The following is a 144,179-nucleotide window of genomic DNA, read 5'->3' as shown; positions in this document are numbered from 1 at the left end:
ATCAATGCATCTGCTAATTATTAGGAAACTATTGTTGTAATCGCAGTCCGGCACAAATTTTCAGCTTCTCTGTCGATTTAAATCACTGCTCAGCGAATGCTTTTTTAATTCCTTTGTATCTTAAGATTACTTTGCACAGCAATATGTCCATCTAGTACTTAAGGTGGCAGATTACGACTTACAGTTATTCATCTGTGCTATCTCAAGAGGCCATTAGAAACAAACACAACAGTGCAGTACGTACTCGTATGTTCTAAGTTTTATGCTGAAATATACATACAGTTGGAAATGAGATTCGAGGAGTTATATCAGGATATCGATTCATACTGAAATGGCCTGCAGCTGGGGTTTTCGCTGGGAGTTAAGATATGGTCTTCTAAGGAATGGGCCTCTAAAAATTATTTTTAATGTTGATTTTAATGTCTTTGCATTTTCCAACTTGCCAAAAATGTGATCACTCAAAACTAATAATCAGATTGTTAACGAAGAACGAAGGGAAATGTTGAAAAATGCTCATGCTACTCATATGCGGAAGGCAGAAGAAGCAAGACGGAGCCTTAGAAAAACTAAAGTACCATAAAAACTTCTTTCTTACATAGTCTCTTTGTAACAAGCCTGCTATCTGAATCTGGCAGCAGAATGTGGATTATAGAAGGTTAGTTACCCGAAGATCAGTAAATAAACAGCTGTGTTGCTGTTATCAAAGTGCTGCGGTTTCTAAATATGTGATTATTCTGTCTCATTAAAGCATTTAATTCAAAAATTCTTGCAATGAGAGTACGACGTGGAGTTGGTCCACTGTTCCTCAAAATCGCACCCGTTCTACAGATAGAGAGAGTACATTTTTATGCCAACTCAATGTTTATGGCAAATTGCATTGTAACTATTATTTTCTTACGTAAATTGTATGCTAGCAAGTGTAAAAAACGATGTTCTCGTATTTAATATTTATTCGGAATTAACGGGAAAAGTGTATTAAGTACGTTATTTATCGGAATTGATAATAATTTTACACAAGAATCCACATGGATCTTTATAAGAATATTTTGAAATCGTAAGTTCTTTGCCACGTGCACCATGAATTCTTTTTACCAGTGTTTCCACAGTGAATAGATCCTCTTCCTCCCACTCCTCAAGAAGACACGATACCAGCAGCGCTTTACCCGGCATGAAGTTGCCGGATCGACTGAATGTAACAGCACCACAAGTTGAGCCGGTAGTTAATGCGCTCACCACGGATCACACTTTGCGCTGATGATTGCGAATGATTAGTAGAAGGACGGCGCAGCTGCAGATCAAATGCGCCACACAAGGATAGGGAATGTGCGGTCGACGAAGTCGCAGCACAAACGTGCCGCAATATTCCTAAGAGGTTTCGGTCTTACATAAAGTCGTAGAACGTAAAACGTGAAGTGCTGAATAATTTATTTTTAATTGTACGACCGCTTTCAGGCAGATGCCAGTTTCCGGTACCTGTTATACAACGTTGTGGGAACACGACAAGGTTCTTGTGAAAATGACATTTTAAAATTAGAGTAAGACAAACAGCATACACGTTTGAGTAAGACATACATAACAGACAGTTTTGGTTAATAACGTGTTCACATGTATCTCATTAACAGTTGCCACCGAGCGAGGTGGCGCAGTGGTTAGACACTGGACTCGCATTCGGCAGGACGACGGTTCAATCCCGCGTCCGGCCATCCTGATTTACGTTTTCCGTGATTTCCCTAAATCGCTCCAGACAAATGCCAGGATGGTACCTTTCAAAGGGCACGGCCGTCTTCCTTCCCCGTCCTTCCCTAATCCGATGAGACCGATGACCTCGCTGTCTGGTCTCCTTCCCCAAACCAACCAACCAACCAACAGTTGCCAGGATATAATATTAATGCAAAAGTCGATGTATGGCCTATCCATCACGTAATTATCCAGAGAATATATAAAATGAAACGGCAAAGAACCGCTATGATGACCAGTATTACCTGTGTATTACCATTTCACGAAAATATTCATCATGTGTTTGTTGTTAAGTTTAAGTTGTTCATTTAAATCTTCAGCTTCTGTCTCTTCCATGAGATCCGTCGGCCTATATCTGTCTTCTTCCGTTTTGTGTAGAGTAGTAACACTGTTTTCAGTTTTGTCTACTGAGTGTTTATTATCCCTTAAATATGTATCAAATGTCGATGGGTCGCTTTTGTCACAGTACAATGAATGTTCTTTGTCACGGGTATGTATTTTCCCACCTCTGTAACCAGTGTCAAATTTGTCATCATATTTACGTCCTATGCAGGATTGCAAATAGGTAGATATACGGATTTCATGGAATACATTGATAAACTGAAATGTTTTTCACATTACGCTGAAAGTCTAACGCTGTGGAACACAGCCAACAAAAACTAATATGCGAAGCTAGAGGACTGAAACTAGCTGTTTAGTTCCTGAGGTACCATGATGGCACCGAAACGTGACGAGAGAAGCAAGAATTAATGTATTCGGTACTACGAAAGTGTTGGACCTTAAGTCGGTTACTCCTGTCATTCGTCGCAAATAAGGTGAAATTGGAGGATGAAGTTAACTGATCATGGAATAGAAAATCAGATAAATGTGCCTACTCAGGGATGGCATATGGATCGGTGGAGATACACGTGAAATTCTGCAAAGTGCATGCTAAAGATATAGCTTGCCTTGTAGCAGGAAGTGAAACAACAAAAGGGTTGGTTCAAATGGCTCTGAGCACTATGGGACTTAATTTTTGAGGTCATTAGTTCCCTAGAACTTAGAACTACTTAAACCTAACTAACCTAAGGACATCACACACATCCATGTCCGAGGCAGGATTCGAACCTGCGACCGTAACGGTCGCAAGGTTCCAGACCGTAGCGCCTAGAACCGCTCGGCCACTTCGGCCGGCCAACAAAGGGTACCGAACGAATGGAAAAAAATGCGTGTCGCACATAATAACAAAACGGGTTTCCGAAACGACGCACATATTATAACTTAATACAAATGATGAACAATAGGATTAATTAAGTGATCGTTTGAAACGCACGAGACCCTTATGGAAATCTCAAACAGCTTGGAGTGGCACACGCTGTAAGAGGGGAGTTATTCATCACAGAGACGTTCACTGCAGAAACACGGAGAGTCTACGTTCCAAGACGAGTGGGATAATACATTACTTTTTCTTCTCTTAAAATGATCAAAACGAGAAAAAGTAGAAAAACGGTAGTTAATAGAGAGGAAATCGATTAATTTTCCTAGGCGCCATTCGCGAAAGGGACAGGGTAAGTAAGAAGGGGTACTGAGTAGAGTGCTACAACGACCATTTATAGCTCGCCTACTGAATTGGCAAACGAGCACCTAGTGTCGGCTCCGTGTCTCACGTCCGGACTCAGAACATGTGAATAATCAAACACGACCCGCCATTGCTGACGTATCACTTCACCTTTCTTAGCCGCACTGCACAAGTCAAACGCCTCTTTCTCTCCCTATTTCTCGAACTTTATCTACAGCAGAAAATTTGTTATTGTCCCAGTTGTTGAACCGATCTCTCTCTCTCTGGCTGGCGTTGACACTTTACTTGCTGTCCTGTCTTAATAAAAAGCACACAGATGTGGTAAAAACATACCAACCGGAAAAAAATATTTTATATTGATAAAATACTGTACAAATTATAATACTTTCATTTGGGGATATGACAATGTGCTCTGACTATGCAAGAACGATTCCGCTAAGGATTTATGTAGTACCTGTAAAACTATCACATTTTTCTGGCACACTGCTAAGAATTTCCCGCATTTCATTTGTCAAGTGCATTGACATCACGGAATGACGACGAAAGGACTGTTGCGATTTTAATCTTTGAAGTAATTGCGACAGCCTTATGTAAAAAAGTGAGCCTTCGACTTTCAGTCCCTTGTACCTCGTATTAAAACATACATATGTATTAGTATACACCAGTCACGCCAGTGTCAGTGTGGAATTTCTGAATTTCTTCCATTTGTGTTCCCCACTGTAAACACAAAAGTCTATGGTAGTTCATACACGACACCTACTCAGTGGACATAATGTTTTCATCTCAAACAACAGAAATGTATTCCATATGAGTTTGAATCGCATCCGTGCTGGTTTTTGAACACAATCGAACTTGATTTCTGACCGAATTATAAGCTGATTTTTGAATGCGAGAATACTGTATGTGACGTCTCTTCCAGGTGATTCCCTGTTGCATTTAGAAATTAAAAACTTTCCCGCAAACGAAAGGGAATAGGACTAAATAGGACATGAGCCGAATAAATCCAATGGGGTGAAGGCCAATAGCTGTTTGCTTATGTAGTTGACTGGATATGCCAATGATAAACATTGCTATAATTACTAGCGAAATCTTTAGATTCAGACAATTAGAGTGGACATAAATGACTAACAGGAATAACAGGTTAGAAAGATTACATATTATCTTCTCGGTGTACTCAAGAAAACGAAATTTGGACAGAATTTTTTTGCCAGAATACTATACTACTAAGGGTCAGTTGTATAGTCTCCGGTCAGCAGCGGCTTAAGTTCTATTCCCGGAATAGCGCGGAAAACGCTTTGTACGAACACGTAATGACGCCTAACCGGAGAACAAACGCGTGATAAGTGAACAGGTGATTCTGGCAGTGTTAGTGAAGTTAACAGGAGCTTATGTTTCGCCAGTGGCAAGAATAGTTACAGAATTAGTGATGACATAATTATTTGTTAGGACGAAGGAGGAGAAGAAACGGAGACGACATAAAAATTGTATGGATGAATTTGAAGATTCCAAACTGATGTAAAAATCACGTTCAACTACTACTTTTCCACCTCAGACTTGAGAAACTGGAGCTCATGAATGAAATGGGACATTATTTTCTAACATAATACTTTTTGCTTGTATTAGGCCAATATGTATTTGATATTGGTTCTTCGTGACTTACATTCTGTCGTGTTATTTATGTAAATGGGGTAGAAGAAAATGACCATTTGTGCCAAAACAGTCTCGGTTGTTTGGTGTGTGTTACAACTGCTGCAATTTTAGAAAGGCCTACTGCGCTTTTCAGCGGCTTTGCCGCAGTGGATACACCGGTTCACGTGAGATCACCGAAGTTAAGCGCTGTAGTTCGTGGCTGGCACTTGGATGGGTGACCATCTAGCCGCCATGCACTCAGCCTCGTGATGCCAATTACGAAGCTAGCCGACCGAATACTAGCGGCTCCGGTAAAAAAAATAGAACCATAACGACCGGGAGAGCTGCGTTCTGACCACACGCCCCTCCTATCCGTATCCTCGGCTGAGGATGACGCGGTGGTCGGATGGTCCCGATCGGCCACTTGTGCCATGAAGACGGAGTGCTACTGCGCTTTGTTAGCAGACGGTGACAAAATACACGTAAGCAAATCCAGAAACCACACCAATCTTCGGTATTACTCGTATTAATAGCTTTCTGTATTACACAACGACGTTTTAATTTTTCATGTACCAAAATTTTTGACGAAGTTCGAAGAGGTATTAGATTCTTTCGCAGAAAGGATAGCACGCCGTGTAAAGCTGTAGCAAGATTATAGAAAAAAATGCTGGGATGTAAGGGTTGAAGAAAAGTGTAAAATCTTGCTTGTCTCTTGCCTTTACTGCTTTTGTGTTTCCTATATGTAATTTTGTGTCGCAAAAAGAGAAAGTTATTAGCTAATAGGCTATAAAGAGCGCAAATTTTCTGAAGAGCTCATATTCTCCCTGTCACAAATAATCCCACTCATGCTAATGTGAGGGGATAGGATGTCAAACCAGCCGACTGGAAGGAGGAGAGGCACGACAGGACATTTTATTTTCCACTGGCCTGAATACAGGTTTGAATGCTTCCACTACAAAACATACACGTTTCATTACCACACAGCGAAATACAATGACGTGCAACAGAAGAATGCAGTATGAAGAGGCGTGGCGCTGCACTGTGACAAACATAGGACCAAATAACATGTCAGACATTTCTTCGAACATACATGTATTATACATCAAACTCTTCAGGAAGATGTGCACTACAAATGAGCAAATTTTGAAAAATCGATTTTCTTTTTAAATTTTGGACGTCTTGTCTCAGAAGCTCGATGTGGTGGGAGCGGGGTAGGGGGGTGGAGGGGAGGACATTATCAAGTTTCTGCCCCTGTTCGAAAATATGACAGAACCGGGGGGGGGGGGGGGGGGTGTCTAGAAGTGATGCCTGGAATAATCTTCACCTCACGCCTTAGCCTTCTCACCGGCAATGAGATTTATGCGGCCCATGATAGGTTATGAAGAGCAACAGGTAATGTTCTCAAAAATAGCTCTAAGTACTATGGGACGTCTGAGGTCATTAGTCCCCTAGACTCAGAACTACTTAAACCTAACTAACCTATGGACATCACACACATCCATGCCCGAGGCAGGATTCGAAGGTGCGACCGCAGCAGTAGCGCAGTTCGGGACTGAAGCGCCTAAAACCGCTCGGCCACAGCAGCCGGCTGGTAATGTGCTGCTCGCTGTTGCTATGTGTCAAAGTCCCACTGGTAAAAGGCAGGCTGTTCATTGTTTTCAGAATTCTTGTAACTACAGTTTGCACCTGTAAGTTATACTGTGTCCAAAGTTCATTGTTAACCCTCTGCTTCACATCGAATTAGGTCGAGTCTGCAGATAGGCAATTCATTGGGGAGATCTGCAAAACGATCTGCTCCATCGCCTTCTGGGACAATTGATAGCAGTAAACTGCACGCTCATGTTGATGTTTACCACGACACGAAACAATGCCCATACTGAACCCAGATAATGATAGTTAAGAGCTCTGATAGATGCTCTATACACTTACGTGTGTCTGTTTCCTGTATGTGTTGGAATTTCAGCCCACCCTTGGAGGTACTTACGAATACTCTCGTATCCGCCTCCCTCACCTTCCCCCTCACCTTCCCCCTCCATCGCCCTCGCGTTGGAAAGCAAAGCCGTGGGAAATATTTGCTGGATTTCATTGCTTATGACTAGCATAAATTAAATGTATTTCACTGGGGAAAAAATGTTGGTTATGGAAAGGTTAAGGTTATTTGGGGAGTGCACAAGGGACCTTGAAAAAGTAGGTTTCGTCATAGTTCCCGAAAGAGGAGGTGGTGCACCAGGCGACATAACAAAACACCAAGTGAATACCAAACGCGCTGCAGTTTCAATAACGGATGCGGCGTCAGCGGAGGAGGAAGCACGCATGCGCAAAGCTCCGAAGAAGAGAGAGTAGCAGCTGACTGGCGTTCCGGAGATTATTCGAGTATACATAACAACGGCAGACGGACGTGTACTGACAACCTGGTCGCCAATGGAAGAGTGTGCTGTTACCTGGTACGAAAGGGCTGGTGGATCTACGGTGCCCATCGGCCATGAACGCCAACAGACCACGTGCAATGAACAGGTCATGTCTCGCCAAATGGATGGTCGGTGGTGTTGCTTGTTTAGAGAAAGAAGACCGTGAGCGGAGGATGAAGGCCGAATTGCGCGTCCGTCCTCATCCACGAATGAAAACAACATTGCTAGAGTAAATGGCATGATGTTAGCGGACGGGCACACAACGGCGTCTGGCGTGGCGGCCACATTGCGTGTTGTGCGTGCTCAGGCCCATCTGATGCGGCATGGTGTGTTTGGATATCCAAAAGTGTCTGTAAGATTGGTACCGTAGAAACCTGAACAGCAGTGAAGAGTATAAGTCTGGGAATCAGATACCATCTTCATATATAGTTAAGACTAATCGGCATTGCCCGAACTCTAACGGAACTCGATAAGATTGTCTGCTGCGAGTAATGAGTGTAATGGGCAGGTGCACTACCTATGCAGTGTGTGCACATTAAGTTGGGAATGGGGCTCTCACGGGGAGCGTGCAATGGATAAATCCCTGTAGTCTCTCAATCATCTTTGCGCTCGGTCTCTCGGATGGATAGAGCATCTGCCATGTAAGCAGGAGATCCTGGGTTCAAGTTCCGGTCAAGGCAAACATTTTCAACTGTCCCCGTTGACGTATATCAACGCCTGTCGACAGCTTAGGGTCTTGATTTAATTATCATTTTATTCAATCACAATTCGCTGGGTCGCAGTGTACAGTTTTACCAGAGTGGTTTCTTCTAACTGACTGCACCCTGCGACAGCAGTCTGAAACCGAGCGACCGCTACGGCTGCAGCTTCGCATCGTGCCTCGGGCATGGATCTGTGTGATGTCCTTAGGTTAGTTAGGTTTAATTAGTTCTAAGTTCTAGGCGACTGATGACCTCAGAAGTTAAGTCTCATAGAGCTCAGAGCCATTAGAGCCATTATCGTCTCGCGAGAAGGTGAATCGATAGGGCCACGCGCGGAGGCGCGGTTCCTTCCGTCCCTTTACGACGGACCTGCACCTACCTGTGAACATCGTCTCAGCGTATCATCAGTAGGGAAGCCGAGTGAAACCTACTGTACTTCGACGTGAACCAGGCTGCAATTAAAGTCGCTAAGCTACGTTTCGGGATAAAGTTTCCACACGAAATGAAAGGTTGGAAATTTTGTCCTTAATTAATATATTCTGAAACTTAGGTGAACAAGTATCACTGCCAGGCACGTGTTAGTCTTAACACAGTCACTCATTATCCTTTTCACTCACGTTAGCAAGTTTAAGGTGTTGCATTTTCCGTAAACGTAATAGCTACAAAAATACGTATTGCTTTTAGCTGAGAATGCTCGCCAAATACTAAGTCTGTCGGTACCTAATGCAGTCACAGTTTTTAGCCACCGACCTGCTCAATATGCCACGCGCAGTACATGTCTTTTTCTCGTCACAAAATTCACTTAAAAATTCCGAAATTTCTAGACTCCCATCGCAATAATTATGACGTCACTTTACAATACTTTTGATGTATGAAACAGTGCTAGATCCGGCAACTTTCCATCGGAACTACTACTACACACGTCCGAACTGTTTCGAGGCTAGGCTCCGACTCTTCTCTCGAATCAAATGGTTCAAATGGCTCTGAGCACTATGGGACTTAACGTCTGAGGTTATCAGTCCGCTAGAACTTAAAACTATTTAAACCTAACTAACCTAACGACATCACACACATCCATGCCCGAGGCAGGATTCGAACCTAGGACCAGACTGTAGCGCCTAGAACCGCTCTGCCACCGCGGAGGGCCTCTCTAGAATACTTTAAGTCTTCTCTACCAGCAAAGAAAGGCGCGCGAAAAATATTGCTTTACTATTGGTCAGTTTACTCAAACAGCCAGTAGCATAACAACATTTTGTCTCGTCAGTCCGCGCTTTTCATCAATAACAATCGAAAAATAGTAAACCTAATGACGTAATCATCTAAATAGTAAACGTAATGACTGCACTCTTTAGCGACGTAATCACCTAATGTGCTGAAGTTTTGTTTATGCATTAAGTTAATTACTATTGTTACTTATACCTGAATTAACTTTCCCTTTACCATAAACTTACTTTACAAATCTATTCTCCAAAAACCCCTTTGTCCACATCCATACATGTTCGAAACGTTCCCACACTAAATCCCACTACATAACTCGCTAAACAATTATCTTCATATTAACCTTAAACCACCCTCACGCATCATTCATACTGCTAAAACACATTTATAACATTTCACCTACACAAAGACATAACAACGCTTTATGAAAATACTAGAACAGTTAATGAAATACATTCTATTACTTTAGTGTAATCTAGTGAGCACAATCGAAACTAAATCACAGTCCCCTATCCAATACTGTCCTCTATCGGCTGATATATAAAATACGTGCGCGTCTAGTCTCACGTCACCATCTGTCACTATCCAGCTCTGAGACACATCTCCCACTTCACCGCCTCCAAGGCAGGATCGGTATACGGCGCTACGGTCAAAGACCTTGTAAAAAATAACTAGACTGACTGATGGCGCTGCAGTCGCAGGATAATTAGAACCTACGGCTGGACGCCATTATAGTGGTTGTAGTCTGATGTGTTGTGTGGTATTGTTGTTTATGAAGACCCTGATTCAACGTTATATGTTTGTTGGGTCGTACATACAGTATTTCTTACTCGTAATTCTACTGTCTGCACGTTCCAATCAAAATAAATACAATGGTGAAGAGTTGTGCAGCGATAAATTGTACAAATAAATTCGAGAAAGGAACGAATATTACATTTCACAGGTATGTGAATATTTTAAGTTGTTTTGTATGTCAGTGCACTTGCTTAATAAATGTTTTTGAATCACGGTATTAGCATAATACCTGTGCATCTATTTGCAGGTTTCCTTTCTCAAAACCACAGCTGTTACAAAAATGGTCAGGAGGCAAGATTTCCGACCGACAGAATACCATTTTTTATGTTCTGCTCATTTTGAAGAAAGTTGGCTGATCGGTAGTGTTTTCATGTTCTAGGTTAGGTTGAAACTTGATAATTTGGTTGTGAGTTGCCAAAGCACTATGCCATATATAACACACTTGTCGTCATAAAATCTAAAGCAAGGTAGAGTCAGAAAAATGGTTCAAATGGCTCTGAGCACTATGGGACTCAACTGGTGTGGTAATTAGTCCCCTAGAACTTAGAACTACTTAAACCTAACTAACCTAAGGACATCACACACATCCATGCCCGAGGCAGGATTCGAATCTGCGACCGTAGCAGTCGCACGGTTACGGACTGCGCGCCTAGAAAGAGTCAGAAAATATCTATTAATATAGGGGGCAAATCTTCGAGTATTTTGACGCATTTTGCGTACATCTATCGTTAATGAACTACGAAAAATGCTAGGGGTTCAGTACATAACTTTTAGCAGGTTCCATGTAGTTCATAAGATAAATTCATAAACAGTGACTAGTTGTTGTTTGTTCATAAATTAAAAAGTGTATTGTAGTAACGTATTTAAATGAGACATTATGTTTGTGACCTAACTCAAGGGAAGGCATTTTATAACCAAAACCGATGTATAAACATTCGAACTCCGCGCGTCAGTTTACCACTATAATGGCCACCGCCCAGTTATTCAATTTGTCCGCTCTTCACAGTTGACCTCTCGTGCGGTTGTGGGGGCCACTCTACGCCTCACACAGAAAACGTGGAAAACATTCCTCCATAGTGGCATAGCGAATAGTGTATCAGAACTGAGACATGACGGACAGAAAGTAGCTTCCGATGGTAAACAATGCAATGGGCTGACGGTGGGTGGAAAGAATCGTGTTGTCGAACGGGGTTGCAGCCACGATGGCAAGCAGGCGCGGCTGCGCTTGCCGCAGAGTTTCGTCTTAACTCTCTTGTTAAATCAGCCTCCGATAGGCGGGCGACCCGCGCCTCTGTTATCGGACAGCGGACAGTGGGTGGCAAGCAGCGTGGACTCGCCCGCTAACTTCTCCCGACGGGGCCCGTAAATAGCGCCAGCTGTCTGGCGTGTTGTATTTCGCCGGCACGTGTGTTTGTGCTTGTGTTTGTACGTGTGTGAGCGAGACAAGCGGAGGGTGGCAGGGTACGAGACGGTAGGACGGCCACTCGCGCAACTCGAGACTATACACGCAAGGGGCGCTGTCGGTTTGGACAGTCCTATCTCCCTGCATTACACACGCAGCCTCGTGGCTCCGTGAATGCTGAAACGTTTGTTTTGACGTCAGCTGTGGACTGCCGTCCAGCAAACAATGAAAAGGGAGGAAGGGGGGTAAGCGTCAGACATCATTAGAGACAGAAACGGTGGGCCGATTCGGTAAAAATATGTACCGTTTTCATTGAAAGGACCTGTCTTTCTATTCCCCTTAACTCTCAAGTAAATCATTTGTGTAACTATCAATAACAACTACTGCCAACAATGTCACTGTATGGACCAGCATTCCAAAACAAGTAAGATATACATGATTTATAAGAATGACCCAAAATCTGCAGTAGAAAATCAACCGTAATATAGGGAAATGCTCAATGATGGGGTACACAGATTGCACTGCCTTCTCTTCCTCTCATTCCGCAACACCGTATCCCACATATGCACTTGGGCAACAAAACTGGCGCAGTTGCTGTTGGAAATGATTCATCAGTTAAGTTACGATTCATAGACACGTAATGTGCAATTATTTCCCTGTGAAGTACTGGCTGAGGGCGGTTCGACGCCTTGTTTCACAATCACGCTCAATATATCAAATTCTGTTAAACATATCCGGTTTCCATGTTCATCTAGTCACTATTAAAAGATTTTACTGTCCGTCTACTTCAAAGTCTTTGTTTAAATTTTTTTATGGTGACCGGTTTCGGTTCCACGCGGGCCATCGTCATATCTAAAAATGTCGCTCACAAGTTTTAATCAAATTCAAATGTTACATCATAGAATAACAACTATTTACAACAACTCATCGCTTATTTCCTCTGAAAAAGACAACATGCAAATTTGGACGATGTCTATTATTGTCGTTAATAATTTTCTAGTGACGTAACATTGTTTTTATTTGGCTTCTCAAAAGCTATAATTTAAAAAAAAATGTTTACTGGCTTCGACTCATGTCTGTATGTTGTTGTTGTGGTCTTCAGTCCTGAGACTGGTTTGATGCAGCTCTCCATGCTACTCTATCGTGTGCAAGCTTCTTCATCTCCCAGTACCTACTGCAGCCTACATCCTTCTGAATCTGCTTAGCCGGACAGAGTGGCCGAGCGGTTCTGGGCGCTACAGTCTGGAACCGCGCGACGGCTACGGTCGCAGGTTCGAATCCTGCCTCGGGCATGGATGTGTGTGATGTCATTAGGTTAGTTCGGTTTAAGTACTTCTAAGTTCTAGGGGACTGATGACCTCAGCAGTTAAGTCCCATAAGTGATCAGAGCCATTTGAACCATTTTTGAATCTGCTTAGTATCTTCATCTCTTGGTCTCCCTCCACGCTGCCCTCCAGTACTAAATTGGTAATCCCTTGATGCCTCAGAACATGTCCTACCAACTAATCCCTTCTTCTAGTCAATTTGTTCCACAAACTCCTCTTCTCCCCAATCTTATTCAACACCTCCTCATTAGTTACGTGGTCTACCCATCTAATCTCCAGCATTCTTCTGTAGCACCACATTTCGAAAGCTTCTATTCTCTTCTTGTCCAAACTATTTATCGTCCATGTTTCACTCCATACAAATACTTTGAGAAACGACTTCCTGACACTTAAATCTATACTCGATGTTAACAAATTTCTCTTCTTCAGAAATGCTTTCCTTGAGATTGCCATTGCCAGTCTACATTTTATATCCTCTCTACTTCGACCATCATCAGTTATTTTGCTCCCCAAATAGCAAAACTCCTTTATTACTTTAAGTGTCTCACTTCCTACTCTAATTCCCTCAGCATCACCCGACTTAATTCGACTACATTATCCTCGTTTTGCTTTTGTTGATGTTCATCTTATATCTTCCCATCAAGACACTATCCATTACGTATGTATATCATGTCGCATATATTGCCTGTTTAAAAATAACTTTTATGCACACATTCTTTTTTTTCTCTTATTTGAACGAGTAATGAATTCAACTACCTCACACACACAGTTGTAAATAACTGTAATAGTGACATATCTAGCAATTACTTAGTAATAAAATAACAATGTATAAAACCCAATTTTTAAGACGTAAAATATTTCGCTAAAGGCTTACGTGTCCTTCTGACTAAAGTATACTAACAGCAATGTCATTAGTTAAAACAAAGTTCGGATTTTTCTGAGAGTGCGTAAGTCGATTTATGTTAGCAGACATCATCATGATAAAACAGTAACTGGGTCACTGTCGCTTCGATACTTCGACTTCTCCTCGTAAGACGGGCGACTTTGAACAGTAGGTCAAATGTCAGATCGGTGTGTGCCAATCTGACAATTTTTATAGGTTATCCCAATCAATACTGGAATTCATCTTTACTCTGAAATCTAAGTCGTACTGTAGACCCTGATCTGACACACACACACACACACACACACACACACACACACACACACACACACCTCCCAAAGACAGAGAGAGAGAGAAAGAGAGAGATATGATAGGAAGCAGCTCCTTGTCCACCCTCCTGAATTCATTCATTCCTTCCTTCCTTCCTTCCTTCCTTCCTTTTCTACCTTCACCTTCTTCTCCTCACTCTTCCACCCCCCCCCCCTCCGACGGGCGCGCACACACACACACACACACACACACACACACACACACACAGTATTCTGATGACCGTGGGGAGAGGGTGTGAGTTACCCAATCAGACTCTGTTAAATATCACGGTTTTAGTGGTTAACGATATGGTTACATGAATACTTGCACTAATATGATGATGTATTATCGGTACTTACTTCTACATTATTTTCTTCTGTAGATCACAGCGTGTTTGTCTTTAACAATAATTGCGCAGCAAATTGAGTGGCTAAGTCTCGTAATATCACCAATCAAAAGCAGAATACGGCAGTTTACGTGGCTGGAGCCTGGTGACGCAGCAGAGCAGTCATGTGAATGTAGCGACGTTTTACGCCCTCATTACGCGGCTTCGCGAGTCCCTCGTATTTCAGCGCTGTGCGACCGAAGCACCAGCCCACTGTTCTATGAGCCATAGAGACGCCGCCTGATTGCCATTGAGATAGAGCTCGATGATCCGGCTGCTAAATAGAGCGGCGGGCAATAAACTGCTGAGTGGCGGCGGGCAGAGGACGGGGATCCTCTTCAATTTGCAGTGCGGGCTGCAGCAGCGGGAGCTGTCAGCCTGTGCTTGGTACGAACCACTTCGATTTGTGACGCTGTGTTTGTGTGTGACGATCTTGATTCGGAGAAGGCTTGAAAGTCAGTGACAAGACCGTCAGTTCGTTGGCACATACACTATCTGATCTGAAGTATCTGGAAGTATAATAATATGATATACAAGGTGTTACAAAAAGGTACGGCCAAACTTTCAGGAAACATTCCTAACACAGAAAGAAAGAAAATATGTTATGTGGACATGTGTCCATAAACGCTTAATTTCCATGTTAGAGCTCATTTTGTTACTTCTCTTCAAATCACATTAATCATAGAATGGAATCACACAGCAACAGAACGTACCAGCGTGACTTCAAACACTTTGTTACAGGATATGTTCAAAATGTGCTCCCTTAGCGAGGATACATGCATCCACCCTCCGTCCCACCGAATACCTGATGCGCTGATGCAGCCCTGGAGAATGGCGTATTATATCACAGCCGTCCACAATACGAGCACGAAGAGTCTCTACATTTGGTACCGGGGTTGCGTAAACAACAGCTTTCAAATGCCCTCATAAATGAAAGTCAAGGGCGTTGATGTCAGGAGAGCGTGGAGGCCATGGAATTGGTCCGCTTCTACCAATCCATCGGTCACCGAATCTGTTGTTGAGAAGCGTACGAACACTTCGACTGAAACGTGCAACGGCTCCAACGTGCATGAACCACATGTTGTGTCGTACTTGTAAAGGCACATGTTCTAGTAGCACAGGTGGAGTATCCCGTATGAAATCATGATAACGTGCTCTATTGAGCGTAGGTGCAAGAACATGGGGCCCAATCAAGCCATCATCATCAATGCCTGCCCAAACGTTCACAGAAAATCTGTGTTGATGACGTGATTGCACAATTGCGTGCGAATTCTCGTCAGCCCACACATGTTGATTGTGAAAATTTACAATTTGATCACGTTGGAATGAAGCCTCATCCGTGAAGAGAACATTTGCACTGAAATGAGGATTGACACATTGTTAGATGAACCATTCGCAGAAGTGAACCCGTTGAGGCCAATCAGCTGCTGATAGTGCCTGCACACGCTGTACATGGTACGGAAACAACTGGTTCTCCTGTAGCACTCTCCATACAGTGACGTGGTCAACGTTACCTTGTACAGCAGCAACTTCGCTGCCGCTCACATTAGGGTTATCGTCAACTGCACGAAGAATTGCCTCGTCCATTGCAGGTGTCCTCGTCGTTATAGGTTCTCCCCAGTCGAGAGTCATAGGCTGGAATGTTCCGTGCTCCCTAAGACGCCGATCAACTGCTTCGAACGTCTTCCTGTCGCGACACGCGCCACGGCTATTGCCCCGTGTTAATCCACACATCAAAGGGGCATCTGCCAACTACGCATTTGTAAACATTGCACTTACTGCAAAACCACGTTCGTGATGAACACTAACATGTTGATGCTACGTACTGATCTGCTTGATGCTAGTACTGTAGAGCAATGAGTCGCATGTCAACACAAGCACCGAAGTCAACATTACCTTCCTTCAATTGGCCCAACTGGTGGTGAATCGAGGAAGTACAGTGCATACTGACGAAACTAAAATGAGCTCTAACATGGAAATTAAGCGTTTCCGGACACATGTCCACATAACATCTTTTCTTTATTTGTGTGTGAGGATTGTTTCCTGAAAGTTTGGCAGTACCTTTTTGTAACACCCTGTATATAGTATGACAGTAAGTACACTACTAGCCATTGCAATTGTTACACCAAGAACAAATGCAGATGATAAACAGGTATTCATTGAACAAATATATTATACTACAATTGACATGTCATTACATTTTCACGCAATTTGGGTGCATACATCCTGAGAAATCAGTACCCAGAACAACCACCTCTGGCAGCAATAACGGCCTTGATACGCCTGGGCATGGAGTCAAACAGAGCTTGGATGGCGTGTACAGGTACAGCTGAACATGTAGCTTCAACACGATACCAAAATTCATCGGGAGTGGTGACTGGCGTGTTCTGACGGGCCAGTTGCTCGGCCACCATTGAGCAGACGTTTTCAATTGGTGAGAGATCTGGAGAATGTGCTAGCCAGGGCAGCAGTCGAACGTTTTCTGAATCCCGAAAGGCCCGTACAGGACCTGCAACATGCGGTCCTGTATTATCCTGCTGAAATGTAGGGTTTCGCAGGGATCGAATCAGGGGTAGAGCCACGGCTCGTAACACATCTGAAATGTCCACTGATAAAGTGCCGTCAGTGCGAACAAGAGGTGACCGAGACGTGTAATCAGCGGCATCCCATACCATCACGCCGAGTGATACGCCAGTATGGCGATGGCGAATACACGCTTCCAATGTGCGTTCACCACGTTGTCGCCAAACGCTGTAAACAGAATCTGGATTCATCCGAAGAAATGACGTTTTGCCATTCCTGCACCCAGGTTCGTCGTTGAGTACACCATCGCAGGCGCTCCTCTCTGTGATGCAGCGTCAAGGGTAACCGCAGCCATGGTCTCCGAGCTGATAGTCCATGCTGCTGCAAACGTCGTCGAACTGTTCATGCAAATGGTTGTTGTCTTCCAAACGTCCCCATCTGTTGACTCAGGGATCGAGACGTGGTTGCACGATCCGTTACAGCCATGCGGATAAGATGCCTTTCATCTGGACTGCTTCTGATACCAGGCCTTTGGGATCCAGCACGGCGTTCCGTATTACCGTCCTGAACCCACCGTTTCCATATTCTACTAACAGTCATTGGATCACGACCAACGCGAGCAGCAATGTCGCGATACGATAAACCGCAATCGCGATAGGCTATAATCCGATCAAAGTCGGAAACGTGATGCTACGCATTTCTCTTCCTTACACGAGGCATCACAAAAAGGTTTCACCATGTAACGCCAGTCAACTGCTGTTTGTGTATGAGAAATCGGTTGGAAACTTTCCTTCTGTTAGCACGTTGTAGGTGTCGCCACCGGCGCCAGCTTAATGTGAATGCTCTGAAAAGCTAATCATTTGTATATCATAGCATCTCCTTCCTGCCCTTTAAATTTCGCATCTGTAGCACGTCATCATCGTGGTGTAGCAATTTTATTGGCCAGTGGTGTATATGTAATAATATATTATCCCTCGCCTTTATGAGGGCTTGAACTCCGCTGGGGACACTTTCTTAGGGCTATCTGAATGACTGTGGAGGAATGTCAGCCCACTCTTCCTCGAGAGTCGACAGAATGCGTATGTAATTGGTAACAAAAATGTTTATTTTTTTCACCAAGACTAATAAACAAATAAATATACTACACTAACCCTCATTTACTATATTTACTTTTTCTGATGTGTACAAAGGGTACACATGACATCAGAAGCATTTCTATTCTATTGTAGTCTTACATTAATTCTGAGCATACAATTACACAAGCACCTATGCAATGTTTTAAGAAACTCGATGATTCTGTTTCACTTTTTTCAATGAAGAGATAAAGTGTTTTCGTAAAAACACTAATGCCCATACATGTACTGATGAGCGAAAGCATTATGACCGCCTGCCTAATAGCTTGTTTGTCTGTCTTTGGAACTAAATACATCCATGATTCTGCATATCAGGCATCTGACGATTTGTTGGTGGGTTTGTGGACGTATGTGGCATTAGGTGTCTACACACAAGTGATGAAATTGGAGTAAATAACGGGCTACTGATATGCATACGTGGCTATGGTGCGCGGTAGCGAACCAGATGGGTTCCATTACAATTTACGCGACTTATATTCTGTCGGCGAGATATTAACGTGAGTTCCTTATGGTGTTTCTCAAACTGCTGTAGCATGGTTCTGGCTCCGAGACACGAACCGTTATAGTGCTGAAAGATTACATCGCTGGCGGGGAAGACGTCATGCAGGTGGTTCGCAGCTTTCTGCGTGTCTTCGAGTACTACCACAGTTCCCGAGCAAGCGCAGGAGGGAGTCTCCTGTAGCACAGTACTGCTCCCATTAGCCTGCGTCCGTGGTCGGTACTTACCATAAGTGAACACACTTTTTCCTGTGCCTGCGTGAGCATCGCGTTTGACTTTGACACTCATATCGGAACACCCCTAATGATCTAATTATTCCAGGAAGCCGAAAGCGGCCATGCTTTGAATTACATAATAATGTTTGATCAGGACGGATAAGTATGACAAAGTATATTATGGAGGAAAGTATGTGGTGGAGTGACCAGACAATTAATTAGCACGTACACAGGAAGGATATCATAAGAAGGATTAATGGGTAAAGGCCTGAAACTTGAAGTGTTTTAAGGAAAAGAGGGAACCGCCTTAGGTTAGTGGGTAGAAGACAGTCATTTTGAACGTTTTTAGTTTGAGAGCAGGTAGAATTCCTAGCAGCAATCCCACCATTTTCAGTCGACTTTTGAAGTTGCAAGTTGTAATACTGAAGATGTAGTTCCGAGTTTAATAGTGGTTTTCATTCACAACATAAATGTGTAACTGCAGTATGATGTTGAAAGCTGCGGGAATAAAATGGGAAACCTTTTTTCTGTTATCAATGAGAAGGATGATTCTTTTGTTCTCACCGCATTAATACGGGGTGCGCTTTTAGACTAAGTACCGTCTTGAAACACGAGCGTAGGAGATTTGCAGTCGCCGTAGTGTGCATTTTGACAAATAACTTTCAAATGCTGCTTATCCGCAAACGCCGTCACGGTAGCTTTTACTGGCATCAATGATTATTCGTTAGGCTATATACCCTTCCTCATGCTGCAAGAAATGTTCTGCATGAAGCTGTTACAGAATGCTTACTATACTGCAGACAATGGGTTCCACAAATGCAGATTCACACAAAATGAATCTTTTTGTCATAGCAGTGACTTTTTTTTATAGAGGTATTGTGTCGAATGAAATCTGTTTGAACTAAACTGTCACTCCTGAAGAAACTTGTGTTGCTCAAGTTACACTGCAGTCAAAACAACGTTCTTGGAATGGAAGCATACACCATCCCCTAAGAAACTGAAGTTCCAGAAAAAAATTCAGACTGGAAAGCTGTTTGAATTATGTTATGGGACAATGATTGTTTTTGTTGCCAGTTTTCTTACTTCGGGTAACACTGTCAATGTATAATGTTATTGTGGGACCTCAAAGAAAGCCGGCCGCAGTGACCGTGCTGTTCTAGGTGCTTCAGTACGGAACCGCGCTTGTGCTCTGGTAGCAGGTTCTAATAGTGCTTCGGGCATGGATGTGTGTGATATCATCAGGTTAGTTAGGTTTAAGTAGTTTTATGTCTAGGTGACTGACGACCTTAGATGTTAAGTCTCATGGTGCTTAGAGCCATTTCATTCAACCTTAAAGAAACATCGTCTTGCAATCCAAAACGAAAGGCGTGAAATGCTAAGTAGAGGCATCTTTTGCTGCACGACAATACCCGTCCCGATGTCAAACATAGCATTCAACATCCCGCCAACTCGTATGTTTGGGAACAAGTTGTTGATACTTCGTATAGCCGTGAGCTAGTACGTACTAATTATTACTTCTTTGTTGATCCATTATGGACTGTGGAACAACGGCTGGTATGTATTTCTTGATGCAATAATTTACCAACAGCCGTATGTATTGTAGAAATTCATTTTATGAACTTCTTTTATGCTACCAGTTTCGGCATTACATTGATGCCATCTTCTCGCCCCTGTACAGTGAGTAGAACAAATGAACTATTATAAAAATATATAGAACATACGTTAACAATTGACAGGTATCTATGTTAACTATGTAAGTGGCCCAAAAGAACATATAGTATTTCATTAAAACTATATGTATTTATCATTAAAACTATATGTAACATCAGGGCAAATATGCTTCTGCCTGTGTCATGCTGTTGTTAATAATTTTCAATGTTTTACTCGAAAATAGCATAATAGAAAAACATATGTATATGCTATTGTTCATAAATCCGTACCACACAGTTGTAATAGGCCATGCATCACAACAATCAAATGTACTGTATAAAATAATATGCTCAGAGGAAGATTTTTTTTAAATGTTTAACTACTATCAATAAATAATAAAATAAATTAAGATACAATAAAATGTGACATATCAATGTCAGAATACATTAGTTACGTATGTGTGGTACGATAAATAGCTGCCGAAATATTAACGATAAGAAGCCTAAAAAAAGTTTGTCTTAAAACCCAAGTGCATTCACGAATTAAAACAATGCAATCGTACTATAAAAATCATCAAATACCTCGTCCCGCAGGCACCACATAAGAACCCCTATGTAAGACCACCAGGCACTGTGATGAGTGGAATAATGCAATGACAGTAGCTGCCTCATATAGTCATAATGACAAAGAAGATTCTCGATATTTGTATATCAAAAAATGTCTACCTCCCTACATATAAGTCCTATACAAGTTAATAAAATAAATTTCTACAATACATACGTCTGTTGCTAAATTATTGCATCAAGAAATAATTATTACTTGTTCTTGCACTTACAGTCACCTTGTTGGTTAACGCTACGAAGAAAATGGCGGTTTCAGGACGTCACTACCGGACTGGCTAAAAAGTAAAGTGGTATATTTCTATGAGAAAAGTTTTCAGAAGCTAGTCATACGATTCGATAAATGCCGTAATACGTATGGAAATGATGTATAGAAGCAGATTAAGGTCAAGGTTGTGGTGTAAAAATAAAATTACTGTAAAAATTGCATCGTATGTTCGAATGTTATGCAGAGTGTCAGTAATGCTTTCGATCGACACCACACAGATTACGGCATATCGTGTTACGAACACTCCCAAGAACAGGACTCGTTGAGTGATGAGCGAGTGTGCGGCCGCGCAAGGCAAGAAAGGCTGGACGAGCCGAGAAGTCATTAATGAATATGAAATCAGGTAACAGATTCGGAACATTTTGATTAGAAACAAACAGGTGCTCTACCTATAATATTTATATCAATTTTTCTCGAGGTATGTACAGATTCAAACGCCAATTAAAGCACGTAAATAACTGCAGAAACGGAATAAATCTTGTAATAATAATTCCCTTCACACAGAGGAACCAGAATCTGTAAACAGATTTCGGCTGCCGTCATTTTGAGAGACGTTAAATATTGTTCAGTATGGTGGTAGTGTTAAAAAAGATTCCAGTTTAAACGGAGCGTCTACTTGGGGGTTGAGGTACGCACGATCACAGAACAGCCAGCAGTCCCAATGGCCGAGGATGCACCATATTTAGGAGACTTCTGTTGCAAACAGGAAACAACCAGTCCTATGGCTCAGCAGGCATCTAGGCGCTTGACCATCCAGCAAGTTGGAACCACAACTACTTTTTTCAGCCGTAGACTCGCTTTCGTCACATGCCAACCAGCTATCGTAACTTGTAAGCAACGCCACTCTGGCCCATTTTTGAATGTCTTCTTGGAAGGTTCAGCACCTTCCGTCCCGCCCGAAATTACCTGTTGTCCATAGGTAAACTCAGCCGTTCCACGGTAAAGCTTAATTGTTTGTGACTTCGTGCACAGTCGAATAATGATGCTCAGATTCCAAGGCCGTTTCGGTCGTTGGGCGATCGCGTGTATTTCTCGGGCCAGACATTGAGTAAAGGTCACCTAATTCTGCCATCCCCGATTTTGTTGCCGAAATCTAGTACCCATGGTTCAGTATCCTCTCTCCGAAATGATCTCAAACTTTCTTAGCTACAAGTGAATGCCATTTCGGGATGTCAATCTATGAACGTGTCTAAGTCAATAGAGGCTCCCCTCGGTTAAGAATGTGCTGTTCTCTGCTAACTTCAGATAATATCTCTTTGTGCTACTTTCTACATCTTTTATTTGTGTTGCGATTTCTGTACCTTACCCCAGGTATCTGTTGAGAGGCCAGACAAACGTGTGGTTCCTGAAGAGGGGCAGCAGCCTTTTCAGTAGTTGCAGAGGCAACAGTCTGGATGATTGACTGATCTAGCCTTGTAACACTAACCAAAACGGCCTTGCTGTGCTGATCCTGCGAATGGCTGAAAGTAAGGGGAAACTACAGCCGTAATACTTCCCGAGGACATGCAGCTTTACTGTATGTTTAAATGATGATGGCGTCCTCTTGGGTAAAATATTCCGGAGGTAAATAGTCCCCCATTCGGATCTCCGGGCGGGGACTACTCAAGAGGAGAAAGAAAACTGGCGTTCTACGGATCGGAGCGTGGAATGTCAGATCCCTTAATAGGGCAGGTAGGTTAGAAAATTTAAAAAGGGAAATGGATAGGTTAAAGTTAGATATAGTGGGAATTAGTGAAGTTCGGTGGCAGGAGGAACAAGACTTCTGGTCAGGTGACTACAGGGTTATAAACACAAAATCAAATAGGGGTAATGCAGGAGTAGGTTTAATAATGCATAGAAAAATAGGAATGCGGGTAAGCTACTACAAACAGCAAAGTGAACACATTATTGTGGCCAAGATAGATACGAAGCCCACACCTACTACAGTAGTACAAGTTTATATGCCAACTGGCTCTGCAGATGACGAAGAAATTGAAGAAATGTATGATGAAATAAAAGAAATTATTCAGCTAGTGAAGGGAGACGAAAATTTAATAGTCATGGGTGACTGGAATTCGAGTGTAGGAAAAGGGAGAGAAGGAAACATAGTAGGTGAATATGGACTGGGACTAAGAAATGAAAGAGGAAGCCGCCTGGTAGAATTTTGCACAGAGCACAACTTAATCGTAGCTAACACTTGGTTTAAGAATCATGAAAAAAGGTTGTATACATGGAAGAATCCTGGAGATACTAAAAGGTACCAAATAGATTATATAATGGTAAGACAGAGATTTAGGAACCAGGTTTTAAATTGTAAGTCATTCCCAGGGGCAGATGTGGACTCTGACCACAGTCTATTGGTTATGACCTGTAGATTAAAACTGAAGAAACTGCAAAAAGGTGGGAAATTAAGGAGATGGGACCTGGATAAACTGAAAGATCCAGAGGTTGTACAGAGTTTCAGGGAGAGCATAAGGGAACAATTGACAGGAATGGGGGAAAGAAATACAGTAGAAGACGAATGGGTAGCTCTGAGGGATGAAGTAGTGAAGGCAGCAGAGGATCAAGTAGGTAAAAAGACGAGGGCTAGTAGAAATCCTTGGGTAACAGAATAAATATTGAATTTAATTGATGAAAGGAGAAAATATAAAAATGCAGTAAATGAAGCAGGCAAAAAGGCATATAAACGTCTCAAAAATGAGATCGACAGGAAGTGCAGAATGGCTAAGCAGGGATGGCTAGAGGACAACTGTAAGGATGTGGACGCTTATCTCACTGGGGGTAAGATAGATACAGCCTACAGGAAAATTAAAGACACCTTTGAAGAAAAAAGAGCCACTTGTATGAATATCAAGATCTCAGATGGAAATCCGGTTGTATGCAAAGAGGAAAAAGCAGAAAGGTGGAAGGAGTATATAGAGGGTCTATACAAGGGCGATGTACTTGCGGACAATATTATGGAAATGGAAGAGGATTAGATGAAGATGAAATGAGAGATACGATACTGCTTGAAGAATTTGACAGAGCATTGAAAGACCTGAGTCGAAACAAGGCCCCAGGAGTAGACAACATTCCATTAGAACTACTGGTAGCCTTGGGAGAGCCAGTCCTGACAAAACTCCATCATCTGGTGAGCAAGAAGTTCGAGACAGGCGAAATACCCTCAGACTTCAAGTTGAATATAATAATTCCAATCCCAAAGAAAGCAGGTGTTGACAGATGTGAAAATTACCGAACTATCAGTTTAATAAGTCACAGCTGCAAAATACTAACACGAATTATTTACAGACGAATGGAAAAACTGATAGAAGCCGACCCCGGAGAAGATCAGTTTGGATTCCGTAGAAATGTTGGAACACGTGAGGCAATACTGACCTTACAACTTATCTTAGAAGAGAGATTAAGGAAAGGCAAACCTACGTTTCTAGCATTTGTAGAATTAGAGAAAGCTTTTGACAACGTTGGCTGGAATACTCTCTTTCAAATTTTAAAGGTGGCAGGGGTAAAATACAGGGAGCGAAAGGCTATTTACAATTTGTACAGAAACCAGATGGCAGTTATAAGAGTCGAGAGGCATGAAAGGGAAACGGTGGTTGGGAACGGAGTGAGACAGGGTTGTAGCCTCTCCCCGATGTTATTCAATCGGTATATTGAGCAAGCGGTAAAGGAAAGAAAAGAAAAATTCGGAGTAGGTATTAAAATCCATGGAGAAGAAATAAAAACTTTGAGGTTTGCCGATGACATTGTAATTCTATCAGAGACAGCAAAGGACTTGGAAGAGCAGTTGAACAGATTGGACAGTGTCTTGAAAGGAGGGTATAAGATGAACATCAACAAAAGCAAAACGAGAATAATGGAATGTAGTCGAATTAAGTCGGGTGATGCTGAGGGAATTAGATTAGGAAATGAGACACTTAAAGTAGTAAAGGAGTTTTGCTATTTGGGGAGCAAAATAACTGATGATGGTCGAAGTAGAGAGGATATAAAATGTAGACTCGCAATGGCAAGGAAAGCGTTTCTGAAGAAGAGAAATTTGTTAACATCGAGCATAGATTTCAGTGTCAGGAAGTCGTTTCTCAAAGTATTTGTATGGAGTGTAGCCATGTATGGAAGTGAAACATGGACGATAAATAGTTTGGACAAGAAGAGAATAGAAGCTTTTGAATTGTGGTGCTACAGAAGAATGGTGAAGATTAGATGGGTAAATCACGTAACTAATGAGGAGGTATTGAATAGGATTGAGGAGAAAAAAAATTTGTCTCATAACTTGACTAGAAGAAGGGATCGGTTGGTAGGATGTGTCCTGAGGCATGAAGTGATCACAAATTTAGCATTGGAGGGCAGTGTGGAGGGTAAAAATCGTAGAGGGAGGCCAGGAGATGAATACACTAAGCAGATGCAGAAGTATGTAGGTTGCAGTAGGTACTAGGAGATGAAGGAGCTTGCACAGGATAGATTAGCATGGAGAGCTGCATCAAACCAGTCTCCAGACTGAAGACCACAACAACAACAACACCCCAGTAATAATTCAAATCAATGACTCCCTGCAAGCAAGGTGGTAGTCCATGCCTTTCCACGGTCTAATAATGGCATATCAATATTTTTCTCTCCCATTAAATGGGAAAAGCTCTTTTCAGACAGACCGTCTGAGATGCGGAAGCTGTAGCAGTTTGTTTAGATGTGATACGGCAAAACGAGTGATCCAAACGTAGAAACTTCAAACTAGCGTAACGCTACCAAGAATTTCCAAGTAGGTGGGCTATTAAATAAAAATAATTCCTTATCTTTTAGCGGCCAACATAAGTCGTTGTAAGGACCGAAAACTGGAACTCAACGATCAGCCGACGACGGGGTCGTCAGAGACGAAGTGGAAGCTCGAATTGGGCGAACGTAAGGAAGAAAATCAACTTGTCTTTCCGAAAAAAAGAGAAAAAAGGAACGTCCCACATTTGGGGTAAACAAGTTATGGTAAAGATGTAAAACCTCGAAATCTGAATAGACGTACTTGGACAGTGTCTGGCATTCTCCCAAATACGAACCCAGTATCAATAAATGAAGTAACAAAGTGGACCACTAGAACTAAGATGAAGGTCGCGTTAGTATGGGACAGCGAACTGCGTAGGAGACGAGATTACCTAAGATCTGGTGTAAGTAGAAGCACCCGTCTCGTTCTATTTCATTCTGCACTGTGGAGGAATAAGACAACAACCGTGTGTTTCGAAGTGGCAACACACTACGTGGTTTCTAGTTAGTTTTTTGGTGTTCGAACGAACTTAACTCTGGATTGTTTTGATATATATGCAGATAAGTAATGTTACATTCTTGACAATGATATTCACACTGTACGCTGTTACTATGTCTAGCCCAAGAACTAACCACGAGAATGTTAAACTACCACAATGGAGAGTTCGGGTTGAGGCAGACAGATAGCATAAATTCTTAATTTTATGTTATTTTTTCGTTAATAGGCGAAAGTGGAGAGAGAAGGTTATATAAATGAAGTGCAAATAAAAAGAAATTCTGCGAAATTGTTGAAATAACACTCGGTGAAGCGAGCTATAAATAGTCAGTTCCAAGAAGTTCATTAGGTAATCAACTTAAAAGCTTTACGTGAAAACACAGATCGGGCATAACACCTGTTTCAGGAAATAAGTTTTTTCCGGGAACAGTAAACACTTTTGTACGATCATGCAAAAAATATAGGTACTCTAATTTTCCGTAGAAATAAGTTTTTAAATGTGGTGTACATCCATGTAGCGTAACTGTAAATAACGGTTGAGGGCACTAAGATGAAAATTAGGCGAGCAGAGACCTTCATTACGTCTTCATGGAGAGGCTGAAGGCTTAAAGATGAAGTGAGATAAATCTGCGAATGTTGCGTGAGCAGCAAATTTCAGCAAGAGCCAAGTTCACAGATTCTGTGACCAGCTAGGTAACAGAAGGAAAAGTTCAAGCTTATAGCCATTCATGATACTTTTAAAATAGCTATTTGAAACTTTTATGAGCGGTTTACACATTATTATTTCGTATCAAATACGATATTTTAAAAACGGCCATAACGTAAAGCATGGAAAAAATTATTAAAAATGAACCAACTATATTTTTATGTTACAGAGTTTTATAACATTACTAGCTTGGTGGTCACTGCTTGCTCGAGTTATTAAAGTAACTACAACAAAAAATAATTTAATATACATATATTAGACGCTTTCAGAAATTTATTACAGAAGCGTTTCTTTTCTTTTTCATTTTGGCAAACCCAATCTGCCGTGGTGAATTATAAATAGCTTTCTTTGATTTAGTTCGAAATCGCAAAAGTCTTCGAAACTTTTCGCACTAATTAAGGTCTAATCTTTTCCGAATGTACTTCTGATCAGAAAGCAATTATGGTGGTTGGAGTCGGAGGGTTTTGTTGAACCCGCTTTTTAAATTCTTGTGGTGATATTACCATAGAAACTTGCTTCCTGTAACACGATTTTTGTAGATTTAGCTTTAATATTTTTTATATAACAAAATAGTTTTATGAAACTTTCGTCCCTTCATCTCCTATTTCACCCCCATATGGATTGAATTCCCAAAAAACACACAAACACGCTTTTTTTATTTCCATCTGAGAATTCAAATCCCAATTTTCATAATACTAGTTTCAGAACTGTCTTAGTAGCGACATATTTTCAAGAAACCTTTCATCCCCTATTTTACCCCCTAAAGAGTGGAATTTAGAGAAGTCATGTCTTAAACGATGCATGCATTTGAAGATTAACTATCTTTCCAAATTTCAAGTTCCTACCTTTAACGTTTTGGGCTGGGCAATCAGGAATGAATGAATTTCCTATTGTACACTGATGGAAAAATATTGCAGTACCATTAATGTGTCAGCACAGAGTAATGAAATGAATTTTTAGATAACGTACTCAAACTATTTGCATTACAAAATCACAGGTTAATTAAGCTGTTGAAAATGTGAAACGCTGCCACGTTATAACCGGTGCAGTAGACAGAATGTTCAATGCAAGCATGCAAATGTGCATGCATTGCGTTGTACAGGTGCTTCATGTAAGTTTTTTCCGTGCCGTTGGACTCCTTTTACCTTTGGTTGGACAATACAGGGACATCTACTGTCGTTGTCGCCCGATGATGTCCCATATATGCTCGATTGGAGAAAGATCGGGTGATCGAACAGGCCAAGACAACACTCGACATTCTGTAGAGCATATTGGATTACAACAGTCGTATGTGAGAGAGCGTTATCCTATCAGAAAATACACATGGAATGCTGCTCATGAATGGCAGTAGGTTGAATCACCAGACTGACGTACAACTATGTAGTCAGGGTGAGTGGCTTAACCACAACAGCGCTTCTACTGTTCTTCGAAATCTCACCCCAGACCATAACTCTCCGGGTTGGTGCCGTGTGTCTACCATGCAGAGATGTTGACTACAGGTCTTTAACTAGCCTCATTATAACCAACACATTACCACCGAGGCAGAACCGGCTTTCATAAAAAAACACAACAGATCTCCAACTTGCCTTTCAATGACGTCTCGCGTGATATCACTGAAGTCTCAAATGGTGGTGGTTTGGGGTTACTGGTATGCAAGCATCAGGGAGTGTGGCTCGGAGGTGTCCTTGAAGTAAACGATCTGTAACAGTTCGTTGTACCACTTCGGTGTCAAATGCTGATGAAATGGCTTCTGCAGATGCAGTATAATACGCGAGAACCATACGTCCAACACCAGGGTCTTCTCTCACGCCGGCCGCTGTGGAAGAGCGGTTCTAGGCGTTTGTCAGGAACCGCGCTGCTGCTACGGTCGGAGGTTCGAATCCTGCCTCGGGCATGGATGTGTGCGCTGTTCTTAGGTTAGTTAGGTTTAAGTAGTTCTAAGTCTAGGGGACTGATGACCTCTGATGTTAAGTCCCATAGTTCTTAGAGCCATTTGCACCATCTGAATCTTCTTTGAACCACTTGAATTTTCCCTGTCCATAGTTTCAAATGGCCGTCCGGAGCCAAGTCTTCTTGCGACCGTACATTACCGTGACCACACCTGCCAGCGATCCTGTACAGTCGCTACACTCCTGCCAAGGCTCTCTGCAGTATCGCAGAAGGAACATCCAGTCTCTCGTAGCCCTATTGGACGACTTCAGTGAGATGTTGGAAACGGCGTCGTAGTCGCTTTAAAGGCATTCTTGAATAACGTCAACTCACTACGTTCGATATCAAAGGTTACTAAGGCTCACAATCTCACTTACACCAAACCTGATTTTGCATCCTCATAGTAGGGCTACTGGCGCCATTCTTATGCGACTCGTGAGAAACTTGAACAGACGACATCTTCCACATTAAGAAACACATCTACCAGCTTTCAATTATGTTGCGCAAATCCTTTTTAGTGTTACTACTTTTTCCACTCATTTTATGTAGAGATTGAGTAACTTATCGAGACATTGTTTTGTGCGAAGTAATACAGCCTGCAGAATTGCTTAAGCTTAGTTCACACGACGATAATGGGTTGCGCCACTCGTTGCGTGGAATGAGTTGCACGCAAGTGGTTTCATATATGACTGTAGACACGGCGACACCAGTATAAGCTTCAGTTTCGTCGTTTTGTTGGTCCCTTAGTCGTGAGTGCAATGAAAGCTGTGGCAGCTGCACGTTGCACGAGTTGTGATGGAGTTAAAGCTTATTGCGTGGCATCGCTGCATAAGAAAAAAATTAGAAAAGTGTTTCGATTCGTGACTGGATGGAGAAAGGACGTCAGTTCTGTTGCTCAGTATCCTTGCTTAAATAATTCATAACGTAAGATGCAAGAAGTTCTTTTTATTACCTTAAAATGTCACCAGAACTGTTCACGTTTCTTCTAAACAGAGTTAATTATGCGGTAAGGAATTAAGTTACTGTAATGCATGAAGCACTGTCGCCAGAACTGAAATTACGTATCATATTGCGTGCATTACAATCGAGAAGTCTCGGCATGCTATAAGATACGGTTTTAGTTGGTGATGACGATATTTCATTAACACCAATAACCATTAACATTAATAATTATTAACATTAGCATAAATAATTAATCGAAGCAGGCGGCATTAAGAAGAGAATGGTTTGCAAAGTACTCTCTTGAAGATAGATCTTTACAGTGGCAATATTTCAAAATTCTAACATATTTGAATGGGGAGCACTGCAGCGCCTTTTTGAATATGTGAATATTGAATAAAGAATGCAGCTTCTTGAAATTTGTATAGTCCTCCCACCTGTCAACAATACTCCTTAACAAAGAGTTAGCCAACTCGAACGATGGGATTTTATTCTTGTAGACGAGAGCATTGCCACAGCTAAAATTATAATTGCTTGTATTTTTCTTAATTCAGTTGCATATGTGCTCCTAACTCTAACTTTGCCCTACAGCTCAGATATTGTCAAACCATCTATGTTAGGGTAGCACATGACGGTCTCAGTGGCAGCAATATGTAGCTTATTTTTGTAATCAGAATCACTGAAATCCCACAAACACCCATGCAAGGAATAGATATCCAAAAAGCGAATATTATTCTCCGTTCCCCACTTCATATTTCAGTTTGTCTACACTCTACGAACACACATAACATGAAAACTCGTGCAATTCGTGTCGCCAAAGTTGGAACACGCTGAAAGTGTTCTGTTTCACCAACGAGTTCCGAAAACGCGCGGCGCGCATGCGCAGTGTACGGCAGCGCTGTTGCGTGCAACCTAGTGTCGTCGTGTAAACTAGGCTTTACTTACGCTGTACAACACGTCGCCCCCTTACTGCGACTAAATAGTTTCGGCAATGCGTAGAAACGGCCGCCCTTTTGCGGTGATAGTGGAAATTACGCGTTCACATACACGCGGTAGGCAGCCAGCGAGCGTGGTCGCTACACAGGGAGCCGGAAGGTCCGACTCGCGCGTAATACATGGGCCACGCAATTAGCCTGCCGGTGGGAAAGCGCGCCCTTATGGAAATGATTCACTACGATCAGTACATCAAGCCACTAATTACGCAAGATTTACGTGACGTAAGTTAATTACACATACGTAATGCGAGCCGCACACGAGCCCTGCAGGCACGTGAGGGCGGCAGCGAACAAAACCGCCACCGCTGAGGTCCTTTACGAGTGGCTGCATTGTAAGGCTGATCCGTGGAACTGAAATGTGCCGCAGCTGCATGTGCATACACCAAGAAAAATAAATTCGCAAAATGTTATTGGAATTAGAATTCTGCTAACTTACATTCGCCATAGATAAATCACCTTATCTTTTCTGAACTAACAAACAGCACAAGACCCAGGGTAACGTAACTCATCCAGCTGCTGGAGTTGATAGGAAACAAATGGAATCACAAAAGAATGCACACTGGTCATTCAGTCAGACGTCATCAGGTGATGTGTACAATGTACACCATCAAAGTTACGTTCTCGTTACATTTGTAATAACGTCATGTATACGTGAATGGTACACTGCAATACGTTTTCGAGCAGATCGTGAGGAGAGGCATAATAACCGGACACTAGCTGACCGGCCGAGGGAGCTGATGGTGAGTCAGCCATTAACACAGAAACATGATATATGTGATGGATGGACAACGAAGACATCACATCAGAATGGTAAGTCTGGAGAGTGATCGAAATCGGCAGCCTAGACGCAGTAAAGTCAGCAACCGAACAATGATGGGCACAACGAAGAATACGAGAGTGCAGACAGCAGACGACTGTGTTCCGGACTCCTGTTCTGGTAGCTTTAGAGCGCGGCTGCTAGTGCCATTAGGCTGCCCTGGTAGCACTGAGGCGGCGACAGTAGCGCTCAAAAATTCAGTAGAGTCGCCTAACGGCTGTCGTCTAGGTCCAGACATTCTGGTGGGGCCACAAGCTCGTTGGACTGGAATACCTCACACCTCAGCAACAAAGGCCATGTAGAGGCTGATGCCCAGGACAGTGTCTCGGAAAACGGCCCGATGAGCGAGGTGGCGCAGTGGTTGGTACACTGTACTCGCATTCGGGAGGACGGCGGTTCAATCTCGCATCTAGCCATCCTGCTTTAGGTTTTCCGTGATTTCCCTAAGTCGCTGCAGGCAAATTCCAGGATGGTTCCTTTGAAAGGACATGGCCGACTTCCTTCCATAATCCGATGAGACCGATCACCTAGCAGATTGTACTCTTCCACCAAATAACCCATCCCCAACCTATGGCCCGGTGAGCTGGATGGTGTTCCAGGCAGGGGTACCTACTGCAGAGATCCAGGTTGTCAGCCAGTGCATTGGGAAATCGGCGGTGTGGGAGAAGACTGTTGAGTGGATGGATGTTGCTGTGGGGTCTCTACTCCTGTACTTGCATCCATGGGACATGCCACAAAATATATCCAAGCTGTTGAGAGATTTGCATGTGTGAACTCCAGTGCCAAGAGACCCACTGATGATGGTGCAGTCAGAGCTGGTTGGTGCGCTAACACTCAGAACCTATTGGACTATCAATTGTCACGAAATGCCACCCATGGGCGGCCACCACCATAGCTGGTATCCAGTAAGGTTTTGTTCCATGTGGACATGTCAGACCACTGAACCTTAGGGATATTGTCCAGTGTGTCAGGTCTGGGGTTCTGAGGGCTGTGGTAGCAGGACACAGAGCAGACTACATGGATGTCACCTATGAAGGAGGTCTTCTAGGTTGCATCCATGGACAGTTAAGGTGGTGGCGAGCTAGTTGCTGTAGGTGCTCAGAAACACTGTGAGTATCTCTGAGGGGATGGATGAGCCCACTGTATTCCGACCATCCACTCCACCATTGCAGGGTGAGTGAAAAGATGGGCTAGACAGATGTTTGATGACATTGGCACTGCAGAACTGTTCAGACTGTCACATTGAATTGCATTGTGTGGGGAAACTCATCAGTGGTGAGCTTCTGGATAAGTACATCGAGAGAGGCAGCTGTAGTGGTGGACACCATGCTAACCACATATGAATTGCTAGATAAGCGTCCAAGACAATGAGTCACATAGAGCCTAAAAAACGACCAGCAATATCCAGATTAATGTGGTCCCATGGGTGACAGGGAGTGGGCTAATGGCCGAAAGGTTGCGGCAGAGCAGCCTGAGGTTGGGTACATGTGGAGCACCTGCACACCCTGGTCTCCACATCTTTGTTTAGTCTTGGTCATCAGTATATCTCTGGGCAAGGGCTTTTATCCAGCATACACTGCAGTGTCTGTTATGCAGGCCATTCCAAGACATTAGGGTGTAAGATAATTGAGATGCCAACAAAATGGGTATCCACATACGTATTCATCAGGAGAACATCAGAGACAACAAAGAAATAATGAGAGAGGCAAGCACAGGTCCAGAGTTTTTGATCCATAGATGCGAAAATTAAATGGGCCACACATTTAGCACTTCAAGTGTGACAGGCTGTAAGATATGGTTGTGATGCATGTCTTTGGTGATTGAGTCGTAGTAGTGGCAAACCCATCCAAATTACCTTGGTGTTGTGTGTCATTGTGGAAAGTAGAGACATCCTGTTGATGAAGTGCCGGGTCTGTTTCCAATGGTAGACAAGAGAGTGCATACATATTTGCATGTTGTGCAGTAAGCCTGCTTAATGGTATAATTGTAAGAACTAAGGGATAGAGCCTTTGACACACCCACTTTGGAAACCAAGAGTGTGGCCCAAAGAGTGGCACCAATGGTTTGTGGACAGTAATGAGGGTGAACGTGGTCCTAAAGAGGTGCACAGGAAATTTCTTAACTGCAAAGATGATCGCCAAAGCATCTTTATCGATCTGTGGGTAGTTTCTTTGAATGGGTGTCAGCGTCTTGGACGCCAGGTGATGCTTTACTCAGTACTAACATCATAACTGTGAGCCAGCGATGCACCACTGCCAGGTGATGCTTTACTCAGTACTAACATCATAACTGTGAGCCAGCGATGCACCACCGCCACAGGGGGAAGCATCAGCAGCCAAAACAAGGGGTCATGATGGAGGAAATGGGCTAATGCAGAACACTGAGTGTAATACCTTTCAGCTGTGTGAAAGCATGAGCACAGGCAGCCAACTACTGGCACTGAAAGCTCTCCTTTTACAGCTGGTTTAGTGGGTGCATAATGTATGCTGCTTGCAGGACGACCTTAGAACATTAGGTGAATATGAAATGGGAGATATGATATTGCGTGAAGAGTTTGACAGAGCACTAGAAGACCTGAGTCGAAACAAGGCCCCCGGAGTAGACAACATTTCATTAGAACTACTGACAGCCTTGGGAGAGCCAGTTCTGACCAACCTCTACCATCTGGTGAGCAAGATGTATGAGACAGGCGAAATACCCTCAAACTTCAAGAAGAATATAATAATTCCAATACCAAAGAAAGCAGGTGTTGACAGATGTGAAAATTACCGAACTATCAGTTTAGTAAGACACGGCTGCAAAATACTAACGCCAAATCTTTTCAGACGAATGGGAAAACTGATAGAAGCCGACTTTGGGGAAGATCAGTTTGGATTTGGTAGAAATGTAGGAACTCGTAAGGCAATACTGACCCTACGACTTGTCTTAGAAGAAAGAGTAAAGAAAGGCATTCCTACGTTTCTAGTATTTGTAGACTAAGAGAAAGCTTTTGACAATGTTGACTGGAATACTCTCTTTCAAATTCTGAAGGTGGCAGAGGTAAAATACAGGGAGCGAAAGGCTATTTACAATTTGTGCAGAAACCAGATGGCAGGTATAAGAGTCGAGGGGTATGAAAGGAAAGCAGTGGTTGGGAAGGGAGTGAGAGAGGGTTGTAGCCTATCCCCGATGGTATTCAATCTGCATATTGAGCAAGTAATAAAGGAAACAAAAGAAAAGTTCGGAGTACGTATTATTATCCATGAAGAGGAATTAAAATCTTTGAGGCTCGCCGATGACATTGTAATTCTGTCACAGACAGCAAATGACTTGGAAGAGCAGTTGAACGAAATGGACAGTGTCTTGAAAGGACGGTATAAGATGAACATCAACAAAAGCAAAACGAGGATAATGGAATGTAGTCGAATTAAATCGTGTGATGCTGAGGGAATTAGATTAGGAAATGAGACACTTAAATAGTACAGGAGTTTTGCTATTTGGGGAGCAAAATAACTGATGATGGTCGAAGTAGAGAGGATATAAAATGTAGACTGGCAGTGGCAAGGAAAGCGTTTCTGTTGAAGAAAAATTCGTTAATATCGAGTATAGATTTAAATGTCAGGAAGTAGTTTCTGAAAGTATTTCTATGGAGTGTAGCCATGTATGGAAGTGAATCATGGACAGTCAGTAGTTTAGACAAGAAGAGAATAGAAGCTTTTGAAATGTGGTGCTACAGAAGAATGCTTAAGATTAGATGGGTAGAAGACATAACTAATGAGGAGGTATTGAATAGAATTGGGGAGAAGAAGATCTTGTGACATAACTTGACTAGAAGATGGGATCGGTTGGTAGGACATGTTCTGAGGCATGAAGTGATCACAAATTTAGCATTGGAGGGCAGTGTGGAGTGTAAAAATCGTATGGGGAGACCAAGAGATGAATACACTAAGCAGATTCATAAGTATGTAGGCTGCAGTAAGTACTGGGAGATGAAGAAGCTTGCGCAGGATAGAGTAGCATGGTGAACTGCATCAAACCAGTCTCAGGACTGAACACCACAACAACAACACAACATAAAAGGGCTTTCAGCTCCTGTGCGTTTCGAGAACATGGGAGACAGGTGACCACCGAAAGATTGCAGTCAGTGGGCTAAATCCCGATTTTGTCGAGGAAGTGTCAAAGGAATGCTCCTGAAAGAACTGGCATTTGTGCTGGTGACACTTGAGCACAGTGTCACACAACATAGCAAAGAGTGAGCAGACGTTGCACAGGTGGTCCTGGCACATAGTACCCATATCAAATTAGTTACCCAGATAACTGGTACAAAAGCTGGGATAGCCATAGTTGACTATTCCAGGCATCTGTGGAAGATCTCACGAGCATTGGAGATCCCAAAAGGCAAATGTTTGTATAAGCGAAAAGGCATATTTATGACATGATGGTTTGCAGTTCGCCGTTTAATGGAATTTGTAAATGAGCATCTTAGAAAGATATTCAGTAACGACAAGCTTTATGAGGTCCTCCCGATGTAGTATGGGGTACGTTTCCACATGTGGCGGTGCACTGATTGTTGATCCAAAATCTCCACAGAGCCAGAGTAAGCCATTGGGTTTCTTAGCCACTACCAGTGGTGTGACCCAAGCACCTGTTTTGACAAGTTAAGTTACCCCAATTTCAAAAAGGCGATCTAGTTAGAGCTTAACAGCTGTCCTTAGAGAGGTCAGAAGTTAACAAATTCTACAGGAACTGGACATGCATCAGGAAGTAGGCAAGTATGTGCCTAAAATTGGTGACACCCCGCAGGCCAAGTTCGGACGGAGATGCGAAGGAGACACGAAGATAGCAATTTCCTGGAAAAGAACTGTGTCCAAGACGACCTGAACTGGCTATGGACACACAAAAGTGAGAGAGATTTAACCCATGACAATACGTGCCGTAAGGCAGAATACCATTCTAACTACTATTACATTAACATCTCTTACCTATCATTTAAAACCTGGTTGTACTTACTCTTACTCATGTTATTACCATAAACATAATTTTGCTTCCTGTACACCGGCAAATAATTCTGCAATATAAATCGTCACATCCAACGCAGTTCTCTTTCCCATAACCATAACTAATTCTACAGTTAATGACGAAAACACATACTACCATTCTTAACTATATCCGCCACTGTTATTGCCCTACAACTTGCTTCTCTCGGACTATTACACACTTCAATTACATTGTTCAGAAAGAGCTAAAGACATGATATACAAAGTTATGTAACATATTAATATCTTATTGGAAATGAACGAATGTGCGGGAGAATGTTCCCAGAGGTCCCCCAGTCCTACATAGGAAGCAGGCCGTCACATGATGTGAGATCAGCCCGCATCTCGTGGTCGTGCGGTAGCGTTCTTGCTTTCCACGCCCGGGTTCCCAGGTTCGATTCCCGGCGGCGTTAGGGATTTTCTCTGCCTCGTGATGGCTGGGTGTTGTGTGATGTCCTTAGGTTAGTTAGGTTTAAGTAGTTCTAAGTTCTAGGGGACTGTTGACAACAGATGTTAAGTCTCATAGTGCTCAAAGCCATTTTTTTAGGAAATAGGAGTTATGGCACCGAAAACTCCTTACCAACTTTGTGTTCAGAATGGGAGCACGTTGCAGAGCATGTACTGACGTTCGTGATGATCATACGCCCTGTTATGAGCTATGTCCCACCGTTTTTAATGTGCAGAAAACCGTAATGAATCGGCTGAACTACCGTTAGTATTGTCGTTGAATAAAAGTTTGATTTGATTTTCTCTCATTGAATATTTTCTTCAGTTACCGTCTGTACTATACTGTAGCAGAATGTGATCTTCACTCTGCAGCGGAGTGTGCGCTGATAGAAAGCTTACTGACAGATTAAAACTGCCGGACCGAGACTCGAACTCTGGACCTTTGCTTTTCGCGGGAAAGTGCTCTACCAACATTTTTTTTCTTTTTTCTTCTTTTTTTCATTTTGTTCAATGTAGTTCGTTGCGTTGGTCAGGGCGGAAGTCACAAGACATCAGTTTAAATTGATCGTTGATTGCTTGACTCAGTTTTTTTTATTACAAAGAGCATGCAGCCCTCTGACCGAACACACTGAGCTACCGTGCTGGCTACCAACTGAGCTACCCATGCACGACTCACGGCCCTTCTTCACAGTTTCATTTCTGCCAGTGCCTCGTCTCCTACCTTCCAAAGTTCACAGAAGATTTTCTGCGTACTTTGAACTAGCACTCCTGGAAGAAAGGATATTGCAGAGACGTGACGTAGCCACACGTTCACAGAAGAGCTTCTGTGAATGAAGCTGTGAGGACCGTTCGTGAGTAGTGCTTAGGTAGCTCAGTTGGTACAGCACTTGCCCGTGGAAGGCAAAGGTCTCGAGTTCGAGTCTTGATCCGGCCCAAAGTTATAAACTGTCAGGAAGTTTTATACTATACCAATTTTTCCTGTTTGTAATCCAAGTTCAGTCTAGCTGTCTTACATGGTAGCGAGACATCATGTGAAAGCTACTTTCACAGATCAGCGTAATTGATACAGATTATAAACAATAGTAAAACCAGTTTTTTCTGCTTACAAGCCACAGTACACTCTATCCTTGAACCGTAGATACACCTTCGCGGTGCAGAGAGCACTGTGGCTGCATCTGCCTCTTCCGTATACAAAGTGCCACAATTTTCATTTACACACTCACAACTCACTATATCTGATTTAAAGACTGCAGTGTTTGAAGTAGTTTACTATGCCATTCAGGAGAAGAAATGAATAGCTGAACAAAGTTAGCGTTGATAGGTGAGGTACAGTCTGTCAGTGGATAGAGTACTCGTCTGAAAACTCACGACCAGTGGAGCACTGAGAATGTCTTAGTAAGCCATAAAAACGCTACAATATGCATTCAATAAATATTTCGTAGACAGTTTTCGCTAAGTTTTTCTAGAATAAAAATAGTGCAGAAGAGCATCGCGGAAGAAAGAGGGGAGGAAACCGAACATAGTGGAACACTGTGCTGAGCGCAGGTGCTGGGGAACAGCGCGGTGCGGCCGTATCGTTCCAGTTGCGGCCGGGAGCAGCCAGCGTCGGACAGCTGCGCTCGCCCATCCATCCCGCCGTCCGCCAGCGGTGGACCATCCGTCTTAGCGCTGCACTGCGACGGCTGCGGGCAAGGAGGGGGTGGGAAAGGGGGGGGGGAGGAGGATATACTGCAGCACTGGTTGCAGCGGGGTGGCCTGTACCCCTACCCTGATACCCACTGCTGGCAGAAGCCAGCGATGAGGCCGCCTAGTTCCTTGCCTTCTACTCGCCTCCACCGTCGTTTGTTTCGTCCTTCTTTCCATCCCTTCCTTCCTTCATATCTCAGTTCTTCTGTCTCTGTCTCTCTCTTATTCTGTCTGTCTCTCTCTCTCTCTCTCTCTCTCTCTTATTCTGTCTCTCTCTCTCTCTCTCTTATTCTGTCTCTCTCTCTCTCTCTCTTATTCTGTCTCTCTCTCTCTCTCTCTCTCTCTCTCTCTCTCTCTCTCTCTTATTCTGTCTCTGTCTGTCTCTCTCTCTCTCTCTTATTCTGTTTCTCTCTCTCTCTCTCTCTCTCTCTCTCTCTCTCTCTCTCTCTCTTTGTCACTGATGTAAATATGCGAGGGGCCTTCGAAGTCTTAAGTTACACATTATTACAGCAGGCCAAGTAACTTCTACAGAATGATGCATTACACTTCGAAATCACACGTCGACATCATACTACTTTCAGTAATCCGTGTGTCAGTCGGTAAAATCGGGACGCTCATAGGATTCTTTGTCGTGCATCTGCCGTTCTATATGCCTGTCAGACGGTTAAAAACTCAATTTGTCAGAGCCGGTAAACATATCACGTTTACATTTGTGTCACAGACTAAGGTTGGCGGTCGATTGGTGGTGGAAGGAATTGCAAGTTCTACTCCAATGCAGTCCAAAGATGCCACCATTTACGTCACATACTTTGATACCCGCAAACTCACTCACCAAAACTCCCGTTCGCCTAGAAACATGAAGTTAAGCAAGACAGTAGGTTTCACAGAACAACTAAAGGAAAAATGCGGAACTGTTAATTTGTAATTATGTTGTTGTTGTGGTCTTCAGTCCTGAGACTGATTTGATGCAGTTCTCCATGCTACTCTACCCTATGCAAGATTCATCATCTCCCAGTACCTCCTGCAGACTACATCCTTCTGAATCTGCTTAGTGTACTCATCTCATGGTCTCCCTCTACGATTTTTACCCTCCACGCTGCCCTCCAGTACTAAATTGGTGATCCCCTGATGCCTCAGAACATGTCCTACCATCCGGTCCCTTCTTCTTGTCAAGTTGTGCCACAAACTCCTCTTCTCCCCATTTCTATTCAATACCTCCTCATTAGTTGCGTGGTCTACCCATCTAATCTTCAGCATTCTTCTGTAGCACCACATTTAAAAAGCTTCTATTCTCCTCTTGTCCAAATTATTTATCGTCAATGTTCCACTTCCATACATGGCTACACGCCATACAAATACTTTAAGAAACGACTTCCTGACATTTAAATCAATAGTCGATGTTAACAAATTTTTCTTCTTCAGAAACGCCTTCCTTGGCATTGCCACTCTACACTTTGTATCCTCTCTACTTTGACCATCATCAGTTATTTTGCTCCCAAAATAGCAAAACTCCTTTACTACTTTAAGTATCTCACTTCCCAATCTAATTCCCTCAGCATCACCCGACTTAATTCGACTACTTGTAATTATACAACACGAAAATACTGTAGGAATATGACGTCGGGCTGTCTGACTGTCCTTCCGTCAGTTAAGACCCCTTATTCGCAGGAATGGGTAGAGGTGTGAAGTTGAAATATATATTACATAATAAGGTTTATGATCGCTTGTCTGCGTAATAAAGGTAAGCTTATAAGACAGTACAAACAAAAGGTAGGGCTATTTATGTTACATACTTTGAGACCCGTGAAGTCACTTATTAAAACCTACACTGTACTTCATACTTCCTGCTGGCCTAGAACACTAAAATTAGGAAAGAAGTAAGGTTTCACAGTACAATTTAAAGAAAAATAGAACATTTTGAATTCGTAATATATCTCACACACACACACAAGAATTCCCTATCTGACTGCTACGACCCGTTCTCCTCAGGAATAGGTAGACGTGTCAAGTTGAAATTTATACCACGCACTATGGTTTGAGATCCTTTGCTGGTGTAACAAATGTTAGTTCTTAAGTAAATGCAGTCAAAACATGCGCTATTTAAATCACGTAATTTGATACTCCTAAACTCGCCCATCAAAAGCTAACCTAGAGTACTGAAATTTGGCACGAAAGAAGGTTTCACAGCAATAGAAAGAGAAAAACATCTGAAAATTGTGAATTTGTAATTACATGACACGAACTGTCCGTCTACCCGTCTGTTAAGACCCTTTTCGCAAAAACGGGTGGACGTACCGTGCTAAAACTGACGCAACATACTTAGGTTTATAATCCATTAGCGGTCTAGTAGATGTAAGCTTGCAAGTCCATGAAATCAAGAGATTCAGCAATTAATGTCACATTTTGATCCTCGCAAACCCACTCATCAAAACTCATAGTGATCTAGAATTGTGCAATTTTGTCAGAAAAAGAGTTTCACAGTAAAAGTGCAGGAAAAATTGGAAAATTATTAGTTGGTAATTATATGGTACGAAAAAAATTATTTCCTTTGTCATTAGTTACCAGACATATAAATTAGAACTAGAAAACTCTCGAAACTTGTGAAACTCCCGTGTCCGATATCTCGCCAGTGTGAATGTCTTGGTGAGTACCCTTTGGGTATTCCCACGTCGTAAGCTTTAGGAATAGATGCGGAAAACACACACACTCACACACACACACACACACACACACACAAGAACATTCTTACATATATCAATTCTTATAACTTTTATGGATTTAAAACACTGCGTGTCGCTCTTATCAAATTCAAATAATTTACTTGTCTACGCGTATCGCACAGATCATGTCAGTTTCTTGTCGCCTTCATTGTGTCGTAGTTATAGTGGCTTACGTTGTACGTCTTCGCTGACGACCGTTACAGGAGAGTAGTGTGACACAAAGGGCGATAGACGTCCGCCTCAGCAGAGTTTACGCCGCGCCTGTGGTCCGACCCCGCCGGTGTGCCTAGCGGGCGCTTCGTGGCTGCTACAGGCGCAGAACGGCCCTCGTTACTCAGTCTTGGTGGCGCTAACGGCTCGCCACGCAGGCTCCTGGGCGGTGGGCGGTTGGGTGGCGCAGTAAAGCGGCATCGCTTACGCTAATGCGCCGCTGCCGCAGACGCGACTAATGGATAGCCGCCTCCTTGTCCGGCCGAGCACGTAAGGCCGTTGTTCACACGCACCCGTCTAGCAGCGCCTGCACGCACGCACGCACACCACCTCCCTCCCTCCCTCTCTCTCTCTCTCACACACACACACACACACACACACACACACACACACACACACACACACACACACAGTCTATTATCTAGGGAATGGCAGTACTCGAGCTAGCAAGACCTACCTGATATTGCTAGCACACAGAACCAACTAAATTGTTGAGCTTAACACACTGACGTGATTAAGGTCAAAGATAGCAATGTGCTCATACGCAAATGGTGGTAGTATCGCGTACACAAGCCATAAAAGAGCAGTGCATTGGCGGAGCTGATCTCTGCACCCTTTATCCCCTTTCCAAAGGCGGCTTCCATCAACTCCCCCTCCCGGATGATTCCCTCTCTCCCTCCATTTATCCCTCCTATCAACTCTGATCCTTACTCCCCCACCTTTCCTCTCTCCCTTTCCTGGGCTCCCTCTCCCCCCCTCCTTTCCATCCTCTTTTTTTCCCACCTCCCCTCTCTCTGCGCCCTTCTCTCCCCTGAGTCCTTTTGCATTTCCCTCCTCTGCCTTTTCCTATTCCCTCTCGCATCTGCCCTGCCCCTCTCGCTGCTTATGAGTCCTCTCCCTCCTTTGGTTCCCCCCCCCCCTTTTTTCATTTTTTTCTCGCCTCCCTTCTTGTTTTCCACCTCCTCCAGGTCCCCCCCCCCCTTCCTCTGCTCTTGGTTAGGGAGTGTCATCTTTGTACCGACATTTTAGTGCGGTGTTTTACAGTGTGTGTTGTGTGTCTTTTGGAAAGTGTTGCGAACGGCCATCATACTGTCGCTGAGTGTGATTTTTTATCTCTTGCGAACAGAAACCAGACTCTTGCCATGTTTTTTAATTGTGTGCCTACTATGTAACTTGTCTGATTCCTGTGTATTTTATTTTATTAACAATGCCAACCCCTTTGCTTTCTTATTTAACTTTCCGTAATTTTCCGCCATTTTACAGTGTAAGTCACCGTTTTCTCTCCTGCTTTTCTTGTTTCCTTTCTTCTTCCGTTTTTAAAAAAAGTCTGTAGGCTGTAGAGCAGCGGACTAAGCTGCTGCCAGCCCGCCCCCTTCTGGGGGAATCGAAACTCAATAAACAAAAGAAAAAAAGGCGGAACTGTCCTTCGTAGCCACGTGATTCGAGTGAAAGGTTATGAGCAGTGCGCTGCTCGTGTTCATGCCGTTTATTGCTTGTCATCTCGTCTTTACGGTTGTGTCACCTCGTTTCTTACTCGATTTACTGGCATCACTGTTACTGGCCTGCCTGCCTGGGAGGGGCAGCAGAGCGCTTATCGATAAGAGCACTGTCAAATTATCTGTGGAGCGACCGCTAGTGTTTCCGGGTCGACGTGTGTCGGGAGTGAAGTCGGGACGGAGCAGCAGTGAAGTCCGAAAAGCCATGACTCGTCCGATCGTTGCAAACACACATGACTTGAGTGTAAACGACCTTGGTTGGTCGTTCGGTCGGTCGTCTCATTGGACGACGTGTATTTGGTCGCCGACCGCTCCTGGGTTCTCTACGTTGTAAGTAAGCTGTTTAGGTTTTTATGTTGGTAACGTCACGTAGCGCTCTAAACGAAAATCACTGACTGTGCTGTGTGAAGGCTGTCGTTGGTTTGCATTGTTGGAATAGTCGCTATTGTAGTGTTGGGCAGTTGACTGTTAACAGCGCGTAGCGTTGCGCAGTTGGAGGTGAGCCGCCAGCAGTGGTGGACGTGTGGAGAGAAATGGCGGAGTTTTGAGAGCGGATGATCTGGACGTGTGTCCATCAGAGACAGTAAATTTCTAAGACTGGATGTCATGAACTGCTATATATATATTACGACTTTTGAACACTATTAGCCGTGCGGAAGTAGCCGAGCGGTCTATGGCGATGCAGTCAGGGACTGTGTGGCTGCTCCTCCCTGGAGCAGTGGTGTAAGTGTTTGTCCTTAGGATAATTTATGTTAAGTATTGTGTAAGCTCAGGGACTGATAACCTTAGCAGATAAGTCCCATAAGATTTCACACACATTTGAACATTTGATTTTTTTAACACTGCGAAGGTAAATACACTCATGGAAATGGAAAAAAGAACACATTGACACCGGTGTGTCAGACCCACCATACTTGGTCCGGACACTGCGAGAGGGCTGTACAAGCAATGATCACACGCACGGCACAACGGACACACCAGGAACCGCGGTGTTGGCCGTCGAATGGCGCTAGCTGCGCAGCATTTGTGCACCGCCGCCGTCAGTGTCAGCCAGTTTGCCGTGGCATACGGAGCTCCATCGCAATCTTTAACACTGGTAGCATGCCGCGACAGCGTGGACGTGAACCGTATGTGCAGTTGACGGACTTTGAGCGAGGGCGTATAGTGGGCATGCGGGAGCCCGGGTGGACGTACCGCCGAATTGCTCAACACGTGGGGCGTGAGGTCTCCACAGTACATCGATGTTGTCGCCAGTGGTCGCCGGAAGGTGCACGTGCTCGTCGACCTGGGATTGGACCGCAGCGACGCACGAATGCACGCCAAGACCGTAGCCTACGCAGTGCCGTAGGGGACCGCACCGCCACTTTCCAGCAAATTAGGGACACTGTTGCTCCTGGGGTATCGGCGAGGACCATTCGCCACCGTCTCCATGAAGCTGGGCTACGGTCCCGCACACCGTTAGGCCATCTTCCGCTCACGCCCCAACATCGTGCAGCCCGCCTCCAGTGGTGTCGCGACAGGCGTGAATGGAGGGACGAATGGAGACGTGTCGTCTTCAGCGATGAGAATCGCTTCTGCCTTGGTGCCAATGATTGTCGTATGCGTGTTTGGCGCCGTGCAGGTGAGCGCCACAATCAGGACTGCATACGACCGAAGCACACAGGGCCAACACCCGGCATCATGGTGTGGGGAGCGATCTCCTACACTGGCCGTACACCTCTGGTGATCGTCGAGGCGACACTGAATAGTGCACGGTACATCCAAACCGTCATCGAACCTATCGTTCTACCATTCCTAGACCGGCAAGGGAACTTGCTGTTCCAACAGGACAATGCACGTCCGCATGTATCCCGTGCCACCCAATGTCCTCTAGATGGTGTAAGTCAACTACCCTGGCCAGCAAGATCTCCGGATCTGTCCCCCATTGAGCATGTTTGGGAGTGGATGAAGCGTCGTCTCACGCGGTCTGCACGTCCAGCACGAACGCTGGTCCAACTGAGGCGCCAGGTGGAAATGGCATGGCAAGCCATTCCACAGGACTACATCCAGCATCTCTACGATCGTCTCCATGGGAGAATAGCAGCCTGCATTGCTGCGAAATCTGGATATACACTGTACTAGTGCCGACATTGTGCATGCTCTGTTGCCTGTGTCTATGTGCCTGTGGTTCTGTCAGTGTGATCATGTGATGTGTCTGACCCCAGGAATGTGTCAATAAAGTTTCCCCTTCCTGGGACAATGAATTCACGGTGTTCTTATTTCAATTTCCAGGAGTGTACATTGTTTGTTCTCAATCAAAAGCTTTCATTTGCTAACTACGCCTATCAGTAGTTAGTCCCTTCAGTAGTCAGAATCTTTTGTTTAGCTGGCAGTAGTGGCGCTCGCTGTATTGCAGTAGTTCGAGTAACGAAGATTTTTGTGAGGTAAGTAATTTGTGAAAGGTATAGGTTAATCTTCGTCAGGGCCATTCTTTTCTTTTGAAAGTCAGATTGCGTTGTGCTAAAAATATTGTGTCAGTTTAGTGTTGATCAGAATAGCTAAAGAGCGAAATGTCTGAGTACGTTCAGTTGTGCTCAGCTGTTTGAAAATCAAATAATGTAAGAGGTTTATCTGCATAGTAATTCAACAAGTTTTCTACGGGGAGGTTTTAGTGTGACGACTTGTGATTCGTCCTTGTTCCACAGTGACTGTTTTAGTATTGTTCGAGTTGTTCGTGGAAGTGTTTTAACGCAACCGTGTGTAGCTTGTGTGGTTCTGCCTGAGCAGTTATGTTAATGCTGTCTGTGTGCTGGATTGAGTCGGTCGGTTTGGACAGAGCAGCAAGGAAGTCTCCGCAGTGCGAGGTGAGGCCGGGAACGCTGGCGGTGTGCACCTGCGGTCAGATTGTGAGGCGCTAGATGCGAGAGCTACAAAGTTCGTTGCCTACCGAACCCGTACACTGAAGTTGAGTGATCAGTTAACCTGTTATGAAACCTCAACTGCTGTGACATCTCTTCGTACATTGCTGGTTGTTGCTTTCTGGGCCGTGCCGGCTAGCGGCAACGTACCTTGTGTTTGAGTTGGTAAAATTTTGCAGCCGTCTTCCTGTATGGTATTTAACTATTAAATTGGTTGTTACTTATCAGCGAAGTGCACCATCGGTATTTTTGCGTTCTAGACGTTAACGCCCCAGTTTCCTGCCCTGCTCGTTAGCGTAGTTTTCCGGCAGTGTATTTTTCATCGCGTTGTTGATGCTGTCCGGCACGGTGTGTAGTTCAATAGCCTTTTAGTTGTTTGTTCATAATTTTTTGTTGGAGTGGTTATTGTGCCTTGACCGGTTTAGATGCCAATTTTGAATACGTAGCGCTGCCGATATCTTCATCCTCAGCTGATACTTTCCGTTGTCCTGCCGTTGGTTGGGCAGAAGGGAATTGTTTAGGTTTTTGGCCGATCCTTCAGCTGTCCTTGGGTCGGGTTGCCATCCGATTATTTAACCTTACTCTTGGCTGCCTGTCTTAACTCACCTTACGTTATAGCTACCACCCAGGCCGACCCTTGGAACACTTCTGAACACCACTGTTCTGTTGGTTTTAGATTGTGATTTTTCATTTTAGCCTGAAGTACTGTGCCAGGCCTTCAGCCATCTATAAATTAGTTTGTTTTCATTTTAAAATAAGGTCTTTAGCAGACTTAAATTAAAATTTGGACAGTTATTTGTTTAAAAACTAAATTTTGAAATTCTTTTTATCCACGCCTTAAGCCCTGAGTTGTTCAATATAATGTGTGTGACCTTCAGCCGAGTATATACGTGAAATATTTCTTTTTAAGTAAGGCTCTCAGCTGTGTGTATTCTATAAAGCAGTTTTTTATAACTTGTGTTGAGGCCTTCAACCGTTCTTATTTTTGGTGTGGTTTTCGGCCTTCAGTGCAGGAGGTATCTCAAGTTTTCTTAACTAGGCCTTCAGCCATATTGTTTTATTTTGATCCTTTTAAGGCACTTAACTAAGTGGTTCTTAGGAAAATAAAAGTTTGTTTTTTGTGCAACTGACAGTAACTAATTACTGTCCCCTCCACGACCATAACCTGTTCTTCTCTATCCTGCAAAACCAGATTTCAGATTCCCGATGTGATTATGGCCACACAACGGTAATTAACAGACTCTAAGCACAGTATAGTAGTTGCAGTTAAATGCATAGGGTATTCCGTTTCGAAAATCCTTAGGGTATTTAATATTCCAAGATACACAGAGTGTAAAGCATATGCTGAGAATACCAAATTTCATGCATTAACTGTCACCACAGATGACGCAGTCGTCGACGGCCTTTATGTAAACGCCGCTACTCTTGGTCGTTAAGTGGAGTTCAGGTTGCTGACAGACAAGCAACACTGCATGAAATAAATGAAGGAATCAGTGTGGGACGTACACTAACGTATCTGCTACGACAGTGCGGCGAAATGTGGCTTTAATGAGCTATGCCTTTGCTAAAACTACGACACTGCCTGCAGTGCTTCTTCTGTTTTGGTGACCATATCGGTTGAGCCATAGGTAACTGGTAAACCGTGGCTTGGTCAGATGAGTTCCGATTTCAGCTCGTAAGAGCTGACACTAGGTTTCAAGTGTGGTACAGACCCTACGAAACCATGGACCCAGATTTTCAACACGGCACTGTCCAAGCTGGTGGTGGCTCCATAATGGCGTGAGTTAGGTTTACATGCAATGGACTCGGTTCTCTGTTCCAGCTGAACCAAACATTGTCTGGAGATTATTTTCAGCTACATGGAGACCATTAGCAGCCATTCATCATGTTTCCAAGCAATGATTGAATGACACAATTGTTCGCGATTAGATTGAAGGTCATTCTGCACAATTCAAGTGAATGATTTGCCCACCCAGATCACATCACATGACATGAACCCCATCAAACGTTTATGGGACATAGTCGAGAGGTCAGGTCCCGCACAAAATCTTGTACCGGCAGCACTATTCCAGTTATAGAGGCAGCATGGCTCAATATTTCTGCAGAGGACTCCAACAACGTTTTGTGTCTGTGTCATGTCGAGTTGCTGTACTACGGCGGGCAAAATAATATCGACACAATATTAGCAGATATGATATGACTTTTTCACCTCAGAGTATGTTAGTAAAGAGACAAGTTTAACTCGTTCCTCTATAGTGGATTCTAGAGTATTAGAAGTTAGAAGTACGGTTCATAAGAACTAATGTCAGGAACATAGAAACAATTTTTAAAAAATTTTCTTTTTTTCTATGCATTCCCCATTTTTATTTCTGAGTCTGTAGATAATCAGGCCCATTTTGCTGGAAATAACAGTTCCACTGCTATAATATTTAACAAAACTCTAATATCTGTCACAGGGACTTCTCCACCATTCTTACTTACACAAATTCGGCTTATTTTCTTTCTGACTGCAGGTATTTCTGTTTCAGTGGGGTAGTGTTACCCATCGTAGCAGCCTAAGACAGTGAACTAATTGTTACTTATTCAGGTTTATGTCTCAGCTGTGTGCAGTTTATTGGTGGTGAGCACATTCTCAGACCACTGTCTGCATTTCAGGTGTCTGTTAGAGCAGAATTCCACAGATACTTTACCATAACATCTGAACTATTGAAGTCCACATAACAAATGTGCTGTGACTACAATACAGAAATGGTAGATTCAAACGCACAGCTTAGACTGTTCAATGTATAACTTCTGTATTATCACTGTGGGGTCCGACTTACAACAGGAGCCTTTCGAACCAGCCATGTGAACAGACTCCTCGCAGAGGCGGGGGTCCTTCTACTATGGATCGGGCGCCAAAAACAGATATCCAGTTATGCTATATGCGTTCGCAGCTCCCCTAAGCATCCCAACTACAGTGTATTATTTCATAGTACGGAGGCCAACTTCCCACAACAGAGATGCAGAACTGAGGTCACAACTGCAATTCGACAACTGTGTCTCTGCTCTCAACTCCAACCTATCCATAGTCGCCTTTAGTCAGGGAGCAACTATGTACGTCCCGATGATGTGAATCCTGACGGCAGATCTGTCTCGAATTATCCTCTGGACCGAAAGATTCAGTTCACCCCTTTGTGTTTCGTCATCTGTTCCTGGTTGTCCTCGATGCATTTCCAGGCTCGCAGGTGGTATAACTGAAGGCTCAACACTCGATATACGAACGAGTTTTTCATACACACATGCAAGTTGCAGTGAACTACGCTCCTTTCCATGTGGATGTAATGTCTTCAATGCTGAATTGGTGGCCATAAGCAGCCCTTACGCATGCTCGTTCTTGTACTGGCGAGATGCTTCTAATCTGCAGCCTGCAGGCTATAGACCAGTACTACCCACATCACCCGTTAGTCACAACTATCCAGCATCTAGTTTCTGACCTTCAGGGAGCTGGACAGGCATTCGTCTTAGTTTGGGCGCCGGGACATGTTGGGATCTCAGGGAATGAACATGCCAATAGTTTGTAAAATTTGTCTACCAGAGTGCAAGTTTCGGAAAAGGGAGTCCCAGAACTCTGTCGTTGGTCGACAGTATGGCATCAATTTTTGGATGTCTGGAACTCGGAATGGTTCGCCCTGGACTCCCCAAACAATCTGAGGGCAATAACTGATACCATGTGCACTTGTAAGCCTTCCATTCGAGCCGCTTGCTGGGAATCCGCTGTCCTCTGTTAGCAATGCATTGGCCACACTTGGCTGACCCATGGATACAGTCCCACTTTACTGCCGATGTAGTGTCCTCCTGGCACAGGCTCTGATTCTACAATACTGCTTGTATTTGGCTGCTTTACGGTGAAAACTTAAACCTTCTGATTCACTAGCTCTGATGCTAGCAGACGACGCCAGAGTGGCCTACCAGGTTTTACATTTCACCCACAGAAGTGGTTTCGGCTCATCTCCGTGAGGTGGGGCACTTTGTCATTGCTTCTTCGTGACGTTGGGGAGACACCCATCGCCCGCTCTGGCCCAGGGGTCCCACGGCCTCCCTTGATCGGCGGTCTAGCCTGGCTCTGACCCTACCCACCGTTTTATTCTCCTTGTTCTTTTTTGTTTGCTGTTTTTAATACTTTATCAAAAAATGGCTCTGAGCACTATGGGACTCAACTGCTGTGGTCATTAGTCCCCTAGAACTTAGAACTACTTAAACCTAACTAACCTAAGGACATCACACACATCCATGCCCGAGGCAGGATTCGAACCTGCGACAGTAGCAGTCGCACGGTTCCGGACTGCGCGCCTAGAACCGCGAGACCACCGCGGCCGGCAATACTTTATCTTCCGTGATCTTTCACCATGTTGTTTGTGCTGCTCGTTTCTGTGGGCTGATGGATGATGAGGTAGTGTTGGTGGGATACAGAGGCGGTCTCTCCCAGTGCATACCGTGCTTTAGGGAACTCCAATGGCGTACTATGCAGAACGGCTCTCCCACCGTACCCCCTCTTACTCCCCTCCAACTCCTCCCTGACTTTATCTCTTATTCTATCTTGTTTATCATTGGGCTTCGCGAGATTTACCTTTTGTTTTCTTCTTCTGAGGCTGATTCCATGTTCGATGAGTGTAGGATGAAGGGACTGATGACCTCGCAGTTTCGTCCCTTGAACTCTAACAACCAACCAACCAACCGACTAACCGGCCAGCCAGCTTCTGTATTATGATCGTTCCACATTTTTTATTTGAATTTGTGTTATGCAGATCCATGCAAATGTGTAAGTGGAATTTCTCTCCAACAAACACTTGAAATGAAGACAGAGGTTTGACAGTGAACATTAATGTTCTAAATTGGATACGACCAAGAAATTGTGCGCAGATGTGATTGAAACCCGAATAAATAATAATCAAACTTATGTTGCTTGTCCTTTTACAAAGAAAAGATTGGAACTGAATATGCGTAGTGAACTGATCGTTCAGGTATGACAGGTTATTCTGTACTTATGAAATCTGATCTGATGATCGATCTATTGCCAGAAACCGGTCATTTTGAAATAAAAATAACGATCGACAGACTAAAAATTAACCTACTTAGTAGAGTTTTATTTGTTTATTTTTCTTTCTACGGTACCGGATTCACGCTAGCTTGAGAAGAGGACTACGTCCGTGTAAATAGTGGCGAACAGAGAAAGAAAACAGTCAGCTGCGGAACTGTTATTTACGAATAGAAAAAGGTCAGCTGCGGAACTGTTATTTACGAATAAAAATACACCATTTTATCAACACCCTTTTCATTTTTAGCTCCTTCAACAATATGAATCATTAACGTCTGTAAATTACGCCTCTGTTCTTGTGGTGCCCTCCTCATTTGAGTAGAATATTTTATTTCTGGCCAATTTCTTCGTGCTGCGTAACTATGAGAAATAACAGTCCGTTCGGGCAATTATGCAGAAGCTGGAGGTAGGGGGAGAGGAGTGTGTCGGGCTCAGATAGGTGGCGCAACAGAAACTGATTACGTTCTACAGCCATATTCCCTGATCGATGTAAATGTTAATGAAGTTCGCAACAGCTGTATCCTATATACGTTTATTAGACCGCTACCTGTTTCGCTCTAAGCGAATGCCTCCGTATGATACCAAAACAATTCACTAACAGTCTTCGTAACAAATTCTCACAAAGTGACAAAGACGCCTGGGGTGATGAGACATTTTTGATTCATTACGCTGGTATGCTGCCACTTCGTGAAAACTAGTTAAGAAGATTTTTGGTAAGCTTCCCGTGTCACCTGAAGATCTACCTTGAGAACGAAACCGATTGTGACACAATAAATATACCTGAATACGGAAGTGGTTTTTTAAGAACTTTGACATCATCCAGCTCACGAGCACAAAATTAACGACATAGTTTCGAAGTGAGTATGTTGGCACGTTCTCATGATGGATCGCCACTTTTTTCATAAAATGGCACTGTGTTTTCTTCAAGTTATTGTCGAAGTGGTTTTCCTGTGATAGGAATTTCATGAGTCTAGCTCCCTTCACATACCAAAATATCGTCGACAAAGCGTTTTCCGTGTGCGAGACAGTCATCATTTTTTTAGCGAACTCTAAATACTGTTTCGATTGTTACTTGACTTTCGTTGTACAATCATGAATTCAGTTCATTTCGACAGTGATGCCTCGACGGAGAAAGCCCTTCAGATCTCGCTTAGATTGCTGCAATGTTAAGTTAAATGTTAATAGTTGGTTTCGAATGTTGTTTAAGGCATACTTTGTGGTATCTACCGGAATGCCAAGTTTTCTAATCAGCAACATCTTTCACTAATTATTAAGTATCATACCACTGACACATCAATACCCTACTTGCTTTGCGCAAATTCGTTCGACAAATAGCAAGAGTCATATCACGGTCTTGTTCAGTCTTTTTCTCTGACGCCTTGGGTGACAATCTTGTAAAATGGATTTTCAAGCAGTTAAATGTTGCTGAATATCACCAATAATTTTATGCAATTTTACTCATGTCTCATCACAGATTTTGTCATTCGAAAGTAAGGAGAGTCGTAATAACTGGAAGTAGTTATTTTTTTTCAAATACAGTAGGTTGGAAACTGAACTACGCTTTCTCTCATGTTTGTTCAAGAGTCCAGTGACTAGAACCAAAATATAACTGTTACGTACTTATTATAAAACTTTCACACACAAGGATACAGCACTAATAGCAACATCAACAGCATTATTTTGAGTTTATTTAACTTTAACTGTGGAAACAATTCGCTGAATTTTGTGTCCAGCCCCGGTAACTGAGTGGTCAGCACGACAGACTGTCAATCCTCAGGGCCCGGCTGCGATTCCCGGCTGGGTTGGAGATTTTCTCCGCACAAAGACTGGGTATAGTGTTGTCCTAATTATCATCATTTAATCCCCATCGACAAGCAAGTTGCCGAAGTGGCGTCAAATCGAAAGACTTGCACCCGGCGGATAGTCTATCCGACGGGAGGCCCTTGTCAAACGACTTTTTTTTTTTTTTTACTGATTTTAATAAATTAATGCCGCATCTTTCCTGAAAATAAAAACAACAAACCTGGCTCTCTTGGTTCCTGAAAAGTCCTTTTGACCAGCGATACTGACTTTGATGTTATTTTGTCTAATATTAAATGCTTGTTCGATAACAATACCTTTACATTTCTGAGACTATGATCGAAATCCTAAATTAGCAAAGAAAAATAAGCATTCATTAGTAGTTAATTTAAAAAGAAAAAATGAATCTTTCTGTCATAAATTTTCGAAAAATTCCAAACCTGATACTATCTAGACATGAATGGACAAACTATCTACTGAGTGAACGAGCAATGCTTCAGATTTATAAAAACTTGCTATTAAAAGTTAAATTCAAAATCAACTCACAACTACCGCTGGACTTAAATTCGCTCATTTTTTGCGCAATAAAAGTGCAAAGAGGAACCTACCGGTAAATTCGAACCAGACCTAGTAGGTACAAAGAAGAAAACCGTTATGAAGCATCGACTTCCATATATGTCAGCAATGTATCACGCGTGTCGTAAGAAGGTCACCCTTTATGTGAATGACCTCTGCGCATTGACGTTGAAAAGGTTTTTCTTTATAGGTAAAATATTAAAATTATTTCAATACGCAGTTCTGGTAACTTTTAATAATGTTACTGTTTTTGTAAGCAAAGCTTGTATGAAAAATGAAGAGAAGTAAGGTCTCTGTTTTGTATTTTTTTTGGCATGAAAGCAACAGAAGGGCAGCACGCTTTGTATTAACAGAATATTCCGTCGGTTCTTGGTGGAACAACATTATAATAAATTAAATCACCAGTTTGATTTTGTTCTACAATATAACTGTATCGTAAAACAAAAGCAAACGCTTTATATTATCGCGAAATAGGGGAAAGTGTGTGTCACTGAAATGATACATGAGTTGGATTGGACATCGTTAAAACAAAGACGTTTTTCGTTGCTGCGGAATCTTCTCAAAAAATTATAGTCACCAACATTTCCCTCCGAATGCGAAAATATTTTGGTGACACCGACCTACATATGGAAAAACGATCACCATGATAAAATAAGGGAAATCAGAGCTCGTAAGGAAAGATATGTGCTCGTTCTTTCGACGCGCTATACGAGATTGGAACAAAAGAGATTTGTGAAGGTGGTCCGATGAACCTTGTGCCAGTCACTTAAATGTGATTTGCACAGTATCCATGTAGATATAGATGTACAAATCTAGTGTCAAATGTTCAGCCTAAAGTTTCAGAGGTAACGTTAACCAAGTTCTGTGCGTCGTGAAATTGTTTCTTCAAAATAATTACTTCAACGCATTGGATGATATAACACAGCATAATAGGCCATTAAAGAGTCAGAGCGCATATTTAAAGTATGAAACAATATCAAACTAAGCTCAGTAAATTCAAGCTGTTTATCTTTTCAGTTCTCTCTCCCTCTCTATCTCTCTGTCTCTCTCTCTCATAATTGAATTTGGGGACTTAGTCTTCTTTCATTTAGGTCACATTAAATCTCAATACACTCATAATATTCTGTAAGATATTCCAGCAATGGAACATAACATCTAGTGAAGTTATTAATATGCATTTAAAAAAGATTTTTGTGATTAATGTATAATCCTCGTAGTTGGCTATAAAAAGCGCTTTGAATTTAGTACTTTCTGCTGTGTGTTAGAGCGGCAGTTGTGTACGATACTTTCAACCAGTCGCTGCGACTGTAAATGTCAGTTTCAGCGATAACGATCGACATTAATGCTCCATCACGATACACAACTCTTAAAGTATTAGATAACAGTACATTTTACAATTTTAAATCAACTTAGAATACACAATGTAACAGAATGAAGTGACCTAAAGCAAGGCAATCATACAGATTCACAGTTCCTTGCCTTTTAAAAATCGTTTGACTTGATACGACAACAAAATTTTCTAACAAAAGTACGGTTATGTGACATTTCAAATATACGTACACAATGTAAAATTATGAGCGTCTAAAACGAAAATATGGAGCGTTCTATCAGTAGACTATCAACGATTTTGTATTATAATCAGCCAGGCGTGGTGGCCGAGCGGTTCTAGGCGCTACAGTCTGAACTGCGCCACTGCTACGGCCCCAGGTTCGAATCCTGCCTCGGGCATGGATGTTTGTGATGTCCTTAGGTTAGTTAGGTTTAAGTAGTTCTATGTTCTAGGCGACTGATGACTTCAGAAGTTAAGTCGCATAGTGCTCAGAGCTATTGTATTAAAATCAGTCAGTACATAAAAATATGAGGGTTATTCCGAAAATAACGAACGATCGGTCGCGAAATGGAAAACACAGCGAAAATCTGATGAAGCTTTGCACAGATGCAATGGGCACTATGTTTAGTACGCCCGTCGACCGTATCACGTCGCTCTTTCCAATTCTGAGCTCACAGTGAGAACGAAAAGATGGCTAGAAATCAGCGTCTCCCACCAAGTACGAGGGACTGGTGGATGATTTCGACTGCAGCTATGCAATGCACTTGAAATAACTGTCATGCGGTTCGTTCTACACGACAATTCATGGCCGCAGTCTGCAGAGGCAATGAAGATTCTCCTGCAGCGTTTACGACAGGAAGTGTTTCATCACTCACAATACAGCCCGTAACTGGCTACCCCTGAGGTTCATCTCTGCTCAAATGAACCGCTGGCTATGAAGACAATATTTTGACACAAAAGACGAGCTGCAGTCCAAGTAGAAAATTGTCGAAAAGCACTGTCGGCTGACTTCTATAACGAGGGAGTTAAAACGTTGGCACAACGCTACGACAGATCTCTAAGTTTGAGCGACGACTGTATAGAAACGTAGCTGGGAGGTGTAGCTAACTGTTGTAAATAAAACAGTTTTGATTTTTATTGTGGTTTTCATTTAGCGACCTATCGTTCCTTGCTTTCCGAATAGCCCTCGTACCTGGTTGAAACAATTTATGAAAATACGAAATTCGGACAGTGGTTAGCACACTGGACTCGCATTCGGGAGGACGACGGTTTAATCCCGCATCTGGCCATCCTGATTTAGGTTTCCCGTGATTTCTCTAAATCGCTTCAGGCAAATGCCGGGATGGTTCCTTTGAAAGAGCACTGCCGACTTCCTTCCCTAATCCGATGAGACCGATGAACTCGCAGTTTGGTCTCTTTCCCCAAATCAACTCAACCCGCGAAATTCGGTTCATAAGCAGAATACAGTACTAGGAAAATGTTCTCACTCTACAAACTAAAGTGTTTGGGAACCGTATAAAATATTACTAAGAAGAAATATTGAGCGTATTCGGATAAGGATGGACTAACTGTCACAGATGTCTTTAACTCACGGGAGACCATCACGAAAATGTTGAAATACCTAAACGTCAAACTTTTGAATATAGATTCTAATAGCTTACTTACAAAATTTTAAGGACTACTGTCAAAATGAGGAATCTAGATAAATTCCTCAGCTCCCTACAACTAGTTTCAGTAGCAATACTGAATATAAGACTAATTACAGTAAGTACAAAGCCATTTAAGCTATTGTTCTTCATGCCTCAGTTGTATTTATGTATTCGAATGAACTTACACGCATTGCAACCGTACCCCATTAAGTGCTCTACGTTATGCACAAAACAGTGGTTTGTAAAGTATGGATGTGGATGTAGAAACAGAAAAGTGATTGGCAACATAAAACAATAACCAGAATGAGATTTTCACTGTGCAGCGGAGTATGTGCCGATATGAAACTTCCTGGCAGATTAAAACTGTGTGCCCGAGCGAGACTCGAACACGACACCTTTGCCTTTCGCGGGCAAGTGCTCTACCAACTTTTTTTTTTTTATCTCATTTTGGTCGCTTTTGATCGTTGCATCTGCTTGGGGCGGACGTCGTAAGAGACCCATTTATGTTCGTTGTTGATCGATTGACTCAGTTTTTTTTAAATTTTTTTTAACCAACTGAGCTACCGAAGCACGACTCACGCCCGGTAGTCACAGCTTTATTTCTGCCAGTACCTCGTCTCCTACCTTCCAAACTTTACAGAAGCTCTCCTGCGAACCTTGCAGAACTAGCACTCCTGAAAGAAAGGATATAGCGGTGAGATGGGTTAGCCACAGCCTGGGCGATGTTCTGGAAACATCCCCCAGGCTGTGGCTAAGCCATGTCTCCGCAATATCCTTTCTTTCAGGAGTGCTAGTTCTGCAAGGTTCGCAGGAGAGCTTCTGTAAAGTTTGGAAGGTAGGAGACGAGGTACTGGCAGAAGTAAAGCTGTGAGTACTGGGCGTGAGTCGTGCTTCGGTACCTCAATTGGTAGAGCACTTGCCCGCGAAAGGCAAAGGTCCCGAGTTCGAGTCTCGGTCGGGCACACAGTTTTAATCTGCCTGGAAGTTTCATAAAACAATAACGATTAAAGGGGTCACGAGGCAGATTAATTTTAAGAACATCAAGTAACTAAATTTCATTCGTGGAAAGAGTGACAACGTACCGTTAGGTCTTCTCTGTCGCTTCAGTTAATTCAATGAAAAGAGGCGAGTTTGGCACTTATCCGTTTCGCTAGCACAAGCGCTCTGCGGAGATGCTCTAAAATCTGGAGTGACCCACGCTACAAGAAAGGTTTACAGTGAATAAAACACGAGGTGTACATTCCAAGAAGAGTAGGATCACGCGATGCCTCCTCGTACAAACGTCTCTGGAAAATACGTCGACGAGAAAATCAGACAAATTACTGGTCATATGGAGTCTTACCTACTGTCAACCATGCCACACATCATTGAAATGGAAAAGGAATAGAGGAAAGTAGTGTAGTCCACTCGCTTGCAGAGTGTAGATGTAGATGAAGAGATGTGAGAAACGAACGTGACAACTAGAGATTCCACATAAGGTAATGAACTGCGATTGGTATTCCCATAGATGTCCGACAGTGTATATATAGCCATCGGGAATTTGTGCCAAATACATGCAGCCATGCGGGTAAGCCCTCGTGTCCGAACATGGCTGCTAATGTAATTGGAATCAGAATTACTTCCAGCACACGCAGAGCAGTAAAAAGGGGCGTGTGTTGTGTCACGCTCACGTGCGGTTCATTTCGGTGAATGCAGTCATTTGTTCTTAGCGTGCGGTTGTCCATCACGTTCTATGCTGCGCTATTCCAGTTGCTGCTGCGCGCAGCCCGACTACATTAGGGATGAGGGTTGTAGTCGTGCCGGATAAAAGATCAGGAGACTCTGGAGAGAGACTGGCCTGATAGACAATAGCACACCCAGTACGAGTATTCAACAAGTGGTCTTGTAAAATTTTTAGGAGTAGAGAATGAATAGCGTCCAAATATATTGCTTGCATCTTTGCATTAGCTGATGTTATTCTTCAGTTTCTCTCGGCATATTTCTTGCTCGAATAGTCCACGGGTGTACTGCCGGTCCACAGTGTCCAACGGGCACAGTGTTTCGGCTATCAGACATGTCACCATCGTCAGCACCTGACGATGGCGACATGTCTGATCGCCGAAATATTGTTCCCGTTGGACACTATGGACCGGCAGTACACCCGTGGATTATTCGAGAATGCCCGGCGGAGGTTAGAGTCCTCCCTCGGGTATGGGTGTGGATGTTTGTTCTTAGGCTAATTTAGGTTAAGTAGTGGGTAGCTTAAGGACTGATGACCTTAGCAGTTAAGTCCCATAAGATTTCACACACATTTGATTCTTTGTTCGAGCATGATGGTACCTGTTGTTGGCCACAAAATCTATTCCTCCCGGTAGATGGTCCGTTGACGGTTAGACTTAATATTCAGACCAGAATAGACCGCCATCACTATTATTTTTCACACTCTATTGGCTTGGTTCAAATGGCTCTGAGCACTATGGGACTTAACTTCTAAGGTCATCAGTCCTCTAGAACATAGAACTACTTAAACCTAACCAACCTAAGGACATCACACACATCCATGCCCGAAGCAGGATTCGAACCTGCGACCGTAGCGGTCGCGCGGTTCCAGATTGTAGCGCCTAGAACCACACGGCCACTCTGGCCGGCCACACTCTATTCCGTGAGACATATTTCTGAGATCATCTGCCATCTGATTATCAAAACGGACATGTTACAAGAAAGTTTTCTTCCTGTATCCAAAATTCCATTAAATAAATATCAAATACGTTTCTTTAAATCCGGGGCCACCCATTGTCACCGAACGGTTCTAGGCACATCAGCCCAGAATTACGCTGCTGCTACGGACGCAGGTTCGAATCTTGCCTCGGGCATGGATGTGTGTGATGTCCTTAGGATTAAGTAGTCTAGGGGACTGATGACCTCAGATGTTAATTCCCATAGTGCTTAGAGCCATTTGAACCATTTTAAATTCGGAATTAGTTCTTTATTCCAAGAAACAACCGAATTTAATGAAACTCGCCTGCGTTATCAACAAGTACGATGAAGATGAAGACAGAGCAAAATCTTTTGGAAATAATTTAAAATCCGTCAATAGCGATCACTATAAAGAGCAAAGGATAAAATTCTTTTGCCTCAAAATATCAAATGTTTAAGATTTTGACTCAAGTGTAATTTTCCTTTCTTACTGATTCAAGATACGAACATACAGAAGGGGTGCCCGACTACTATCTATGGTAAGCTTCGTCTTAAAATGTGTTACTTAGTTTATTGGTTTAACATAGTTCTAGCCTCTTCCTATTGAAATACTATTTCATCTGAAAGTACAATCAAAATGTTTTATTTCAAAGTAGTGAGACTTACCTCTCGTTGTTCGGTGTTTTGTCACTTGCAGGTTCTTGGTTTCACTGTGCCGAAGGCCACTGTTTCTAGTGATGGCGGTGTATAATTATAACCATCAAATAAAAACAAGCGACTTCTTTTTTTGTTTATTCATAAAAATAAGATTATCATACAATCAGAAAGGTTAGAGTATTAGCAACCTAACAATTGATGGGTACATTTATCACAAGTGGTATGGACGACAGTATATATGCTCCGTAATACACACATGATGAACTACTGCTTACACTTGTGGCCAACACTCTTTGTTGGTCGCCTAATGACGGGTACTTCTTAGTGATGGTACGAGCTCTCTGAACGCCAGTCCTGTTAATATAAATAAACGCCAGTGCATTTTACAGAGTGTACCTCACATACTTCAAACTCAGTTGTGGACTTACAGAACACTGTTTGTTATTAGGAGCTTTTCTCGATGTTAGTACATGGAGCGCACCTATATGTGTATGTGTGTTGGTGATGATAATGTTTGGTTTGTGGGGCGCTCAAATACGCGGTCATCGGCGCCCGTACAAAGTCCCACTTTTCACACAGCCCAATTTCTTTCACATTCCAATATAACCACTCTCACGAATGATGATGACGATGATGATGATGATGAGGAGGAGGAGGAGGAGGGGAAGGGGGAGTAGGAAAACACAAACACCCAGTCCCCGCGCAGAGAAAAATCCCCAACCCGGGCGTGAATCGAACCCGGGACCCCGTAATCAAGAGGGAGCAACGCTAGCCACTAGACCGCGAACTGCGGCTGGACGGTGTATGTGTGTGTGTGGGGGGGGGGGGGGGGGGGGGGTGGAATGGATACGCAACCTAGCTTTTCGCGAAATGATTGCAATTCTTTCGTTACGAACCACCACCGACTTCAGTATGAAATATTCTCCTAGTCACTACATAAGTTTTGGAATGCAAATATTTCGATTAAGTCCCCATGTAATTGGTCTCTAGTTCCACTCGTCTTCAGACAGCTGTCCACATATACAAGCTGAACATTAATAAAACCGACAAACTGCAGGAACGGGTTCCTGCCTGGAAATGAAGGGAAAAAAATCCGATGAACCTTTGTCCGGAAATGGGCGGTGTGCGTGTAATGACAATAAATAGTCCGAACACAGTACAGAGCTGCATCGCATCGACGTCACAACAGATGTTCAAAGAGGCTTCCACGCGATGCAATGCACACGTCCACACGTAGCATCAACCATTACCGCACTCTTGCGCAAGTTCCGGACTCTCTCCGGAAAGCGTCACAGGCATCACGGATACGGTGTTGATGGGTCTGCACATCAGTAGCTGGTTCAGCACACAAAACGTTTTTCAGACACTCCCAGAGATAAAAATCTAGGGTGTTCAAGGCCGGTAATCTAGCAGACCACCATACAGGGCCTACGCGTTGTATACAACGTCCGTGGAAGGTGGTGTTGAGGCGTCATCGACCTGTAATGCGGAAGTGTGGTGGTTCTCCGTCATGCAGAAACCACATAATCTGTCGTATTGCCAAAGACACTTTCTAAAACAGGCAGGGCAGTGTATTCCGTTGGAAGTCCAGGTATGTTTCCCCGTCGAGGCGTTATGGAAGCATGGCCGGTCCAAATGTGTGGTCAGTAAGAATCCCTGCCCATACACTGATGCTCAACCGATGCCTATGAGACACCTCAACCATTGCACGGAGATTGTCTGTAGCCCACAGACGACGATTTTGCAGGGTGTTAATGCTGGTGATGTCCATCTGCTTGACCTAATCAAACACCGTCTCGGTTTGTTCCCGGCAAGAATGTCGGACAATTCTGTTGCTTACAACCTGCTGCGATAGTCACACAGCCTTCAACAGACAAGTAACGCACGGCAACGATGCTTTTCAGGAAACATGTTCATAGGACTTTCTTTCCTCAATTTCCAGCCAGGAATCCGTCCATGAAGTTTGTTGGTTTTGTTATTGTTTACTCTATGAAATATTTAGTGAGCGCACTGATGGTATCTTTGGAAATAACGTAGTCGATTCTTTACTCATCCTTCCTTATCGTAGCTCATACTTCGTCCTAAGTGAACTGGCATTCGAAGACACTTTAAACCATTATATTTTTTTATGTCATGTTAAAATAGAGTTTTTTTTTCACTGTGTGTGTTCTGCTTTAAATAGTAAGCTCTAACGTATGAAGCAAAATTTTCTAAGGCAAATTTTTTTCTTTTCAGGTGAGTGCCGTGTTTATTGACGTCCAGAAGTTGTGCCTTACTGTAAGTAACAGACTGTTTCCTGACAACAGCAATTCCAACTCGCGCACTCTTTATGTGTGTGTGTGTGTGTGTGTGTGTGTGTGTTGTGTGTGTGTGTGTGTGTTGTATGTGTGTGTGTGTGTGTGTGTGTGTGTGTGTGTGTGTGTGTGTTTTCAGAAAAATATCGCTTCTAATGAATAACCTGCTCGACATTTTACGTTAATGCGTTGCTCTACATACGGCTCCAGTCACAGCCTAGTCACTAGCTAGCTACTGAATCTGTGTTGTAAATTCATTACTGACTCATACGAACAGGCCCCGAAAGGCTCAACGGTACCTACCAAACGCTGTATCATCATCAGCCAAAAGGCGTCTCTGGATGCGGATATGGTGGGGTATGTAGTCAGCACACCGTTCTCCCGTCCGTTCCCAGTTTTCGTGACCGGAGCCGCTACTTCTCAGTCAAGCGGCTCCTTAATTGGACTCTCATGAGCTGAGTACACCTCACTTACCTACAGAGCTCGGCAGACTAGAGTGGTCATCAACCCAAGTGTTAGCCAAGCCCGACGGCGCTTAACTTCGGTGGTCTGACAGAACCCGTGTTACCACTGCAGCAAGGCCGTTAGCATTGTAACTTCACATTAATTCAAAAAAAAAGAAAAAAAAACAACAGAAGAGGTATTTCGTATTATGATTGTAAGCTCTCGGAGATTGTCTGCCTAATGATCGCTTGACGCGGCTTACTGGATTAAAGTGAGCTGGTCAACTGGCCCAAAATATTATAAATGGCTAGAGAGAAACAGGCGGAATCAGTATTGTGGTTGACAGTCTGTACGAATCTGAATAACGATGAAACATGTCTCTCACATATTCAGTTCTTCATTCTTGTTGAGATCAAGCGCTTGCTCTCTTCTTCTCGTTTCAGACGCTAAAGCAACAAGGTCTGGGAGTAAATGACACGTAGAATGGATCAACGCACTGTGTGTTTCTTAAAACAAGGAAACCAAAAATAAAATACTCATTTGCCCTGTAAAAATACGTAAGTACGTTTTGTCCGAAGTTGCATCTACTTACCAGTTGGGAATTCAGCGCACAGACAGCTACAACACCTTTACAACATTTATTTTACAGTCCTGCTTTTGTTTATTTGTCACATGTTTAGTTTATTGATCCATTGTTACACAGATGCTGTTGTTGAAATACTTTCCGAAGGCAGCGAGAATCTTCCTCTTTTCTGTATGGCCGGATCTGTTATTTCAAAAATTACGCAAAAATCGTGTGACGGAAGCAGACCCATTAGTTGCAGTAGATGTTCTTCCACAAATTGCTCACAACCCTAAATGTTTTCAAACACTGTCCAGAACACGTTGACAACACGATATGAAGCATTGGCACAACGTACATGTCGTAAGTCCAAGTTCCTGTTAGGTATTTTGTAGATCAAGGCGGGTGAACGTCATTTGCAACCTTTTTCAGTATGTTTCATGCCGGAAACTGAGTCGACAAAGTTACTTCAATTTTATACAGTTGTCACTAATGTTTCTAAAAGGTTCACTTTTCTAAAAGATGTACACTCAATCACACGGGCACGCACACACACACACACACACACACACACACACACACACACACACACACACACACACACTTCCACGTCAAATGCTTCGCGTGCATCGTATCTTAACATTCAACTCCCACTAATCACAACCCCAAAAAGATAACTACCTGACTCATTCCATACCGCTGCTGACGAGCGACAATACATCCAGTAGTTAAATATGAATAACCTCCAAATAAATTAATTATTCACTGGCAAATAAGGCAGACTATTTTTCTTCCGTGTGGTAGCGAATAACTGTGGTGATAGACGGTGATTGCGACCAAAGTGTTGAAATAAAATAATTAACATACCATAAATAAGCGATTTCTACTCAGCTCCTTACCACGTTCGAACCAACACAAAACACGGAAATGTAATTTATAAACGAAGGATGAATTCAGAAAAGAACCAGAAAGAACATGAAATGCAGTATAACACAAACAGCTTAAATCACAGTGGGTTCTAAAATAGAACAGTGACGCACATCTTCTGTGTTGAACTGTTCTTCCCAACCGCGAAACTAAATTGAAACTGTAAATTTAAAGGATTTAACATTAACAAATTTGGTATGTTTCCTCAGAAATAGCATAAATATCTGAATGCAATCCCACAGAAAGCGGAATGGAGCCCTTTAGGGACTGTGTTTGTAGCTCACACCCCTCTGCTGGTGTTGCCATAGTACGTACGAACAAAGAACATGGCTGCTGTGCTAAGTGATTTCGCAGAGTTTCGTTTGACTAGAAGGTTAAATTTGCGAGGGAAGGCCGTGAAGCAGATTCGTGATGAGGTAGTAAATATGTGCGGAGATGATTTATCTTTAAATGAGACCGAATACTATAAACGCGGCATAACATAGACGCCCAACCGGAGCTCAAGATGCAACTCGAGTTGGAGGAGAAATTGACGATCTAAGAGGAACAGAAAACTCATGCAGTTTGAGCAATTCGTTACCGTAGAATTAATTCTCATTGTGTATTACCTTTGTTATTCATTAGCGCAGATTCCGCACGTGAGAAAAGCGTCACTCTAATTAGACCTCGAACACCAATACCATGTTTAGTGCAAATTTCCATCAGGATAATAATGATGTTAATGAAAATGCTATAGTGGCATACTGCCCAAAGCGAAGTTTTTATTTTGAGTTCACTGTGTATATAATACTTATTGAAACTTGTACCCGTTTGCAAATAAAACAAACACATACACTTCATTGTTTCTGTGCTTTAATTTCGGTGAGTGTATATACGGCAGGACTATGCTTGTCAACAAGCATTTGCTTTGTAATTATTAGCAATTATACTGCTCTTTCATCACGTATAATAATGTTTGCGTCAGTATCGCAGAACTGGTTTTTTTTTCTTTTTAACGTAGTTTAGCAATTCGTAGTAGTTTCAGTACCAAGGCAACAGAATATACAACTCCATAAATAGCCCAGTACCGCAGTGTTTCATTCACAGTGGCAGAACAGTCATTTCAGTAAGCAAACGTCTTGAAATTCGTTATTAAATTAGTCGATAATAATTCACGGAACCTCGTCCTGATGGTCCGTATATATATCTCTGAAATTTGTACGGGAGTAAGTCAGAAAATATGCCTGTAGCAGACAGTTTAGGCAATGGTATTACATCTGTTAATGAAGTAAGCATTTTAACGTGCATTACAGTGTTCTCGTTATCGAAGCACGTACGAAATTCGGTTCACGTCATTTTCAGTTCATTAAAGTGTCTTCGTAACTCTCTAACGTTTAACGGCTTTTCCGCGGACGTTTCCAGCTATACATTCCCCCACCGAAATTATTGTTATATTTGTTTCCATCTGAGCTCAGTTTCCAGTTTACAGATTCATTTGTATATTGGGTACATTAGAATTGCTTCCACTGTAATACGTTAAATTTCACCTCTTCAACAGGTTTTTTGTTATTAATTAGAAATATCGCTCCATCGTTCAATCTACAAAAGTATTGTAGAAAACTTCCGTTATTTTTTCAGCTGGAACTTGCCATTAGATGCAGGAACTGCCTTTTCTTTTTTCATAATGACATTTCTCACCATTTTCGTTCAGACAAGAGACTCGACAAGCTGTTAAGATTGAAGACATTATTCTGGAAAAGAACAAAAAATCAGACAGAATGTAATTTGTAAAAACAGTTGTACGAGTTGTCGACACTTAGCCTAAAGGCTTGGCTGAAGACGATAGACACGGCAATGTCGACAGAGGTCAAGAACGTGTCGCTAGCTTATTTTTACGCACGAGAACCAGAAATGTTGCAGTGTTATTTGCGTTGTTAACCAAACCACCTATTTGGGGCGGTATGCCTGACTGCAACGCAGTGCTGCAAGGTTTCCATGCGAAGTTGCGCCAAGTAATCAAGCGGAGGAGCAAATCAACGACAGCGAAATGTGTTGGAATAGACTTTGCAAAGACACCACACACCCTGAATTCCTACTTTCTCTTCCAGTCACCAAAACAACTCTAAATCCCCACTTTCCACTTTACCAGTCACTCCAGTCTAGCGAATCTATTATTACTGCCAGTATCCCACAAACGCATATAGTAGGCGACGGATTTTCTTTTACGAAACTTTTAGACTAAATTTACCCCTTTGCGTTCATATTACCTTGAAGATCTTTACTAACTGTTGATCGATGTGCAATATTTGTAACGAATAATAATTTATAAATTCTAGATCCAGCGTGTGCATTAACTGTAAATATAGCATATGGGCTGAGGGTGATATTTGTAGAGGAATAAATACTGAATAAGAAGAGAGAGAGAGAGAGAGAGAGAGAGAGAGAGAGAGAGAGAGAGAGAGAGAGAGATCTACACGACGTACCGAAGTCTTCCGGATATTACGTACAGCTTCCGTGCTTGCAAGAATCCTCCACGTAACTTACCTCTCCTCATCCGGAAAGGCAGTGTACTAAATTCCTTTGAAAACTTTTGTTCATGTCATCACATTCCAGAGAATAATTTCTAAGCATTCGACTGCTTTAATAATTCGAAGGACAATAATTAAAAAGTGTAACTCCAGGATTAAAATGTGCATCACTTTCTATTTTAGGCTGCAAGCAAATTTTTCTTTCGGTTTATTACATTCAGTGAAATCAGTACTGCTTACAGTAAAGACGAGGAACTGTACTCGTATATGCCGTTATCAAGGATACTAGAAAGGCAATACAACCTTTCTTCTTATCAGGTACCTTCTATGTAACAAACACTGATCCACCAAAACATAATGCCCACTGCCCTCCGCGACGTACAGGTGTCGCAGTAACAAAAGCAGACACGGTTGGGGGACCACCCTAGTGAAGATACGGGCTGAAAATAGGGAAATACACTCCTGGAAATTGAAATAAGAACACCGTGAATTCATTGTCCCAGGAAGGGGAAACTTTATTGACACATTCCTGGGGTCAGATACATCACATGATCACACTGACAGAACCACAGGCACATAGACACAGGCAACAGAGCATGCACAATGTCGGCACTAGTACAGTGTATATCCACCTTTCGCAGCAATGCAGGCTGCTATTCTCCCATGGAGACGATCGTAGAGATGCTGGATGTAGTCCTCTGGAACGGCTTGCCATGCCATTTCCACCTGGCGCCTCAGTTGGACCAGCGTTCGTCCTGGACGTGCAGACCGCGTGAGACGACGCTTCATCCAGTCCCAAACATGCTCAATGGGGGACAGATCCGGAGATCTTGCTGGCCAGGGTAGTTGACTTACACCTTCTAGAGCACGTTGGGTGGCACGGGATACATGCGGACGTGCACCTTCCGCCGACCACTGGCGACAACATCGATGTACTGTGGAGACCTCACGCCCCACGTGTTGAGCAATTCGGCGGTACGTCCACCCGGCCTCCCGCATGCCCACTATCCGCCCTCGCTCAAAGTCCGTCAACTGCACATACGGTTCACGTCCACGCTGTCGCGGCATGCTACCAGTGTTAGACTGCGATGGAGCTCCGTATGCCATGGCAAACTGGCTGACACTGACGGCGGCGGTGCACAAATGCTGCGCAGCTAGCGCCAATCGACGGCCAACGCCGCGGTTCCTGGTGTGTCCGCTGTGCCGTGCGTGTGATCATTGCTTGTACAGCCCTCTCGCAGTGTCCGGAGCAAGTATGGTGGGTCTGAGACACCGGTGTCAATGTGTTCTTTTTTCCATTTCCAGGAGTGTATATTGAAATAAGACAAACAGCAGACTGTTACTACGCAGAGCCTGTGAACGAATATTTCACGAACGGCGAGTTGGTCGAATGTTCACGTGCTACTGTCGTGAGCATCAACGTAAAGAGACAGAAGCACGTTCTAACTATCGCTAGAAATTAAGTGGTTGGAAGTCCACATTTCTTCAAAGAACATGAAGTTTGAAGGCCTTTCTGCAGTGTAAAGTCGTATAGAATGTGATCTGTGGCATCTCTTCCGAGAGAGCACAATGCTGGTGAGCGCAGAAATGTTTCGGAGTGTACCGTTCACTGTACATTGTCGAACGTGAAGCTCCGCAGGCGATCATCCCTACGTGTCTATATGTCGGCCGTCCGACATCTTCATTTACGACTTCAGTGAGCACGGAACCATTGGGATTCGACTTTCGGTCAACGGAAACATCCGCACTGTGGGTGAAACACATTTTTGCTACACTGGGTCCACGGTCGTCTCTAGAAACGCCGCCATTGCGGCCATCGTGGTGAAAGGCGGCTCGCAACGTTCATCTCACCACGGAGGCAATAAAATCAATGGGAACAGTATTATGCAACGGGAAAAATTCTCCAGCGCATGCATGGGACGTGTAGTAATAATCGAAGACACTCTGGCAGCGGCGAACCGTCTGCGTCCCTTCTTGCTTGATGTCTTCCCCGCGAGCAGTGTCGTCCTTCAGCAATGAAATTGCTGGAGTCTTGGAGCCAGGATCATGCTACAGTGATCTTAGGAGCATTACAGTGAACTGAAGTCGATGTCTCTGTGACCAATTCGCCTGATGTAAATTCTATGAGACCCATCTGGGTGGCTTTCGGATGAAATCTCCGCGTCAGCAAATAAGTGGTCCGTTATTTACACGAATTACATGACGCTTGCTTAGATAATCTAATACCACACACCTCCACAAAGCTACAGAATGACTGTTGAATCTCTGATTAGAAGAATCAGTTGCGTATTACATTCCGAAGGAGGACAACAAGCTATGAAGCAGTTGATCATAATGTTTTGGCTCACCAGTATGTGTCCATAATCTGTTGCGATCGAACGTAGTACTGATTGACAAAGGAGTAGGTCATACCTAAATTTCATCAATTCTTTCTAAGTTAGTGAAGTACTGAAATGGTTGCCTGAAATGGGAATGTGTACAAAAATTGTAGTTACCGTTAGCGTATTGTATCTGCAAGGGGTGTTCTTACTCTCTGTTATTGTCAGCAAAACTTTATACGAACTGAGTGGCCAATGCAACTCCCAATACCAATAAAGAAATACATTCAGCCTCTTAGGTACTGAATCCTCTGGTCCTGTTAAAAACTGATAACTTTGGTCCCTGTGCACATAACAAATAAATAAAATTGTCTTACCTCTAAAGCAGCAACGGAGCATCGTGTTGTACGAGGGTGAGTCAAATGAAAACTTAAATTTGTAATAACAAATAGGAATTTCGCGCCGTTATCCTGTAAGTTGGTAAGCGTGCTTCAAAAAGCGTGCAGAATGGCCTGTAGGTGGCAGCATAGTGCAGATACACACCTATCGTCACAGTGTCAGTATAAAGATGGCCGCCCTACTTGCGACTTGCACCAGGGAAGAACAGTGTTCAGTTATTCGGTTTTTGCTTAGTGAAGGTCTCAAACCTAAGGAAATTCATTGACGAATGAAGGTTCAATTCGGTGCTGCATGTTTGTCACAGCAGTAAATCTACGAACGGAGTAGGAAGTTCGCAAATGGTGTGACTTCAGTGGAAGATGCTCCTCGTCCAGCTCAGGCACAACGACTTGTGACTCCACAGAACAGTGTAGTAGTTGAAGCCATAGTGAAGGAAAACCGCCGAGTGAAACTGAATGATATGGCAGCATGTTTACAGATTAGTCATGGTGCGTGAGTGGTTGCTCGGACTACCAAAAGCATTTTTTTCTAAAGGAATTGACGCACTTTGTAAGCGCTGGAGGACTTGCATTGAGCGTGGGGGAGATTATGTTCAAAAGTTATACAGCTTTGTACCACTACTGCTCAATAAATAATATTTAAATAAATATTTACGGTTTTCGTTTGACTCACCCTCGTATTCTGTTATTTCTTGAAGAAGAGTAACATATATTAGTTACCGACTCAGCGATATGCAATGCTTGCCGTAATGCTTTCAAATATACAGGAAATTCTTTTGGCTGATAAACGAACACATTTAAGAAAAATTCAATGTCTTTAAAAAAATATGTCCTGGATAGGGATGCAGTAGTGATTTAGGTGAATTACCAACACTGAATTTTTCAATAGTAGAGTTGTATTCGAAGTTAAGTTTGGCTTTTCAAAACATCTGACAACTGAAAATTCCATCCTTTTTTACTAAATGGAAACCTTTCTTTGCTGACGTAGTCACAAACAATGAGATTTCTATAGCAAGTATTATTTAACATCACTAAGAAGCATAAAGACAAATCTTCAAAATGCGTATACCACTATTAACAAATGTTAGAAACATTACGAAAATGAAATATTTAACTAGCCTATGCATCAAAGCTGTTTGCGTACATTCTGGGGATACTGAAGGCAGAACTCAGTGTTATCAATTACCAGCCAATTCATTTACACTGACGCTCTGGCAAAAGTAAAGTAACAAAGAGTCAACTTTCTTTCGTTAATTACGAGAAGATTTCTGCTCCCACATTTATGTTTCCAATAATACATGTACTCGTAAGGCTTCTCTGTAGCATCAATCCAGTAATCCTTTCTTGTCACAAATAAATTTACATTGCATCACTTTAGTTTACATGCCATTATAAAACTTCTCTTCATTTTTAACTACTGTTTTATGTGCGATGTAACACAAAATATTGCTGTGAGAAAATTCCTACATTATAATCTAACGGTGACTTTACAGAGCACACCACAAAAACTGCATGCTGCTTTCTCTTTTACTTACAGACTGATAAACACCAGTTCTGTGCGCAAGTGCTCTCTTACTCCAACGCTACAATCTCAGATCAGAAGCAGTATCTTTGACTCTGTGGTCATGCAAACCCAGCGATCAGCTTTATAGATCCCATCAGACACGAACATCGTTTACAATATAGTAGTTTCATTTTAGTTTACATTAGTATCATTACAATATACGGGTGCCATATATAAGTGTTTCCCAATATACTCCTTTCAAAATTCATAAAAATAACAAGTTACACTTAATATTGAAAGTGACATTCAGTCGAAGTACGAAAAATTTCCGTCAAATATATCTTGACAGGGTTCGCTGACAGCAAGAACGAATTCCTAAGGAATTTTTGTTTGCTTAGTGCAGTTAAAAGTAGCATTATCGTGGTTGCTCAAGCAAGAGATTCTTCCTGTTTGTAGTGGTATATCGCAACAGTATGAGTACGGCACTTACCTAATGAGCAAGTTTAATACTGTTCCGTGACGGCAAACGAAGGTTCACAGTGAGGTATGCTTATTATTGTATGTCGTGTTATTTTGTTCAGTACAAATCAAATGTTTCATTTATAGAACAAAAATCCGTTTCAGTTGTCATTAATTTCTTATTGTATTCCTTGACCGATTTCGAAGCATATAGCTTCATCTTCAGGTGCCACGAAATAATTATGGGAACATAAATGCGTGGTGGTCGGACCAGTCACGGGAGATCACAACCTCGTCAAACACATGCATGGGAACGTAGGAGCAGCAAACACAGCGGCCGCCAGGAGAACACGACCCAGCTGTAAGCTGTTCGCTTCGAAACCAGTTGTGGCATAAATTTAAAAAAAAATACTGGTAACTGAAGCGGATTTTGATCCTGTAAATGTGTTCCCTAGTCGCGGATTTTCACGTAATTAAATATTTTGTGCCAAAAGTTTCAGTTTGTTGCAGACTGACTACTCCCCATCCGCCTGTACGCTAATGAGCAGTTTTCCACATACATTTACTCGAGTTAATTTCTTAATTTTTAATGTGAATGAGTGTATGTGTTATGTGTGTGGGCTGTGTCTGTGGACGCAGCAGTGACGGTGAGGCAGGGATGGAGGGTGTGCGTGTGTGCCTGTGTGCGCGCGCGCGAGAGAGAGAGAGAGAGAGGATCTTGCAATTTTAAATATTATGGTTTCCCTTCCAGTTCATTGCTGAACGTTTCAGGATTCGCGCTGGAGCCAAAGTTAGGGAACAACTTCAACCTGAGCATCCCAACCGTCAGTGTCATTATCTTAGTACTTCTGCCGTCCTCCAGTAAAAAAACTTGGTTTAAAGGTCTCAATCTCCATCGTAGAATTCCCGTAAACAAAGAAACGCACGCCAGGTTAATTAGCAGTCGAATGAAGTGCAGTTTTTCGTCTGTCTTTTGTTTTGGGAACATTAAACCCACCACCACCAGTTCGTAATGAAATATTACGTTCTGCGAAAACTACAAAGTAAAAGCGGATTCAGACGAAGTTTTCTGCAACCATGGAGATGCCGTTGATTATACGAACGGCAGTCGTACATAATCGTAAACCTCTCTGATTCACAATACCCGCATTAGTTCCGGGTCATTTGTTCTCCGCCAGCCTGCCCTACAGGGTTCTTAAGAGGCGCCGAAGTACGGGCGCTCCTTCCCGTGGAACGTATAAATAGCGGCGTCCCGTTGCCAAGACGGCGGAGTTTATTCCGACCTCCCTCCCTCTCTCACTTTCGGCAAGCGCTCCACTTCTGGCGGAGCCAATTTTCTTTGCTTGTCGGCCGCAGCAGTTTGTGCGCGAGTTTTGCCCGAAAGAGCGCGGGCGTTCGCGTCCCGGGGCCGAGCGGAGTTGCAGACGAGAGCAACTTGAGGCAGAGCGCACCGTAAACCGGCTCCTCGAGGCGGCGATGGAGCTATTGGGCACAGCCAGCCGAACCGCTCTGCGCCACACGTCAGCTAATTAGTGCAGTTGGCACCGTGACAGAACAGTACCGAACTGCTCCGCAAACAGGACGCGGTGCGCCAAACCTTTTTAACGCGGGCTGCCCGGCCGCCGATCGTAATTAGCGGGGCAGTGAGCACCTGAGGTCCCGAGTGGAAACAAAAAAGCAGTTCCGCTTGGGCAGTTCAGTTCTGCGGATAATTTGCGAAGAGAACGATTCTCGGAAGATCTTCCCGTCTAACAGAACATTTGTGCAAAAGTCTGGCGTTTTACACTCGTGTGCAGGCGAACATTTGCGAAAAATTAGTTCGGCCTGAGATACCAGAACCGCTGTGCTACCTTCTCTACCACCTTTTTACCCTTCTTGTCTACGCTCTTTCGACTCGCCACCTTTTATGTTCTGCTACTTTCTACCCCAGTCTCAACCACCATCTCATTTTATTAAAAAAGGAAATTAATTCAAGTTTGAAATCTTGAGGATATTTGGCGAATACCACTGTCCAGCATTTTCAGTGACGTGTTATTTGTGTTACTATCATGTCTTAAGTCTTGCCGGTGGGACTGACTTGTGATGTGCCCTCGAGAGTTTTCCTCCGTTTGTTTCTAAGGGTATTTTACACTATCTGACACTATCTGATCACGATTATCCAAACACCAAAATGGTTCAAATGGCTTTGAGCACTATGGGACTTAACATCTGAGGTCATCAGCACCCTGAAACGTAGAACTACTTAAACCTAACTAACCTAAGGACATCACATACATCCATGCCCGAGGCAGGATTCAAACGCGCGACCGTAGCGGTCACACGGTTCCAGACTGAAGAGTATCCAGACATTCTTCCACTCCATATGTAGTATAACAGCAAACCAGTGCTTAACAGTATTGGTTAAAAACAGTCTTGGTTATAATTCTAGTTTTTTATTTTTCAACGACGCGTTTCGCCTTATTTAGGCATCTTCAGGTTATCTTAATTTGGTATTTTTTTAGAATCCCTTAGTCAGTGTAGCTCTTTGACCCTTTGGACCTTTGGCTACACTGACTAAAGGATTCTTAAGAAATATCAAACTAAGATAACCTAAAGATGCCTACATAAGGCGAAACGCGTCGTCGAAAAATAAAAAAATAAAATAAAAGTTGCAACCAAGACTGTTTTTAACTAATACTAGTATCCAGACACCAACTACTGCATTAATATGGGGTGTGTTCCACCCTACGTTTTTATGGTTGCTTGAACTTTGCTGGGAAAACTTTAAAATGGTGTCTGAGTGTCTGTGAAGGAATGACAGCCCTTACTTATCAAAAGCCGAAACCAGAGAAGGTAGTGATGTTGGATTCTGTGGTCTGCAGTGAGTCTGGAATTCTAACTCATCCTAAATGTGTACCACTGGGTTCATTTCGTGGCTCTGGGCAGGCCAAACAATTTCATGAATGTTATCCCCACAAAACATCTCCTTACTGGTGCTACTTTGTGGGCAGAGGACATTCTCATGCTGGCACCGCCATCATCTCTGAACTATTCTTCGACTGTGCGCAATACACAAGCTGTAAATTGTGTTAACTTCCCTCCAGAGCAGCTCAGCCCATTTTACTCTATTCTTCCGGTGCAAAGTCATCGTGCTAGCTGGACTGTTGGTCATACTTTGGAAGTCACGAATGATTGCTTCCTTTGATTTCACGCGAGGTTTTACAACACTTCCAAATTCTTGACAGATTCTGTCTGTGAGTACATGAGATCTGTTAGGTCTTGCGTTAGGTGTAGTTGTCCCTTCCCGTCTCCAGTTGGTGAGATTTAGAAGAGCCGGACTGTTCCTGACGGATTTGGTCTCTGGCATATACTGTGACGAGTTCGCGTTCCAGTTCTCTGAATTCGTCCTGGCCAATACGTTCTGCTGTTATTATACTTCTCTATTGATAGCGTAGTAATCCCCGCCTCCTTTTATACAGGGGGGGGAGGGGCGGGTCTGTCTCCCATTTCATCTCGTGCTCAGTTCAGCATTACTCAGTGGTGTTCGGATACTTTCGTTCAGGTAGCGTATGTACAATGTTTGTACGACCCAGTTGCCTTTCAAGGTGCTGCGGACTGTGTTGTGCGTACTTGCTCCTTGGACTCCTATACAAGCTGGTGAGATCAGAGAGGGTACTACGTAAAAATACTAAGTTATCTCCTACTCTAACACGCGATCTAGTGTATTACTAACCAACTGTGCTGCGGCATTTCAGTTCCTATTTTAATAATATTGATTATATAAAATACTTATTTCACAAGTTTTTACATATAAAATACATTTTAAATATAATGGGAGGATGCTACACGAAGTATCACAAATAGTAGCAATGTATCTCAATTTCTTTCATGAGAAAACTGCTGGTCATCCTAGAAAAGGAGGTTAAAGACATGGTTTTCACTATTCATGCAAAAGCAAGGCCACATTAGCAGACGTAAACATGGACTATAGAATCTTTGAGTCATATGAATGATTTACAACTCGTGTACCTGAACATAACATGAAACTCATTTGTATCAGACTAATTTAAAATTTAATTGACTATGTACTTGTCGAGAAGGTGTAGCAGCAAGTCATCTATTTTCGACTGACATCAGTCTTATAAAGGAAATTGTGATTTATCAACTTCTCGCTATGTATTTGTTGGTCGAACAGACCATGGGTTTATTGCACATTTGATTCATGCCGACATGTCTGATCGCCGCAATATTGAGCCCGTTGGACACTATGAAACAGAAGTACACCGAGGATGGTTCAATTAAGTTACTCTGAAACCAGCATAAAAAGCTGTTCAAAGATTTACTTATTAAGGCAGTACTGATATCTACTACTGATCAACGGCCCAGTTGTGTGACATAATATATATTACGGTTAATGAGTGAAGCTGTTGATTTTAATGGAAATCAATGGACTGTTTCACATTCTGCTTTATGTTATTCACCCCCTACGCATTCCTTTCATGTGTCTGTCATAAAATTTTTGTGATGCTTTGTGGCTGTTAATATGAATTTCGCCGAAAGCTAAAGAATTTATGCCGTGAACTTTAGCTCTTCATTTGTGACTGTTAATTTCGATCTTCCATTACTATCATAATGATAGTGATAATGATAATGATAACAATAATATGAAGGAGAAGAAGATCTGAATATTGGAATCAGGGCTTCATTATAAATGTGAACGGCGGATATTGGAGAATGTTCACAGCTTCTTGCATCTGGGGGGGGGGGGGGGGGGGGGGGGAAACCATAACGTGCAAGCTACAGATCAACGGGACTTAAATAGACATGATCCAAACACTAAGGAAACAATCATATTTTGTAAAGATAAGCTGTAGGAACTACAACTTATCGGGAAACACCTAAAAATTCGCATTGTAAGTCGTCAATCGGTCCCCATCGTATTAGGGAAGGATGAGGAAGGAAGTCTGCTGTGGCCATTAAAAGGAACTATCCCGGAATTTGCCTGAAATGATTTAGGGAAATGACGGGGAATGTAAATCAGGATGGCCGGACGCGGATCTGAACCGTCGTCCTCCCGAATGCGAGTCCCCGCATCCTACGCACGACGCAGTTGGGCAAAACCGTGGCCGGCCGCGGTGGTCTCGCGGTTCTCGGGCCGTGCAGTCCGGAACCGTTCGACTGCTACGGTGGCAGGTTCGAATCCTGCCTCGGGCATCGATGTGTGTGATGTCCTGAGGTTAGTTAGGTTTAAGTAGTTCTAAATTCTAGGGGACTATTGACACAGCAGTTGAGTCCAATAGTGCTCAGAGCCATTTGAACCATTTGAATTTGGCAAACCGTGTGCAATACCGAATCCTGTGACGGTGCAGCTGCTTTCCTCGTGACACGGTGTAGCACCCACAACCGTGAGACCACCCGTAGCTGCATAGCTGCTACACAAAACGAGTGAAGCATCCAGAAGACATGGTGCGACGTTAGTGCGACATCGTACACGTACGCACCGTCGGTAGGAATGTAAATGATCAGATCTGAAATTCTGTGTGACGACTAGAAAGGCCACCAGCTTGCATAAGTGTTGTTCGTGTTTGGTGGCGTTACCAGAACTAGTGATGAGCGCAGATGTTGAGCAATCACTGTGAACGACACGTTCATGCCGCGAACTCGTGTAAGACAGCGTTGTGAGCAGCTAACACATGCTGAGAGTGACCTCATTGTGGGTCACTATTTGGACGGCTGGTAGAATCATGTGCAAATGTTCAGTTTTAAGGGGCATCGAATACAATTACTTTATGATGCTGGGCTGCATGGGAACGTGGGGGCAGGCATACTCGTCGTCAAGCTTGGGGTGGGTTGAGTTGTTTGGGGGAGGAGACCAGACAGCGAGGTCATCGGTCTCATCGGATAAGCGAAGGATGGGGAAGGAATTCGGCCGTGCCCTTTCAAAGGAACCATCCCGGCATTTGCCTGAAGCGGTTTAGGGAAATCACGGAAAACCTAAATCAGGATGGCCGGACGTGGGAGTGAACCGTCGTCCTCCCGAATGCGAGTCCAGTGTGCTAGCCACTGCGCCACCTCGCTGGGTCAGCTCAGGGTGGTGTCGTCTGACCGTCATAAGGAAGGATTATCGTATTGTGCACCAAGCACATCTTAACCCCTTCAGGTCTGCATCTGATATCCGAGAAGAAGTGATGGGCTCCCTGCAACATCCGGCACCATTGGTCAGAGACGAGCAGCAGTCACTGCTGGCACTGTTAACATCAAAACACGAGTGGCTTTGTTTGGAGTGGTGCAGTGACTGGGAAGCATGATTGGTCAGACTTTATGTTCAGTGGTTGATCGTGGTTCTACACGACCCTAAATCACCTTCGACGGCGAGTATGGCAGCGACTTTGAAAGAGGTCCCAGTCTTTCAATGTTTTGTAGAGATGCAGCGGTGTTACTTTTGGCATCATGGGATGGTGAGCCATTGGGTTCGACTTCACTTCACGGCTGGTAGTGACTGAGAGATCTCGGATGGCACAGCGTGCACGTCTCCATGTCTAACTTCTCATGCAGCAGTATTGTGGTGCCATTTTCCAATATGTCGGTGCTCATCCATAAATGGTACACGCCTCCATGTACTGACTGCGTGATGCTGAGGTACTTCGATGGCCACCGAGATAATCAGTCAGTTTCCATGAGAGCATATATGGGACTAGCTTGGATGTCAGTTCTGTCAGATAGTCAGTATCCAATATATCAAATATTAGTTCCAACCGTTGTTGGCCAGCTTGCTCAGGAGAGGATAGAACTGCTTTATGACGCCCTTGCCGATCCACGTATTCCGTATACCCAAGCCAGACGGCATGCAACATCGTACTGATAAGCCAGCTCATCCTCCCACGTTCTTTGTCAACTGGAGTAATACGCTTTCGACCTATGAAGATTGATTTCGTTTCCTCCTTCCCTTCTGGGTACTTCACTACTTTTTTCAAGCGGTGTATCTGTTGGTTTGAATCAACAGCAAGCCCTGATACTAAAGCAACTCTTAAGCATATACAAATCTTTCCTCGAGCGTGCTTGTAAGTACATATATTGACATCCACCAATTCTTCTGGGCATTTCACTTCCTTGGTCGTAATATACTAGGGTTGCAACTTTAATAGTGCCAACTATCTATTTACAGCTCGTAAAAAATAGTTACGTGTTTCAAAGTTTTACTGACCTTCAAAGTAGTCACCAGCATTGTGTACAACCCGTTGCCAGCGATATGGAAGTCGTAGGACACTCTTAGCAGTGCCGTTTGTGTTGACAGTTCCAACAGCGTGGTCTATTGCCTAACGAATTTGTAGCAGTCCTGAAGCGAATGCCATGATATGTCTGTGTCATATGCTTCTGTTCTCGTGGCACTTGTTTCCCCACTAAGGAAAAATTCTGCTGTTTCTGTTTCACAGTGGTCAACTGCTGTGTGAACTTCAAAACCTATTAACTGAGCTGAGTTGACGCCTCACTTTCGATAATCTCAACAGCGCTCTGGTGATAATACGGCAGCTCCGAGAGCAGCATTCATTTTTCGTAGACAGGGAAACGAATTTTACGGTGTAGCACCACATGTGACAGCATCTTTGGCTAGTAGTGGATAGAGACTGACGCATGTGAGTGGCGATCCACGCGTGCTCCAGATATGGCTGCGGCCCCTGGTGGTGGCCGGCCAGTTATTGCGACCCGCGGCGCTAATGAAACTGCAAACAATATGGCGGCCGGGCCGCGGACAATGGCGCAGGCGGGCCCTCTAATTGCGGTGTGCCCTGGCGAGGGCCGCCTATCCACCAGCCAGCAGCCGCCAGCCGCCAGAGGGATCCCATTACCACGGTGCGGAGACCGCACGCACTCGAGATACCGCCCGCGTTCCTAGGCGTGATTCGAGGACGCCGCTGCGTCTTACTCGTCGCAAGCCAGCTTACTGCATTTAGGTTAACTTCTAACTGGTATTTCTACGGTTCCGCTATTATAAACAAGCCTGTTTACGGGGCTTTGGTCAATGACTTACATAACGTAATCATTTCTTTGGTCGGAATGGATGAAATCTGTCTGTAGCACCTTTTCGTTACATTTTCATATCACCCCCTTCAGGCCGCGACGCCAAAACTGAAAGGAACCAGTGGAGTGCTACCCGCCTATGGATTGGTTGCATTCACTGATTCGTTGGGGTGGATGTCATAAAACCATTATATGCTCTCGTCATACAAGCTGGCCAACATAAGGTGTCCCTGATATCATGAATGCAGATGCTGGGACTGAGTTGACGTCAGTTCCTCACATGTTCTGCCAGGAAGAGATCTGGGGATCTTGCTGGCATGGGAGTACCGCAAATGCCTGAAAATCGCGGAGACACTTCCAAGAGACATGTGCCATGTGTGGACAACGATCGGGTGGCTAGAAAATGGCACCAGAATACTGTTCAAATGGCTCTGAGCACTATGGGACATAACTGCTGTGGACATCAGTCCCCTAGAACTTACAACTGCTTAAACCTAACTAACCTAAGGACATCACACATCCATGCCCGAGGCAGGATTCGAACATGAGACCGTAGCAGTCGCGGTCCCAGACTGCCAGAATACCGTCACGTGAGAGATAGCACATAAGGCCGCAGGATGACGGTGACATACCATTCTGCTGTAACACAGTCTTCTGAAGCCCCTTTAAAACTTTTTCACACAAGTATGTGGCACCGTCATTCTCTTCACAGCGATCTCCCAACATTTGAGCCTGTTCACGCTTCTTATATACCCTCCCACACCTGGAAACAATCTTAAACAAGACCAACATTAATGCAGTCTGGTGGTCATTCTACCTATCACAGAGAATTACAACTCTAAGCATATACAAATCCTACCTCAAGGGTGCATGCAAGTACATAGATTGATATCCACCAACTCTTCTGGGCATTTCACTTCCTTGGCGGTAATATAAGAGGGTTGCAACGTTAATAGTGGCAACTACTTATTTGCATCTCGTACAAAATACACTCCTGGAAATGGAAAAAAGAACACATTGACACCGGTGTGTCAGACCCACCATACTTGCTCCGGACACTGCGAGAGGCCTGTACAAGCAATGATCACACGCACGGCACAGCGGACACACCAGGGACCGCGGTGTTGGCCGTCGAATGGCGCTAGCTGCGCAGCATTTATGCACCGCCGCCGTCAGTGTCAGCCAATTTGCCGTGGCATACGGAGCTCCATCGCAGTCTTTAACACTCGTAGCATGCCGCGACAGCGTGGACGTGAACCGTATGTGCAGTTGACGGACTTTGAGCGAGGGCGTATAGTGGGCATGCGGGAGGCCGGGTGGACGTACCGCCGAATTGCTCAACACGTGGGGCGTGAGGTCTCCACAGTACATCGATGTTGTCGCCAGTGGTCGGCGGAAGGTGCACGTGCCCGTCGACCTGGGACCGGACCGCAGCGACGCACGGATGCACGCGAAGACCGTAGGATCCTACGCAGGGCCGTAGGGGACCGCACCGCCACTTCCCAGCAAATTAGGGACACCGTTGCTTCTGGGGTATCGGCGAGGACCATTCGCAACCGTCTCCATGAAGCTGGGCTACGGTCCCGCACACCGTTAGGCCGTCTTCCGCTCACGCTCCAACATCGTGCAGCCCGCCTCCAGTGGTGTCGCGACAGGCGTGAATGAAGGGATGAATGGAGACGTGTCGTCTTCAGCGATCAGAGTCGCTTCTGCCTTGGTGCCAATGATGGTCGTATGCGTGTTTGGCACCGTGCAGGTGAGCGCCACAATCAGGACTGCATACGACCGAGGCACACAGGGCTAACACCCGGCATCATGGTGTGGGGAGCGATCTCCTATACTGGCCGTACACCTCTGGTGATCGTCGAGGGGACACTGAATAGTGCACGGTACATCCAAACCGTCATCGAACCCATCGTTCTACCATTCCTAGACCGGCAAGGGAACTTGCTGTTCCAACAGGACAATGCACGTCCGCATGTATCCCGTGCCACCCAACGTGCTCTAGAAGGTGTAAGTCAACTACCCTGGCCAGCAAGATCTCCGGATCTGTCCCCCATTGAGCATGTTTGGGACTGGATGAAGCGTCGTCTCACGCGGTCTGCACGTCCAGCACGAACGTTGGTCCAACTGAGGCGCCAGATGGAAATGGCATGGCAAGCCGTTCCACAGGACTACATCCAGCATCTCTACGATCGTCTCCATGGGAGAATAGCAGCCTGCATTGCTGCGAAATGTGGATATACACTGTACTAGTGCCGACATTGTGCATGCTCTGTTGCCTGTGTCTATGTGCCTGTGGTTCTGTCAGTGTGATCATGTGATGTATCTGACCCCAGGAATGTGTCAATAAAGTTTCCCTTTCCTGGGACAATGAATTCACGGTGTTCTTATTTCAATTTCCAGAAGTGTAGATACGTGTTTCAAAGTTTTACTTACCTTCAAAGTAGTCACCAGCATTGTGTATAACCCGTTGCCAGCGATGCGGAGTCATAGAACATCTTAGCGGTGCCAGTTGTGTTGACAGTTCCAGCGGCGTGGTCTAATGCCCGACGAATTTGTAGCAGTTCGGAAGTTAATTCCGTGAAGTGTCTTCTTCGGTTTACAAATCGAGTTGAACTCACGAGGGCTTGAGTCAGGAGAAGTGCAGTAGGTGGTATAACACTTAGCAGCCCCATCAGTCAAACAAATCAGTAACAATTTGCACTGTACGTGTTTGAGCATTGTCCTGCAAAATAATGGTCAGGTCCTGGTGAAAGTGTCATCACTTCTGTCTCTGAGGTGATCGTTGGTTGTGCTCCAAAAATGAACGCTATAGAGTCAGAAGTGATGAAAACTTTCTGCAGGACCTGACCGTCATTTTGCAAGACAATGCTCAAACACGTACAGTGCAAGCTTTTACTGATTTGTTTGACTGCTGGGGCTGCTAAGTGCTATACCACCTACTCCACTCCCCTGAATTAAGCCCTCGTGAGTTAAACTCGATTTCTAAAGTGAAGAAAACACTTCACGATTCAAATGGTTCAAATGACTCTGAGCACTATGGGACTTAACATCAGTGGTCATCAGTCCCCTAGAACTTAGAACTACTTAAACCTAACTAACCTAAGGACATCACACACAACCATGCCCGAGGCAAGATTCGAACCTGCGACCGTAGCGGCTCCGGACTGAGCGCCTAGAGCCGCTAGACCATTGCGGCCGGCACACATCACGGCTTTCGCTTCAGAACTGCTACAAATTCGCCTGGCAATAGACCGCGCCGCTCGAACTGTCAACACAAATGGCACTGCTAAGAGTATCCTACGACTTCCTCATCGTTGACAATGGATTATACACAATGCTGGTGACTACATTGAAGGTCAGTGAAACATTGAAACACGTATCTATTTTTTACGAGCTGTAAATAAATAGTAGCCATTATTAAGGTTCCAACCCTCGTATATAAAGCAGAGTGTAAATAAATGTATATTGTTGGGATCTTATTTCAAACAACGGGACTGATTTAAACCAAATTTGGAACAGAACCAGTAGGCCTCGCAGGTATCAGCATTGCGGAGTTTATAACTTCCTAGCTCAAAAAGGAGAAGAGATGCGGTCAAAAATGTGCTTCTACGAGTCCTTGGTGCACTGCCAGTTATGCATAACAGGCAAGTTGTGTCAAAACAGTACCAGCCAGGCAAATAAACCTGCTTTTCAGGGCAGCCTACACATGTGTCAGCCGGGAGAAAGTGTTTAGCCCCAACCTGTAGGCTGTTCTGAATGACAAGCATGTTATTTTGTAGTGGTATTGGCCTGCTTTATCACTTCCCTTTGCATGACACCTCGTACATCACGGACAAATAATTGTGTTTCAAGCTGCAGCGTGACCGGCGTGTTGTGGTAGTAGTATCAGCTTGATTTATAGAACTGTATTGTGAGGGCTGCAAGTGCTGATGAATATGACTGGAGACAATTTGAGGTGGATAGAGAAGGGGATGTACAGAGTAAAGCACGAGGAGGAAATGGATGGAGAGAGGGGATGATAGGGAGATGCACGAGGCAGGTGACAAAGGGACGAAGTGAAGATGGCGTGTTCAATATTCAGTACATGTGTCAAATGCTGGGGGGTTATGGGGAAGGGGGAGGCTATATATATAATATATATAGCGCTATAATCAACGACTATCAAGTGTTGCTGGTTTTACAATTAAGAACCTCCGCATTTGATTGTACATTTGATTTACGATGTAAATGTAAACCCGTGTATTCTAACGGTTGATACTTACGTTCGAAGTTTACTTCAGTTTTGCAAATTTGCTTATACTGTACAACGTGGTTAGCCGTTTCAGTGTCTGGTTACAAAACATGTTTATCGTGATCCAGGAGGAACGACGTGGATGTATTGGTCAGTTTTCACATGGCGGCCACTGAGTGACGCGCGTTTCTTCGGCTCGCGAGTTTTTCCGCTCATTGAAGGTGTTACAGAGAAGTGCGACAGTCCACAACGTGTGCATCTGACTAAACAAGTGTTACTTGCCGTGGTGTATTGTTCTCCGTCGATTACCACAAGTGATAAGTGATAAGTGAGTGAAAAATGGGAAGAGCACGAGTAAGCGGCAGCAGGCGAGGCTACAGGGGCGCAGGCAGCGCGGGCGCCCGGTCTCCGGCGGCAGTTGAGGCCCCGCTTCCCGACATCGGGGAGCTCGTCCGGTCCCAGGTGAGTGCGGCGCTGCACAGCAAAGACACGCTAGACGTAATCGTCCAATCCATCACGGACTCTGTGACGGCCGCGGTCATGGACAAACTGCAAGAGTCTGTCGGGAGCAACAGCACCGAAATCCAGTCTCTTAGAAAGTCCTTGGCCGCACAAGAGAAAAAAGCCGCCGAGCTAGAAGCTAAACTGTCTGCTGCCACCGATGAAATTGAGCAGTATCAGCGAAGGAACAGCTTGCGCTTGTTCGGGGTAGCTGAAAACGATCGCGAAAACACCGACGACCTGGCCATTAGCCTCGTGCGTGAGAAACTTGGCGTGCAGATCGACGTGGCCGATATTGACAGAAGCCATCGTGTTGGGCGCAGGATACCAGGCGCCACGAAACCCAGGCCTATAATAATTAAATTTGTGTCGTACCGGAAAAGAGCTGAAGTGTTTGCTCAGAAAAGAAAACTCGCCAAGAGTGGGGTTACCCTGAGGGAAGATCTGACGCGCGAAAGACTAAAAGTTTTGAACGCTGCGATCACACAGTTCGGCCTTCAAAATGTATGGACCCAGGACGGCAGGATCGTAGTCAAGACGGAAGGAGGGAGGAAAACGGTGACGAACATGTTCGAACTGAAAGACTGAGCGAAATCTCGCGAGACACAAAGTCTCATATTGTAATCTGTCTAATATAAGTTAATTTTTATTCTTTCTTTTCATGTTTTAGCTTAAATATAGCTCCGTTATTTCTATAAGTACCATAAGTACTCTATTTAAAATCAGTCAATTATTTCACATAAATATTGTTTCTTTATTTGTCTATCATAAGTGCTCACGTATACTCATATTGTCAGTTAAATGCGAATTAACATTCTCCATTAACAGGAATCTCCTTACAACCGCCTTTCTATATCTGTTATTTTCATCTTCGCCACTACTACTACTACTACTATTATCTTTTTCGTAACCACTACTGCCACTTTCCATCTTTCTTTTCGCTCCCTTCTCCGATACTTCCAGCGTGTTTTTCACCTTTAGTTCACAGACGCTTGAGTCAGTCACGACCTTGGACACCTGTAAACATGTCTTCCCCCGCGAAATCCAGCTTTTGTCCCTCTTCCGGCCAGCAGGTAAACGGAGCGCGCTCGGTCCTACAGGCGGCCACAATGGGACGGACCGGTTCCGGCGGCGGGCTCTTTGTGGCCCACGCGAACGCGCAGTCGCTAACGGCTCACTTCGACGAGTTCTGTGACCTGTTCTGCCAATCGCTGTTCCACATTATCCTCGTCTCTGAAACTTGGTTGAAACCAAACATTTCTTCCGACGCTATCCGAATCGCTGGTTACTCTCTCCTAAGGGCAGATCGTGAAACACGACGCGGGGGTGGTGTGGGTGCCTATGTTCGCTCTGATCTGACACCTACTGTACTATGCACATCGGATGCAAAGGGCGAAGGAGAAGCAGAGTTCTTGTTTTTCGAAATAAATACATCAAATCAGAAACTGCTAATTGGAGTAATCTATAAACCTCCAAACGTCGGTGCCATGTCCTCCTTTCAGTCTGCCCTGTCCTCACTCGTGACACAGTATGAACACATAATCATTATGGGCGACACAAACATCGACTTACAGTTAAAATCTCCCTCTGCCGAAAAACTAAGGCGACTGTTCCACTCCAATGATATGAGTTTAACACCGCTGGACCCAACTCACCACACGTCACACAGCCACACACTCATAGATATAATAGCAACAAAGCGACCAGATAAAATAATCCGCGCCAATCAGACATCCGCTCCGGGACTCTCTGCTCATGACGTGATATTCTTAAATTACTCAGTGCATACTACCAAAGAAAAATCTCACCTGGTAACCTACAGAAACTTAAAAAATGTTAACCATGACGCTCTTCAAAAGGATTGCTCAGACATCCCTTGGCATGATATAAGCAATGAACCGACTTTAGACGGAAAAATTCGGCAATTATGTAGCAAAATTATTGCACTGTATGATAAACATGCTCCTCAACGCACTGTCAAGGTAAAGAGAGCTCCTGCTCCATGGCTCACCACTGCATTACGCCAGTTAATGAATAAACGTGATGCTGCACACAGGGCCTTCAAGCGTAACCCAACTCCCGAGGCGTACGAAGCTTATAGGAAACTCCGAAACAGAACGAAGCAAAGCGTGAGAAATGCCAAAATCAGACATGCCCGCTCTGTCGTATGCGGCATATCAAAACCTGCTGCACTGTGGAAAAAGCTGCGCAGTTTCGGTATAGGGAAGCGAAGATATGACGCTGTTTATCAAGCGTCTGCAGAAGAATTAAACGATTTCTTCTCAACAGCTGTAATCTGCCACGCAGCGACAAATTACCAGCCCCAAGATATCAATCTCTTGAGAGACAAGTTTTTCCTAAAACATGTCACTACCGGCACAGTACACAAGGCAATTATGAGAATCTCTTCCGAGGCAGTAGGAAATGATGGAGTGAGCATTGGCATGATTAAAAACGTCGTAGCCACTATTATTCCAGTTATCACAGACATCTTCAACCTGTCTCTTGTCAGTAGTATATATCCTACTGAGTGGAAGCAAAGTTTAATCCAGCCTATACCCAAGACTGACAACCCTAAGTCGCCAGGTGACTACAGGCCGATCAGCATACTACCTGCAATATCTAAAGCCCTAGAATACATCGTCCATGAACAGCTGACGGATTACCTCAAAACTCATAACATCCATGACGAATATCAGTCAGGCTTTCGAAAGCACCATAGTACAGCAACTGCATTAATCAAAGTAACTGATGACATTAAACATGCTATGGACAGACGTGAAGCTACTATCCTAACACTGCTTGACTTTAGCAAGGCTTTTGACACAGTTGACTTCGATATATTACTAATTAAAATGAAACAGCAGAATTTCTCAATCAGCGCAATACACTGGTTCGACAGCTACCTCAAAAACAGAAGTCAACAAGTCGTTTGTGGGTCGGAAAAGTCATCATGGAAAAGCGTGCACTCTGGAGTTCCCCAAGGCTCCGTCCTTGGTCCACTACTCTTCTCACTGTATATTAATGACATTTCTTCAGTGATTCACTCCTGCAGCTACCATCTATATGCTGACGACATCCAACTGTACATAAGTGCAAGCCCCAAAAACATTGCTGGCGCAGTAGCGAGTATGAACGCAGATCTTTGCTCTGTTTCTCGATGGGCACAGAACCTAGGTCTGAAACTAAACCCCAAGAAATCCCAGGTCACACTTATATCTCATCCAAAGTTAATCAGCCGGTACTTTCGCGAAACGGTCCCTAAAATACTCCTCAATGGTACCCAACTACCATACCAAAAAACAGTAAAAGACCTTGGAATAATCTTGGATGAACACCTAAACTGGGAAGAACAAACAGTCACAGCTTGCCGGAAATCGCTCTCCTCCCTACATGCAATTCAAAAATTTAGAAAAATATTTCCAACCCATGTTAAACAAAAATTAGTCCAAACACTAGTCTTGCCTAATCTTTACTACTGCGATGTAGTTCAACACGGCACGAATAGTGAAAATTCTAGATGCCTCGAGCTAGTGATGAATGCTTGCGTCAGATACGTGTGCAATATTCCGTTGTATGATCATATCAGTCCTTCATACTCCCAGCTAGGTTGGATACGGCCACATAAGGCACACGATCTCCACACGATGTGCTTACTTCATCGATTTCTTAGCCACTGGTGCCCTCAATACTTATCTTCTCACATTAAACATCTATCATCATTCCACAATCGCAATACCAGATCGGATACGTCTATCATCTTGGCTGTACCTTTACATAACACAAAATCTTTCTCCGTGTCATTCTCCATCTCAGCCATACGACTATGGAACGCACTCCCCTGTGATCTGCGTCTTATCCAGAACTACTCAACATTCAAGAGGGAACTCAAAACTTACATATTAGGGACGGTATAGCCACCATTGTTGTGCCCCTAACATCTCTTTCTTTCTTCTCTCCATCACAGCTTCGAATTTTACCATTCTTTTTCTCTTCTTCAAACCTATCTACCTCTTATATATCTCTTTCACCCCATTCTATCGTCTTATGTCTCTGCTCGATGAGAATAACTCACAAGCTGCAAGAATATAACGAGAAAATTCCCAACTAACTGACATTCACAAAAGAAATGTATGTTTACTTTCATATACTTAGTCACTATTATTATTATTATTATTATTACTATTATCATTATTATTATCATTATTATCGTTGATTGTTATAATTATTTTTATTGTTATAACTATCATTGTACTACTGTTATAATCTCAAATTTTTTTCGTTTGACATCAATACTGCATAATACGTTAAATGTTCTTAATGTTATTTAGTAACTGTAACTCGTTCAATCTGAGTATGCCTGGTTAGGTGTAAGAGAGGGCCTGAAGGCCCTAATCTTGCCAGGTAAAATAAATGCATAAATAAATAAATAAATAAATATTAGTTTTCCGCAAGCCACGGTGGCCGAGCGGTTCTAGGCGCTACAGTCAGGAACTGCGCGACCGCTACGGTCGCAGGTTCGAATCCTGCTTCGCGCATGGACGTGTGTGATGTCCTTAGGTTAGTCAGGTTCAAGTAGTTCTAAATTCTAGGGGACTCATGACCTCAGAAATTAAGACCCATATTGCTCTGAGCCATTTGAACAATTTTTTTATTATTTTTCCGTTCCCGTCGTGATGCTTGATACTGGTGAGTGCCCTTGCCTCTTATCACAGGCTAGCTTTATTTTGGCAAGTGTCCATGGAAACTTCGCCTCTCACTAACACTTCACGGATGTTTTACAATATTAGAATGACTGATAATGTATTCCGCCGGTATCCACATAGTGGCCAATGCGTAGCTTATTTCCCAGAATGCCAATGTCTAGGCATATTATCTGTACTGAACAATCACATTTCCAATATCCAAGTAACGTTTGAACACCAGTATTAACCATTAGAACACAACGGTTTGCATTTACATCGTAAAGAAATGTAGAATCAAATGCATCCGTTCTTAACTTGCAAAAACAAGCGCACTTGATATTTGTCAATTACAGAGCCAATCACAACTAGAAAGCAAACTGGATGTATTTTTTGGAAGTAGGATACTAGGATACGAATATGCAATAAAACAGGGGGGTCCCCGCTGAAAATACAAAGCTGACCCCATCCAAACAGGATGGGTGGTTAGAAGGTGGTCAGTTGTAGCACAGACATATATTAGCTTCATTAAGATTAACTTTTTACCTAGAACACATACTCGCATGATTTACGTGTCTGAAATTAAAAGCACCCTGTATGTCTGATGGTTAACGTCTGAATCAGTAGCAGGTTGATGTTAGATGGTGGAGTGGTATTATGGGAATGTAGTAAAGACCGAAGTATGACGAAGTACTGCAAGACTTGTAAGGACTGTTAACTGCCGTAGAGACTGTCAGTTTAGCAGTTAACCCTAAAAGTAAACGGATGTAACGTGTTATTGTTGTTGTTGTTGTTGCTGTCCTCAGTCCAAACACTGTTTTGATGCAGGTCTCCATGCTACTCTATCCTGTGCAAGCTTCTTCATCCCCGTATAAATACTGCAAGCTACATCCCTCTGAATCTGCATATTGTATTCATCTGTTGGTCTCCCTCTACGCTCTTTACTGTTTATCGTCCATGTTCAGTTCCATACACGGATGTAACATATTGCGAACAAATCGGCGTATAAATTCACTACTGTTAGATTAGACCACTATCTACGAATCTCTGGAAACAATAATCACCGTTAAATACATAGGAGTAACAGTCTACAGCAATCTAGAATTTAATGACGTCATAAGAAATGTTTCTGGAAAACCAGATGCGAGGTTGAGTTTCACTGAAACCACCTCAATCGTCGCTTATCACTGGTTATAGAAATTTGTGGGTTATCAGCAGCTGATAGACCATAGTACCTCGTTATTTTTAACTCCTGCATACATTCATTTTGATTTCTGGACTGCTGGTGGTACATAGGAATTCACGGGGGATTCCTTCCTCTCGTTTTACAGGGACCCTTCGCAATTATCAACGGTCCCTGTTGTCCGTCAGTTCATGAGGTACACTCCATGTTGACTTAGGTGTGGTTGTTCATTAGCGCTTCCACTTTACACTCACATCACCAACTGTACACACTGATACCGTTAGAAAGATTAATATGTCCCTGACAGATACGTTACTCACGCGACATTTAATGACTAGTTGACAATCGACGTCAATAAACTGTCCTGATAGATCCATTTTGCTGTTTCTGCATCCTTACTGATAACACAAAACTCACCGCCTCCTTTTATACTGTCGTGATGATGATGATGATGTGTGGTTTGTGGGGTGTTCAACTGCACGGTCCTCAGCGCCCTTACGAAGTCTCAGTTTTTACACAGTCCACTCTCGGCACGTTTCTATAATTATGATAAAATGAATGAAATGATGGCAACACAAACACTCAGTACCCTGCCAGAGAAAACCCCAACACGGCCGGGAATCGAACCTGGGACCCCGTGATCCAGAGGCAGCAACGCTAGCCGCTGGACCACGAACTGGGGACTGTACTGTAGTGTCCGCCACTAGTGGCATATTTTGAGCAATTTCACATTACGTAGCGGTATCCAGATAGTTTTGATCGAATAATCTATTACTCGTATTTCCTCACGCGCAAGTCTCTCGAATTTATCTCGAGAAGGAAATCAAAGAAATCGGAGCTCATTCCCGTGCACTCATCGCGGTGAAACGAGGACGGGGGAAAGTAACAGTGGGTACTTGAAGTAACCTCGTCCACGCGCCGTAAAGAGGCCCGCAGAGTGTAGATGCAGGTAATGGCCCCCCACGGCCTGCGCTGGTGGATGTCCCAGTCGCTTCACCAGCGGAGAATTGCAGAGAGGGAGGCGCCCTTGGAAAGCTGACCACGTGCGCCACAGCGCAGTCTGTGTCCGACGAGCGGGAACAAATTTCCCGCGACGCGTAACTCCTAACCAGGGCGGCGGCGGCGCGGCTTTCAATTAACCCGGACTGCGACTGCTCGCTCAGGAATTTACTGAGTGCTAGCAGGGCAGGTCTGCAGACTCCACTGGGCGGCGAGAGAACTCTTCCCGCCGCCCCAGCCCTGAACCGAGCAGTGGAAACCCGTACCTCCACCTACCCCTCCCCCCACCCCCCACCCCCCACCATTAGTTTCCGTTTAGGTGTAAATAGGAGGACAGATGCATCTTTGTTCGGCTGCACTATTCGTGGTAAATCACCGAAAAAACAACAGTTGTTAAATGTCTTGCACCATCCATCTGGAGAGACCTAAAGTGGACAAACTAGCTACTTAAAAATAGTTTGAGGGAAGCCGAAGACAGACATGAGGAAATCCAATAAATAATTGACTTAAACTTCACGAGTTCGAGGGGTTTTTGATTATAATTCATAAATTTAAGGACGTTATCATGTAGGATTAAAACATGTAAACATAAGAATTAGTTGATTTAAAAAAATAGAGCTGTCCATATTTTAGTAACTGCTACTGATTTATGGCTAAATGAGGGCTCACTTACGTTTAACAATAAAATAGAACACTCGTGCTAACGATTGAGTCAGCTGGTGAGTGTCATTAGAACATTCTTGTAATTCGATGTTACACAGAATGGTACAGCTGCGCTTAACTATCGCTTGTATACCACCTGCAACACCTTCAAATACCACACATCATTATCATATTCTCTTGCTTGCTAGGTGCAAGTCCTTAGTTCTACAAAGAAAAGAGCAGCACCTTTTGTAGGTGACATAACGTAGTTAAATTTTGTAGTGGGATGTATTTACGATAGTGGCCGTAATTTTCGAATTATACTACGAAAACTTACAAAAGTGATCTTCAAATGTATTTTTTTTAATAACTCGAAAACTGTAGCCTACAGTGAAAACGTATCGGTGCACAGAATTTAACTTCGTTAAACTTCCTTCGAAACCGTTCTGTTCATTTTTTCTGTAGGACTAACTGTATGCAATTAGCGAGCGAGACGATCTAAAAACATTCCTCGTGGAGTTTGAAGCTGTTGCATGCTACATAAAACGTATCAATAGAGTCAGCTGAATGTGTCTGTATATTGTGAAAAGTCTTGGGTGGTTACCATACTTCCTGTTTGACCTGCGAGCGCTACACGCAGTCCGGTGTTAAGCAACTCGCAATTGTGGATCGTATTTCATAAAGACCGTGTACTTAGATATCATGTTTCTGCTTCACCTCTGTGCCTATTTTCCTGAAGTTCCGGAAGCCCACTAAAAATGATGCCGATATTGTATTTAGCATAAACTAGCAATCCACATGTTCTCCATGGATGTCTGAATAACATTAGACTAGAATTTACTTTCAGTATTATTCATGAAAAGCTAAAAAGCTTTGTCAGCTTTCAGATTGAGGAGCAGAATAAGTTTTCATGAACTTAAAGTGCCTTTACAAACCTATTTTCGAATATTAGTCACTTTCAAGAGCCTATACCTCTATGAAAGAGTAATTGTATCCCACTCAGTAACCAGCGATGTTAAATGTGAACAACTACTACGTACAGCTAGTATGTGTCTACGGCATTTGAAAAATCTACTATTTAATCTACTATTTAATCTACTATTTAATAAACTGCAAGCTAGTAGTTCGTTCCATCGAGGCCCTTGAAGACGATGAGAGAAATCAGTCCTGTTCTTTTCAAAGAAACCATCCCAGCCCGCATCTCGTTCTCGCTTCCCGCGCCCGGGTTCCCGGGTTCGATTCCCGACGGGGTCAGGGATTTTCTCTGCCTCGTGATGGCTGGGTGTTGTGTGTTGTCCTTAGGTTAGTTAGGTTTAAGTAGTTCTAAGTTCTAGGGGACTGATGACCATAGATGTTAAGTTCTATAGTGCTCAGAGCCATTTGAACCATTTGAAACCATCCCAGTATTTGCCTCAAGAGACTTAGTGAAACCACGGGAAATACATCTTGTTGTTCAGATGTGGGTTTGAGCATCTTCCCTTTGGCATGCGGGTGCAGTGCCTTACCTCTACCTCACGTCGATCAGTACGAATGAGATAATCTCCTGGGAGAACATCAATAGTTTACTGTCGGTAAGTGTATCAACATCACCATCGTTATCATCAGGAACCATTTACTCTCATTTCAACTTAAAGGACTCTTCTTCTTCCGTATAATTTGAAGCAGCGTCTTGAGAAAATGTATTGGAGCTGAATCAATAACCTGCAAACAACTGCAAAGTGCATTGCAGAGATTCCTACCGCTTTTCCCAAATGTTTGGGCTTCTTCCGATACCTTTCCCGTGTGGAGTGCGGAACTAATGACTTTAAGTACCTCAGTGCGTGCTGCAATCATTCTAATCATCTCTTCACATTTCTCACTGGAACTGTACGTAGAGAGCAGTATAGTATTCATCAACTCTTCACTTAGTCTTGCTCCTTTAAACAACTTTATGCGCGGGCTTCTGCGGGATACTTGGTGGTCACTTACAACAGTGTATCAGTTCAAGTTTTACAGCATTTCCGTCATGATTTTTTGTGAATCAAACAGATCTGTCACAATTCGTGCTGTTGTTTTGTGTAAATGTTCAGTATCAGCTGTTATTTCGATTTGCTGTATGTCGAGCACAAACAGTATTCCAGGAGGCGACGCACAAAAGTTTTGTTAGCCTTTTTGTTGCAGTTCAGCAATGGTTCTTACCAGCCCTGGAGAATGAATAAGTTCCTATTTCATCATGTCCCACACGCATTCAATTGGAGAGAGATCTTGTGATCTCGCTGACCAGGGCATTTGTTGTACACCAATAAGAGAACGTTGCGTCGCAGTTGCTCTATGCAGACGTGCATTGTCTTGCTGAAATTACACATTTACTTCCTGTCGTTTAAATGGCGGTAACACGGGGATAGCAGCCTTTGAAGCGCAGCGGGCATAGGTTACTTTACCGTACAGAGCTACCAAATGTGACAGCGAGTTTACGTCATGGCACCACACATCATGAATCTTAGGATGGGAGCTGTGTCTCAAGGGCAAGTGCACACTGGAATATGAAGATCACCAGGTTCACGAGATATACGCCTTGTTCTACCACTAGCGTACGGGCAAAACCAGTTCTCATCACTGCAGACACCAGAGCGCTTGACCTCTCTCCATTTAACTCCTGCACGACAGGAGAGTAGCCAGTTGCAGACTGGCCAGAGGCTGTAAGGGTACCACCGACCACCTTAAATGGTAACTGGTAACATTATACGTCTGTGAGGAAATTTAGGAAAGCTGACCATGAGATAACCTAACGGAAACAGAACAATCAAACTGGGATTCGTTTCCAAAACACTCCAGCAGAGTATAACCAACAGTAAACGGTGTATCAAGAAGAGACGTTCTCCCAGCACAAAAATAAGTTGAAACATACGTATTAAAACAGGTCCCTAGCCTAATTATGGGTTCTTGAGTCAAGCAAAATGATGTAGCAGAATGCAGCGCTAATGCTAACCTAACCTTCCTTGACACGTACACTAAACTCTTTCCTTATATCTGTTCACACTAAAACACAGTAGCCTAACCTTGCCGATAAATGTGCTATTAAGTAGTATGTCAGATAAACAAATACCGAATGATATAGTAAACAGCAACATATACCCGTCAACAACACATGCCTTAAATGAACTAGGTGCAACAGTTTATAAAACAAAGTACCGACACAAGAGAAACTAACAGTAATACTGAACTAGGAAAATACTAAAATGATTCTGGATGTAAATCAGGGGGTCTGCTAATGATCATAGTCTATTACTTCATTGTTTAGTACAGGATCTCTATGCCTGTGCATCGACCAATTTGCATTAGAATAGATAACTCAGTAAATAGTTCTTTCTTAAACGCGGTTAGAAGCAACTAAACAGAATCAAAATCTAATTATTCTGACTCTGAAGGAACCTTTGCATTGCTTCGTTAACTAACTAGCTAAATACATGAGGACGGTTAAACTTTCTTGGTTTGAAGAAACGTGTTAACTAACAAAACTACACCAGCATGTATGAGAAATGGTTAGTACTCTTGTCATTAATGACTACTACAGTAAAACAGTACAAACTATAACTCTTAAAATAACAAATATGCTTACATAAGCAGTCATTTGACCTAATAAAAAATACAATTGGCTGTACTACTGACAACACAACATTAAATACAGGTTCAACCACTTTCTCACAATAAATTAGGACACTCGGAACTAAATTCACTGGGGTAGGATTCCTGTCCAGATTTGTGATTTGGGATAATCACGGGTGTAAGATATAGTTTTTAGCACTACCACAATTATTATAATAAAATCAACCAAATTTCACAAATACCTGGTCCATTTACAGAGTGGCAAATATAAAGAATTTAGTAGAAGTCTGGTGGCACTCGTGGCGCAATTTGCAGTGGCTATTAACCTGGTGGTGATCCAACCATAGCAATACTGTTGCTCTCGCAATGTTACAAATCTTCTTGGCGTCGTATTTATATTTATAGTGCTAAAAACCATGCCATGGTAATAGTATCACCAACTGCAGCATACGAGGCCCATAAATACTGCCCTTAAGTTCTTATTGCCTCCAAACACCAGGAATATGAGCCACAATGATCCACTACTGCTACGAGGTGTTAACCACAGTACTGCTCAGCCCAGACTCCTTACCCGTCACAAAGGACGAGTTGCCACTTGCGTGCCAACCACACATTTTCCAGCCTGCCAGGCTTCTTCCGTAGCATCAAGGCTTTCCCACCTTTTTTACATTCAACCCTATGTTCCCTAACTACGGACCAAGTCATTTACAGTACATTACAAAACAGTCATTCCATTTGTTATTTAAATCAAGAAAAATAATTTAAACATCATCGTTCCAAAGTTTCACATAACTGAAATATCTATACAAAGTAAAAGAATTTCCATGACAGATAAAACAATTTATGTAAGCAACACTACAAACTGACGTAGAAATATCGATACATATACAAAAATAGGTGTTAGAAGGCAGATATGGTCTTAATCCCGCTGCTAGCAAATGGTCCCTAATGGTATCTCGTAACACAGTAGGTACAACATGTACCCGAATATCATCCTTGGATTTTATTGAGATTCACTGGCAGAACACTTAGAAGGTGCAACAGGTCTACCAAAGAGACTGCTTACACCAAGTTTGCCCGCCCTATTCTGGAGTACTGTTGTGCGGTGTGGGATCCGCATCGGGTGGGACTGACGGATGACATCGAAAAAGTACAAAGAAGGGCATCTCGTTTTGTATTATCGCGAAATAGGGGAGATGGTATCTCAGACATGATGCGTGAATTGGAGTGGCAATCAGTAAAAAAAAAAAAAAAAAAAAAGCGTTTTTAGTTGCGACGGGATCTTCTCAAGACATTTCAATCACCTGTTTTCTCCACCGATTGCGAAAACATGCTGTTGGCACCCACCCACCTACATAGGGAGAAATGATCATCACGATAAAATAAGAGAAATCAGGGCTCGCACAGAAAAATTTAAGTGCTCGTTTTTCCCGCGCGCCGTTCGAGAGTGGTACGGTAGAGAGACAGCATGAAGGTGGTTCATCGAACCCTCAACCTGGCAATGTATTGTGACTAGCAGACTAATCACACAGATGTATATGTAGACCACCGCTACTAGCAGAATGTGACGAACTTGACGAACGTCTAAACTACATAAACATTCAGAATCTGATTTTCAGGTGTGGGAATGTTCCACAGACCATTCTTGAATGCAGCGATACACCATCGATACACTGTGGCCGACATGTGCAGCAATCCGACAATAGATCCAAACCAGCTTAACACAGAACCACAATGCGACCACATCCAAATGGCTGAAGTTATTGGAACACGGTTCTATCCTAGAAATAATGTTGGAACTAGTGAGCACCCCTAAACTCAGAACTGTTGTTGCCTGCAGAGTCAAAACAGATGGCGTAACACCTGGACATAAGGAATGCCAAAGGAATCACTAACACTACAATCTCTCTGTGTGGACATACGTATTATACACTGGTGCCAATGCCCACAATCATTGAGTGTGTTGCATTTCTTAACGGATTAAAAAAAATGAGACATTCTTTATTGAACGACTCTAGTATTTCTCGCATAGCAAGAGCAAGTGGAATTTCGTGTGTAGTGAGGCGCTGCAGAACGAGCGAGCGAGACCGAAGCGACAGCAGTAGCGGCGGCGGCGGCGGCGGCGGCGGCGTCGCGACCAGATCGCGCCATCCCCTTTAAGTGGAGTGCCGCCCGGAACGGGGGCGGGCTGGTAGGCGCCGCGACGCTCGCGGCGTGAGAATCGCAGGGTGCCACGAGGCTGCGGCGCCGGCGTCGGCGTCGCGAAACTTTGTGCTCGCCCCCGGAAACAGAGCCCTGCGCGGGCCCCCAGGTGTGTGTGTGAGTGTGTGTGTGTGCTCCTCACGGCTCCGTACGAGGACCGATACAAAGACCAGCGTTCCCTCAAGGCTTTGTACGAGGACCACTGCGACTTTCACCCCTATAGCGTGTAAACGTCTACTGCGAAAAGCAGCATTTCGTGAGACCCACTACGTGATGCCGGTGTGTAAAGCATTTTTATTGCTTTGGCTGTTTTTACATGTATCAGATGGATAGATAGTCTTGACGCGTAGCGCCGTATACCGATCCTGCCTTGAAGGCGGTTAAGTGGGAGATGTGTCTCAGAGCTGGACAGTGACAGATGGTGACGCGAGACTGGACGCGCACGTAGTTTATATATCAACCGATAGTCAATATTGTATAGGGAACTGATTTAGTTTCGATTGTGCCCACTAGAGTGCTCTAAAGTAATAGAATGTTTTTCATTAACTGTTTTAGTATTTCCATAAAGTGTTATTATGTCTTTTTGTGTATGTAAAATGTTATAAATGTGTTAGCAGTATGGATTACGTGTGAGTGTGGTTTAAGGTTAATATGAAGATAATTGTTTAACGAGTTATGTAGTGGGATTTGGTGTGGGGACATCTCGAAGGAGTATGGATGTGGACAAAGGGGATTTTTGTAGAATAGATTTGTAAAGTAAGTTTATGGTGAAGCGAAAGTTAAGTCAGGTATAAATAACAATAATATATAACTTCATGCATAAACAAAACTTCAGCAAATTAAATAATAACGTCGGTAAAAGTACAGGTTTACTATTTTGCGATTGGTTATTGATAAAAAGTGCGGACTGACGCGGGAGAATGTTGTTTTGCTATTGGCTGTTGAGTAAACTGACCAGTGGTAAAGCAATATTGTTCGCGCGCCTTTCTCTGTTGGTAGAGAACACATAAAGTATTCTAGAGAGGAGTCGGAGCCTAGCAATGAAACAGTTCGGACGTGTGTAGCAGTAGTTCCGACGGAAATGATAAGTTGCCGAAACTAGTAGTGTTTCATGCATCAACAGTGTTGTAAAGTGACGGGATAATTATTCCGATGGGTGTGTAGAAATTTCGGAATTTTTAAGTGAATTTTGCGACGAGAAAAGACATAAATTCCACGTTGGCGTATTGAGCAGGTTGGTGGCTAGAAACTGGGACTGAATTAGATACCAACAGACTTAATATTTGGCGAGTTTTCTCAATCAAAAACAGTCCGTATTTATCTAGCTCTTAAGGTTTCGGGAAATGCACCACTATAAACTTGCTAACTTGAGTGAAAGGGATTGTGAGTGACTGTGTTAAGACTAGCACGGGATCGGCAGTGATACGTGTTGACCTAAGTTACAGAATATATTAATTAAGTACAAAATTTCCAACCTTTCATTTCGTGTGAAAACTTTCTCCCGCAACGTAGATTAGTGGCTTTAATTGCAGCCTGGTTCACGTCGAAGTACATCAGGTTTCGCTCGGCTTCGCTACTGACGATATGCTGAGACAATGTTCACATGTAGGTGCAGGTTCGTCGTAAAGGGACGGAAGGAGCCGCGCCGCCGCAATCTGACATTAGATTCAAGGAACAGCAGTAAGATACAAAAATTACCATCCCTCAACACCGCTGACTGAGTTGCATGAAACAAAACACCACGCCTGTGATGCAAGTATCAGCGTTCTGCTTATAAATGCTATAGATAAACAACTAGACTTTCTTGGAAAACTCCAAATATACCAACACCAAATAGAACTGCCTGACTCGATCCTAAATGACAAGCATTGAACAATTTTTAGCACATTGCAGCCTCGTCAGCTACTGTGATAGACTAATATTTTGAAAATTCAGCCTCAGTTGCGCAAATTTTCTGGTCTTTACCAGGTTTCGGCTAAATTAATCTTGCCTTCTTCAGAAGCATAAAATTGCTGTACCATGCCAGGGTAAGGCATAGTAACCATTAAAATTAAAACCTATAGTACCGTGGCATCATGTCGAATTAAAACTACTTAATTCAAACCTATAGTTCCGTGGTACCATGTCGAATCAAGTAGTTTTAATTCGACATGATGCCACGGTACTATAGGTTTTAATTTTAATGTTGACTGTGCCTTACCCTGGCATGGTACAGCAATTTAACGCTTCTGAAGAAGACTAGATTAATTTAGTCGAAACCTGGTAAAGACCAGAAAATTTGCGCAACTCAGGCTGATTCTTCAAAATATTAGACAAAAATTGAACACATGACGCAAGATCGTCTCTGCTTTTAACAATAGTCTAATTATTTATCAACACACACACACACACACACACACACACACACACACACACACACACACACACACACGCAAAATATCTTCCCACCTACCCAGCTCATCTACAACCAAGTAATTAGTCTTCCATATGTCTCAAAGTTGGTTTTTAAATAGTCGCCTAGCCTGATATATGAAATAAAGTAGACAAATCAAAACAGTCTGTACGTCCTAAGGGTTAAAGAGCATGTCTGCCTGTGTATATTACTCATTCAGATGATCCATGTGTTGCCTGCAGCCGGCCGCGGTGGTCTCGTGGTTCTAGGCGCGCAGTCCGGAACCGTGCGACTGCTACGGTCGCAGGTTCGAATCCTGCCTCGGGCATGGATGTGTGTGATGTCCTTAGGTTAGTTAGGTTTAAGTAGCTCTAAGTTCTAGGGGACTAATGACCACAGCAGTTGAGTCCCATAGTGCTCAGAGCCATTTGAACCATTCTTTTTTGTTACCTGCACGCACTCCTCTGATACAGTACCGGAAAAAAAAAACACTGAGTAAAGGCCCTCGGAGATTTCCATTTTACTCAGTGCTTGTTGTTACAAGCAATGCATATGGATTATTCGAAACGCCTATATTTACAGATGAACAGAACAAGCCGTTGGAAGGTACCAGGTATCGATCCACGGTGAAACACCAATATTAGTACGTAGTCTTCCCTCCAATGACGGCAGTGCTGACTCTGGGATCCAATCGATCCTACAGATAGTGAATAATGGCTTTGGATGTGTTATTCCACGCCTGTCCGACCTGATCACGTAGCTCTTTAGCGTTGTTGAGTGACGAGTCGCATGAGTCACCTCTCGTTCTGTCATATCCCTCACATGGTCGATTGGATGCATGAGAGATCAAGTTGCTCAGGAAAGGTGTTCCACGTCTTGCACAGGATGTTGAGTTTCACAGGCTGGAGAATACTTAGTATTGTAGAACACTCAGTATAATGTCGTTTATTGAAACTGAAGTACACTTCTCGAACAATCACTATATACACACAGAAACAAATAACTTGTAGACGACCATTCATCAAGAGCGTCGGTGAGGTTCGTCGGAGCTGGTCCTAGGTTGACTGGGCCAGCGGAGTACTCCAAGGTTCCCTGTGTATGTGAGGCGACCTCTGCAGAAAAAGGTTTGCATTTGTCTCTAGCAAGTTCTGTTTGTTTTGAAGAATTGTTTTCTACATCTGCATCCATACTCCACAAGCCACCTGACGGTGTGTGGCGGAGGGTACCCTGAGTACCTCTATCGGTTCTCCCTTCGTTTCCAGTCTTGTATTGTTCGTGGAAAGAAGGATTGTCGGTATGCTTCTGTGTGGGCTCTAATCTATCTGATTTTATCCTCGTGGTCTCTTAGCGAGATATACGTAGGGGGGAGCAATATACTGCTTGACTCTTCGGTGAAGGTATGTTCTCGAAACTTCAACAAAAGCCCGTACCGAGCTACTGAGCGTCTCTCCTGCAGAGTCTTCCACTGGAGTTTATTTATCATCTCCGTAACGCTTTCGCGATTACTAAATGATCCTGTAACGAAGCGCACTGCTCTCCGTTGGATCTTCTCTATCTCTTCTATCAACCCTGTCTGATACGGATCCCACACTGCTGGGCAGTATTCCATCAGTGCGCGAACAAGCGTGTTGTAACCTACTTCCTTTGTTTTCGGATTGCATTTCCTTAGGATTCTTCCAATGAATCTCAGTCTGGCATGTGCTTTACCGACGATCAACTTTGTATGATCATTCCATTTTAAATCACTCCTAATGCGTACTCCCATATAATTTATGCAATTAACTGCTTCCAATTGCTGACCTGCTATTTTGTAGCTGAATGATAATGGATCTATCTTTCTATGTATTCGCAGCACATTACACTTATCTACATTGAGATTCAATTGCCATTCCCTGCACCATGCGTCAATTCGCTGCAGATCCTCCTGCATTTCAGTGCAATTTTCCATTGTTGCAACCTCTCGATACACCACAGCATCAACTGCAAAAAGCCTCAGTGAACTTCCGATGTCATCCACCAGGTCATTTATGTATATTGTGAATAGCAACGGTCCTATGACACTCCCCTGCGGCACACCTGAAAACACTCTTACTTCGGAAGACTTCTCTCCATTGAGAATGACATGCTGCGTTCTGTTATCTAGGAACTCCTCAATCCAATGACACAATTCGTATGATAGTCTATATGCTCTTACTTTGTTTATTAAACGACTGTGGGGAACTGTATCGAACGCCTTGCGGAAGTCAATAAACACGGCATCTACCTGTGAACCCGTGTCTATGGCCATCTGAGTCTCGTGGATGAATAGCTCGAGCTGGGTTTCACACGACCGTCTTTTTCGAAACCCATGCTGATTCCTACAGAGTAGATTTCGAGTCTCCAGAAAAGTCATTATACTCGAACATAATACGTGTTCCAAAATTCTACAACTGATCGACGTTAGAGATATAGGTTTATAGTTCTGCACATCTGTTCGACGTCCCTTCGTGAAAACGGGGATGACCTGTGCCCTTTTCCAATCCTTTGTAACGCTACGCTCTTCTAGAGGCCTACGGTACACCGCTGCAAGAAGGGGGGCAAGTTCCTTCGCGTACTCTGTGTAAAATCGAACTGGCATCCCATCAGGTCCAGCGGCCTTTCGTCTTTTGAGCGATCTGAATTGTTTCTCTATTCCTGTGTCGTCTATTTCGATATCTACCATTTTGTCATCTGTGCGACAATCTAGAGAAGGAACTACAGTGCAGTCTTCCTCTGTGAAACAGCTTTGGAAGAAGACATTTAGTATTTCGGCCTTTATCTGCCATCCTCTGTTTCAGTACCATTTTGGTCACAAAGTGTCTGGACATTTTGTTTTGATTCACCTACCGCTTTGACGTAAGACCAAAATTTCTTCGGATTTTCTGCCAAGTCAGTACACAGAACTTTACTTTCGAATTCATTGAACGCCTCTCGCATAGCCCTCCTCACACTACATTTCGCTTCGCGTAATTTTCGTTCGTCTGCAAGGCTTGGCTATGTTTATGTTTGCTGTGAAGTTCCCTTTGCTTCCGCAGCAATTTTCTAACTCGGTTGTTGTACCACGGTGGCTCTTTTCCATCTCTTCCGATGTTGCTTGGTACATACTCCTCTAACGCATATTGTACGATGGTACTGCCGGGCAGGGGCTGTCTGTGGCAGACGTAACTTAGGCAGTGTGTGGGAAAGCATTCTCCAGTTCGAAAAACGCACCACCTTCCTGTTGCAAGAGCGACAAAAGAACGGAGCTAACAACATTCCGCACATACCAAGGGCTAGTTAGCGTCCCCTCCACGAACATCCAAGATGAAAGAGGGACGTTAAGGTCTAGGGTGGAGCCAGTGTGTCTTGGGCCAATATATTCCAGGAGACAGCGCTCACTATGTGTACGTCGTACCCACAAATGCGTGCAGGAAGAATCTACAATACTTTCATTACTGAAGACAGTGGCACGCCAAACCCACTTCCAAGTGATCTCCTGACAGGACTAGTCAAGCTGTGGACGCCGAGACTGAGGCGTGAGTGGAAGTCGTGATACTAGTCGCACTGCAAATAACCGGTTCAAAAGCTCTCTTACCTGTGCTGTGGTAGCTCTACGAGCTGCGGCTGCTGCCCTTACAGTACGACAACCATGGCGGGCAATCTGTGCAGCGTGTGCGTCCGGAACCTCGTCCATGGGTGTGAGAATGTTCACGTGACCACTGGTACCACCAACATTCACAATGGACGCAGCACGTACAACATGTGTGGCACTTCTCTGAAGGCCTAGATTTGATTTCTTTCAAACTCGCTCTCTAAGAAGCACGAATGCGCCTCTGTGGCATGGTTGCCTTCTTTCTTCACTCGTTCTCATCACACTGAGCCTTCTGGCTGTGAACTTTCCCTATTAAAGAATAGACACAGATGTCGCTCTGATAGCTACGCCACTACGCTATTTTTTGGTGGATGACGTTGCAACCATTATCAGTATATGAAGGACTTATTTCAATAGTGGTACAAGTCAATTTGTGTTCATTCTGCGGATAGGCGTAATCAAAAATGGTTGAAATGGCTCTGAGCACTATGCGACTTAACTTCTGAGGTCATCATTCCCCTAGAAAACTAATTAAACCTAACTAACCTAAGGACACCACACACATCCATGCCCGAGGCAGAATTCGAACCTGCGATCGTAGCAGTCGCGCGGTTCCGGACTGAGCGCCTAGACCCGCTAAACCACCGATACAGAGTTCTAAAGTTAAATGAGCGCTGAAAAAGCTGCATTTGAGATACCAGAAATATTCAAGCTCATTTAACTTTAGGACTCTGTATCGCAGAATGAACAAACATGGACTTGCACCACTATTACCCCGAGGTGGCATATGTCGTCACTGGATCAAAATCTCCGTCGTCTTTTCAGGCGTCCAAGTTGCTTTTTTTTATTTTTTGTCGAAAGTGTATGTGACAACTCTCTCTGTCTCTCACCAACCTTGTTCGCACCCCCCTTCCCTGCTCTCCCTCACGTCTCTCTCTCTCTCTCTCTCTCTCTCTCTCTCTCTCTCTCTCTCTCTCTCTCTCTCTCTCTCTCTCTCTCTCTCTCTCTCTCTCTCTCTGAGACACACACACACACACACACACACACACACACACACACACGCTCGCGCGCGCACAATATCAACTAGACACAGTTATAATAATTAAAACTCTTATATAAATTTGTCAACATTATTTCTTCTCATGTTCTTCTCCCTTGTTAACTTCTGATACGCCACCTTCCATTCCGTCACGGTATACAAAGTGTATATGATGCATAACCTTAAAGAAATGACGGGACACAATTCTATGACCATTGAAGATCATTTACATTTACGCTGCCGTTTACCTATGTTGTCAAAACCTCAACATAACTTTCATCATTCAAAGGAAGTAGTGTTTCTCATTCTTATTTTACTGGCCGGCCGAAGTGACCGTGCGGTTCTAGGCGCTTCAGTCTGGAACCGCGCGAACACTACGGTCGCACGTTCGAATCCTGCCTCGGGCATGGATGTGTGTGATGTCCTTAGGTTAGTTACGTTTAATTAGTTCTTAGTTATAGGGGACTGATGACGTCAGAAGTTAAGTCCCATAGTGCTCAGAGCCTTTCTAATTTTACTACCAGACACTTCCACAGCTTACCGATAAATGTCATACGTACGATGCATACATGCATTACTAATTGACAAAGTTCCGCCTGATCATGGCAATTTACTTTCCGAAGCTTGTAGTGGAAATGAAAGTGATTGTGATTCATTAGAGTAAAGTTGTAGTTTTAATTGAAACATAGACGTAACTTTTATTTGCGTCGAAAAGAGATAACACTTTTCGAGGCTGAGTAGGACATTTTCTCCTGAATTCGTAGTTTATAAAGTTGGGTGAACAGCTGATCCTACGTTGGCTATCATACCACAATTTGCGGTAATTCAGCTAATCCACACTACACTCAATCAATAGAAACTGTGTTGTTCACAATGCTGTGGTGGTCGTTAATTTAGGGTACCAATGAAAGCAAATTGTGTATGAGAGGGGAGCACCTCATTTAAAAAAATATGTCTTAGTCAAAACTGTTTTCTCACTCCACGAAGTAGCCGAGGTGTCTGAAACACGCCACGCCATAGGGTGTGTGTGTGTGTGTGTGTGTGTGTGTGTGTGTGTGTGTGTGTGTGTGTGTGTGTTTGTGTGGACCTGATGGGCGCCCGCCGGCGAGGTCATCGGCGTTTCGCTCCTGATGGTGAAATAAATTTTCTCCACCATTCTAAGGCTGGCAGTAGAGAACGTATCGCAGTGCGATTTTCCTGATCACCACACTCGGATTAAACTCCCTACCTCTACACTGTGTCCCATGTTACAGTGTTGATGGTGGTCCTTCTGTCACATGGGGACGTTATGATCGGGAGTCTTGGTACTATCAGAGAGGAGTAGACTATATTCCAGCACTTAGGTTTTACCTTCTTCTCCTCCTCTGATTATCGCAATATCACAATTAAAACACTGCAGTGAGCACACAGCCATAACTTACAACCATTAGATACTCTTAACACAACACTCACATACGGAGAGGAAAGGGGTTATCGTGTGAGGAGCTTTATCCAGTTGAATGTACCATTACGGTATCCTAGAGAGCAATGCCAGATGACTCTTTTACTTTTCTTCCTAGATGCGTCAAAACCTGTTAATGTTGACGTAACTGTAGGTCTTGTGTTTACGGCGACATTCAATCCTAAATTTATCACGGTATCTCCTTCGTGTCAGCTAAACAAGTACTTCTCACAGCATGAAAAAACAGATGAAGCATGAATCAGTGTGAACAGCAGAAGGAACAATTAAGGCAGTGCTATTATCTTACCTTTATAAAGCTGAGAAAAAGATTCTGTACCAATGAAACAACGTACCATGCGAACTCCTCACCAATTTTGTGGTCAGCATTAGAGCACGATTAAGAGGATATACTGACGTCTGTAGTGAAATTACATCCTATTAAGGACTACGTACAGCCGTTTCTTATATCTAGCGAAACATCGTAAGTCATGACGACTTGAGTCTAATAACAGTCTTTGAATAAAAGTGTCATTTGTGTTCGTCTCATTAAGAATTTACATTAGTTACCTTCTGTACTACAACGTAGCAGTTCTTTCAGCGTATAATTCTGGGTTCGTACAGTTTTGATACGTGGCAGTGACACGTCAGGTTTCGCACACCACTGTGTTATTACGCAAAATTTTCGCATGTTATTTCACAGAAATTTACGCATGTGAAACTACATCTAAACATGTGTGCGTGCAAAAGAAAAAATTTTATTTGTTCAAGGCAGAACCGTATTTCCATAATTATATATTCTAAAGCAAATGCGGGCAAAATAGGAGGGTCAGACACAACACGAACAGCGAATTACAAAATATTTTCACATTAAATCCTGCATTCTCCAGAGTACTGCGCGTAGTTTTAGAAATTCCTGGCTGTTAACTTCTTCACGACTGCGATTTCGACGTCATGAACAACTCAGGAATACAACTACGTGCCTATGCAAAAGTTAAACTATTTTGAACTTCTACTGGCGTCCCTATAAATTACATACCGCACTCACATGCATTTCGAAGTGTGATATCCAACAACACTACAGAATCATGTTCACAAATTTGTGGTGACCATTCTGCTACTGCTGGTATATTAACTAACAGCTGTTCACACATGATACTACAGTTACAATATATCTGACTGATATAATTTCTGCCAACACTGTCGCTTAAACGCCAAAAACTCTAGTAAGAAAGAAGGAATAAAAAGACTGTAACTTTCTGTGGTAGCGTGCTTATTGGAGAAAGAGCATATGTTTTGATTCTGGGGAATGGATGAGAAAGAGGAAGTAAGGCTCACTACAAAATCATCCTTTTCATTTGAAAAGGAACAGTCCCGTAATTAACCTTAATCGAACAGGAAGAGCACACACACAAAGCGATATGGTCCAATGGTTAGCACACCAGACTCGCTTTCGAAAACACGACGCTTCAGACACGCTTCCAGCCGTCCGGATTTATGTCTTCCGTCATTTCCCTAAATCGCTCCAGGCCAATGCCGGGATGGTTCTTTGAAACGGTACAGCTGATTGCCTTCCCCATTCTTGACACAATCCGAGCTTGTGCTATGGCTCTAAGACCTCAAAGTCGACATGATGCTAAACCCAATCTTACTTCCTTCCTTCCTTTGATCTTTCCAAGAGGAGAACAGAAAATCTAAATCTCGAAAATCGAAGGAGACTGGAACCGCCACCCTCTCAAGGCGAGTGTACCGGGCTTCAAAATTGTGTGAAAAATATCACATTACAGAACAGAGCTGCTGGTAAAATACTTTATTTATACAACCGTTTTCAGTCATCAAACCACCATTAGGTGCCTATATACCAAATAAAATAGTACGTAAGTAATATTGTAGGTTTAGACTGTCATGAATCTGTTAACATAAGTAAATGTTAACAGCAAGACACACGTAATGAAACGTTACATACGTAAAAGTAATCAAAGTATCAGGCTAGGTGAAACATAAAATCGTTATTGCCAAGTGATAAAACCATGAACACTGAAGCAAAAGAATACAATAACTCCGTGATGTGATTCATTACGAAAACGACATAATAGAAAAACATGAATGGTTCAGATTTGTTACCTGTTATCAAATGGTTGGTTGAAATGGCTCTGACCACTATGGGACTTATCTGTCCCCTAGAACTTAGAACTACATAAACATAACTAACCTAAGGTATCACACAAATCCATGCCCGAGGCAGGGTTCGAACTGCGACCGTAGCGATAGCGCGGTTCCAGACTGTAGCACCTAGAACCTCTCGGCCACTCCGGCCGGCTACCTGTTATCAAGTCGTTATTTAAATTACGTCGTCACTCCCCAAAAACTGTGCTATAGATATACACATTCAAGTTAAAACCATAATTAACGTTGTCAACAGATTCATCCAACGCAGAGGTGACTCAACAACTGATCATTGATTACTGGTGCAGCCCAATATAGCCGTAGAGGTCTGCATACATAGATAGTGAGTAGAATCTTACTATTACTAAGCTGTGAGTTACCCGCTACGATAGGTACATACAGGTATGTCAGTGCTAACAGGTTGCTATTAGATGCAACATACGGAAAACCTGTTACAACTGACACGAGCAATTATCGTAGCAGGTAACACACGGCTTAGTAATAGTAAGACTCCCGTCACTGTCGATGTATGTAGACCTCTAGGACCATATTTATCGGTATCAGTAAACAGTGATCAGCTGCTGAGTTACCTCTGCTTAGTATTAATGTATCCCCAACGTCGTCGCCAATTACAGTTTTAACATGACTGTGTAAGTTCAGTAGCACAGTTTTTGTGGTTTGACAACGTAATTGAAATTACAATATAATGACATGTAACTCTGTAAAAATGTTAACCATTTAGATCTTTATGTTTTTCGTAATGATTCATATCATCGTGTTATGGTACACTTTTATTTTCAGTGTATTTTTCATGGCTTTATCAACTGGGGATGACGATTTTATTTTTATCCTAATATAATGTTTATGTGAGTACATGACATTCTATTATGTGTGTTGGTGTTAATTTTTCCATCAGTTAACAGATTCATGACAGTTCAACCTGAAATGTTACTACGTATTTGTTGTGTACATTGTTCCGAGTAGTCAGCGCGTACACAAGAGCGCGCCCCGCTAAGCACAGCAGCGCAGGCGCAGCGCTCGTCCGTCTCCGAGCTATGAGATGGCGTTGCCATAGAGACGGACCTGATTCTGCTTCCGCCGATCCCCGTATTAATATGTAACGCAGCCAATGAGATTGCTGCTTACGTAGAACCTTTTCTGCTCGCGTATCACACTCTCGCAGTGATACATGAACGCGCGAGGTATTATAACGAGTGTACAGACCTCCAATTAGTCAATCTGCATTAGTCTGTACCAGTCTGTACGAGTCCTACCTTTGTCTGTACCAGTCTATAGTCAAGTTTCAGTCTGCGCCTAATAAGATTACCATATTCCTGTACATAGCCATGAAGATAAAAGTATAGACACTTTTGTCAAGTATCAGAGATGTATGTGAGTATAAGATTAACCAAAGGAACTTCAGATTGTCAATTGTAAATAGCATCGAGAACCAAGTTAAGTTATTTTTATGCTTGTTATTATTTTAATAAATGTGTGTGAAAATTCATCAAGTTCTGTTTAAAGTTGGCCACCGTCAATCTGCTACTCTAAGTGTGCAAGTGGCATTTCTATCGTCTGACCTAACGGTAGAAGATAAACACGCCACGATTAGACCACGAGACATATTGCTCGCCTACTTCGTTAGAGCGACAAGTCAAATAATCTGATGTTGTGTGTACTGAAGGTCTTACAGTACGCTCACCACAGTATTATTTTGGTATGTAGGAACCTGATGACATTCAGACGACGAAACATACTGTTTAAACTAAGTATTTTACCAGCATTTCAAGGTGGTAATATGACAATTTTCAATATATCAGAGTTGTGGGGCACTACCTCCTGAAAATATACTAAGCATATATATTGCCTTCCTCAGTAAGACAACCGAAGTATCATCGTTTGAGAAGTTGTTCTGCCGGATACAACCCTTAGTGGTTAGGCCAGATTGACAGTGAGGGTTCTGCCGTGTTCGCCTGTGGACTCGCTTGTATTGGGATACCCACGACAAGGGCAACGCTTTTCCGATCGCGCCGTCGTCGAGTGAACCGGAGCGGCGACAGGCGAGGCTCCGTGGTGTTGTTGTCGCCGTCGCTGCCGCCTCCGCCGCCGCCGCTGTTGATCCAATAATTAAGGACCGCCTATTGATTGTGGGCGGGCGGCCATCCGCCGTTAAAGTTGACGTCCGGATACGAGGGTCTGAAGCTGCGATCAGCGGCCGGCAGCTCTCCCCTGCGCCTACCGTTGCGGTAGCGGCAACCAGCAAAGCATCACTGACTTCTGACTGGCCAGTGCGGAGAATGGTCCGCGGAAAAGCGGTCGGTTCCTAATCGTGTCATTTGCTTGGAAAGACATTCTGTTTCTTTTTTTTTTTTTTTTGTCGTCTGTCTTTTGATGGATTTTGATGCGGCCCGCCACAACTTGTTCTTTTGTCCCAACCCCATCTTTTCACAAAAAAACCACCTAAAGTCTTCAATTATTTATCAGCTATACCGTAGTGTGTCTTTTGCAACAGCTTTTACTCTCTACAGGTCCCTCTAACATCGTGGAAGTTTCTCTTTGACGTTTCAACAGATGTTCTATTATCTTATCCTTCTGTCAGTGTTTCCCACATATGTTCCTGTCCTCGCTTATTTTATGGATGTCCTTCTCATTTCTTAAGTATCAGTCCAGCTAACTTGCAACACCTTCCGTAGCATCATACCGCCTCGTTTCTCTTGTTTACTGGTATTCCTACAATGCTGAGATTTCGATGTACATCCTCAGAAATTTTTCGAATTAAGGACCATGTTCCACAGCAGTAATTTTGCCTGAGCTTATATATTAAATGTATTCGCAATTGCGAATAAGAACAACGATCAGCCGTAGAATGGAATGACAAAACGGTAATTTGTGCCGGGCCGGAACTTGAACCCGGATTCCCCTCTTATCGCGATCGGTCGCCTTGCCATTTGACTGTCCGTCCACGGCTCACGGCCACACCCAAACAACGCGTCTATAAATTGTACAACCATTATGTATATTCCCTAGAGGTGAGACATTTACTTGAACGTCGCTTGCCCGGTGTCTGCAGCTAAATACGATATTGCAGTCCCCGTGTCATTCTGAACTGCGATGCAAAGTTCGTTTGGACATGCGTGCAATTCCGAAGGAACTTTCCATCGTATTTCAGAATAACACAGGCGCTGCAGTATTGCATTGCCTATGTTAAGCTGCTTCTTTTGTCCTCCTTCCTTCTTTCATCACGTCAGATAGTGATAGTCCATAAAAGAGGAAAGGGGACAACATACAATGTCCAGTATGCTAATCTCACATTTCATTTCAAATGAATGTTGACGAAGCAACGTCGGAACTGAAAAAATAATTATAAACAGTGTTGTTAAAATGGCTGCGAACAGATTGGAATATACCATTCTTAATCAGTATAAAATTCATTAACGTAAAATGTACATTTTCTCAGAAACTGCTACGAACAAAAATCTGTAAGAAATTGAGTTTTACGTTACACATTTCAAACCACTTCAACATAGAAATTTCCAGAGTAGTGATTAGTTTTAAGATAATGATTATTTTCGTAGAAAGTTGGCGTAAAAATAAAAAAAATTAAACACGTTCCTATTTATGTAAGGCTCTAAATACTTAGAGATTTACAAAATAAGAAAACAACTATGTTAAAAAACGAATACTGAAATTAGTATACGCTCTCATTATAAACGAGTTTTGGTTAGTAGAAGCTTCTCAGAAAACATAACTTGTGGAAATCAGCCATTAAATTTGTCTCCCATTAAGACATTTTTTCAGTAATACATCTGAGAAATCTTTAAAAGTTTATTTCAAGACCTCCACTTGCAAAAGGAACAGTTGATTTGGGAATAAGTTTCTCATATTTTTTATATGGCATGTTATATTTGCTTCATGAATCACTTCATGTCGAGCATAGGCGATGTATGGGTTTATCGCCTGTTGATGGGAGGTGAAACAGAACTGTCCATACATCTTTTCTCATACATTCTATGCTACTAACGGTTTACCCGATGGCTATGCTATAATAACGTTGGACATCTTGTACAACAGTTTCTGTGAATATATTCTTACCATCCAATCCTCTGACATCTTCCGATTTCTTTTTCTGATACGCAGTTTTCTGTTGTGGTATGCTCGTACGCAATCGCTTCTGTAAATTATCTATGGATTGCTGGCATCTGCTTTACCGACGATTTATTTGATGTGGTCATTCCATTTTAAATCACTCCTAATGCCTACTCCCAGATAATTTATGAAATTAGCTGCTTCCAGTTGCTGCCCTGCTATATTGCAGCTAAGTGATAAAGGATCTTTCTTTTTATGTATACGCAGCACAATACACTTGTCCACACTGAGATTCAATTGCCATTCCCTGCACCATGCGTCAATTGGTTGGAGATCCTCCTGCATTTCAGTACAATTTTCCATTGTTACAACTTCTCGATACAGTACAGCATCATCCGCGTAAAGGCTCAGTGAACTTCCGATGTTATCCATATATATATATATATATATATATATATATATATATATATATATATAGTGAATAGCAACGGTCCTACGACACTCACCTGCGGCACACCTGAAATCACTCTTACTTCGGAAGTCTTCTCTCCTTTGAGAATGACATGCTCCGTTCTGTTATCTAGGAACTCTTCAATCCAATCACACAATTGGTCTGATAGTCCATATGCTCTTACATTGTTCATTGAACGACTGTGGGGGACTGTATCGAACGCCTCGCGAAAGTCAAGAAACACGGCATCTACCTGGGAACACGTGTCTACGGCCCTCTGAGTCTCGTGGACGAATAGCGCTAGCTGGGTTTCACACGATCGTCTTTATCGAAACCCATGCTGATTTCAAGAGAGTAGATTTCTAGTCTCCAGAACAGTCATTATACTCGAACATAATACGTGTTCCAAAATTCTACAACTGATCGACGTTAGAGATATACGTCTATAGTTCTGCACATCTGATCGACGTCCCTTCTTAAAAACGGGAATTACCTGTGCCCTTATCCAATCTTTTGGAACGCTACGCCCTTCTAGAGACCTATGATGCGTCGCTCCAAGAATGGGATGGGGGTTGGGGGGGGGGGGGGGCTAGTTCCTTCGAGTACTCCATGTAAAATCGAACTGGTATCCCATCAGGTCCAGCGGCCTTTCCTCTTTTGAGCGAGTTTAATTGTTTTTCTATCCCTCTGTCATCTATTACGATATCTATCATTTTGTCACCTGTGCGAAAATTTAGTGAAGGAACTACAGTGCAGTCCTCCTCTGTGGAACAGCTTTGAAAAAAAGACATTTTAGTATTTTAGTCATCCTCTGTTTCAGTACCATTTTGGTCACACATTGTCTGGATATTTTGTTTTGATCCACCTATCGCTTTGACATAAGACCAAAATTTATTAGGACTTTCTGCCAAGTCAGTATATAGAACTTTACTGTCTAATTCATTGAACGCCTCTCGCATAGCCCTCCTCACACAACATTTCGGTTCGTGTAATTTTTGTTTGTCTGCAAGGTTTTGGATATGTTTATGTTTGCTGTGAAACCAGGAATCCGTTCCTGCAGTTTATCGGTTTTATTAATGTTCTCCCCGTATGTTCCCCACATCGCTTTAGTCACTTTGTCATGGTGGGCGCTGCACTGGATATCGCAGGCAGCAGTCAACGGGCCCGTGTCGCGTGTTCTCCAGCAGGTGGGCAGCTCCGCTGGAGCCTTCTGCCGGCCTACCGGCTTCCTTAATCCTGCGGCCTGGCTCGCCGGCAGCCGATATCCCTCGCAGGCCATCTATCCAGGGCGGTTAAGTGCTCCAAGTCTCAAGTTTCCCCCGCAACTGCCCGCTGGCGCTCCCTCGGTTGTCTTCGCGACGCACACCCAATCCTCCGCTCGTTTCTGCACAGCAAGTCGCCACCGTCAGCTCCAGGCGTTCCCAGCAGGCGACTCATTAGCAGCGCAGTTTCTGTAATTCGAGTGTCGCGATTCGCAGCTACCTAACTCCTAACTTCGCAGCTGTTTGAAGATATCTCTCTAAGGTTTCAGAGTATATCGGGAAGCGCTTTCCTGTACAAGGATACATTAGCACTATCTCAACTCTGCAGGCTGCAATAAAGGTGTAATGAGAAACAGACCAACAATGGCACAAGCTATGTGTGGTAAATTAAAGTTGGTAGCCCCACATTCTTTTGACATCATTTCCCGAAACACGTCGTTGAAAAGTAAATAAAGAAAATCGTGACTGGTAGCAAAATATTTATTAGCATACAAACCTATTAAAAGGAACGTTCAAAAACAGCTCTAAGCGCTATGGGACTTAACATCTGAGGTCATCAGTTCCCTAGACTTAGAACTACTAACATAAGGACATCACACACATCCATGCCCGAGGCAGGATTCGAACCTGCGACCGTAGCAGCCGCATCGTTTCGGACTGAAGAGCATAGAACCGCTCGGCCATATTCGGCCGGCGGAAGGAACGTGGTTACATAGTTAACCAGGTAGACCATGTAGACAGAGGCTATATACTTTATGAATGAAGAAACACGCGACACTGGTGTAATATTGTACGGTATTTATTATTTATTTCACAAATCAGTAATTAGCTGTTACGCCATCCTCAGGTACATATACAAATATCTGGCGCAGTGAATTTTTTCTAGGCTCAAAGATTTTAACCTAATCTGTCTACAGAGTATCTCCGTTTCCATAGACGAAAAATATTAGAGTGAGGCATAAAACGTGGTGAAGTGTTTCAGTGAAAATGTGATGTCAGGTTATCTAACTTGGATAATATAGGGACCCATTAACTAAAGAATAATAAGCAAATTACAGTAGTTGTTCTAAGAAGAAAATAAACTGAACACTAAAGTTTACTGACATGTGGCTGAACAAAATAATCTTGTCATTGACAGGAGCTTAATTACAAATAGACAAGATGTGAAATTAAGCAGGTAAGTGAGGCAACTTAGCTGGAAATCTGGAACAGGAGACTCTACGTTTGAGGACCACCTGCTTAAATAAGGCCATAGTTACAAGGTGGAAATGAAATTGTACATCATATTCATCAAGAAAGGAGGATGAACGAACTTGAACATAAGGAAATTAGTGAACGTATGTCCATCTGCCAAAGTTTAGTACTGAATAACCAGACACAGTTCCCCAACTCGCCACTCCTAACTGTAGATACTACTTATAATCACATCCATGCCATATTGTAAATCTCCCCTCTTTCTCAGGTGCTCCAATTTTCGCCTTATTTTGGTCACTATAATTTCTCTTGTCAGTTTAAAAACATTGTACAATCACAGTTCTTTCACTTACCCGCTTAATCTCACAAGTTGGGTTCAAATGGCTCTGAGGACCATGGGACCTAACAGCTGAGATCATCAGTCCTCTAGAACCACTTAAATCTAACTAACCTAAGGACATCACACTCATCCATGCCCGAGGCAGGACTCGAACCTGCGACCGTAGCGGTCGCGCGGTTCGAGACTGAAGGGCCTAGAACCGCTCGGCTACACCGGCCGGCTCTCACAAGTATATTTTATGGGTTTGTAATTAAGGACCTATTAAAGACAAGATTACTTCGTTCAGCCACACTCCTGGAAGAAGGCACCAAACTTTATTGTTCAATTTTTCTCCTAAGAACAAGTGTTGTAATTTGCATATTGTTCATTAATTAATGTGTCACGTATTTGGTCTTAGTTAGATAAATTTACATAGCATTTTCACTGAAATAATTCCTCTCATCTTATTCCTAAATCTAACATTAACATTTCTCTTCTTTGGAAATGGAGATCTTCTGTAGGTACGTTGGGTTACAATTTCTGATCCTACAAAACTCTTACTGCATCACATATTTATCTTTGTACCAGATGATGAGATAACAGCCGCAAACCTGATTCTTAAATAAGGAATAAATATTGCAGAATATTACACCATTGCCGTACGTGTTTTTTTTTCGTAATGTATAAAATCTTCTACCAAGAGTAGACCGAATAGTATATCAATGCAAGAGACTGTATACATAGTGAAAAAAATGAAACGATCAGAGGGCGTTGATAGTCAGGAGTCCCCACCTTGGGAAGTTCAGTGACCGAATTGCAGGTCTTCTCAGTTGACGCCATATTGGACAACTCGCGTGCCGATAATGCAACGATGACGTTGAACACGACAAAAAACCCTGTCCCCGATCTGAGAAAATATCTGACCTACGAGAGAATCGAACCTGCAAGGCAGTCACACGCTCTGAGCACTTAGCTAAAGAGGCGGACTGTATTTTTGGTAAAGTTGCTTGTTAAGCTATCTCATCATATGGGATGGAATTGTGGTTTTTGTCGCAGCTAGACAGAATTTTTGCGGTTTCTGTCACAGTGAAAACTGGAGAAAAATTTCAGAGAAACATACTTCCAAACGAGGGAGAGTCAGGTGGTAACGCTTCCTGCTGAAGCTGTCATGTTGAGACAGATTCATCTGTACGGTGGCAGAAGACAACCCAAAGCAAGCTGTATTGGTGTTATACAGTATGTATTTAAACTCGAATCTGTACACAGTACCGTTTACAAGTTAGAATTGCCTACAGCGAACAAAGCATGGAAGAACGCCGGAATATCTATTAAAGGCAACAAATATTTCAGCTTGTCCGAAGAATATTCACGATAAAGAAATAATGACGCTCTTTCACGATACTGTAATTCAGAAATACGATACCTGAAATTGGATTCCAGTTTAGACTGCACGACTTGTTGATTATGACGGCCAGTGTAAAAAGTAATTAAGGCGTTAAGAGTGAAGTAATAAGACCAGTTCCCAACTTCATCGGTTTCCCATTTACTTTCCTCAGTGACCTGGTAGTGAGAGTAACTGTTACATATTGGCTGCTGTGTTGGCAGGCGTAGAAGAGGGAATAATTACATTGAAAACAGGCTTCAGAAATATAATACTGCCAAAGTTAGAGTGGTCGTGGAGTTGAGCCTGAGTAACAAATAGTACAAATGGACAGTGTCCGCGAAAGTCATCCAATGGAGCTATGGAGCGACTACGTTACGGGGGAAAGCACCTGCTGCAAGGTCATAGATGTGAATGCACTCACTCTACGTAGAGTTATAAAACTGCTGTACGCTATCACAAGCGAGCGCAGACCTGGTGGCCGTGGTCAGTTTGGATCGTAACAGCTTTACCTGTACGTCAAGTGTGTTGCACACCTATCGGACGTTACCTCATTTCGATTTCGTGGTTTGTGTGTCATACTAGATTCTCCCAAAAAGCAGGAGCTGCGAACCGTCTAAAAACTGATTGACATTATACGAGGGTTGGAGCTTTAAGAGCTGTCACTATTAAAATTCCAATCTTAGTATATTAAGCGCCAGGTAACCTACGGAAAGTTTTTGTTCTACATAGCCACCCTCATGTCTGTTACTTAAACCTAAACGGGAGTCATAGAAAAATCGAAATGTTCGATGTTTTATTCAGGTATTATTCAAAAATTTTGCTCTGTAACATGAAACAGAGGGATGTTTTGTGAAGGAAATACAGCTCTATAAAACTCAATTTCATAAAAAAAAGACAGAGGCAAAGCTACAAAAACATGTCAAACATCACTGCCGTATTTCTTCGAGCTTACACAAAAAAATTTTCTGATATTCATAAACAACTTCCTCACTTCTCAATGACAACAGGAAAATCTCGCCTTTTTATCATGGTGATGAACGTTCATTTGAGTACAAAATAACAATTACTTAAATATTTGTATGTTTGTACATGTAAACTGTACTTGCATCAGCATAGAAGTCCAGAAAATACGCGATCAACATATTTTTGTTACTTCTATTTTATGAAGATATAAAATACACAATGTACTAACAGTGGACGTCGTTAGGTTCTCATTATGGGCAAAGCAGACGAAGAAACGAAAAACAAAGAAGTGATTGGCTCCCAATTTCTATCTCACACATTTATTTATGTTTCTTTCCTTACCAGTGCAACGAAGACTGACCGTAATCCTGCGCAAGTTAAGTAGTTTACCAATAATACCTAACTGTAGTTTTGGTTTAGCGCCACTTAACTCAGGCAATGTCCTGAATACCTTCACATGTACTGCAGTGAATTCCAGTTGCGTTCCGTCCGCTTTCCTAGTCGCATTTTCTGCCGAAGAGGTGGCCTAGTGGCACGTGTTTCCCGCTATGATTTCCACTAGGCTTCAACACTGCCCCACGGGGCACGGGCGCTGGGGAGCGCCTGTCAGCTCGCTCATCATGCATAGGTTACACGCCAGGTAACCCTAATACACGCGTTCAGCGCATGAGCGAACCACTTGGCCACTCCTGCCCACTGATGTAAGGCGGGGGCGCATCAACTGGCTGACCGCACATCACCCGTTTGCCCACTAATGCCAGCAGCTGCCCGGATACCCGTGAGAGGGCTCTCGAGCTAGAAAGCCCTTCAATGGTCCGTAGAGTCGTCCGATGGTGTAGCAGACAGGGATTAAAGTCCCTAAATTTATCATCATGACACTGCTACAAACCTTCGAAGTATATCCGTTTAATTTCGCTACACCCGGTATGCATGTCATTTTACAAATATTCTACTTCGGCCTTTTCATTGAAGTGTCGTAACTGTAAAACGGAAGATACCATTAGAAAATTACAGTGGATGAAGTCTCTGTCATGTTCCATTATTAAGGCTCCAGACATGTTGTAAACAACCATACAGCTAAACGGCATATAACTGGTGCACAAAGTGTGGATAAATGTGTAATGAGCGAGACATGTCCTTCCTCCAAATCAAGGCAGCTCATAATGTTGACCGACACCCATAATTCGCCATCTACGACAGTGTGTGATTTACTCGTATTAAATTGCAGTCACTATGTTCCGACATGGACTGCTCGTACATTACATATGTAAGAAGGGCTGTTATAATTGTTCGGCACACATTTTAAAGTTCATTTACATGCCTCATTCAGATACAAAAAGTCAGCCTACATCTCGTGGTCGTGCGGTAGCGTTCTCGCTTCCCACGTCCGGGTTCCCGGGTTCGATTCCCGGCGGGGTCAGGGATTTTCTCAGCCTCGTGATGGCTGGGTGTTGTGTGCTGTCCTTAGGTTAGTTAGGTGTAAGTAGTTCTAAGTTCTAGGGGACTGATGACCATAGATGTTAAGTCCCATAGTGCTCAGAGCCATTTGAACCACAAAAAGTCTACCAATGTTGTTTTCTTAATACAAGAGTCTTACGTTTCGAGTGAAGAGTTTTTACTGTTTTATTACACCTAACCCTAGTAATGTTCATTACTATGTATCAGTAAAGAATTTGTGGCACAGTTGAATGTTATGAAATGGGGTTAGTTACAGGTAGAAGACTATATATGTACGCCGGCCGGAGTGGCCGTGTGGTTCTAGGCGCTTCAGCCTGGAACCGCGCGACCGCTGCTGTCGTAGGTTCGAATGCTGCCTCAGGCATGGGCGTGTGATGTCCTTGGGTTAGTTAGGTTTCAGTAGTTCTAAGTTATAGGGAACTGATGACCTTAGATGTTATGTCCCATAGTGCTCAGAGCCACTTGACCCATTTTTATATATGCACACAATTCCCCATTTAAACTGCAACAACAGGACAGATAGAAAATAACGAAATTTTACGTATTCTGCGAATACACTATACCGTCTACATCTACATCTACATGAGTGCTTTGCAATTCACAATTAAATGTTTGGCAGACGATTCATCGAACCACCTTCAATCTATTTCTCTATAGTTCCACTCTCAGACAGTGCAGGGGAAAAACGTACACTTAAACCTTTCCGTGCGCCCTCTGATTTATTTGATTATGATGATCCCTCTCCCTGTGTAGGTGGCCACCAACAAAATTCTTTTTGCACTCTGAGAAGAAAGCTGGTGATTGAAATTTCATAAGGAGATCCTGCACTGTGAAAAACGCCTTTGCTTTAATGATTTGCGTGTCACAACAGTGGCAATCTCTCCCTATTTCGCGATAATACAAAACGAATTCCCTGTATTAGGACTTTTCTCGATGCTCTTCGTCAATCCTATTTGGTCCGCATCCTACACCGCACAGCAATACTGCAGAAGACGACGGATACGCATAATGTAAATAATCTCTTTGATAGGCCTGTTACATTTGTGAAATTTTCTGCCAATGTAGCTGCCTTTTGTTTGCTTTCCCCACAACATTGTCTGCGTGATCGTCCCAACTTACATTATTCGTAACTGTAATCTCCAAGAAGTTAGGTAAATGTACAGTTTATCGTGTAACAAAACTAAGCGGATTACTTTTAGAACTCCTGTGAAAGACTTCACAACTGTCTTTATTTAGAGTGAATTGCCACTTTTCACACCACAAAGATACCATCTCTAAATGGCATTGCAGTTGATTTCAATTGAATGATTGGTTCTGAGCATTATGGGACTTAACGTCTGAGGTCATCAGTCCCCTAGATGCCTCTGCACGAGCCCTAATCTCTTTGTTGTCTTTCCGCGAAATGTAAGCTGGCGGTAGTAAACTAACTAACCTAAGTACATCACATACTTCCATATCCGAGGCAGGATTCGAACCTGCGACCGTAGCGGTCGCGCGGTTCCAAGCTGAGCGCCTAGAACCACACGGCCACAGCGGCCGGCTGGTTTTGATCATTTTATGACTGCAAACAATCTCTGTGAGTTTTCCACAATTTTTCCTAAATCTTTTACGTGGATCTGGACCGGCAGAGGGACTAAACTACTTCTTTGGGGAGCGTCAGATATTGATTCTGTTCTATTCGATGACTTTCCGTCAGTTACTAATGACTGTGATCGTTCCGACAGGAGATTACGAACCTAATCGCGCAACTGAGATGATACTACGTTAGCACGCAATTTGATTAGAAGTGGCTTGTGAGGAACGGTGTCAAAATCCTTCTGAAGATCTAAAAGTATGCAATCAATTTGACATCCCCTGTCGACATTACTCGTTACTTCCTGAGAACAAAGACCTAGCCGTGTACCAGAAGGTAATTCATAATGTTCGAACACAGTATATCTTCCAAAATCGTACTGGAAATGGACATTAGCATGTGGATCTGTAATTCAGCGGATTACTCCTATTTGATTCCTGGGTACTGGTGCAATTGGTGCCGCTTTCCAGACTTTAATAGCGGATCTTTCGACGGGAGAGGAATTGTATGTAATTCCTAAGTATGGAGCTACATTGTCAGCACTTGACAAAGGCCTCGCTTTTGTCAAGTGAGTTAAGCTGCTTCTCTAATCAAGGATATCTACTTCTAAGTTACTTTTGTTGGTAGCAGAACTTAATGTGAATTCTGGAATATTTACTTCCTCTTCTGTCGTGAAGGAATTTCGGAAAACTGCCTTACTGGCACTATCAACAGTAACATTACCGGTGTTAGCACGCAGTGAAGATATTGAAGATATTCACTGCGCCCTGTCACTGGTGTACCTTACATACGACAAAAATCTCTTCGGATTTTCCGTGATATTTCGAGGCAGAGTTTTGTTGCGGGTGCTGTTAAATGACTTTCAGATTGAAGTCCCTGCTCAATTTCGAGCTTCTGTTAAACGTCGGCAATCCTGGGAATTTCGCTTTCTTTTAAATTTGGCATGCTTTTTCTCGTTTCTTCTTAAACAGCGTTCAGTAACATTTCTTATTGACCTATTTTGTATTTATTTCTAAACCGCCTCCAATACTATTTCCTTGAAATTAAACCACACTTTGTCCACATTTACACAGACTGGAAGCAGTGGAGACTGTCCTTGAAAAGACGTGAAGCGAATTTTTATCTGCTGTTTTAAATGGATGTATTTTGCGTTTACTGTGGTTCGTTTTGATTTCACGGTATTTAGTCTAGCTACAGAAACTTTGTGTTCACTAATGCCTGTGTCAGTCATAATGCTCCCTATTTGCTAAGGATTGTCGCTAAGATGTCAAAAATATATTCGCAATCATTTACAAATGGTTCAAATGGCTCTGAGCACTATGGGACTTAACATCTGTTGTCATCAGTTCCCTAGAACTTATAACTACTTAAACCTAACTAACCTAAGGACATCACGCACATCCATGCCCGAGGCAGGATTCGAACCTGCGACCATAGCAGTCACGCGGTTCCGGACTGAGCGCCTAGAACCGAGAGACCACCGCGGCCGGCCTACCATTTACACTTAGAGCAGACCCTGAACTACATATTCAAAACAATTTTCTGAAAACGCATTCAGTACTATTTCTAATGACATATTGTGCCTATCACCGACTTTAAACACTTATTTTCGCTAACATATGGGCTGTAGATTTACACCGCTTCCAACTGTTATTGTCTAAATGGGGTACCTATGTGAGCTGAGACTCCAGTTTCCTTTGAACTGTTCAGAAACTGTATCATCTGAGTCAGTGGGTCGGTAAAAGGTGCCAAGGTCTTTATTTTATTTAGGAAGGTGGGAAGGAGGATTAAGGTTCACCGTTCCGTCAACATCGACATCATTTAGACACGGAGCACACGCTCAGAATGTCAACTGTTGCTACTCTCTGTTTACGCTTCAACAGAAGCCGCAACAACTGCCGTTTTGCTAACAGTCCGAGATTATCTCAACGACAGACCATGCTGCAAAAAAACGATTCCCTCACTCAAGGTACGAGACGCGGCTGTAAGATCCCGCACGGCTGACGTAACATCTGTCCTCTCAGGAGCTAATCTAGTGAGGTCGCTAAGATCCACATGATGCAGCTTATCGACCTACCGATATCGATCCCATATTTTTATGGCACCCATGTGATCCTGATGCATGAGACAATCACTTCCATGGAAGGATAAAATACTGTATTGATTGGTTATGATTCTTTTGACATGTGCTGGTGTACGTTTGTCATTCTTACACAAAGCACAACACGATCCCCTCACAAACAACGACCACTGAAATGCGGTTTCGTGAAGTATATTGCATGCTAATTCGACGTTTATTCTATTCTGTCTTCATGGTATAGTAATTTTAATGGCCAACAGTAAATTTCGCAAGAAGTTCACTTACGTAAAAAGTTCTTGGGTTTTGCAATGTCGTCCATCTGATCGTTTGAGACACTATTTGGCCTTGTATCAAAATTCTTTTATAAAATTGTGTAGGTCTTCTTATTTTTTGTGCAACGGCCAGTATTACCGGCAGCGTTACAATGAGTGGCCCGTTAGCTCGAGCAGAAGTAAACCTCTTCATGAACAGTTTTCAGGATATTGATTTAAAAATGAGGCATCAAAACCTAGTCGTTTCTTTCGATACGTTGACGACACGTTCGTAATTTGGGCCCGCAGACATGAGAAGCTTGACGAATTTTGGGAAGACCTCAGCAGCATATACGTTAACAACCAGTTCACCATGGAGACAGGGATAGACAATGCGTTGCCCTCCCTCAATGTCCTTGTTCGCCGAAAACGAAATGGATGCCATGGCCACAGCATCTATAGAAAAACAACCCACGCCGATCTCTTTTTGCAAATTATAAACCGGTACAGACGTGTACTGTGTTATGAACGTATGTGTATCGTTCAACAGTGGTATCCGAGGCTGTTAACCTGTCCCATTAGCTGCACCACCTACGCAACATCTTCAGGAACAAAGGCTACAATGAAATAATTTGAAGCAAGAATCTCAGTAAGACCAATGACGAGGAGCAGAATAAGAAACTTGCTATTCATTTCCGTTTTGTGTCTTCGTGTCGGGAAAGATAAGCCGCCTACTGAAAAGACACAAGATCAAGCCGATCTTCAGGCCTCAGACAAAAATCCGTCAATTAATGAGACCAGTTAGAGTTGCAGCAGGTGGCAGACCACATGGGGGCTACAAGATATCTTGCGAATGTGGTAAGACTTACGCCGAAAAAACAGTACGCACTGTGGAACAACGCAGGAAAGAGCATGAGAGGCGCTATCGCCGCCGCGACCCTGAGAAATCTTCTTTATCTGAGCATGCTTCAAAACACGCACATCGGATAAAATTTCAAGAAACATTCGTCGTGACACGCACAAAAGGTTTCTATGAATGTGTAATTAAAGAAGCCCTTCAAATAATCACTGATAAAACGCTAAGCAAAAACTGTGGCCGGCAGCTCAGCACGGCATGCGATACAGAGATCGTGCGGTTGAAACGAGCATTTCGAATGCCGGGTCAATGTACGCCCACACGTAGCGATGCCGCAGGCACCAGTGACGTCACAGCTGGCACTTACAAGAGGAGGCCACGATGTTGGGATCACAGATTTACTTCAAACGTTGCACATTTTTCGTAGGCTGTTGAAACAACATAATGTGCCAGTAGTAACGTGCACTACTCTGGCAGTTCCGCGAAAATCGCAAGAGAAATTTTACTCGTCTTTTATGTAACTGATGTATCAGTGCGTAGCTGCCCTTTTGTATTGTACATGTTGGACAAGTCGATAGCAATTGAATTGAGCTAAGTGCGACGAACATGTATGTAAGAGGCGACGTTTGGACACCCGTTCAGATTTATTTATAATTTATATTTTTTTATGACTTGCCATATTAATATCTTATGACATATGACAGATAATATAATTTTAAAAAACCACGTGTATGTGCATGACGTTTCAGTAAATTTTGTTATTTGACAGCTGACTATTCCTTATTAAGTTTAATTGTTAGAAGAAACATACATATAACTATCGACAATTAAATAAAGAAACGCATAGAATTACCTGAAAATGTGTGTTTGTCGTGATTACGAAATCCCTTATATCTGAAATTTGGTAAGATACCGGAACTACATTGCACCTAGATGCTTCGAGCTGCAGACACAGAAGCGGGCCCCATTTGGCAATTAACTTTGCTAAGGCAGCAAGAACGAATATTGCAGGTGCAAATTTTTTGAATATCACAGAATTTACATTTCTCGTAAAAAAAATGAAGGTTTGAGCGGAAGTCGAACAGTCGCCGCATGTTCGTTTTAAGAAGCTCCAACGCTAACCGCTTTAGCACAATGAACTCGAGCGTCTGGCACTTACGCACAGACGCGTAGAACTACTCTTGCGATTTTTTCGCAATTGCCAGAGTTGGGCACCTTTCTTCTTCCACGTTAGCTTGCTCTGACGACCTACTAACGGTGTGCAAAATTTGAAGTAAATCCGTAATCTGAGCGTCATGGCTTTCCCTTGTTAGCTCACTGAAGCGCCAAAGAAACTGGTTTTAGGGATGCATATTCAGATACATGTATAAGTAAACAGATATATGTAAAGAGGGAGAAGGCTTCAGCCGACATCGCCTGTATCAGGTGACAAGCATTTGGTTCAGTTGTTAGATCGACTATTGTTCCTACAATGGCTAGTGACCAATATTAAGTGAGTTTGAACATGGTGCTATTGTCGGCGCGCGAGAAATGAAACAGAGCATATCGAGGTAGCGATGAAGCGCGGATTTTACCGCACAAACATTTCACTAGACTGGGTGAATATCAGGAATCCGCTCCAATATCAAATCTCCGACATCGCTGCGGCTGGAAAAATATCCTGCAAGAACGGGACCAATGACGAGTGAAGAGAATCGTTCAACGTGACAGAAGTGCAACCCTTGCGCATATTGGTGCAGATTTCAATGCTTGGCCATCAAAAAGTGTCAGCGTGCGAACCATTCAAGGCCTACTCCTGTATCTCTTATGTCTGCACGACACAAAGCGCTACGCCTCGCCGGGGCTCAACAACACCGACATTGGAGTGATAATAGCTGAAAACATATTTCCTGGTCTCATTTTAAATTGTATGGAGCGGATGGACATGTAAGGGTGCGGAGACAACCTCATGAATCCATGGACTCTACATGCCAGGAGGGGACGGTTCAAGCTGGTGGCGTCTCTGTAATGGTGTGGGCCGGTCGCAGTTACAGTGATATGGGACTCCTGATACGTCTACATAGGACTCTGACAGGTGACACGTACGTAAGCATCCTCTCTGATCACCTGCATCCATTCATGTTCATTGTGCATTCCAACGGGCTTGGACAATTTCAGCACGACAATGCGGCACTCCACACGTCCAGAATTGGTACAGAGTGGCTCTTCTAAGTTTAAAGACTTCCGCTGGCCATCAAACCTCCCATATATGAAAGTTGTTGTTGTTGTTGTTGTTGTTGTTGTTGCAGTCTTCAGTCCTGAGACTGGTTTGATACAGCTCTCCATGCTACTCTATCCTGTGAAAGCTACTTCATCTCCCAGTACCTACTGCAGCCTACATCCTACTGAATCTGCTTAGTGTATTCATCTCTTGGTCTTCCTCTACGATTTTTACCCTCCACGCTGCCCTCCAGCACTAAATTGGTGATCCCGTGATGCCTCAGAACATGTCCTACCAACCGATCCCTCCTTCTAGTCAAAACAATACGCGATGTTAACAAATTTCTCTTTTTCAGAAACGCTTTTCTTGCCATTGCCAGTTTACATTTTATATCCTCTGTACTTCGACAATCATCGGTTATTTTGCTCCCCGAATAGCAAAACTCCTTTACTACTTTAAGTGCCTCATTTCCCAATCTAATTCCCTCAGCATCAGTCGACTTAATTCGACTACATTCCATTATCCTCGTTTTGCTTTTGTTGATGTTCATCTTATACCCTCGTTTCAAGACACTGTCCACTCCGTTCAACTGCTCTTCCAAGTCCATATGAAAGTTATTGAGCACATCTGGGATGCATTGCATCGTACTCCTCAGAAGAGATCTCTTGGGCCCCTCGTTCTCTTACGGATTTATGGAAGCCCTGCAAGATACATGCTGTCAGTTCCCTCCAGCGCTATTTCAGACATTAGTCGAGTATATGTCACGTTGTGTTACGGCACATCCGCTCGTTCGCGGGGGGCCTACACGATATTAGGCAGGTGTAGCGGTTCCTTTGGATCTTCACTGTATATGTGAGTGCCAGCAGCTCCTGGCAGTCGTACCACTTGACAGTGGCCGAAAAGGGATTGGCCGAAATCTCGTGTAATTTTAATCACTTGGTGCGGCTCGAATCCCGAGCAGTTTTTATTCAGTTCTATGCCACGTGAATCCACATTCTTACATTAAGTTCACTTAGATTCTGCAAACGCATTGCATATGTTAATACTCTCCCAATTAGTACTCTTTACTACATGAACTCATTTTTTTACCCGAAAGATGCTCTACATATGTTCCGCATCCGCGCTTTGCCAAAATGTGACCCCACAATTTGGCGAATGTACCACGGTTTCTCAAAATATTAATACGCTCACTCACCTTCGCTGAGGCTAATAATATCGTTGACATCAGCGATACTAGACTCTAATTACAAGTTTCTCCACCGCTGATCCTTAGAGAAAGGCCCTCTACGACGTTAAAGCACCTGTCGTAATCCTGCCGCTCGGAGCGCAAGTCCACGTTCCCTCCACATCCTCGCGCAGCCGTGACGCACGCTAGCCGGGAGGATCCGGCCTCGCCCCGCTGGGATAGCGGCCGCAGATTTCTGCCGGCGGTCCCTATCTGCCCTAACTCCGTATGACTAATTGCTAGGGCTTAATTAGGGCGGCGAGGCCGGCGATAAGCTCTGGCCGTGTCCGTCTGCGTCGCCCCCGCACTGGGCCGCCTGGGGATCTCTTCCTGCAGGCAGCTGCACGAACGGGAGCTGCTGAGGGACCCCAGCCTACATGAGGCTCTTGCGTTATCCATTACAACGGGCAAGGAACAAGATTGAGAGGCAGTTATACCTCTTATTTTATTGCTGTTAACCTTGTGCTGACAGATATCAAATATTCTTGGGGGAAATGTACATCTACATTTACTTACATACTCCGCAATCCACCATACGATGCGTGGTGGAGGGTACCTCGTACCACAACTAGCATCTTCTCTCCCCGTTTCGCTCCCAAACAGACCGAGGGAAAAATGACAACCTATATACCTCTGCACGAGCCTCTGCACGCATAATGTAAATAATCTCTTTGATACGCCTGTTACATTTTTGAAACGTTCTGCCAATGTAGCTGCCTTTTGGTTGCTTTCCCCACAACATTGTCTGCGTGATCGTCCCAACTTACATTATTCGTAACTGTAATCTCCAAGAAGTTAGGTAAATGTACAGTTTATCGTGTAACAAAACTAAGCGGATTACTTTTAGAACTCCTGTGAAAGACTTCACAACTGTCTTTATTTAGAGTGAATTGCCACTTTTCACACCACAAAGATACCATCTCTAAATGGCATTGCAGTTGATTTCAATTGAATGATTGGTTCTGAGCATTATGGGACTTAACGTCTGAGGTCATCAGTCCCCTAGATGCCTCTGCACGAGCCCTAATCTCTTTGTTGTCTTTCCGCGAAATGTAAGCTGGCGGTAGTAAAATTGTACTGCAGTCAGCCTCAAATGCTGGTTCCCTAAATTTCCTCAGCAGTGATTCACGAAAAGAACGCCTCCTTTCCTCTAGAGACTCCCACCCGATTTCCTGAAGCATTCCCTTAACACTCGCGTGGTGATCAAACCTACCAGTAACAAATCTAGCAGCCCGCCTTTGAATTGCTTCTATGTCCTCCCTCAATCCGACCTGATATGGATCCCAAACGCTCGAGCAGTACTCAAGAATACGTCGTATTAGTGTTTCATATGCGGTCTCCTTTACAAATGAACCACATCTTCCCAAAATTCTACCAAAGAACCGGGGACGACTATCCGCCTTCCCCACAACTTACATTTATCTATATTTAAAGTTAGCTGCCATTCTGTACACCAATAACAACTCCTGTCCAAGTCATCTTGTATCCTCCTACAGTCACTTAACGACCACGCCTTACCGTATACAACAGCATCATCAGCAAACAGCTGCACATTGCTATCCACCCTAACCAAAAGATCATTTATGTAGATAGAAAACAACAGCGGACCTACCACACTTCCCTGGGGTACTCCAGATGATACCCTCACCTGCGATGAACACTCAGTGGGTTCTATTACTTAGAAATCTTCGAGCCACTCACATGCTTGGTAACCAATCCCATAAGCTCGTACCTTAATTAGGAGTCTGCAGTGGGGCACCGACTCAAACACTTTCCGGAAGTCAAGGAATAAGGCATCCGTCTGCAGATTGTACAGAGATTGTACGGAAGTCAGCAGCCAAAGGGTGCACAGACGCATGGAAGGCAAAATTAACGGAAAGCACAAAATGGCTAACAAGGAAAACAAACTGATCCTACAACTTAGAATATAGACTTAACAAAATACAACCGAAGTTTATGGCATTTGTAGATTTAGAATAAACTTTTGGCGGTGTTGATTGTAACGACTCTGAGAATCGGGGATAAAATATAGAGCTCCAAACGATTTGTACAATTTGTATAGAAACCAGATGGCAGATAAGCGTTGAAGGACATGAAAATGGTTCAAATGGCTCTGAGTTCTATGGGACCGAACTTCTGTGGTCATCAGTCCCCTAGAACTTAGAACTAATTGAACCTACCTAACCTAAGGACATCACACACGTCCATGCCCGAGGCATTATTCGAACCTGCGACCGTAGCGGTTGCGCAGTTCCAGACTGTAGCGCCTAGAACCGCTCGGCCACCCCTGCCAGCCGGACATAAAAGAATCATAAATTGAGAAGGGAACTGACGCAAACTCCCTCGTCTTGTTCAATCCGTACTTTGAGCAAATAGTAAAGGAAACTAAAAATAGGTTTGGGCAAGGATTAAGTTCAGGGAGAAGGATTTAAAAAATTAAGGTTTTTTCCGTAACGAACTGCGTCTGTGATTTAAATTGGCGTTTATCTAGTACCAAATATGCAACCAGTCGATTTTTTACGATTTATTCGACCATAAACATGTTTTCCAGCAACTACAGACTCATCCTCAGATGGAGGTGTAACAGAAACACTATGTTGTGGACCAGCAGCATGTTTCTGAAAAAAATCCAACTGAAGATGAGCCTGCATCGCCTCGAATAAATCGTAGAGAAGCGACTTGTTGCATATTTATTACCAAATAAAGCCCAAATTTAAGATTGCCGGAAAGAAATTGATACACCCTATTAGACGTGGTGGCCGAGTGGTTCTAGGTGCTTCAGTCCGGACCCAAAAGACTGCTACGGTCGCACATTCGAATCCTGCGTCGGGCGTGGATGTGTGTGATGTTCTTAGGTTAGTTAGGTTTAAGTAGTTCTTAGCTCTAGGAGACTGATTACCTCAGATGTTAAGTCCCGTAGTGCTCAGAGCCATTTGAACCATTTGAACAACCTATTCTAGGTTTCCAATTCACTGAAGATCTATTGTTCCAACAATGCATGTGGAGTAGATGAAATGATTACATTTACAGATCAATAGCACAGGCGGTTTTGCGATACAGTACGTGGTGTAGTCTCGACAGGCATAAATGCAGGCACTGAATGTGACATCCACTCCATCGAACAAATGACGAATACTGTCCTCGGGCTGCGCGGGATTAGCCAAGCGGTCCATGGCGCTGCAGTCATGGACTGTGCGGCTGGTCCCGGTGGAGCCTCGAGTCCTCCCTCGGACGTGTGTGTGTGTGTGTGTCCTTACGGTAATTTAAGTAAAGTAGTGTGTAAGCTTAGGGACTGATGACCTTAGCAGTTAAGTCCCATAAGATTTCACACACATTTGAACATTTTTGAACTGTCCTCGGCTACTTTATGCCACACCTCCTCGACCAGCTCATGTAGTTCTGTAAGAGTTGTTGGTTGACTAGTCCCAAGAATCACTTCATATCCCACACGTGTTTGGTTGGAGACATTTCCGGAGACTGTGCTGGGCTGGGAAGTTGATTGACGTATTGCAGAGCACATTGAGTTCACGAGCTGTGTGGGCGACTGGTGGAAAAGCACATCACCTTCTTGCTACAAGAGCGGCAAATAAAGGGTCTAGCAAACATTCTGGCCCTCAGAGCTTTGGTTAGCGTCTCCTGCAGAAACATCAGAGGTGAACGAGAGTTGTAGCTCATCGCACCCCAGACCGTAACGTGCAGGCCGAATGTGGTTACGTCGCTGAGGACCACGGTTCGCCAGTCCATCTAGCAAGTGATCTTCTGGTAGCACCAGTCGGGCCAGGCACGTCGATGCTGACACGTGAGTCGAAGACGGGCAAGAAGAGTGCTGGCTTCTAGTCCCACTGTTAACAAACAGTTCTCAACAGCTCGTGATGACACGTCAGAACTGACAAGCCCAATTATCTGTGCTGTGATAGCTGTGCGAGCTGCCACTGTTGCCCTTACAAAACATCGGACCTGGCGGGCGTTTTTAGGAGTGTCCCAGGGAAGTGTGATAGGTTGCTCTCATTTTATCTGCACATAAATGATCTGTGCACTATGTAAGCGGCGGTCTGCGGCTGTCCGGTGTTGATGCTGTGGTGGATGGCAAGGGGTAGTCTGTGAGTGACTGTATGAGGATACAAGATGACTTACGCAAAATATGTAGTTGGTATGATGAATAGCAGCTACCTATAAATGAGGAAAACTGTAAGATAATACACATGAGTAGTAAAAGGGAACCTGTAATGTTCCGATGCAGGAGTAGAATCGTGATATTTGACACAATCACGTCCATAAAATATCTTGGGGTTATTGGGTTGTTTTTGGGGAAGGAGACCTGACAGAGAGGTCATCGGTCTCATCGGATTAGGGAAGGACGGGGAAGGAAGTCGGCCGTGCCCTTTGAAAGGAACCATCCCGGCATTTTCCTGGAGCGATTTAGGGAAATCACGGAAAACCTAAATGAGGATGGCCGGACGCGGGATTGAACCATGGTCCTCCCGCATGCGAGTCCAGTGCATAAAATATCTAGTAGCAACGTTGCAAAGCGGTATGAAATGGAATGAGCATGTGAGGATTGTAGAAGGGAGAGTGAATGGTCGACTTCGCTTGATTGGCAGAGTTTTAGAAAACTGTGGTTCATCTATAAGGGAGACGATAGTGCAACACTTTGTTGAGTAGGGGTAGACGGTTCGGGATCCGCACCAGATCTGATGAAACGAAGACATCAAAGCAATTCAGAGACGGCCTGCTAGATTTGTCACAGGTAGGTGCGAATAACAGGCAAGTGTTACGGAGATGCTTTGTGAACTCAAATGGGTATCACTTGTGGAAGAGCGATGTTATTTTCGAGGAGCGCAATTTAGAGAAGCGGCATCTGAGGCTGAGTGCAGAAGGATTCTACTGCCGCCATCGTACATTTCACGTAAGGACAACGAATATAAGATACGAGAAATTATGGCTCGTATGGAAGCATATACCCAGATGGACGTTCTTCCCTCGCTCTGTTTGTGAGTGGGACAGGAAAGAATAAGACTTATAATGGTACAAGGTACGCACCGTCACGCACCATACCGTGGTTTGCGGAATATACATGTAAACGTAGACATAGAAGTAGCAGGTGGACTGCGGTGTCTCGTCGGGTGCCGCGGTGTAATTCTGTGCCAGTGCATTGCAGCCCTTGGCGCTCTTATGTCAGCGAGCCCTTGCCTTTGGATCGCTCCACTACACGTGAGATAGAACTGCATAGAGCGACATTAAACCAGTTTTCTGGCAGACGAACAAAACAACAAGATGCTGTGATAACGTTTTATACTGGCCACTCCGGTTATAGATCTGTTTATTGTATTCTCGTCATACAGGCATCTATGTGCTATGTATATGCTGTAATCTGGAGAATTGGAAGACGTTTTGGCACAATAGACTCAAGTATTTATTTCAATAAAAAAATAAAGCAACAGAAGCCGTGAAAACTAAAGCAACAAATGATGAACACGTTTCACCTGAATGGTATGATAATGAAAAAGTTTAATCCTTGAAATTCTCTACAGACGGTTGATTTAAAAATAAGTAACTTGATTGGTTAAAATGCAAGGTACAGTAGACAGAGAACACAGATATGGAGGAAAAAATGCAAGGTCTTGACTCAATGTTGTGCAGATTGTTATTACGGTAATACTGCGTGCAGAAATAGCTCACTGCGAGCACAGATGATTGTAGTTGGCTCCACGGTGTGACTCCTTGCAATATTTGGGAGAATGTCGGTTCAGCTTCCAGTCTGGCCATGAAGTAGGATTACCTTGATTCCTGTAAGTTTCTTAAAGCAAATGCCGGGAGTATAGCCTTGAAAGGGCACGGCCCATTTCCTTCCTTATGTTTCCCTAATCCAAGCTTGTTCTTCTTCTCTAACTACGTCGTCGTTAACGACACGTTAAACGCTTCTTTACTTCCTGCAGGCTTGCGTTGGCTTTTATACCTGTCGTTGACAAAGTACCGATAGTTGCATGAGAACGACGATTTTTACTAAAGATAATATCCTGTAATTCTCTAGAACAAGTGTAACCACCATTCTCCGTAATAGTTCCTAGGTCCAGCGGATGCAAGGATCTTCCTTTTCGGAAAACCATGTGAACTGTTGCTGCGGGGATCATTATTTTCAGGCGAATCTTATATTTCATTTTAACTCTGCAGCTTGTTTATTCGTATAACCTCATTTTCGAGCTATCCTTCATAAGGTTAATAATATACACCACTTGACAAAAAAAGTGAAGCACCCACAGAACACGATCGCAAGTTAATGTAGCTTCGTAAACGTTCACAAAATGGTTCAAATGACTCTGAGCACTGCGGGACTTAACTGCAGTGGTCATCAGGCCTCTAGAACTTAGAACTACTTAAACCAGACTAACCTAAGTGCATCGCACACATCCATGCCCGAGGCAGGATTCGAACCTGCGACCGTAGCGGTCGCGCGGTTCCAGACTGTAGCTCCTAGAATCGCTCGGCCACTCCGGCCGGCTAAACGTTCACATTTTCAGCTGGTATGTAAGTACTCAGTGTTACATTTCTTTACGACAGGTAGAACGAGCACCAGTGTGGCCGAGCGGTTCTAGGCGCTACAGTCTGGAACCGCACGACCGCTACGGTCGCAGGTTCGAATCCCGCCTCGGGCATGGATGTGTCTGATGTCCTTAGGTTTAAGTAGTTCTAAGTTCTAGGGGACTGATGACCTCAGACGCTAAGTCCCATAGTGCTAAGAGCCATTTCATTAGTGTTGTTCGTGTTCAGAGCCTTTTACTAGGCCTGGTGGAGTATATAAGGGGCATGAACGGCGTTAAATATTGAGTGATCACTAAAAAGGACACGGAGATGCCACATACTCCGGTGAGACAGCGTTATCAGCTCCTGAAAGAGTTTGAAACTTGCCTGTTTCTTAGCCTCTGAATCTTAGAATATCCACATCTGTGCCACATTTGTAAATGACTCCAGTTGAAAGTGGTCATGTTATGGTCCACCACATCACACAAGCACAAGGGAGGACTGCCGCATTGTGCTTATCCTATCTGGTAAGTCGTTTGTGTACGTAAAAAATGTTAGAGGTCCTCTTACGTTTCCTTGGTGCACGCTCGATGCTACTTCCGTGTCTGTGCAACATTTGCCGTCCATTAGAGACGGTGGAAGTAAGCCACGCGAAATGCTCCGGAGTTGCTGGTCGGATAGTCCCAGCGCCGCGACGCCTCGGCGTCGCAATTAGCGAGGTGAACGGCGCCGTTGTGGCGTCGCTGGCCATAAAGCGCCGCCGGCGCCGCCGCCGCCATTGTGGCGTCGTTACGGCTGTCACCGGCCGCACAGCCGGCGCTCTCCCGGCACTGCTCGGGACTCGGACAGCCCTACAATGCCGGACTCGCACAATTGGGAAATGGGTGCTGTAGGCTGTCGGTCGGCTGTTGAATGTGCACTGAATCGAATTCGTTAATAAATTCTTAATTCTCTAAGCACAAGTGCTCGTGGATCCTCTCCTAGTAACAGTTCTGTAGCCCAAAAGCTTTCCTGCTGAAATTAAATCAACATCTGTATCTACGCATATACTCAGGAAACCAATATAAAGTACTTGGTGGAGGATACTATCGTTGTTTACGAGTTAAAACGTGATACCAATGAGAAACAAATGAAAAAAACATAGTACAGGCAGGAAGATATTTCATGTTAATATTCAGAGAACATCTAAATCTGGCTTCAACCTACCTTCGATTGGTTTACATGTCTGTTGTGTACATAGTTCCGCGTAGTGAGCGCGTACACAACTTTCCCACTAGAGCGCGCCCCGCTAAGCACAACATCGCAGGTGCAGCGCTCGTCCATCTCCACACTACGAGATGGCGCTGCCTTAGAGACAGACCAAATTCTGCTTCCGCCGATCCGAGTATTAATATGTAACGCAGCCAATGAGATTGCTACTAACGTAGTACCTTTTCTCCTCGCGGATCAAACTCGCGCTGTATTACCTGGAGGTGCGAGGTATTATAACGAGTGTACAGACCTCCGATTAGTCAGTCTGTATTAGTCTGCACGAGTCTGCATTAGACTGCAGGAGTCTGTATTAGTCTGCACCTGTCTGTACCAGTCTGCATTAGTCTGTACCAGTCTGCATTAGTCTGTACCAGTCTATAGTCAAGTTTCAGTCTGCGCCTAATAAGATTACCATATTCCTATACATAGCCATGAAGATAAATGAATAGACACTTTGTCAAGTATCAGAGATATGTGAGAATAAGGTTAACGTACCAAGACCAAAGGAACTTCAGAGTGTCAAGTGTGAATAGCATCCAGAATCAAGTTACGTAATGTCTATGTTTTTTATTATTTTAATAAATGTCTGTGAAAATTAATCAAGTTCTGTTTAAAGTTGGTCACCATCACTCTGCTACTCTAAACGTGCAAGTGGCATTTCTGTCGCCTGACCTAACGGCAGAAGATAAACACGCCACGATAAGACCACGAACATATTGCTGACACTCGCCTACTTCGTTAGAGCGACAAGTCAAATAATCTGATGGTGTGTGTACCGAAGGTCTTACACTACGCACACCACAACGCGAGAGAACAAAAACTCACAGACAGTAACAAACCCAATGCCTGTCAGTCTGATGCTCTGCAAAAAATCTTAACATGCTAAATACTCTGACACAAAAAAAAAACACGATGGAATTATCTTAATGGCATTGATATCACCACGTGTAATGCACGTGTACAGTCAAAGAAATGCTTCCTATTTCAGAAAAATAGGATGATTTACTAGAGAGAAAGATATTCACGAATTGAGTAAGTCAATAATGCATTCAACCACTTATGGCACGTGTGCAAACAGTTATTGGGCTTGGCATTGATTAACAGAGTTGTCGGATGTCTTCTCGCCAAATTTGCCCATTTTTGCGCGTTATATAGTCAAAATCCTGAGCTGGTTCAAGGGCCCTGCCCATAATGATCCAAACGGTCTCAGTTGGAGGAGATCCAGGAATACTACTGGCCAATGTACGGCTTGACAAACGCGAAGACTGCTTACAGAAGTTCTCGCCTTGTGGAGGGCAGTGTTATCTTGCTGATGACAACCAAAGTGATTCTGCTGTCAAATGAAATAACAGCCCAGACCATCACTCTTACGTGTCGCACCGCATGGTGGACGACAGTTAGGTTGGAATCCCGCCGTTGTCTCGGGTGTCCCAGGCACGTTTTCGCTGGTCATACAGGCTGTTTGTGGAGGGACTCATCACTGTCCCTACGGAAACAATAACTAGTAGGACTTACTAGATTTCTGATATCGTCATTTAATTCTTGAAAGTATGCTTTCACCCACAGCGAAATGTAAACTCTTACAGACGGAAATTTCGCAATTAATAAATTATTCCTGGCTATTATTCCATGGTGGGGTGGATTTCACATTAAAATCGAAAGTTTCGTCCCCATTTGCGGAGGTCATTTACAGGATTCCGGGTAAATGTGGAGAGGTATACATGGGTACTAAGAAAAACGGCCAAAAAACGACCAGGAAGGGCAACTGTAGGAAGTGTGATATTGTCAGATCAGCCGTTGAGAAAGATTCTTTGCTGTCAGGATACCACCACATTCATTTTGGTAGAACTTGAGTGCCGCCAGCCAAAAGCGGATACCATGAAATGTTGTACAGGGAGGCCATAGAGATTGTTAAACACCCCAGGAATTTCCATAGGAATGAGGAGGACACGAAATTGGATTGAAATCTGGATTCCGGTGCTGAAGTAGATGTGTACGAGTCTTCCACCATGGAGTTATAGCAACAGCGGACAACGGCAACCGACAATGGCCAATTGCGCCTGGGTATTCAAAGCATGTGACGTCACTTCGCCGCATGGGAGCAAGCGTAAGCGGAAATTTGCTGCAGTCAGTAGCGAGCAGGGAGTGAATCTAATCCTGAAAGATTCCCATTGAAAATATACTCCGCAGAGGGGGACGAAACATTGGGTTTTAATGTGAAATCCATCCGACCACAACATTTTTAAATATTTTAGCCGGCCGTTGTGCCCGAGCGGTTCTAGACAGTTCAGTCCGGAACTGCACGACTGCTACTGTCGCAGGTTCGAATCCTGCCTCGGGTATGAATGTGTGTGATGTCTTTAGGTTAGTTAGGTTTAAGTAGTTCTAAGTTATAGAGGACTGATGACCTTAGATGTCCCACAGTGCTCAGAGCCATTTGAACCATTTTTTAAAACCCTATATATTTTATTAATTGTTTCGCCTGATAGCTGACACCTGTATTCAAGGGTCTCACATGGAACAAACGAACACGTTACCTCATCCGTTGCTCTCTTTTGTACACAATGAATAATTTTTCCTCGAAGCCAAACTGTCTGCAGTTCGATTGGTGCTCATGGGAAAAATGTTACTGGATAGATTTTTGTTGGTAAGGAAATACGAAAATGCTGGCGGATATCCTGCTGACTCTGAAAATTGTAACACACTGTGGCGGGAAGTCGGCTACAGGTTTGGATGGTAAAATAATTAACATTTCAGTGCAAAAGCACGTAATACGTACAGCTAACGCTGTCTACATTTTTTGTGTGGGAAACATTACACTACCCGTTTCTGATTCAGAAAGCGCATTTGGATGTAATTCATTTGTTAGAAGATCGTGTTATTCCTCCTATAAGAAGAAGAAACGACTACCAACATGTGTAGAAATTCGAAAGCGGCAGGATCTTGGCCTACCGAGATGGGATATATCGTTGCGTGATGCTGATGCTTACGTTGGGCTGGATCATATGACTGTCAGGAAGAATGCAACCAGTTCTGCACGGCCATACTCAAAAGCCACGCAGAATCTCAACAGTTCTATTAGAACAGCGCCCGAGAGGACGATGGTTCAAATGGCTCTGAGCACTATGGGACTTAACATCTATGGTAATCAGTCCACTAGAACTTAGAACTACTTAAACCTAAGTAACCTAAGGACATCGCACAACACCCAGCCATCACGAGGCAGAGAAAATCCCTGACCCCGCCGGGAATCGAACCCGGGAACCCCGGGCGCGGGAAGCGAGAACGCTACCGCACGACCACGAGATGCGGGCCCCGAGAGGACGGAAATGTTTTTCGATCGGTCGTGCTACATCCCAGTAGCGCGTAACGGACATTCGATTAGGGAGTGGACGTGTTTTCTGCAATAAATGTGCGACAACGAAGTCTTGAGTACCACTAGTTAGCAGCTCGTGGTCGTGCGGTAGCGTTCTCGCTTCTCACGCCCGGGTTGCCGGGTTCGATTCCCGGCGGGGTCAGGGATTTTCTCTGCCTCGTGATGACTGGGCGTTGTGTGATGTCCTTAGTTTAGTTAGGTTTAAGTAGTCCTAAGTTCTAGGGTACTGATGACCGTAGATGTTAAGTCCCATAGTGCTCAGAGGCATTTGAACCATTTGTGTACCACTACGTCTCAGCATGGCGAAAGTTCTTGAGGATTCCCTTGGCACTGCAGCACTGTATGTCATATTTTAAATATGGCTCAAATACTGTTGAGTCTATCGTTACTGCAGTACGTGGTATTAATAACAAATATCCTGAGGAAGGGTTTTTCTTTCTTGTCTGCTGACGGTGGTCTGGAGGACGCGACAGAACGCTCCGCCAAAGCTGTTAATTCCAGCAACACAGGAGTCCCTGTGGCGCTGTAATACCACGCACCACAACACAGCCATCTACGGAGGGCGGATTAGGCTGTGCTTAAACAAGCGCTCCGAACTTGCCGACCGAAACTTCAGTAGCCGTCGCCGAAAACACCCTATGGGACCAACTTAGGTCTCAGCTTGTCGTATTTCAGTCCACATACTCGGTGTAGCTATTGCAGTTATTTATGCACATAAAACGTTGTTTTCTTACGTCGTTGGTGAGACGATTAAGCAACAGAAGACCTCCAGATGTTCACGTCTACCACATTAGGTAACATTAGTTACTATAGTTAAGATGAGCATTGCCGTAACAAGGGGAATACAAGGTAATGACCGCATATGCATAATACTAGAAACTGCGTGGATAAAGCATTATGTTTCAGATGATCAAAAATAGATAAATAGCTAGAGTGAATAGCAAATTTAAATGTCTGTTGTCCACAGAATAGGAACAAGAATATAACTGAAAATTAAGGAAACTCCTTACGCTTCTCAAGCATGTAGTGTCTAACCGTTGTAAACAGTACCCAGAGTGCATTTCTTTAAGATTTTATTTAAAGTCAGTGTAAGAATGGAATCTATGGTTTACGCGTGCCTTTTGGCTTCTTACACATTTAAACTGTCAAATTATAAGCCTTGGGTACACCAAAACAATAATATACTAATTGCCTAACTGCGAGGTAAAGAAATTCATGTGGCAGAATCATAATGGTAATCTCGTGTAAAACAGTACAAAAGCACTATTCCAATTTGATGCAAATTACGTCCTTGCGAACTGCTTGCAGTCAATTTCATTCTTACAGAAAATGATAGATGACTAGTCTAATATGACTGCCAGCAATGACTTTTTTAAAGCCAGGCCTGTATCCAGCAGGTTCGATTAACTATCTAGCTGCCTCGATGCTTCTTTCAACAAAACCACGGCTGTCTTCTTCCATGTTCTGTTGAAATCCGAGAGCGTTCATTTTACTTCATACTTCCCATTCCTTCCAGTGTAGCTTGTAACATGTGTGACAAAACGGATTGCTGGAGACGATTTATTTTGTGCTGTGGTGCAAGAAAGACGGTATACTCTCGGAAATGTCAGCCAGTCCGTCTTTTCAGCATGAGGTATATTAATGGTAGAACACGAGGGAAGGGTTTTGGTGACTTCAGCTATTATGGTTCATGATTGAAATTATTAAGCAGTTACCACCAAACAATCATAGATTATAACTGATTCAACTTGGTATAACATACTTGTGTTACGTACACTAAGGTGAGGAAAGTAATGGGATACCGATATGCACATACACAGATGGCTGTGGTATAGTGTACACGAGGTATAAAACAGCAGTGCATTGCCGGAGTTTCATTTGAATTGACGTGATTCATGCGTGAAAGTTTCCGACTTGATTATGGGCGCACAAAGGGAATTATCATCACGGAGGATGCATTGGCCGACGCCTTTCATTTAACGAACCGAGAGTAGAGGAGTTTGCGTAGAGTTTTTAATGTTAACAGACTACCAACATTGCGTCAAATAACCGCAGAAATCAATGTGGGACGTACGCAAAACATAGCCGTTAGGACAATGTAGCGAAATCTGGCGTTCATGGGCTACGGCAGAAGACGGCTGACGCGAGTGCATTTGCTACCAGCAAATCATCGCCTGCCGCGCCTTTTCTGGACTCGTGACTATATCGTTGGATGGAGCCATGGAGCGAAGTTGTCAGCAAGGCACCTTGCATGTTGGTGGTAACTATATACTGACGTGGGCTGTATTTACATGAAGTGGACTGGGTACTCTAGTATTGTTCATCCACTTAGAAACTGTCTGCAGCCATTCACGGACTTAAAGTTCCCTAACAACGATGAAATTTTTATAGATGACAATGTGCCATGTCATCGGGCCACAGTTGCTCACGATTTGTTGGGAGAACGTTCTGGACAATTCGAGTGAAAGATTTCGCCACACAGATTACCCGACGTCAAAGTCAGCTAACATTTATGGGACACAGTTGAGAGGTCAGTTCGTGCCCATAATCTTGCACCGATAACACTTTCGCAGTTATGGACGGCTTCAGAGCCAGAATGGCTCAGTATATCTGCAGGGTAAATTCGACGACTTGTTCAGTCCATGCCACGTAGTGGTACTCCACTACCCCGGGAAAAAAGGAGGTCCGTCACGATAATATGATGTATCCAATGACTTGTCACCTCAGTGTCTAGTACTTGAAGCAGAAATGATGTTGGAACAACTCTACTTGTCATCATGTAATATTCGTATCTTCTAGGTTAAGTGTTGATATCAAACCGAAAGGTCAAAAATGTGTGCTTGTCGGCGTTTAATAACTGTAATCTGACGTCTTCCTTTTTTTTTTTTTTAAAAAAAAAAGACATTTTAAGAAACGCGGATGTAGCGGAATTTTAAGGGGTGTGGAGTAGATACAGTTATGGTTAACTGCATATAAAAATTTTGTACGATACGTAGTATTCGCGCTATAATGCTTACAATTCTACGATTATTTTCGTGTTTATCTGACGAGCTCTCATTTGCGCTGCATCTATTTTCGTCTTACAACAATATGTGTTTTTTGTTTTTACGGTACTCGTGATTTCCAAGTTGTTACTAGTATATTTACGTTGAAACAAAATATATACGGCAAAGACAGTGTTTGAATGTTCTCTAGACTGATATATGTAGTATCTTTGGCTAATGGGAAGACTGTCGCTGTGCCGTTTCATAGCAACGACGTGCAAGGAAGTTGTTGCAGTTCGGTACGCCTTGTATTGCTACGCTGCAGACAAGAAGTTTCGCGAAGCACATCGGGGACAGCCGGACGGGGAACGACGCAGTATTCAGGTAAGCTTACGCCTCTCGTACTGATGAACAGCTGCGTTGGCCGCATAAGTGAATTAGAGATCAACGCACGCAAATTATCTGCAAATGCACCATGCTGAACACGTTTTAGGAAAAGTAAAAATCACAGAAAATTGGCTTAGAGTTACATCGTACTCCCTTCTCTAAAACCAATCTCCCACGTCGCCCTATATTTTGGGCAGTTCACTTGCGATGTATGTGTGTAATACGTACCACACCAATCGTCAGAAGTTGCACTACATAAGGTAATTAGTGTAATATCAGAATTAACTTTATCCCATTCGTTTAATTAAAAGTTGTATCTGGCGAAAGGAGAGTGGTGGTTGTCACTATCACGCAATACTTGACCGTTATCTGATTCTTTACAATGACTGTTTTATTTCGCCATCAGTTTTGATCTAAGTCGTCGCATAGCATTCCAGTATTGTAGAGTACCTGCCTATCAACCATCCGTTCTAAAATATCTGTTGATTTATAGCTGAAAAATCCTGCCATAATCCCGTTGCATGCTTTAAGCTTGATGCGCAGGAACCCAAGTAACTGACGTCTATTAGCTACCTTATTAGACAACAGGTCCTAATTCAGATGACGAACGATGCTGAAAGGCACCGGTCGTAGCCTTACTGAAGGAAACTCACCAACATTCGTCTAAAGTGTTTCACGGTAACAAGCAATTGGATACCTTGTGGGTCACGTGTTAGTCTGTCTCTGGTTCGTCCTGAATTTGACAAGATTGTTTTTTAATTACTGGGTGAAGTACCGGGTTTTATAAAACGCGTTATGTTTTAATGACGATGAAATAATAAGTGGAACGTTGATTGATTATATCAGAATTAGGGCGCCTTCAAAATTGACTAGGAAGTGTCGCCAATTTGTATCGCTTGGCGGTGACAGTTTTAAGAACGACCCAGCCGATTCTGATAATTTATTTCCGTTACATTGATTGATTAACTAAGAACACTGACGACCTTTTCGAGTACGTTTTCTTAATGTAGCCCCCGATGTCGCTTGAACTGTATTCTACTATCTTCTTCAAGTTCACACCAATGCCGCAGTTAGCACAGTGTTAATGATTCGGCAGTGGTTCCACAATTGGAATATTGCAATCTTCTATCATCAATGTATGGCAGAAGAGGAGAACTGATCGTTAGCGTGAGCGGATATAGGTTTTAGGTAGGCGGCTCCATCACGGCAAACAAATCCGAAAGAAGTATCTACGCTGATTTACACAGGACACATTCTTCGTCTTACCTGGTCGTGACATAAAGTTATTTTTGAGTTGTTCACTACAGAATAATCATTGTGTTACTTTTAAGTCTTGTAATGAGTGTTGCTTGTGGTATTTAGTGTAAAATTTGCTAATATCAATGAAACACTGAAAACAATGTCATATGTGGTATCCAGGAAGACTCTAAATTTCTGACTGATAGGTGAAGGAAAGTGTATTGTTCATCTGTCCATCTGTCGGACTGTTTGTCAGCTATTTGTTTCAGATGTATTTGGCTTTGTTTTATCTTGTGCCAAAACGGTTCGTGGAGAAAATTGTTTGAAGTTCTCTCCGGGGCGTTAACGGAATTACTGCCGATGACAATTTTAGAGTTATTAGTGTTCAGGAATGTCAAGGTCTTATCACCGCTCGGCGTTAGTGATACGGACCATCTAAGACGATATCTTTAATAGCTGTCGGATTACTAAGAATATGTCGGATGTCATCGTCACCACACACTTCCGGTCTTAGCGTCCAGGTTTATTTTTTTCATTTTTCATTTAGTGGGACGTAATTCACCTTATTTTGAATGCAAGAACAACCCAACAGATCTGCATGGCCACGTTGATGAATTTGCAGAAATTATTTGTAAAATTCTTTGGTCTTTCCAGGTTGTTAGTATACATGAGAACATTTGGCAATTTTTGATCGGTACATCAGTATGGTGACTGACTTCAGAATCAGACGAAAGAATACGCACAAGAGACGGCCATAACATGATACTACTATTTCCTCCAGTTTTTGTCTTTGCTAGATATGAGGATGCGTTCTGTGCAGCATTTGTAATTATTTAGATTTCAACACATTTAAACGCTGTATAATATATTAAAGCTATTTGGAATATGTTGTTAGTTCTTTGGTCACAGAGTTTTATGGTAAGTGAAATTCTATGTATTTTTGAAACTACTTACATT

Source organism: Schistocerca gregaria, chromosome 3 (assembly GCF_023897955.1).
Source record: "Schistocerca gregaria isolate iqSchGreg1 chromosome 3, iqSchGreg1.2, whole genome shotgun sequence".
NCBI lineage: Eukaryota > Metazoa > Arthropoda > Insecta > Orthoptera > Acrididae > Schistocerca > Schistocerca gregaria.
Note: the sequence above shows the minus strand (reverse complement) of the source record.